We start from the raw sequence: 107599 nt of genomic DNA on the forward strand, positions 1-107599 counted from the left end.
GAGGCAGGAGAATTGCCTGAACCCAGGAGGCGGTTGCGGTGAGCCGAGATCGCACCATTGCACTCCAGCCTGGATAACAAGAGCGAAACTCCGTCTCAAAATAAAAAAAAGAGATCCACAGACACATCATATTAAATATGCTGAAAGTCTTAGATGAGGAGAAAATTTTGAAAGCAGCAAGAGAAAATGACTTGTTACTTCCACAAAAAAATTCAATAAGATTAACAGCTGAATGCACAACAGAAACAATTGAGGCCAAAAGGCAGTGGGACAACATATTCAAAGTATGCAGAAAAAAAAGTCAGTTGAAAATTCTGTATCTAGAAAAGCCATCTTTCACAAATGAAGGTGAAATAAAGACTTTCTCACATAAACAAAAACTGAGAAAAATTGTTGCTAGCAGACTGCCTTACAAGAAATACTTAAGGAAGTTATTCAGGCTGAAATTAAATGATACCAGATGGTAATTCAAATTCACACCAAAAAATAAAGAGCACCTGTAAAGGTAATTATATAACTTAAAAAGACAGTATACATGCATATTTTCCCTTTCTTCTGTTAAGTGATTTAAACAGCAATTGTGTAATATGTATATAATGTATTATTGGGCCTATAACATACAGAAATGTAATATATGTGAATTATATTTGCCATTAATAGCAAAAGTTGATGAGCAAAGGTGCATTGGGCTAAGAAAATGACTACGGATGGTAAAGTAATAATTATAAAAATGTATTGTTGGCTGGTTATATTGAGATGTAATATATATGTGACAATATTATGAAAGTGGGGAAAAGGAATAGAGCTATGTAATAGGAACATTTCTGTATATCATCAGAATAAAGCTTGTATAAATGTGAAGCTGATTCTAATAAGAGGTATATGGCGAACTCTAGTACAATCACTAAACACAAAAAATATAGTGAAAAAAATGAAAGAAATTTAAGTGCTACATTAGAAAATATTTACTTAACATAAAAGAAAATAATAAAGAATAAAGGAAAACAGACATGAGATTTATGGAAAACAAAAAAAAATGGAGGAAGTAAATATATCAATATTACCATTAAATGTGAATAGATTCAACATTTCAAAAAAAGATAGAGGTGGTCAAATTGAATAAAAAATATGATCAAACTATATTCTATCTGCTAGAGACAGGTTAAAAATATAAATGTATTGAAAATAAAAAGATGGACAAACATATAATAGAAACAGCAACCACAAGAAAGCTGGAGTAGCTATACTGCTGTAAGAAAAAATAGACTTTAAATCCAAAAAATGTCAGCTGGGCATGGTGGCTTATGTCTGTAATACCAGGACTTCGGGAGGCCAAGGTAGTCAGATCACCTTGAAGTCAGGAGTTCAAGACCAGCCTGGCCAATGTGTTGAAACCCCATCTCTACTAAAAATACAAAAATTAGCTGGGCATGGCGATGTGTGCCTGTAATCCCAGCTACTCAGAAGGCTGAGGCAGAAGAATTGCTTGAACCTGAGAGGTGGAGGTTGCGGTGAGCCTCTGGTATTGTTGTATAATTTAATTTTATTGTGGTCAGAGAGTGAACATACCTTGTATGATTTGAATCCACTAAAATTTATTGTTTGTTTTATGACCCAGAATATGATCCATGTTGGAAAAACATTATGTATGTACTTGAAAAGAATGTCTTCTGCTGTTGTTGGGCATAGTGTATTACAAATATCAATTTGGTCAAGGTAGTTGATAGTGGTATTCAAGTCATCTATATCCTTAATGATATTTCAGCCTACTTGTTTTATCAGTTATTGAGAGGGATGTTGAAATAACATCGATAGTTGTAGGTTTGTTATTTTTCTCTTATTTATTTATTTATTTATTGAGACAGAATATTGCTCTTGTTGCCCAGACTCGTGTGCAATGGCGTGATCTTGTCTCACTGCAACCTCCGCCTCCCAGGTTCAAGCAGTTCTCCTGCCTCAGCCTCCCAAGTAGCTGGGATTATAGGCATACGCCATTATGCCTGGCTAAGTTTTGTACTTTTACTAGAGACAGGGTTTTCCCATGTTAGTCAGGCTGGTCTCAAACTCCTGACCTCAGGTGATCCACCTACCTCAGCCTCCCAAAATGCTGGGATTACAGGCATGAGCCACCATGCCCGGCCATTTTCTCCTTTCATTTATATCAGTTTTTGGTTCATGTATTTTGGAGCTCTGTTATTAAGTTTTCTTGATGCATTGGCCCCATTGTCATTATGAAATGACTGTCTTTAATCCAGGCTTTGTAATCTACTTTTACAGTAATATAGGCCATCCAGTTTTCTTGTGGTTAGCCTTTACATGGTCTATTAGTTTCCTAGGGCTGCTATAACAAATCATCACAAATGTGGTGACTTAAACCACAGAAATTTCTTCTCTTACAGTTCTGGAGGCTGGAGGTCTGAAATCAAGGTGTCCGCAGTGCAACATTCCTTCCAAAGGCTTTAGGGGAGAATCTTGCCTGGCTTCTTCCAGTTTCTGGGGGCTCCAGGTGTTTTTTGGGTTGTGGCTGCACGACTCTGATCTCTGCCTGTGTCTTCACATCACCTTCTCCTCTGCCTTTCTTGTCTATCTTTTATGAGGACACTTGTCATTAGAGTTAGGATCCACTAACTAGGATAATTGAGGATTATCTCATTTCAGAGTTCTTAATTTAATTACATCTACAAAAAAAAACCACTCTATTTCCAACTAAAGTCACATTTATAAATTCTGGGGATTAGGACGTGGACATATGTTTGTGGGGGCCACCATTGAACCTACTATGTATAGTATATATTTTTTCATCTCTTTACTTTTAAGTATTTATATCTGTTTTAGTAAAGTAGGTTTCTTGTAGGCTGTACAAAGTTTTTTTAAAATCTAATTTGACAAAGGCCGGGTACAGCAGCTTGTGCCTGAAATCCCAACACTTTGGGAGGCCGAGGTGGGCACATCACCTAAGGTCAGGAGTTCGAGACCAGCCTGGCCAACATGTTGAAACCTGGTCTCTACTAAAAATACAAAAATTAGCCGAGTGTGGTGGCACGTGCCTGTAGTCCCAGCTATTTGGGAGGCTGAGTCAGGAGTTAACGCTTGAACCTGGAAGGCGGAGATTGCAGTAAGCCACAGCATTGTAGTTTGGGCTACAGAGCAAGACTCTGTCTCAAAAAAAAAAAAAAAAAAAACACCAAAATCGAATCTGACAATCTCTGCCTTTAATTTTTTTTTTATTTAAAAGTAAGCACTGTATATATTTAAGATATACAACATGATGTTTTGATATATGTATACATTGTGGCTAAATTAAGCTATTTAACATATGCATTGCCTCAAATACCATTTTTCCTGATGAGAACACTTAAAATCTTAGCAACTTTCTTTCTTTTTCTTTTCTTTTTCTTTTTTTTTTTGGTCACAGTCTCACTCTGGTTGCTCAGGCTGGAGTGCAGTGGCACAATCTTGACTCACTGTAGCCTGAAATTCCTAGGTTCAGGTGATTCTCCCACTTCAGCCTCCCAAGTAGTTGGAACTACAGGCACCCGCCACCATGCCTGGCAAATTTTTTGTATTTTTGGTAGAGACAGGGTTTCACCATGCTGCCCAGGCTGGTCTTGAACCCCTGGAGTCAAGCAATCTGCCTGCCTTAGTGCAACCTGACCAATTTTCAAGTATGTGTTGTTAATAACTATAGTCACCATGATTACAATAGCTCTCTTAAACTTATTTCTCCTGTTTCACTGAAATTTTATGTCCTCTGACCAAAATCTCCCCAATCCCTTCATTCACAGCCTTTAGCAACCACCATTTTACTCTCTGTGTCTATGAGTTTAGCTTTTTCAGATTCCACTTATTAGTAATATCATGCAGTAATTGTTTTTCTGTGCTTGCTTATTTCATGTAACATAATGTCCTTCAGATTTGTCTTTGTTGTCAAAAATGACAAGACTTCTTTCTTTTTTGTTTTTGATTTTTTGAGACAGAGTCTTGCTCTGTCCACCAGGCTGGAGTGCAGTGGTGCAATCTCAGCAACCTCTGTCTTCCGGGCTCAAGCAATTCTTCCACCTCAGCCTCCCAAGTAGCTTGGATTATAGGCATGTGCCACCATGCCTGGCTAATTTTTGTATTTTTAGTACAGATGGGGTTTCATCATGTTGGCCTGACTGGTCTTGAACTCCTGACCTCAGGTGATCAGCCTGCCTCAGTCTCCCAAAGTGCCAGGATTACAGGCATGAGCCACTGCGCCCAGTCAAGACTTTCTTTTTTAAGGGTAAATAGCATTCCACTATGTGCATATACCACTTTTATTTATTCATCTGTTGACAGACACTTAGGTTGATTCTGTATCTATATTCACAATATCTATATTGTGAATAATGCTGCAATGAACATAGAAATGTGGATAACTCCTCAACATACTGATTTAATTTCCTTTGGATATATATCCAATAGTAGGATTGCTGGATCATATGGTAGTTGTATTTTTATTTTTATTTTTTATGGAGTCTTGCTCTTTTGCCAGGCTGGAGTGCAGTGGTGTGATCTCAGCTCACTGCAACCTCTACCTCCTGGGTTCAGGTGATTCTCCTGCCTCAGCCTCCTGAGTAGCTGGAAATACAGGCATGTGCCACCATGCCCAGCTAACTTTTGTATTTTTAGTAGAGACGAGGTTTCGCCATGTTGACCACGATGGTGTCTATCTTCTGACCTCGTGATCCACCTGCCTCGGCCTCCCAAAGTGCTGGGATTACAGGCGTGAGCCACTGTGCCCAGGCTTTTTTTTCTTTTGAGACTGAGTCTTGCTCTGTCATCCAGGCTGGAGTTCAGTGTTGTGCTCTCAGTTTACTGCAACCTCTGTCATCTAGGTTCAAGCGATTCTCATGCCTTAGCCTCCCATGTAGCTGGGACTACAGGTGCACACCGTCACATCCAGCTAATTTTTGTGTTTTTTAGTAGAGACAGGGTTTTACCAGGCTGGTTTGAGGCCAGGCTGGTCTCAAACTTCCGAACTTGGGTGATCTGCCAGCCTTGGCCTTCCAAAGTGTTGGGATTACAGGTGTGTGCCACTGTGCTTGGCCTGCATTTTTGATTTTTTTAAAAACTTCCATATTGTTTTCTATAATTGCTGTACTAATTTATATTACCAACAGTGAATGAGGGTTCCCTTTTTTGTTTTTTGAGACAGAGTTTCGCTTTTTTTGCCCAGGTTGGAGTGCAATGGCACGATCTCGGCTCACTGCAACCTCTCTCTCCCAATCACAAGTTCAAGTGATTCTCCTGCCTTCAGCCTCCCAAGTAGCTGGGATTACAGGTGCAGGCCACCAAGCCCAGCTAATTTCGTGTTTTTAGTAGAGATGGAGGTTCACCATGTTGGCCAGGCTGGTCTTGAACTCCTGACCTCAGATGATCCACCCATCTTAGCCTCCCAAAGTGCTGGGATTACAGGTGTGAGCCACCGTGCTTGGCCGATGCCGATCATTTTTCTGTATACCTGCTGGTCATTTGTACGTCTTCAGAGAAATGTTTACTTAAGTCCTTGGTCCTTTTTAAGAACTGAGTTGTTGGCCGGAAGCAGTGGCTCACGTCCGTAATCCCAGCACTTTGGGAGGACAAGGCGGGTGGATCACAAGGTCAAGAGATCGAGACCATCCTGGCCAACACAGTGAAACCCCGTCTCTACAAAAAATACAAGAAAACTAGCCAGGTGTGGTGGCATGCACCTGTGGTCTCAGCTACTCAGGAGGCTGAGGTGGAAGAATCGCTTGAACCCAGGAGGCGGAGGTTGCAGTGAGCTGAGATTGTGCCACTGCACTCCAGCCTGGTGACAGAGCAAGACTCCGTCTCAAAAAAAAAAAATAAATAAATAAAGAATTGAGTTGTTTTCTTACTACTGATTTGTTTCCCTTCTCTCAAGGTTACTGTCCTGTGCTGCATATTGTTCAGTGTTTGAAAACAATTTTTGCTTCTTTTGTCCTCCCTTTTAAGTAAAGCAGAAAGATATATCTGGCATTGTTTGATGGCTCAAACGTTAGCGTTTTGGCCTTAATCTTGACAACAATAGGCAGCACTGATAGATTTCCAATGGGACTCACATAATCAGAGTTTGAAAATCAGACTGCTTCATGGGGAATGGACAGAAAAAGCAGATGGGAGGGGGAGGCAGCTGTTCAGGGATTACTATAGTAGTCCTGCCATGAGATGATGGTTTGGACCAAAAAGAAGACAGAGGAGAGAGATGGGGAAAGGTAAGATTTATTTAGGAACTGACAGGATATATTTCCCTTTGTGAAGTTCAAAGAATATGACTCAGAAGCAAAGGTCTTTACTACTGGTCTTTATTGCCTGTGCTAAGGGAGTTATCTGTGAACATCTGAAATTCTACAGCAGAAGAGAAGAGTGTAAATAAATGATGTTCTTGCTTCTGGATAGACTAGAGAGAATTTTAAGACAATCAGTGATGACTGCAAGGCTTTCACCTTTTCTGTGCCGTGGTTGACACCTAGGTCAGTGGTTGTTAGGGACTGGATGTTTTCGTACTCTTGCAACAATTATATTGAAGCCCTAACCCCCAATGTGGTAGTATTCATTGGGTTTTTTTGTTTTTGTTTTGTTTTGTTTTGTTTTTGTTTTTTTGAGACTGAGTCTTGCTGTGTCACCCAGGCTGGAGTGCAATGGCACCATCTCAGCTCAGGGCAACCTCTGCCTCCCGGGTTCAAGCAATATTCTCTTGCCTCAGCCTCCCAAGTAGCTGGGACTACAGGTGTACACCACCATACCCAGCTAATTAAAATTTTTTTTTTTTCTTTTTGAGATGCAGTTTCACTCTGCCTCCCAGGCCAGAGTGCGGTGGCGCAATCTCAGCTCACTGAAACCTCCACCTCCTGGGTTCAAGCAATTCTCTGCCTCAGCTTCCTGAGTAGCTGGGATTAAAGGTGCCTACCACCACGCCCAGTTAATTTTTTTGTATTTTTAGTAGAGACAGGGTTTCACTATCTTGGCCAGGCTGGTCTTGAACTCCTGACCTCTTGATCCACCCGCCTCAGCCTCCCAAAGTGCTGGGATTACAGGTGTGAGCCACTGTGCCCAGCCAATTTTTAAAATTTTTAGTAGAGACAAAGTCTCACTTTGTTACCAGACTGGTCTTGAACTCCTGGGCTCGAGCAATCTGTCCACCTTGGCCTCCCAAAGTGCTGGAATTACACATTTGAGCCACCATGCTAGTGGACTTCTTGTATTTCTCATTTGGATTGCAGAATATTGTTCATGAGCATATGGGCACAGTTAAAAGAAGGCAAGTTTTTGTTTTGTAGTGCCTTTAAATGGTGCTTTACTATGTAATCTTTTTGATAGTGGATTGTTTGCAAACTCCTGTGATAATGTTAATGCATTAACATTAGCGTCAGCTATGAAAAACCCTAACTTCCTGACTTCTACTTAAATCAAATAACATTATCTTATAATAAACTCAATGGAGGACTGACATTATAAAGACCCACTAAGTGGCCCTTAAACAGTTCTTAAGTCATTGACTGATAAAGTCTCAGTAAACAAGGCTAATTTAAAAACTTCGTTCTAAAACCAGGTTCTTTCTGTTAGTCTGTTGCTAATGTTTTGAATTCTCTTGCTTCACTGCTCCAAGATACATCCTCTCTGATGATAGCCCATTCACTTCCATGAATTAAATAGCAATTCAAAATACAAATTGGGAGAATGGACTCTGGTATGTTGTGAAGTAAGCAGAATGAGAATTAAGAGTGATATGAAAGAGGGCCAGGTGTGGTGGCTCACACCTGTAATGCAGCACTTTGGGAGGCCGAAGTGGGGGATCACAAGGTCAGGAGTTTGAGACCAGCCTGACCAACATGGTGAACCCCCATCTCTACTACAAATACAAAAATTAGCCAGGCATGGTGATGGGCACCTGTAATCCCAGCTTACTCGGGAGGCTGAGGCAGGAGAATCGCTTGAACCCGGGAGGCGGAGGTTGCAGTGACCCGAGACTGCGCCATTGCACTCCAGCCTGAGTGACAGAGCAAGACTCTGTCTCAAAAAAAAAAAAAAAAGAAAAGAAAAAAAGAGTGATATGAAAATAATTTGTACTGTAAGAGAGGTGCTTTTTCTTGAAGACAGAGAAGGAATGCAGGGAATGTACCACTGACAACAGGGTATTTTGAACTATTTTAAGAGGCCAGCTTGAAAACATTTTGATTCCAAAGAAACTCTCGTTTAGATACTCACCCATCTATGTAACACATACCTATTAAGTACCTATGGAGTGAAATACTTTGTGCTGTTGAAGATATAAAGATGAAGATTGTGCATACAGCCCCTAAGCATTTCAAAATTGACTGGTGACACAATGTTTCTAATTAATTTTAGGGTAGTGTCACAAGGTGAACTAGATTGCTAAGGTATGTGTGTATGTATAAAATAGCTGCTTAATGGTTTTGACATAAGTCTTGCAAGACAGTGAAAAATGTAATTAAGACCTTTCCATTCTTACTATTCTAGTGCTGCTAACTGAACCACTCTGCATTTCTACCAACATTCTGGTCTATCTAGAGTCAACTAATATTAACAGCTTTTTTATAAAAGAGTTTCTTACTTCACTTTCAGGATGAGAAAATGGATTCAGATTAGGTTTCACATGGCATGCCTGAGGATCCAGCTAGTGGCAAAACTGGAGCAGAAACCATTGTCCTGAAAACAAACTAAGCATTATGCCTTCTTTCCCCACCAGCTCTGTTAAGTTTTTGTAACCTTTGAGGTTCAGCTGAATCATTGTTTCCATGAAGTCTTTCCTTACCCTCCTCAAGGAGATAAACTCCCCCGACCAGAGTGTTTTGTTCATTTCATAGAAACTTTATTTAATTTATTTATTTATTTATGAATGAGATGGAGTCTCGCGCGCAATCTTGGCTCACCACAATCTCCGCTTCCCGGGTCCCGGTTCAAGCACTTCTCTTACCTTAGACTCCTAAGTAGCTGGGATTACAGGTACGAGCCACCATGCCTAGCTAATTTTTGTATTTTTGAGTTGAGACAGGGTTTCACCATGTTGGCCAGTCTGGTCTTGAACTCCTGACCTCCTGATCTGCCCGCCTTGGCCTCCCAAAGTGCTGGGATTACAGATGTGAGCCACTGCACCTGGCTAATTTTTATTTATGTATTTAGACAGAGTTTCACTCTGTCGCCTAGGCTGGAGTGCAATGGTGTGATCTTGGCCACTGCAACCTCCACCACCTGGGTTTAAGCAGTTCTCGTGCCTCTGCTCCCAAGTAGCTGGGATTACAGGCACCTGCCACCACACCCAGCTTTTTTTTTTTTTTTTTTTTTTAGTAGAGACCGGGTTTCACTGTGTTGGCCAGGTTGGTTTTGAACTTCTGACCTTGTGCAATCCACCTGCCTTGGCCTCCCAAAGTGCTGGGATTACAGGCATGATCCACTGTGCCCAGCCAGAAACTTAATTTTTTTTTAAGACGGTTACCTAGCTTGAGTGTAGTGGTACAATCATAGCTCACTGCAACCTTGAACTCCTGGGCTAAAGTAATCCTCCCGCCTCAGCCTCCTGAGTAGCTAAGACTATAGATGCGCCACCACATCAGGCTTTAAAGAATTCTTTCGACGGTACTTTCTTCCCCAATTATTCTATTGGAGAATCTCAAGCCCCAGATCGAGGAATATATGAGCTCTTTCTGCATGTGAGGACAAAATATAAAATGTGATGGCTACTGCATTTCACTTTTTCATAAAATATCAGTTTTTGATATTATACAAATTGTTGTGTAGTCATTTTCTTCTGAAGTTGCAATTCTCCTCAAGTTCTTTATTACACAATCCAGTGAATACTTTCCTGTTTTTAACCTTTTTAATATTCCCTTTTTTTCATATATCCAGTTATTTGCCAGATGTTTAATGAGAATATACTATGTTTCAGACAGTGCATGGGATGCCAAATTCCTGTATACTTTAAGGAATTTAGATGGCCCTCAGGCCTGGGCCACAATGGAGGAAGGCAGGCAGGTGAAAGATAATCCTGGATGTGGTTTTAAAAAACATTTCTACTATGCCCTTTATTTTTTATTCTATGTCTTAGATGATTTTTGTCAAATGAACAAAACTCATGAGTCGTATTATCAGATGACAGAAACCAGCAGCAATGAAAGTCCAGCAATCATATAACCACAACAAAGCATTATAAATGCTATGCTAGAGGAACCAAGGGCACTTAATCTGGTCCAGAGGATTAAAACCTAATTTGGCTGGGCACAGTGTTTCACGCCTATAATCCCAGCACTTTGGGAGGTCAAGGCAGGAAGATCTCTTGAGGTCAAGAGTTCGAGACCAGCCTGGTCAACAAAGAGAGACTTGTCTCTACAAAAAATTTAAAATTAGCTGGGCGCAGTGGCATGTGCTTGTAGTCCCAGCTACTCAGGAAGATAGGCAGGAGGATTGCTTGAGCTCAGGAGTTCAAGGCTGCAGTGAGCTGTGAGGTGCCACTACACTCCAACCTGAGTGACAAGAGCTGAGGCCCTATCTCAAAACAAGGGAACAAACAAACAAAAAAAACCCTAATCTGGTTCAGCTGAAATGAAGTTAAAGTGCAATCTGCAGACTGAGATGTAAAGAAGACTGATTCAAAAGGGGGAACAGGAAGGAGTGGAGGCAAGAAAAAACCCATACTTTAAGGAATTTGGATGGCCCTCAGGCCTGGGCCACTATTTGGGAAGGCAGGCAGGTGAAAGATAATCCTGGATGTGGTTTTAGAAAAACATTTCTACTATGCCTTTTATTTTTCATTCTATGTCTTAAATGATTTTTGTTGCCTCATTGTAAATACCTTAAGGAATAAAAATAAAAGAAAATCCGTACTTTGGGTGAAAACACTAAACTTTACCCACAGGTAAATTATATGCAAGACACATTATTTTTGTAAAGCAATATCTTGACTCCTGATTAACATCATAAAATAGATAAGGTTTAACAATAGACCAATCGGTAATTGTATCTTCCTTTAATTTGAAACCAGTCAGCTCTAAATTATTCATCCTATCTGAAGAACAGATATATATATATATAACCTAAAATGATCAATAACCCAGATCATTTTGATTTCACTTTAGAGTCTGCTTTTTAATTTAAACATTGGTATACCAAATTTAGGAATTCTCTTAAAGCTACACCACAGAAAAGGAGCAACCTGCAGTTCCAAATCTTGTAACCCATCCCATATTGAACTGAAAGCATGTTTTAGGCCAGTATCAAGACTTAGTATGGCCAGGTGCGGTGGCTCACACCTGTAATCCCAGCACTTTGGAGGCCCAGGCGGGTGGATCACTGGAGTCCAGGAGTTTCCAGCCCAGGCAATGTGGTGAAACCGCATCTCTACAAAAACGACAAAAATTAGCCTGGTGTTGGGGTGCGTGCCTGTAGTCCCAGCTACTCTTGAGTCTGAGGTGGGAGGATCCTTGGAGCCCAGGAAGTGGAGGCTGCAGTAAGCAGTGATGGTGCCACTGCACTCCAGCCTGGGCAATGGAGACCACAGACCTCCTTAAAAAAAGGCTCAGTGGAGAGTAGTTTGTATCTCTTTCTTTACATGTTTCCATAGTTTGTCTTTTTAAAAAACAAGCCATGAGTAGCTTTACTATTTTTTGTGTAATAAAATATTTCTATTTGGAAAACCAAAGAGTAGAAGTAACCTCTTTCACATCTTTCTAGAGAAGGTTCAGGATGAGTTGAGTTTATAGCGTGTGTCTGAGACACAAAGTACAGTAAAACAAACAAAACCAGACAGTAGGCCGGGTGAGGTGGCTCATGCCTGTAATCCCAGGACTTTGGGAGGCTAAGGCAGGTGGATCACTTGAAGCCATAAGTTCAAGACTAGCCTGGACAACATGGCAAAACCGTATCTCTACCAAAAATACAAAAAGTTAGCCGGGCATTGTGGCTCCCACCTATAATCCTAGCTACTTGAGAGGCTGAGGCTGCAGTGAGCTGAGATCATGCCACTGCACTCCAGCCTGGGCAACAGAGCAAGAATCTGTCTCAAAAACAAAGCAAAAAGATAGACAGTAACAAAACATTAACAGAGCAGTGTAGTATATGTGCTGTCATTCAGGTTTATATAAACCACTTGAATAATGACTATTTTCTAAAATATTTTGTGGAAAATACTAAAATGAACAGCAATTTCAACAACCAACAGAGGATAAAACAGAGATGTTACAAAAGTAAAAAAAAAAATTTTCAGACCTGAGATGAGAAATATTTGATACAGATCATTTATTACATTAAAGATTTATTTTCTAACTGTATAAAGGCATGAAGATTCAGTGCTCTTACAATACATACTACAAGATAGCAAGCATGTTAACAGTATCTTCACTTGAAATACTTAATATGCTGAAAATATTATGTGAAGATTAAGGCAGAATCTTATTCAGAAAATCAACTCACCAGTCCGGACACTTTTTTCTTTTTTTAAGAAAAAACGTCTGTTATTTATTACACTGAACAACTCTGACCACCAGAGACGAATAGGGGGCAGGAGAGAAGAACATTTTGCTTCTCAATAAACTCTCCTTCCTTGTTTTAACATTTTTGAGGATTCTTTCCCAACCTATTACATCTATATTATAATGGTTACAAATTTTCCAACTCTGCCACTCCTTCCAGTGCATTATTTTTATTATCTTCATTAAAGGTGGAAAAAAAAAATAGATCCCTACTTGTAGTAACAAAACAATGTTGGAAACTGTCATTAAATCAGGACAAGTGAAAAACAGATCTGTTCCCAGACTCACAGGATTATAAATTTAGGAAGTACACACACAAAAAAATAAAAATTATACTCAATAAGATACATTAAATATGTACAGCTTTTTGTATGTCAATTACACCTAAGTAAGTAGTTTTAAAAAAGGTATGATCCAACCCACACCACCAACTAATAAAGAAAAAACAAATGAGTAATGCAAAAGAAAAATCACGTTTCCATTTACTCCTACTTTAAGAACACTAACAATAATTTGCATGCAGTGAATAAGGTTCCCTAAATACAACAGATGAATTATTTTCTATACATATTTATTTATGGAGAATTGGTTAATAAACACATTTTAAGTTCAATATATTATGTATTTCTGAGTGGGGAAGCAATCTTAAACACTTTAAACACCAGAAATATACAAAATTTTAAGTGAAATAATACAAAGTGCCTTGTGTTTTGATTCTGTAGTCACAACATAAAAATCTCAGATTAAGAGAACTCTGAAAAACATTGTTTTGAACACTAAGAATCATGTTTTGGGGGAGGGAGAGAATTAGCAGCCTTTCTTTGCCTTAAAATACTTTTTATGAAATGTTTTATGAAATTGCAATTGGAATGAAGCAGCTCCTAAAGTCAACAGTGTCCAGAGGAGGAAAAATTGAGCCAAGGAACAAACTACTGTTTTACTCAACTCCTTTCAATGCTCAGCTGAAGAAGTTCTCACTTAAAAGAGCTGCTGAAAACAGGCACAGTGGCTCATGCGCGTAATCCCAGCACTTTGGGAGGCTGAGGTAGGTGGATCACTCAAGGCCAGGAGTTTGAAACCAGCCTGGTCAACAAGGTGAAACCCCATCTCTACTAAAAATAAAAAATAAAAAATAGCTGGGTATGGCGGCAGGCGCCTGTAACCCCAGCTACCCAGGAGGCTGAGGCAGGAGAATCACTTGAGCTCAGGAGGTGGAGTTTGCACCGAACTGAGATCGCACCACTGCACACCAGCCTGGACAACAGAGCGAGATACTGTCTCAAAAAAAAAAAAATTATAAAACAGAACAAAACAAAACAGCTGCTGAAGTCTTCTCTATTTTAGAAAGGTAGTATGAATAAGTTTTTCTACATATTAACTACAATGTATGGTAATTTGTGAAATGTTTTTCCATTTTTAAATGCAAGAGTCTATCTTATCTCTACTCACAAAGCAACAGGCACTGCTAGGGGTCTTAGGCTAAGATCTGCCACCCCAGCAATCTGCATGGCCCGTAAGCAGGTATGGAGAGGATCAAGTTCACCTGCCAGCAGCACCACGGAATCCGACTCTCCAGCCTTTCTGCCATTAATTACCATAGATATGGCCTTTTTCCTGATATTCTATTCCCATTGGAGGCTTTTTATTAATACCTTGTTCCTGTGAACACATTTGGGGCACAACATATTGTCTTCAAGATGCAGGGGTGGAAAACTGGAGGCAGGAAGCAGGAAGAGCGCACTCACTCTCCCTTCTTGCTTTTCTGGAACCCAGGCTTGACCAGCATGAAACTGCGGGTGCACCCAACCATCTGCATCTGCAGGAAGACTTTTCCCATGGACCACACACCACCTGACACCACTGGCTTCTTGTGGAGATTCCACTGCCTCTGGCATCCTTGCCCTGGCTGAAATTCTTGCCCAGGAGGCCAGCACAGCCTCTGGGGCAGAAGTTGTCACCACAACTGTATTAAGTCCCTCAAGAGCAGGGGGCCCTTCCAGAGCAGGCAGCCCTTCCGCAGGGGGAAGGGCCACTTGAGGAGGCCGTGTCCCAGAACTCTGCAGGCACGCTTTCCCTTTTTCCACCTTTAATTTATTTTGCAATGACTTCCAGACTTTGACCTCTTTTGCTGTGCTAGGGAAATCCTTTTGGTTTGGGTAAGCAAAGGCACACAAGCGCTTATATGCATCCAGTTTCTGGCCTCTGGTGCTCAGCTTTAATTGCTGACACCAGGTCCGCACGATGTCCCGGTGAATCAGATTATCAGGTGGCACTTTAGAGGGTAAGGGAGGGATTGGTATCTTCTTCTGAGGTCTAGGGTTATCATAGTCTGCCTTCTTCTTAGGGCAGAGCACTTTGTCACTTTTGACAGATACTTTTCCTTTGGTTACCCCCTTTGCTGATGTTCCCGGCAAAGCAATCGTGTTTGGTTGATTAGAAGCCTGCTGATCCTCTTCCCTCGCCTTCTCTGTGGAGGTCCCCTCCTTGCCTTTTACCTTCTCCATATTCGGACAGGAAGTGGAGCTTGGCCAGATGCTTCCAAAATGGCCCCTGGCCCAAGATTCCACTTTTTTTTTTTTTTTACCTACTCAGTAGTATATAGAGATGACAGAAATACCTTGATATTATCAATTACTTCGAGCTGTGCACTGTTTTCAAATAAAACTAGGATAATTTAACGGATTTACAAGTTAATGGACTTAAAACTTTTTTTTTTTGAGATGGAGTCTCGTTCTGTTGCCAGGCAGGCTAAAGTGCAGTGGCAAGATCTCAGCTCACTGCAACCTCCAACTCCCTGGTTCAAGCGATTCTCCTGCCACAGCCTCCCGAGTAGCTGGGACTATAGGCACGAGCCACCATGCCCAGCCAATTTTTATATTTTTAGTAGAGATGGGGTTTCACCATGTTGGCCAGGATAGTGTTGATTTCCTGATCTTGTGATCTGCCCACCTTGGCCTCCCAAAGGGCTGGGATTACAGGCGTGAGCCACTGTATCTGGCGATTTATAACTCTTTATAGGTGGAAAGGACTACAAGAGTTGTATCTTAAAACAGAAACTCTTAAATTTTATATTCTGCAATTGTCAGCTAAGGATGTATAATTCATCAAATACTGACTTAAAATAATCTGAGAAAATGGGTGGGCCCTATACCATTTGTAACTAATAACTTTGTTTAGGTTGTTTGAGGAATCTGTAACATGATGATTTTGGCTATATGATACCTGTTTTCAATTCTTAAAAACAAACAAAACACCCAAACATTCTGATTTTCTTGTTTAAAAAGTTGTTTTCATTTTAATGATCTGAGTTAGTAACAAACAAATGTACAAAATTGTCTTTCACATTTCCATACATTGTGTTATGGACCAAATGAAAACGCTGGACTACAAATGCAGGTTTCTTTATAGTCTTAACTTCAATTATTGTCACTTATAAATAAAGGTGATTTGCTAACACATGCATTTGTGAACATAGATGCCAAAACTTGTACACGTAAGTTAATGCACAACCAAGAGTATACACTGTTCATTTGTGCAGTTATGCGTCAAATGCAACTGACACAGAAGCAGTTATCCTGGGACATTTCACTCTATATGAAAAGCATCTTGGAGAATTGATTGAAACACAGTTTAAAACAAAAATTGTATTCTATAAATACAATAAAAGTTGCAACTTGCACATCTGAAGCAACATTTGAGAAAGCTGCTTCAATAATCCTGCTGTTATACTGGTTTTATAGGTGTATCTCCAAAGTCATGGGTTGGGATATAGCTGCTTTAAAGAAAATAAATATGTATATTAAAAGGAAAATTATACTTTAAAAATGTGAGGAAAGCTTTGAAAACAATCTTAATCTATGAGTCCATCTATGTATTTTCAAGTTTTAGAAACAGAAATTTAGAATTTTCAAAGTAATCTGAAAACTTTATAAGCCATTTTAAAATAAGATTTTGTTCCCCCCATCTTACCAATGTTTCCTGTTTGATAGTGTGATACAGAAATGGGCAGTTTCTGGTGTCAACTTACTGTGCTAATTCATAAATCATTATACATTTATGACTTCAGCAGCCACTCATCTGAACTAGTAATAAACACCAACACAAACTGATTTTTTTATATTAAATTATTTTTAGATCTCTAAAGGTAGGAAAATCCAATCTTTCTTAAAAATACTTTCCTGGGTTGTGGCAACATGTGCTTTACCTCTTCAACTCTACCTAACACCTAAAGTTATTTCTCTATTATAAATTTCAAATTCCCTGGCAAGGAATGTAAATGCTAACCAGCTAGGTATTTATAGTCATGCGCTGCAGAACAACTTTTTAGTCAAAGACCACATATTTGACAGTGATCCCATAAGATTATAATACCATATTCTTACTGTCCCTTTTCTATGTCTAAATACACAAATACCATTGTGTTACAACTGCCTACAGTATTCAGTACAGTAACATGCTGTACAGGTTTACTATATAGCCTGGGTACGTTGTAGGCTATGCCATCTAGGTGTGTACACTATGATGTTTGCACAACGGAATTGCCTAACAATGCATTTCTCAGAATGTATCCCTGTTGTTAAGCAACGCATGACTGTATTAAATTCATACAAAGCGATAACTCATGAATGGTTGTCATAATAACATTTCCATTTTTCTCTAAGGCCTGAGGTTGATGTCTTTGCCTATGCTCTATGGATCAAATGAGAGAACATGATGCAGCTAAACAATAGGGTCTCTTTGAGGCAGTATCATAGACTTGGCCTCCCATATTGTAAAAACCTTTGTTGTACTAAAATGAATACAACTGTAAGCAGTTTGAGGGCAACTGCAGTGCAAAAGGAAATGGGTTATTTTCTATGGGAAACATAAAATTAACCTTAAAGAGATATCTTTGTTTGCCATGAGGCATATCATGAAGAAAATGTGGCTAGTGAATTCAAACATTCACTCCAAGAGCTACCTAAATGTAAGGTGGCTTTTAAAAATACTTAAATTATCAATGACTCAGGAACGTAAGCTGGAAGAGTAATATAAAGATATATATTTACAATGCTACATTAGGAGATGTAGTTCCCTACTCTGCACTTTGGAAATGAAAGACATCAATTCTACCCAGAGTCAATACTATCAGAAAGAAATACGGCTGCTTCCTACTCTTCTTCACTTGGAAAATTCATTTTATGATGCTCCCACCGTTGACACTCTGCGTCTCTCATATGAGTTAGGCAAAAATGAATCTAATAGGTTACTTTTGTTTTCAAAATAAACCACCCAAACAGGTTTTTTAAAACTTTCAAAAATAGAACATTTAACCCTTGAGAGAAACTTCTATTACTGAGTACCTAGTCTAATGGCAAGTACAGTATTAAGGATTATTGCTTTTAATAAGATAACCATCAGAAATAAATATGTAAGCTTAACTCAAATCCTCATTTTTCACCCAAAGCTACAATGTTTATTCTCAAATCGAGTCACATTATTTTCAATTCTTTGCCAGTATACTGAGGTTTTAAGTATAAAAAGTTGGCCTGTTAATTCAAAATCAAGACAATAGCAATAGCCATGTGTCTTATTTGGGCATTAAGCAGTAACACTGCTTTCTTGATAGGATTTAAGGCACTAAATGGTGGTAAAATAAACAAAAGGATGATGATTAACTTCTTTAGAATCCTAAAAAAGGAGATAGTTTAGAATGACACTAGTAAATCTTTTTCTCAAACAAATAAGGCATCCTGTTGGCAAATGCAAATAAAACACAAGGTCATGTTGAACCTAATACATTCACTGTCTCAGCTAAACTACATGAAATGCTACCTATCAAACCTAAGAAAGCTACAATAGTGTGTATAAAGGTTGGAAAGGCACCAAAAGGAGAGCTCTACAACTTCCAGTTCTAAGAGTTAAGGAAGCTGTGTTTAACACTGCAAATAGTCTAATTATCAGTTTTATTCTTCAAAATGTAAATGTAGTTAGATTTTTACGTCGACAAGTTAATCAAGTGCTAGTTTAGTAAGAAGTTTATTTTATGAATTAGAAAATTACTGCAGTGTTAAACACAGCACTATTTATAAAGGTAAACTAATTCTAGCACTGAATGCATATTCTGGATAACACTGAAGCAAATCTGTATGAACAAAAATGGTTACCTCAAGATAGAATTCACAATAGAAATTCAACATATAACTAAATAAGATTTACTGAAAGTAACAAAAGGTGTTGTAGAGATATATCCAACATAATTATAACCACAACATTTTCCTTGTGAAAAATACAACTATTAGTGAAATAAAATGTACAATTGAAAATTTCCAAAGGAAAAAACACAGTATAAATGAAAATACTTTTCTTTGCAATAGGGAAAATAGTATGTCATTGTTTTTTTATCACAATATAATTTGACACAAAAAGCAGTCAGAGAATTGCACCAATTCCACATCCAGTTTCCTGAACATGTTAAGAGTAAAAGAAGTCTGTAAAGCAGAAGTTTCCAAATTTTATATTTTAAATTGATGATATTCTTATACAGAATGTCACATCACAGCAGACCTGTTTACATAATGTACAATATTTCTGGTTTTGTGGCCAGATATGAGTACAGACATATGCTTTCTGCCACTTCTCTGTCATTCTGGTATTTAGCCAGAGTCAGAAAAAAAAAATACTCGTTACTTTAAGTGTTATTTCTCTAGCAATAAAGAAAAATTATACTTAGTGCATGCTTCATCATTTGTCAAAAAATGTTTCTGAAAATAAAACTCAAGTTACCCAATGGTTTACAATATAGAAAAATCATTCATTAGGTAAAAATGTGGTGGGACTTAGGTTCATTTCCAGAGGACTGACTTCCTTCCTAAAGGTAGCACCACTGTCCTTCAGCAGAGGTGGCGATGACAGTTCCATGATGGAAGTGGCCGGCCTGCAGAAGACCACTACTTGACAGCTGATTATCTTTGACCACCCCATATCTGCCATTTCATTAGTGCTATAAAAAAGATGGGACTTTTGTGGAAAAGTTAGGAACACTTCTGCTGTACATGATTTAGAAGTTCTCCAAATTTTTCAAAGAGGTCCTCTACCCATTTTACATTTTTCATACAAAGTTGAACAATTTCCTCCTGTCCTAAATCTTCATTTTTTTTCTGCACCGAAGAAATCTAAAAAAAAGAAAATTGCCATATTAGCTTGTACTTATCACTTCATACTTAAGTTCACCTGCAAGTACTGATATTTTATTTTTTCTTAATCCCATCCATGGAGAATGATGATTTCACATAAATCTGGGTGACATCTAATCCTTTCATCTTTGGCTCCAAGGGGGCAGAAAGGAAGGCTAGAAAAAGTACTTCAAACTTTCTCTATTTCTTCCAATTGTGTTAGAACCAAATGACAAATTTTGGAGCCGATTCTCCATTTTAGAGCATTGCAAAAATAGTCAACCTATTTTGCATCACCATCTTTGCTTTCTCCTTTGCTATATAAACGTTAGATTTATGAGCATCTTTCCATACCAGAGTACGGTCAAACACATTAGATAAAGCCTTGGGCCAACTTAACCCTTTTTAATTAAAAGAAGTGACAGTGCTGGTCAAATAAGGTAGTATTGTCTACAACCCTTTAACCTGTCTGTGGAAATTAATGCTTATTATATCCCATCCATGAGGTGATATTTTGTCATGTATAATTTCTGAACAATGTAAAAGCTACAATTATATTTTAACTTTCAGTTTTTCATGCCAAGGCACAAAACCCCATTTCTCTGCAACTAAGTGAGATAAGGCCATTCTAAATAATAAGTAAGGCAGTGAGATATCAAAGCAGTGACTGAAGTGAATTAAAGCAACATCATTATACACTGTGAGAGAACAAAATGCAATAACACATCATTTATTATGGCGATGTAAAGCAAGCACCAGCAGCTTCCAAACGTTACCAACTATAGCTCCTATAGGAGGTAGTGAGGCTCAGGTAAATCTGAGCACAAAACATAGCAGAGAGACTCAGAACGACAAATCATCGAGTCATTATTTACAGAATACATAGGCAAAATATATACACACATGGTATTTCACAATTCTCTTTAAAACATTCAAAAATACTATAGCTAGAATCTCCTTAATATTCTGAAAAACATACATTTCTTTTTTAAATAAATGAGAAGAAATTACCTCATCCTTACATATCAGATAAACATGATATTTATAATGATGGAGTGAATGATATAAAGAATACAACTGTATTTTCTCTGGATCGACAGCAAACTCCTATAAAAAGAAAAAAGTTTATAGATAGATTTCATGGAGTATCTGAGTAAGAACACTTTGAGGAAAATAAAGTCTCAATGGCAATGTTAAAAATGACTTATATGGGTAGGTATTAACTTGTGTTAATATGGAGAGACTTATTTAAAATAAAAACTTAGATTATATTTTAAAATCTTATTTATCCTGAATATAAATAGTATTATTGAAACTTAAGCATTATAGGAAAATTTAAACAATAAACATATGACATGATTTATAAAATAAAAGCTCCTTATAATCTGCTTCAGAGCTAAACAAGGTTAATGGCATGTTATATATTTTTTAATGTTTGCCCCCTAGGTATAACATGTTAATGACACTACTTTTGTAATGAGAAGGGAATCATACTATACGTATTGTCCAGCAACTTTTCTTCTTTCTTCCAACTTGTTTTTTGACCTAACTAAAAATTGGCTATTTTTTCATTTAGTACATATAGCTGTCCCTCCCCATCCTCCCCAAATATAAACTATATGAGGGTAGGGACTTTTAACCAGTTTTCACTGTTGTATCTCTAGTACTTACAGCTGTATGTGGCATACTGTTGACACTCGAATTTTTTTTTCAAAGAATGAACAAATCTATCTCTTTATAAAAAGCATATAGTATGACATTAGGTGGCTCTTTATTTAACCAACCTCACACTGGTGGCTATTTAACAAACAGCAATAATTGGATTGCTCTTATAAACAATTCTACAATGAGCAAAGGCATGTATTTTTATGCATTTGTAAATCTGTTTCTATGGAATATATATATACATATATTTTTAGACAATGTCTCATTCTGTCATCTGGACTGGACTGCAGGGGTGCAATTTTTATTTTTATTTTTCGTGACAATATCTCATTCTGTCACCCAGGCTGGAGTGCAGGGGTGCAATCACGGCTCACTGCAGTCTCAACTTCCCAGGCTCAAGCGATCCTCCCACTCAGCTTCACAAGTAGCTAGGACTACAGGTACATGGCAACATGCCTGGCTAATTTTTTTTTCTCCCTCCAGGGTAGACATGGGGCCTTGCTTTGTTGCCAAGGCTGGTCTTGAACACCTGGGCTCAAGTGATCCTCCAGTCTCAGCCTCCCGAAGTGCTGGGAGCCATTGTGCTCAGTCCTGAATACATTTTTGCTGTGAAGTTGGTATGCTGACAAACTGTTTTCTGAAAAGGTTATAACAATTTATACTATGTTTGAAAATGAGCAAATTCCAATTTTAATGACTTTGCAGATATGAAATAAACATTTCATCTTTTTATGAAATGTGTTGTGCACACTCACTTATCTATGTGCCTGCATATCCAATTATAAATATACTTGTATTACAGGTATTAGATATGTTAATGGGTTCGAATTAGCCATTTCACAATGTATACACATTTCAAAACATTTTGTACATAATAAATATATACAATTTAAAAAATAAAAAAACTACATGAGATCCAATGGGTTAAAAAACATAAAAAATACCTACAAATATATAAACACAAGCATGAGATGATTTCTTCCATATTAGTTAATTTAATAAATTTGTGAGCACATATTATATGCCTGATGCTATGCTACAGAAAAAAAATAATTAACACTGCATCCCTGTGCCTCAGGCCAGAGCTGCTTATTCTTACCTGAAAAACCTTCACACTTAATGACAACATAGTAAAATATTTGCTTGTTTCAATGTTTTACGTTGCAAACTGTATTAACAATTGGAAAAGGTATAGTTACATTAATAATCAATTACACTTACTTGTGCAGATTTAGTGGTTGTTTTAGAAGTCCTTAGAGTTTTCTTATTATAAGCTTTGCCATTCATTTTGATTTTAGAAATAGAAGTTCCTCCACTCTTTGCTTTAGAATCTCGAGTAATTATCGTTAGTTCAGGAAAACTTTCCAAAGCATTCTGTAAAACAATGAAGCAAAATAACTGACACCAAAAGAAAACTAACCTAAACTACTTACAGCTATCTAAAATTTAGACATGTGTGTGTGGACAAACACCTGTTTGCAGAGGGGTGTGTGTGTACTGATGGGATGTGGTAAATATTTATATACACATATACATACATATACATACACAGGGGAGTTAAACATGGTCACAAGTTCTTTGCAGCTCTTCCTATTGGATATGGAATATATTTCCCCATCCCTTGAATGTGAGCCAACTCTATGACCTGCTTATTTAAGCAACAGCACACCACACCACACTAGGAACCCTGAACAGGGCAGAGAGTTCTTTCTAGTAATGTGTCTCTGGCTTCAAGGAAGGACAAAGAGAGACATATTTCACCAAAGCCCTACCACTGAAACCACTGCTCTCCCCCTGAAACGTGGCTGGGCCTTGCTATAAAGAAATCATCTGCCTCTGGTGAAAATGAGGACAGAAGAGAAGTGGCACTGTAGTGCTTCTCTGGCTTCACTACTTCTCTTGCTTATTTTGACTGCCCAACAAGTACTTGTAAGATAAGATCCTAAAACAAAGCATGATGGGTTTTTGACAGTGGTCCTGTGGCAAAACCAATTCCACTCTATCCTTTAAAAGTCATTGGTGGCTAGGAACAGTGGCTCATACCTATAATCCCAGCACTCTGGGAGGCCAAGGCGGGTAAATTGCTTGAGGCCAGGAGTTCAAGACCAGCCTGGCCAACATGGCGAAACCTCATCTCTACTAAAAATACAAAAATTAGATGGGTGTGGTGGTACATACCTGTTATCCCAACTACTCAGGAGGCTGAGGTAAGAGAATCGCTTGAACCCAGGAGGCAGAGGTTGCAATGAGCCAATATCATACCACTGCACTCCAGAGTGCAGTGGGTGACAGAGTAAGACTCTGTCTCAAAAAAAAAAATAAAAATAAAAAGCCATTGGCATATCTATGGCCTTACCTACTTGGCAAATCATCCTGCCTGACTGAAAAGCTACAAACAATAACTGAATGATACTTGTAGCTACATTTAACTAGTTTGATTATGACTTTATAAAAATTAAATTGAGCTCCTAATCATTTATTATTTTGACACTAAAAATGTTGAAGTCCTCCTATTATATTTATGATTCAGAATTCAGTACTCATTTGATAAGCTCAACTGTTTTATAAACAGTCACAACTTTTAAAGCCACTCTTCTCCAAACTCATCTATTGTTTCCGAGTACCTGGTATTGGGGCCATGAAAATGGTACCTTTTTAAAAACAGGCAACCAAAATTTTTCTTAGTATAAGTGTAGGAGGGAACTAAATTTCATTTGATAGAAACAATAACACTTTTGGCATTTTCTACCAGAGGGAGCTACCATCACATTCTAGCTTCACTCCTTTCTCAGATTATTTGTGCTCTTATACTCTGGTGTTTTCCATTTAAAACATGCACAGACTTGACAGTTTTTGGATCCAGAATTACTATTTGCAACAAATAGAAGTAAGACTAAAGATTCTAAATTTGGAAACAACACACTTTAAGTCAGTGGAGATGAAAGAAGAAAATCAAAATCTTTCCAACGACCACAGATGCCTAAGATGATCTGAAGTACACTGATTTCAGAAAAAGGGAGAACACATCATTACCCTGAAAAGGCTTCAGGACTCCTAACATCACCAAGATAAAGCACACTAATTATTTATAAAGAACAGAAAATCTTTCTTAATCTAGTATTTGTAATGTTTTACTTCAAATCATTCTAACTTTTAATATTATATAATCTGACTTTGAAATGCAAATTGCTAAGGCTGGGCATGGTGGTTCACACCTGTAATCCCAGCACTTTGGGAAGCAGAGGCGGGCAGATCACTTGAAGTCAGGAGTTCAAGACCAGCCTGGCCAACATGGTGAAAGCCCATCTCTATTAAATTACAAAAATTAGCCAGGTGTGGTGGCGGGCACCTGTAATCCCAGCCACTCCGGAGACTGAGGCAGGAGAGGCAGAGGTTGCAGTGGGTAGAGATGGCGCCACAGCACTCCAGCCTGGGAGACAGAGTGAGACTCTGTCTCAAAAAAAAAAAAAGAAATGCAAATTGCTTTATGTGACAATTATCAGAATTAATAACTAATAACAGAATTAGAAATCTCGTTAGAGAACTGGTTTGACATTTCTATAGTGACTAGTCAAACCTAGTAATTTTTAAGATTTAGTAAATCTTTAGAAAATACCTATCTAAAAGTGTTCCTTTGTCTCCACAAAATACGGTATTTCATTTATTTGAAGGCAGCAGTTAAGTAGAAAACACTGGACTAGGGCCAGGCGCTGTGGCTCATGCCAGTAAATCCCTGCATTTTGGAAGGCTGAAGCAGGTGATCACTTGAAGTCAGGAGTTCGAGACCGGCCTGACCAACATGGTGAAACCCCGTCTCTACTGAATATGCAAAAATTAGCCGGATGTAGGTGGTGCACGCTTGTGGTCCCAGCTACTTGGTAGGCTGAGGCAGGAGAAACTCTTGAACTTAGGAGGTGGAGATTGCAGTAAGCCGCGATCACACCACTGCACTTCAGCCTTGGGGACAGAACAAGACTCCATCTCAAAAACAAAAACTGGACTAAAAGTCAGGAGACCAAATTCTTAGTACTGGATTTCGTACTAGCTTCTAATTTTTTTTTATCCTCCTGCAAGTACATGGCAGTGAAGAATAGATGACTAGTAGGATAGTTTAGTGTCATTTAATTTTGAACTCAATCTAATGGCCTCCATTTTCACCTAATTGAAGTCAATATTTACTTTTACATGGAGTTCACATAAAATAGCGATGTGAAAAAGTTAAACAAATGTATAATATCTTTACCATCAATTAAAAAATGTTCCCCAAGGTAGATATAACCAAATGGTTCTCAATGTGATATTCTACTTTGAATAAAGCTAGGGAGTAATCACTCTGTGATTCTCTCCCATGTGCATGTTAATAAATTCGTGCGCCTGTTCTCCAACTGAAAAAAAAAAAAGCTCAGCCGGGCACGGTGGCTCACGCCTGTAATCCCAACACTTTGGGAGGCTGAGGTGGATGGATCATCTGAGGTCAGGAGTTCGAGACCAGACTGGCCAGCATAGTGAAATCCCATCTCTACTAAAAATACAAAAAGTAGCCAGGCGTGGTGGCGGACACCTGTGGTCCCAGCTACTCAGGAGGCTGAGGCAGAGAACTGCTTGAACTCAGGAGGCAAAGGATGCAGTGAACCAAGGTTGTACTACTGCACTGCAGCCTGGGTAACAGAGTGAGACTCTGTCTCAAAAAAAAAAAAAAAAAAAAAAGGCTAGAACATTTTTAAACTTTAAGTAACTTCTATGATAAATTATCTAAGTTTAGATTAGCTTTTTTCTATATTTCTAACACCAAAACCAATTTATATTGACAAGATATATATTAACAGAATTACACATATTTCCTACCTTTATTGTAGCCAGAAATTAGAGATCTGGAGAAACCGACAGGGGTTGCAGGAGGATTTTATTTAATGTGATTACCGGCTTAGCAGAATTGCTTTTTAATTTTGAGCAAAGGACAAAGAAAATGGGGTGCCCTTTTATGCATCTAGGTGGTACTTGGATGACAAAGCCGGAGGCAGGTTTTACAGAGGCCAGAACAAAGAACAGTTAATTAACTTGTGACTTGTTTTGTGATGCACTTTACATTTGAAAAGTAGCATTTTAAGAAACACATTTTGCAGTTTTGAGCCCATTTGCTTTGTTACCTTGCAGCTGGTGTTCAAGAAACACAGGAACTTTTAGATGCCTGGGAACTTTGCTAAGACTGTGGGGTGGATAGATAAGGTTAAATGGTTTACAGGGAGGCAGTTAATATTCTGCCTTAGACAGAGCTGGGGAGGTATTATATTAAACAGCACACAACACAGCAAAATTTACTTTATTATATAGCAACTACAAATTGTAAGGTTTTGTTTTACTATTATTGCTATTATTTAATTCCCTCCTTCATTATAAAAATCACTGTTTCCTCTGATACTGAATAAATGAAGTAAGGGGAATTTTGATAACTGTGCTAAGGAAAAGCTAATTTTAATTATAGATGAAACATGAAAATTTTGAAAAGTGTTATAAGAAAAACAAGATTAAAATACAGTAGTTTAAAGGAAATACTTTCAGAGAACATTTGGAAATTATTTTATAGAAGCTATAATAGATAATTATAAATGCCTAAAAAGTGGATTTAAGTGGAGAAAAGCAAATGATTAACACAAAAGACAAACTAAATGGACTTACAATGAATAAAAATCAAATTCTTGGTGAAAAATTTTATAAGTGAATGATTTTCATAAATTTTCCTTCCTATTATACTTAAGACTATGATTGCCATTGAGTTTTGCTAATAAGTCATCAGAAGGAAATACCTTGAATGATTGATCCAAATGAAGATTCAAAAGAAGTCTCTTTCGGTTATCATTTAGCATGCCATCTATTTTTTTCATATGAGGTAAAAGTAGCTCATCTGAAACAACATCATAATTTAACAGGATAAACTATCAATACTTTTTTAAAAATGAAACTTTTTCTCAAAACATATATCAAAGGTCACTAAATTCATTAGCATATGTAAAATATTGATTGCAAAACATTGTACATGAAGCTTTCTGAACAAAGGTTAACTTGAAAAGTAGATTTATAATAGCAAGTGAGAAAGAGGCAGGTCAGTATGATGATGGGATGAACACTGTATGAGGATCCAAAGTCCTGGGTTTTAGCTGAACTAGAACTGCTGGATAAACCAGAAGTGGATTTTAATAGAATACAACTGATATGTGGCAGCTATGTGACCAGTGGGCAAGCTGCCTAATTTCTACAGACCTCATTTACCCTCTGAACAATCATAGTACAAAATACTAACTGATCTAACAAAACATGACCAAGTGATATTAAGTCACTTTAATTTGAAGCATAGAAAAAGTAGGGGAAGAAAAATGATCAAAACTCAATACCAAAAATATGAATCTAAATAGTTATTTTAGAAAAAATGGGAAGAGTAAAATTATGACAAAGATTCCTATTCAAAGCTTTTGGTTTTCAATTTTATCACTCTGAACTTTAAGCCTCATTAAGAAAAGCACTTTTAGGATATAATTAGTTTTGGTGCAGCATTAAACATTTTAGATTATTAGACTCTTCCTTAATTTGTCAGCATAGTAATTATATTTTATAATACTAACTGCCTCTAATGACATTTCTGAAAAAAAATCCCCAGAATCCAGGTCACAAACTTCACAGCTAAGTAAAATGATTGTTCACATAGTCTTTCTATTAGTAATTAAATCTGTTCTAATACTATATTTACATTCCACAAAAAGAAGTTTTAAACATTTATAACTTAATAACGTTAAATAATTTTCTCCCCTTATATAAGAGAAAAATCAGAGAACACTGATAAACAATTTTTTAAAATCTTTCAAAATATAACCAGAAATGACTATTACAAAGAGAAGCATATTTTATGATGCAAGGAATTTAACATTTAATAGCAAAAATGCTGACCTGGGATTAACTGAGTTTTAATCATGGTTCTTCAACCTCTAACTTGTTCTCTAACTTTAATCTCTTTTGAACTTTAGTTTACAAAAATAAATGTTTTAGACTGGGTAATATCTAAAGTCCCTTCCAGCTCCACATGACTCCAAAATGACTGATATACAGGTTACTGTCTCTGATTATGTGGTAAGAAAAGCACTGTACCAGAAATTAGAAGACTTTTTCTTTTAATCATTTCTCTGCCACTTTCAAGTTTTTGGCCCTTAAGCAAGTCACTTAACCTTTCTGAACCTGTCTTAATCCACAAAATTGCTAAGTTGCTTTAAGGCTAAAATAGAATATGTGTCTAAGTCTGTGAACATAATAAAACAGTATATAGTCATGCACTGCATAATGACATTTTTGGCAAGGATGGACCATTGGTAGTTCCATAAGATACAATGGTAGTTCCATAAGAATATAATGCCATATTCTTACTATACCTTTTATTTTTTTCTTTAAAAAAATCTTTTAAAAAATTTCAACGGCTTTAGGGGTACTGGTAGTTTTGGTTACATGGATGAACTGTATAGTGGTGAAGTCTGGGATTTTAGTGCATCCATCACCCAAGTAGTGTACATTGTACCCCAGTAGGTAGTTTTTCATCCCTTACCCCCTTCTCACCCTCTCCCCTTCTGAGTCTCTGCCTTTGTGTACCCATAGCTTAGCTCCCACTTATAAGTGAGAACATGCGATATTGGTTCTCCATTCCTGAGTTACTTCAGTTAGAATAATGGCCTCCAGTTCTACCCAAGTTGCTGCAAAAGACATTATTTTGCTCTTTTTTATGGCTGAATAGTATTCTGTGATATATATATACTACATTTTCTTTATCCATTCATAGGCTGATGGGCACTTTACAAGTGGGTATGGAATAGGTTGATTCCATATCTTTACAGTTGTGAACTGTGCTGCAATAATACATGTGCAGGTGTCTTTTTGGTATGATTTATTTTCCTTTATGTAGATACTCAGTAGTGGGACTGCTGGTGAAAATGTAAATTAGTTAGTGGGACTGCTGGTGAGAGTATAAATTAGTACAACTGCTATGGAAAACAGTATGTAGAGTTCTCAAATAACTAAAAGGAGTATGTTAATTGGTATAACCCAGTGCATTTACTGGTTTAATACTAATTGATTAGAAAATAATTGCTATGATGTATCTTCCAATAAAGATACAAGTATATGATTTTAATCTTTATGCCACTTTTATCTGGTTCATCTTTCCAATTACTGGAAAATAGAATATACTGACATACAGACCTTCCATGTAATACCAATACTTAGTAAACTATGAGGATGATTAGATTCTAGAATTGGAAGAAACTGGTTAGTAGCTTTACAATTTTCCCATGAGGAGAAAGCAATAAAAGTTTAAATATTTAGACAATGCATGAAAATATATAACCATTTTATAGAATTAAGATGCTATGTATTTAACTCACAATTTATAGGTATATATTAGACAAGCCACATACAAATATGTAACAAACAAGATTTATTTAATTCCAGAAAGTACTACCAAGAAAGAACTACTTAGAAGACTGTACCATTGCTCTTCTCTAAGGCTTGCATTGTGTCAGGGTCCAAGGCAATGCTAACAAGCAATTCCATGTAGCTCTTAAAGGTTTCCTTCATTGCTCTTGTGTTCAAAAAGCGAGTGACAAAGGGAGCTGGAGGATCAAATTCTGGGAGGGAGAAAGGGTTAAATATTAAGTTTTCCTTCCTGACAATTTTAAAAACACTTTTCTCTATAATGAGATCCTAGAAGCAGATTGCAGATACAATTTCTTCAAATTCAAGGCTTTCTCACCTTACCTTTAAAAGGTCAGAGATTCTCAAAGCTGGTTTGCACATCGCAATCATTGCAGAGCTTTGTTAACCATAGAACAAAAAACCAGATTGCTGGACTTCCTAAAACAGAATCTTTGGTAGTGGTAGTGGTGATGAAGCTTAAGTATTATCTCTTAAAAGGCTTCCTAGGTGATGTGTGTGTGTGTGTTCTTTGAGACAGTTTTGCTCTTGTAGTCCAGGCTGGAGTGAAATGGTGCAATCTCTACTCACTGCTACCTCCATCTCCCAGGTTCAAGTGATTCTCCTGCCTCAGTCTCCCAAGTAGCTGGGATTACAGGCACGGACTGCTATGCCCAGCTCTCTCTTTTTTTTTTTTTTTGTAGTTTTAGTAGAGATGGGATTTTACCACGTTGGCCAGGCTGGTCTCAAACTCCAGACCTCAGGTGATCTGCCAGCCTCAGTCTCCCAAAATGCTAGGATTACAGGAATGAGCCACCGTGCTCGGCCCTTCCTAGGTGATTCTGAAGCCCAACACCAGAAAAAGTAGACTGGGTAAGAAACTATTTGTCTTCTGCTAGATTCCATCACAGACATCTGCTGCCAGGTGGTGCTACTCTAGTCTCGATGGTTTCTCTATGTTGAATAGTAAAGAAATCATATGACATCCAATGTATGAGTAATACATAGATTTCCTTTTTATTACTACACAGAAATTACTATAAAATTCTTGCCTATGACATATTAAAATTTTTTAAAGTATGCCATGTGCAGTGGCACGTGACTGTAATCCCAACACTTTGGGAGGCCAAGGTGAGAGAACTGCTTGAGCCCAGGAGTTCGAGACCAGCTTGGGCGACATAGTGGGACATTGTTTTAACTAAAAAATAAAATAAATTAGCCACATGTAGTGGCATGTACCAGTATTCCCAGCTACTTGAGAGGCTGAGGCGTGAGGACTGCTTGAGCCCAGGAGGTTGAGACTGCAGTGAGCTGTGATTGCGCCACTGCACTCAAGCCTGGGAAACAGAGTAAAGACCCTGCCTCATAAAGAAAAGAAAAAAATTGTCTTAATGTAACACAGCCTGTGCACAGAGGAAATTTCATTCCAATCCAATGGGAAGAACTACGAGATTAATTTGTTGAGTGCAGTGGTGCACACCTGTAGTCCCAGCTACTTGGCAGGCTGAGGTGGGAAGACTGAGCCTAGGAGTTCAAGATCAGTCTGGTCAATACAGCAAGATTCATGTCAAAAAAAAAAGGTTGTTTCAATTTTGACTTTTTGTATTCAAATATATAATCAAGTCACACCCTTCAACAGCAGTTTTTAAAGTATTTTTAATGTTGGAGGTATACAGTGGTGGGGGGAGAGGGGAGAGAGAGATTGATTGTGTGTGTGTGTGTGTGTGTCTATATATATATATGTGTCTATATATATAGACACACACACACATATTTATATATGTATATTTTCTTTGTAGAGATGAGTTTTCACTATGTTGCCCAGGCTGTTCTTTAACTCTCAGCCTCAAGTGATCCTCCTGTCTCTGCCTCTGAAACTGCTGAGATTAGCTGTAAGCCACCGTGCCTGGCCTATAGTAGGTATATGTATTTTAAACAGCAGTTCTTAAAGTATGGTCCATGGACCCCAAGACCCTCTCAGTGGTCTCTGATATCAAAACTGTTTTCATAATAATATTAAGATATTATGTACTTTGTTTACTGCATTGCCATTTATAAAACTAATATTGGGCAAAACTGATGGTGACTTACCGTGAATCGAGGCAGTGACAACAAACTGTACTAGCAGTAATATCATCTGCATGACTTTGTCATGTCACTGCCATGTATTTGAAGGGGGAAAAAGGCAGTTTCACTTAAGAATAGTCCTAGGGGCTGGGAATGGTGGCTTATGCCTATAATACCAGCACTTTGGGAGGCCAAGGTGGGAGGATCGCTTGAGGCCAGAAATTCAAGACCAGCCCAGGCAATATAGCAAGATCTCATCTCTACAAAAAATTTTTTAAAATTAGCTAGGTGTGAGGGCATGCGTCTGTAGTCCTAGCTGCTTGGAAGCCTGAGGTGGGAGCATTGTTTGGGCCCAGGAGTTTGAGGCTGCAGTTAGCTAAAAAGGTGCCATTCTGCTCCTGCTGGTGATAGAAAAATACCCCATCTCTAAATTAAAAACAAAAAACAAACCCCAACAACCAGATAGTTTGAGGGCCAGGTGCGGTGACTCATGCCTGTAATCCATGCACTCCGAAAGGCTGAAGCAGGACAATGGCTTGTGGCCAGGAGTTCAAGACTAGCCTGGGCAACATAGTGAGACCCAGTCTCTACAAAAAATTTTAAAATTAGCTGGGCATGGTGGTGCATACCTGTAGTCCTAGCTACTTGGGGGACTGAAGTGAGAAGACTGCTTTGCCAGAAGTTTGAGGTTATCGTGAATTATGATTGAGCTACTGCATTCCAACCTGGGTGACAGAGTGAGGCCTGTTTCTAAAAATAAAAAATTTAAAAAGAGCCTGGCAACATGGCAAAACCTCACCTCTACTAAAAAATATAAAAAATTAGTCAGGTATGGTGGCACACATGCACCTGTAGTCTCAGCTACCCAGGAGGCTGAGGTGGAAGGATCAGCTGAGCTTGGGAGACTAAGGTTGCAGTGAGCCATGATTGTACCACTGCACTCCAGTCTGGGTGACAGAGTGAGACCTTGTGTCAAAAAAAGATAAAATAAAAATAATAGCCCTTGATGAAGCAGTAAAAATTATTAATTTTATGAAATTTCTAGAGCAGACGTCTTTTTAATATTCTGTATGATGAAATAGCAGGTACACATAAAGCACTTCTGTGTAAGTATAATGGGAATGACCAGGAGGAGCACCCATACAATTGTTTGAGTACAAGATGAACTAGCTACTCTTTCCCCCAAGAAACACCATTTTTATTTGAAAGAATGACTGACATATGGACTATGCGTATCCAGACTTGGGTATTTGGCAGACATTTTCTTAAAAATAAATTAAGAGAATCTGTTTATTCAAGGAAAACAATTGACGGTATTTGTTGCCAATGATAAAATTTGAGATTTCAAGTGAAAATTAGAATTCTGGACATCTTCTATCCCCACTGTGAGTTTGACAGCTTCCCAATTTTTAAAGACTTCATTAATGACATCATTCATAGAACTGATGAGTATTATTTTTTTGATAGTGTAAAATGAAATACCTTAACATAAGAACTAGAACCATAAAACTCTTAGAAGAAAATATACGAGTAAATCTTTATGTCCTTGGATTTGGCAGTGGATTCTATGTGAACAAAAGCTGAGCAACAACAACAAAAAAATAGGTAAATTAGGCTTCATCAGAATTTAAAACTTTTGTGCATCAAAGGACATTATCAAGAAAATGAAAAAGACAACCTACAAAATGGGAAGAAACATTTTCAAATTATACATCTAATTAAGGGTTTAATATCCAGAATGTATTTTTTAAAACTCTACAACTTAACAACAAAAAGACAAATAACCCAGTTAAAAAATGGGCAATGGATCTGAATAGACATTTCTCCAAAGAAGATACACAAATGGCCAATAAGGGCGTGGAAAAAACGTTCAACATTATTAGTCATTATAAAAATTCAAACTGAAACCACAATGAGATACCACTTCACACTTGCTAGGATGACTTTTAAAAAACACACATTCACAGAAAATAACAAGTGTTAGCAACGATGTGGAAAAATTGGAAACATCATGCTTTCCTGGTGGGAATATGAAATGGTGTAACCATGTGGAAACAGTTTGGTGGTTCCTCTAAAGGCTAAACATTGAATTAGTATGTGACAATAGTAACAGTTCTGCTTCAGGTATATGCCTCCAAAATTGAAAGTAGGAACTTAGATACTTGTATGCCAATGTTGATTATAGCAATTCAGTTAGCCAAAAGGAGACAATAACCCAAATGTCCATCAATAAAATGTGGTATAAACACACAATGGAATATTATTTAGCTATAAAAAGGAATGAAGTTCTGATATATCCTTTAACATGGATGAACCTTGAAAACATTTTGCTAAGTGAAAGAAGCCAGACACAAAAGGAAAAATATTATGTAATTTCACTTATATGAGATATTTAGAATGGGCAAAATCACAGATACAAAAAGTAGATCAGAGGTTCCCAGTAGACGGAGGAAAAAGTATCAGTAGTTGTTGCTTAATGGTTACAGTTTCTGTTTGAGACGATAAAAGTTTTGGAAATAGAGGTGAGGGTTGGAGGGTTATACAACCCTCACCTCTGTGTATTTAATTAATGCTAATAAATTATATACTTAAAAATGGTTAAAAGGTAAATTTCTATTTAACCACAGAGTTTCAAAGTGTGAAAAAAATGAATTATTGAAAGATCTGTATCACTGAGCTAACTAATATTTTCACATGACCAGTGAACAATGTTATATAACCACTCATGGATGAGAGATATATAAAAGTTAAGACAAACCAATAGATTTTAATGTAATAGCATGAAAACTTGAGAAATTACTATTTGTCAGTATCAGGAGTGTTCATAAGTATCTGAGAAGGCAATTGAAATCTTCCTCCCTTTCCTAATTACATACAATTGCCTTCTCAGTTAAGTATGAACATTCTTGATACTTTAGCCAAATTAACATATAATAACAAACAATGAAGAAGCAGATAGGCACTCATCTCACTAAATACTGTTTTGGAAAGTATAATTGTTTTTTAAAAATACTCACATTAATAAGTAATGGGTTCATTTTAAATAAATAATGGGTTCATTTTAAATAAATATTTTAAAACTTTGTTTGAATTGGTATTTAGTAAATATCAATAGATTTAGCACACAAAACCCAAAGTGTCTGGAACCCTCAACATGTTTGAAGATTCCATTGGAGTCCTGAAACAAAGGGTCTGAAAATCACCAGCCTATAAATTTATGTTTATTATCAACATCTGACTTCCTAAAAGAGCTAAAGCCTGAGAATGCAAAACAAAGAAAAAGGGCACTAAAAATGTTTGCTTAACTTTTGGTGACACCTAGTGGTCACTCAAATTACCAATGAAAAAAATTTTATCTTGTCATTTGAAGAAACTATTACCGAGAGCAAATTCAGAACCCAAACATTTTTATTCTAAGCAGTAGGCATGGCCGCTAACTGCAAAAATTATGAATAATGCCTTCTATAGATATTAGAGGCATTGAATTTCCTTATATATTCTGATGTATATATTTCTTTTTTTCAACCTTTGCCTCCTGGGTCCAAGCGATTCTCCTGCCTCAGCCTCCTGAGTAGCTGGGATTACAGGCGCTTGCCACCATACCTGGCTATTTTTTTGTATTTTCAGTCAAGACGGGGTTTCACTGTGTTGGCCAGGCTGGTCTCAAACGCCTGACGTCAGGTAATCCACCCGCCTTGTCTTCCCAAAGTGCTGGGATTACAGGCATGAGCCACTGTGCCCGGCCTGATGTAAATATTTCTAAACAACCATTCACAAATAGCTTTATTTATTTATTTATTTTTTAAAGAGACAGGGTCTCGCTGTGTTGTCTAGATTGGTCTTGAACTCCTGGGATCAAGCAATCCTTCCTCCTGAGCCTCCCAAGTAGCTGGGAGTATAGGTGTGCACCATTGCACTTGCCCACAAATAACATTTAAAAATAGTACATTTAGACTGGGCACAGTGGCTCATGCCTATAATACCAGTACTTTGGAAGGCCAAAGTGGGAGGATTGCTTGAGCCCAGGAGTTTGAGACCAGTCTGGGCAACAACACAGTGAGACCCTGTGTCTACAAAGATAAACATTTAAAAATTAGCTGGTTGTGGTGGTGCCCACCTGTAGTCCCAGCTACTCGAGAGGATGAGGTGGGAGGATCACTTGAGCCTGGGATGTCGAGGCTACAGTGAGTCATAACTGCACCTCACTGCAGTCCAGCCTAGGCAACAGAGTAAGACCTTGACTCAAAAAATTTAAAAAATAAAAACAGTAAATTTAAAGTAGACTTCAGCACTGAAGAATTTCTTATTATGGTTCTATTTCTAATCAGATAATTTCTAAGATAATCTCTCAAGCAATGATACTTGCAATGTCAGAAACCATACTGGTTGGGCACGGGGGCTCACGCCTGTAATCCCAGCACTTTGGGAGGCCAAGGCAGGCAGATCACTTGAAGTTAGGAGTTCAAGACCAGCTTGACCAACATGGAGAAATCCTGTCTCTACTAAAAATACAAAATTAGCCGGGCATGGTGGCACATGCCTGTAATCCCAGCTACTTGGGAGACTGAGACAGGAGAATCGCTTGAACCCGGGAGGTAAGGTGGTGGTGAGCCAAGATCGTGCCATTGTACTCCAGTCTGGGCAACAAAAGCAAAACTGTGCCTCAAAAAAAAAAAAAAGAAAAGAAACCATCTTGGACATCAACTTCAACCACAGCCCCAACAACTAATTCATCATTCAAGTTCTGCCAAGATTACATCCTGAATTTCTCAACACTGTCCCCTCATCTCCATCTCTGCTGCCACTACTTAGGTTCAGACTCAATTTATGCCTGGATTATGTCTTGTAATTCAAATTCAAATTTCACCATATTGTTTCCCCTATATAAATCCCTCTAAGGACTCTCATTTGCTTATAGGATCCCAAGTTTTTTAGCTTTATTATGGCATACAAGGTCTTTCATCATCCCTTCTTCTTTTCTTTTCTTTTTTTTTTGAGACGGAGTTTTGCTCTTGTTACCCAGGCTGGAGTGCAATGGCATGATCTTGGCTCACCACAACCTCAGCCTCCTAGGTTCATGCAATTCTCCTGCCTCAGCCTCCCGAGTAGCTGGGACTACAGGCGTGCGCCACCATGCCCAGCTAATTTTTGTATTTTTTAGTAGAGACGGGGTTTCACCATGTTGACCAGGATGGTCTCGATCTCTTGACCTCGTGATCCACCCGCCTGGCCTCCCAAAGTGCTGGGATTATAGGCATGAGCCACTGCGCCCCGCCCCCCTTCCTCTTTTCTTATAGTCAGCTTTATGTTCTAGAAAAATTGGGGCCAGCAACCTTTTAGGGCTATAGATAAATATTTTAGGTTTTGCTTGTCATATGGTCTCTGTTGAACTACTCAAATCTGCCACTGTAGTGGGAAAGCAACTGTATGGAAATATGCAAATGAACCGATGCGGCTGTGTTCCAATAAAACTATAAAAACAGGCAGAGGGTCAGATTCAGTTTGCAAGCCATTTGGCAACCTCTGTACAGACTACTGAACAACTTAAAATTTCTTCTTTTTTTTCCCTCCAAATTCCTGGTTTAATAAGGACTTGTTTATTTTGAGAAAAAAGGTCCCAAACATCAGACTGTTCACAAAAATAACCCACAGTATCAACTTCAGAAAACAAATCTTAAGACTGTAACACTAATTATCTTTTTACAGGATGCATTTGACATGCCAACGCTCATTCACAAAAATACATGGTTACATTTGTGTTGAACTGCCCCATACAGCACACTAATGTTGGGGTGTAACACACATATTTCTAACTCAAAGCTGCTTTCAGGAGCTACTCAACTAAATAAGATTGCCTTTGCAGTTAGGGAAGCAACTACTGAACTTATGTATGAATGAAAAGAACTATACTCCCTACATAACAAGAGATTATTTTAGAGACAGTTGATAAAAACAATACATCCTTTTTATTGTTAAGTCATCAGAGGCATCAAAATTAAAACCAAAAATTACAGGGTAAGACTTAACAAAACTACTAGGAGTGTCCAAGGAAGTGAAAATGGGACTAGGTACAGGGAAATATGAATTAATGTAGATGGGAAGGACAAGGATGGGGAGAACAGTGAGCATGTGCTGAAGATACTAGGGAAGAGGATCTGGTGAAAAATTTGATCTTAGACACAGGATAAGGGGTAAGATTTCTAAACCCCCACTATGTGCTTAAGAGTCATCCTCGCCACTGGCAATATCTCTGTCATTCTCTCCTTCCTCAGCCTCTTTTTTATCATCCTTGATCAACTCCAGCTGGTCATCCCTCCATCTTCATTATCATCATCATCATTCAGTAGGTCCCCCTCCTCAGCAGAGTCATCTGCACCCCCCTGAGACTCCATCTTCACATTAGTCTCATCTTTCTTTACAGAGCTGCTGCTCGGCTCCTCTTCTGACTTACTGTTCTTCATCTCTACTGCTTGTTTGCTCTGTTCCTTTTCCATTTTTTCCAGGAGAGAATCTACTTTTTGTTTTATCTGGGTCAACTCCTTCTTAATGGCCTGAAGGTCATCTCCTTTCAACTTTCCAGACTTGGAAGATCCCTGCTGTCCACTCTTGGAATTGAAGCCACTTTTGCCCCCTTGTGAGGTGTTTCCTGATACACGCTGATGTTTCAAGGGCACTACATCCTGAGCAATAGGAGGAGGAGGAGGTACACGTGCTGGGTAACTGTACATCCTATCATAATAATCCCATTGAAAGTCATAGTCCAAGTCAAAAGAGGAGCTGAGTAGAGGGGATGGAGAAGGGTGTTCTGTTACTGACCCATACATCTGCACTGTAGATTGTTTCACACCTGCTTTTCCTCGGTTCACTTTTGGCTCTGCAGCCAGGTTAATACCTAAAACCTGGCCAGCAATCATTCTGCCATCCTTTCCTGCTGCAGCAGCTCGGGCATTTCTCTCATTAACATATTGAACGAAGGTAAAGCCCTTATGAAAAGAGCAGCCCACAATTTTGGAAAAGATTGCCTCCACATCAGATTTCTTGATCACAAGAGTGTTGAGATTCCCAATGAACACACGGGAGTTCATGGAGTGAGGATCTGTCTTGTTGGTAACATTGCTGGCCACTGTGTTTGATGATAAGGTTTCTTACAAAGCCGAAAATGGAGCTGAAGATCAAAAAAACTCACTCAAGCAAAGTTCCACTAACATATATTTCAAGTGTTTTGTAACCAGGAGGGGTAGGAAGAAGAGATTCGATTCTGAGTCTTCTACTCCCAGGTCCTACACGGAGAAGCCGACTGCTGCTTGAGGTAGGCAACGCGGCTACAACCGCTCAGTTTTCGTCTCTTCACCGAAATTTCTTACATATATCACACACCATGCTTTGGGTGCTGGTACATTCTTATGTTTTACAAGTATCTCAGTTTTAACTTCTAATCTAGTAAATAACAATAGATATACCTACATAAATGCTTTTTAGATCTTCAATAATTTTTAAGACTGTAAAATGGTTCTAAGGTCAAGAAGTTTGGTAACATATTTCAATCTTTATATTTTATAAAAAAAGAAAACTAAGAGAGGATAGCCTAACTTAGTCATAGGTACATGGTTAGCTAGTGGCAGGTATATAGTAGTATGCACTTTATATATTAAATAATATAGTTGTATACATTACTAAATATATTACTATATTATAGTTTGAGCTCCTCTTTCCTAGGCTTAATTATTCTTTTCTTCTTGTGTAAACTTAGACTCAAATGTTTAGAACTAGGCTGGGCGCAGTGGCTTGTGCCCCTAATCCCAGCAGTTTGGTAGGCTAAGGCAGGAAGACTGCTTGAGCCCAGGAGTTTGAGACCATCCTGGGCAACAAAGCAAGAACCCGCCTCTTAAAAAAAAAAATCAGCTGGGCATAGTGGTGCATACCTATAGTCCCAGCTACTTTGAAGGCTGAGCTAGGAGAATTGCTTGAGCCCAGGAGTTCAAAGCTGCAGTGAGCTAGGATCATGCCACAGCACTTCAGCCTGAGTGACAGAGACCCTGTCTCATAAAAGAAAAATTTAGAACTAGATGATTCTTTTTTTTTTTTTTTTGAGATGGAGTTTCACTCTTGTTACCCAGGCTGGAGTGCAATAGCGTGATCTTGGCTCACTGCAACCTCCGCCTCCTGGGTTCAGGCAATTTTCCTGCCTCAGCTTCCTGAGTAGCTGGGATTACAGGCACACGCCACCATGCCCAGCTAATTTTTTATATTTTTAGTTGAGACGGGGTTTCACCATGTTGACCAGGATGGTCTCGATCTCTTGACCTCGTGATCCACCTGCCTCGGCCTCCCAAAGTGCTGGGATTACAGGCGTGAGCCAGAACTAGATGATTCTTAGTAATCATCTGATCTAACCTCCGTCTCATTCAAAGAGTTGAGATAACTGGCATTACCTAGGTGAGTTCTGCCTTTTCTATTTACAAGGCTGCATGTGTGGGCCAATTGTGCTTCAGTTCGTATGTTCAGGGAATGTGAACTTACTTTCATAAAAATCTAAGCAGAATTTATTAGGTAGATAAATTCCCTGAAAAATAAATATGTATTGAATCATCAGCATCACTGCTCCTCGCCACTCATGTAGACAATCTAAAGTTATCAGGGTAGCCATTTCATGGAAAACTCACCCTCATCATCACTACTACTAGTATGGATCTCAGGAGATGAGTCAGATTGGGATGATGAAAATTCTTCTTTCCATTTTTTACGTTTCTTTGGTGGTGGCTCAGCCTTTACTTTTAGCTGTTTAACTTTGGGTTTCACAGAAGGGGCTTTTGTAGTTGTAGTTTTTGATGTTGGAGGATCAGAAGTTTTACTGCCACTACTTGGCTTAGCTTGAACAGTTCTGCAATGTTATAAACAAACTTCATTAACACACTGAAATCTTGTTAAACTGAAATGAAATACAAAAATAAAAGAGAATCACAGAAAAAGTTTATCTAATTATCCTCACCAATACCTCCAAAATATACAGCCCAAGTCCTATACATCTCAATGGTGATTCCCATAAAATTTTCTTAAAATACATTGTTTTTGTCAATAGCATTCAATATTCAGTTATTAAGATTCCTTATTTCTACTTCTCCATTCCCCTCCTTGATTTAAGGATTTATTTCCCAGAGACTATGAGGCTGTACAACAGCTGACCAATGGGCTTAGGAAGGTAATGAATGATATACCATAACTACCATATCTAGCTCTGACTCTAAGAAACTTTACAGGCTCTGGTGGTGTTAGGTTTTGATGTAGAAACCCAAATGTGGCCAGGTGCGGTGGTTCAGGCCTGTAATCCTAGCACTTTGGGAGGCCAAGGCGGATAGATCAGCTGCTCAGGAGTTTGAGACCAGCCTGGCCAACATAGTGAAACCCCACCTCTACTAAAAATACAAAAATTAGCCAAGTATGGTGGCATGCACCTATAGTCCCAGCTGCTCAGGAGGCTAAGGCAGGAGAATTGCTTGAATCTGGGAGGTGGAAGCTGCAGCAAGCCACTGCACTCCAGCCTGGGCAACAGAGTGAAACTGTCTCAAAAAAAAAAAAAAATCCCAAATGCATCTGTCCTAGAGGCCCTCAAGATTTGCTCTATGCCAGCTTAGTATGGTGGCTCAAACCTGTAATCCCAGCACTTTGGGAGGTCGAGGCGGGCAAATCACTTGAGCCCAAGAGTTCAAGACCAGCCTGGGCAACGTGGTAAAATCCCTTCCCTATAAAAATTAGTTGGGCACGATGGTGCACACCTGTAGTCCCAGTTACCTGGGAGGTGGAGGCAGGAGGATCACCTGAGCCTGGGAGGTTGAGGCTACAGTGCTGTGATCACACCACTATACTGCAGCCTTACTGACAGAGCGAGACCCTGTCTCAAATAAAAAAGATTTGCTCTCTGCCAGGTCTGAAGATTTGAGTGGATAAAATTCCATCATAAAAATAAGGTGAGCTGCTTCCAGTAGGTGGGAATGTTAATAGAACTGCACCTGCTTGGCACTAGATTAAGAATATTTAGGATCAGGCTGGGTGTGGTGGCTCACGCCTGTAATCCCAGCACTTTGGGAGGCCGAGGCGGGTGGATCACGAGGTCAAGAGATCGAGACCATCCTGGTCAACATGGTGAAACACTGTCTCTACTAAAAATACAAAAAATTAGCTGGGCATGGTGGCGTGTGCCTGTAATCCCAGCTACTCAGGAAGCTGAGGGAGGAGAATTGCCTGAACCCAGGAGGCGGAGGTTGCGATGAGCCAAGATCACGCTATTGCACTCCAGCCTGGGTAACAAGAGCGAAACTCCGTCTCCAAAAAAAAAAAAAAAAGAATATCTAGGATCATACCTGCTTTTTCATACAGACCACAGAGTTAAGTCTGTTACTTTCCAGATTCATGCTCCAGACAACCCAGAGTCACATTAATATACAATAATAATTCTATTGTGTACACTTGTCCAGTAATGTAAAGTTCTCATAGTATTTTTTTCTCAAAAATTATTTTAAATTTAATTCACTTTATTATTTTAATTTTATAGATGTAAAAGGGGGCTTCAGGAATGTTGTCTTCTCTAGGTCACAAAAAACTGGGCTCAAACTTTTTGCCTCTACAATTTTTTTTATTATACTAGGGTGACACCAAAAGGACTCAAGGAAAAGAAAGCTCATGGTTACACCACCGGTGTAACCATGAGCTTACAGTGCCCATCTCACACTTTCAAAATAATCACTTATTTCATCAGACACTGAATTTTTTGACTTGTGTATAATAAAAAAGAAATCACTTTAATTGATATACTCCTTTATACATTGGTATCATCAAGAATACACCAACATATATGCACAAATATATCACCTAAGAAAACAAATACCTGATAGCTTGTGAAGGTTTGTTTCTTGGCTTTTTAGAACACACTCTGACATATTCCTTCTTGTTTGCATTTTCGATGAACTTCACATATATTCTTTTGTATTTACTCTTTGCATCTCCAAAATATCCAAGATACTAAGGAGAGAAACACTTTGTTACATGATTGTACAATCTACATATAAATGCTACTTTGTTAGTTTGATTGACTATTGCATAGCCAACTTTCAAGTTTTCTAAAATGCAGCTCTGGCCAGGCTAATTTCACCCTCTAAAAAACTGATCCCAGCCTCATTGATTTCATATGCACAAGCCCATATGTACAAGCAATCTCATTTGGCAGATTCTTACTTCCAGCTACATAAGCATGACAGAGTAACTTCCATCAGTCTTCTGGTAAATCAGGATATTTGACTAGTAGAATAATCAATATAAAGGAGTCTCTGAGTCTGTCTGAACCCTTCATAGGCTAACATTAACCCCTTTCCTTTATTAAAAAAAAAAGGTTAATCAACGGTACAAGGTCATTTAATTTTAAGTAGCTAATATTTAACAAATGACTTTATTTTTATATCAGACTATCAAAGAGTATCAATATTCCAGTTCAAATTATATGCTATTTTTCTTTTTTGTTCTTTTTTATATGCTATTTTATATAAAAAACAGTGAATATAAAATACTTCTAAATTTAAATAATTCTGTTTTTTCCAGGACCACTGTCAAAATAAGGCTAATGTAAACATGCATTTTACTTACACTATTTGTAGCAGCAAATTCTCTTTGACCATCGCGAATTTCAGGAACAAATTTCTGTAATAAAGCTTTTTGTACTTTCCAAATAGCTGGAGGTTCTTTTCCGGTTTTTAAAGCCTCCTGTATTAACCAGAATTAATGATATTTATAGAACACAGCAACATATTTTAGATCTTAGAATTTTAGAGATAAAAGGAATCTGAAAGACCTACCTTAGCTCAACCTTTTGTCTAACCTGTACCTGATATTCTGCAATAATTCTTATAAGCTGGTTAGGTTATTCAGTCTCTGCTTAAATTATTTTAGAAATAGGGAGTTCACTAACACACAAAGTAACCCATTACCCATTTGTACAGCTAAAACTATTGGAAAGTTTTCTGCTAATGACACTGTCCTATGTACATATTTTAAAAGACCATAAACAAATGTTAAAATATTAAAAGTAGTTAAATGTGAATGGCAGGAATACAGATACTTGAATGTTATATTCCTCACTGCACTTTTTAATGCCATTCCAAGGTTTTTTAAAAATGCAAAAGTGGCTGGATGTAGTGGCTCATCCCTGTAATCCCAGCACTTTGGGAGGCAAAGATGGGAGGATTGCTTGAGGCCAAGAGTTTGAGACCAGCCTGGCCAATACAGCAAGACCCATCTCTATTTTTAAAAATACATAAAAAGGCAAATGCAAAACAAGCAAACAGAATCCCCAAAATATGTTATTTTAAACACAGCTAAAACTTTCTTACATAAAATTATTACATTCTATTCATGGTTCTTCTATTACTTGAAATTATTAAATTAAATCAAATTCTACTTTTATGTGATAGTCCTCTGTTATTTTTGTTTAAACTTTTAAATTATATAAATAATGTTTTTCTCCAAACTACTAATAATGAGTTGGGAACCTTTAAAAAAAAATCAACATTTTAAAACTACTATAATTACTAGTACTGAAATGCAACTGACTACATTTGTACAGAAATACATAAAACTAAGCTAAAGTTAAAATTATCTCCAATGAATTCCTTTTTTAAAATATCTCAAATCTACTCTCTTAATAGTTTGATTTTATCAAACACTTATAACTTAGGATAAAACTATCTATAATTCAAAGTAGATGCATGCTATTGAAGTCATAATGAAGGCTATCACAGGCACACCAACTAAACTATGACCTTTACACTGGTGAACGTTGACATCACCTTAAAAGTCTCTATGTCTTCTATCTTTACCACAAATTCATCACGCTCTCTGTATTGGCCTTCTCCTCCACTTTCTTCGTTCTCCTCATCTGTAAAACCTTCTATGGCGACAGTGTCCTGTCCTTTTGCAAACTGGTCTGAAGGAAGACCATCAAGTTCAGTGGGCTTTGAGGATTCTGAAGAGCTTATATTTTCCAGAATATTTACTGCATATGAAGTAGAGTGGAGAGGTTCTTGCTTAACTGCACCCACAGTGGTGGAGGAAGTAGTAGCAGTACCAGTAGTACTGGCAGTTGGGCTAGTAGTTGCCACCTGTAGGGCTTCTGAAATGAAACCAAGCAAATGCAAATCAGTATTACAAATATTTAAACACTTACTTGTTTTGTGTAAAATTCAAACAGTTTAAAAAGAAAGACATGATTATTTTGTAACTAAATTGGTTGAAACAAAACCACAGGAAGAAATTAGACAAGAGATGTTAATTTCCAAGAATCAAAGACATGAGAATTGAGTCTGGATGACAAGTAGAGTGCAAACCTGCAACTATCTCCTACCCTCCCGCCGCCAATTCCATATAAGTAGAGCAAAACTATTTTTAGAAGAAGAGGCTGGGTGCAGTGGCTTATGCCTGTAGTCCCAGCCTTATTAAAAAAAAAAAAATTAGCTGAGCATAATTAGGAGGATGAGACACAAAAATTGCTTGAGGCCAAGAGTTCAAGGGTTACAGTGAGCTATGATGGTGTCACTGCACTCCAGCCTGGGTGCCAAAGCAAGACCCAACCTAAAAAAATAAGTAGATGATAAGGAAGGGTCAGACAACCAAAACTGTGACTCTTCATAGAAGATGAAAAACCAATTACATGTGGGAAAACAAAACCACCCCCAAAACATTCTGAAACAGCACTAGAAGCTATCAAAACTAAAATGATTATAAAGTAATGCTATGAAAAACTGTATGCCAACAAATTAAATAACGTAGATGCAATGGACAAATTCCTAGAAAGAAACAATACTAAAAAAGACTCTGGAAAAAATAGGAAATTTGATTACCCCAATGTGAACTAAACAGAATAAAAGTAATTTTAAAACATCCCACAAAGAAAAGCACAGGCTCATATGGCTTTACTGGAGAATTCTATCAACAATTAAAGGAGAATGTCAATCGTTTATGCACTCCAAACAATAGGAGGAAACACTTCCCAACTCATTCAGTGAGTATTATTCCAATACCAAAACCAGACAAAAACAGCATGAGAAAACTATAGACCAATATCCCCTTAGTATATAAATGCAAAAACGCATAATGAAATACTGGCAAATCCAACATACAAAAAGAATCATACAGTATGACCACGTGGATTTTATCTTAGGAATGCAAAGTTAGTTTAACGCCTGAAAATCAATGTAATATGCTATGTTAATAGAAAACAGCGTAAGAGCACAGGATCATCTCAACAGGTGCAGAAAAAGCATCTGACAAAATTTAACACCCTTTCATGATAAAAACATTCAACTTGGAACTTCCTCAACTTTATAGAGCACATTTAGAAAAAAATCAGTAACTAACATTATACTTAGTAGTGAAAACTGTATGCTTTCCCTCTAAGAAGGATGTCTTAAGAAGCAAAGCTGTATTTGCAGATGACATGATCTTATATATAGAAAATCCCAAGGGCTGGGTGTGGTGGCTCCTGCCTGTAATCCCAGTACTTTGGGAGGCTGAGGTGGTGGATCACCTGAGGTCAGGAGTTTGAGACCAGTCTGGCCAACATGGTGAAACCCCATCTCTACTAAAAATACAAAAAAAAATTAGCTGGGGTGGTGGCACGTGCCTGTAATCTCAGCTACTTGGGAGGCTGAGGCAGGAGAATCGCTTGAACCAGGGAGGCAGAGGTTGCCATGAGCCAAGATTGCACCACTACACTCCAGCCTGGGCAGCAACAAGAGCAAAAACTGTCTCAAAAAAAAAAAAAAAAAAAAAAGAAAAAGAAAAAAAAGAAAATCCCAAAGAATATATTGAAAAACTATTAGAACTAATAAATGAGTTCAGCAATATTGTAGGGTACAAGATCAACATATAAAAATCAAATGTATTTCTATACACTTGCAGTAAACAACCCAAAAATAAAATTAACAACACAATTCCAGGCCGGGTGCAGTGGCTCATGCCTGTAATCCCAGCACTCTGGGTGGCTGAGGCAGGCGGATCACGAGGTCAGGAGTTTCAGACCAGCCTGGCCAGTGTGGTGAAACCCCATTATAACTAAAAATACAAAAACTAGCCTGGCGTGGTGGCGCACACCTGTAGTCCCAGCTACTCGGGAGGCTGAGGCAGAAAAATCACTTGAACCCAGGAGGCGAAGGTTGCAGTGAGCCGAGATCAAGCCACTGCACTCCAGCCTGGGTGACAGAGTGAGAACACGATGCCATTTACAATAGCATCAAAAGTAATATTTAGGAATAAATTTAACAAAAGAACTGCAAAACTTACACTGTAAAAACTATAAAAACGCTGTTCAAAGACATTATAGATGAATTAACTGGAAAAACCCTCCTATGTTCATGGATGAGAAGATGGCAACACTGTTAACATGGCAATGTTCCCCAAACTGATCTATCGAATCAACCCAATTCCTATAAAAATCCAAGCTTCATTTTTTACAAAAATTGACAAATTGTTCCTGAAATTCATATGGAAATGAAAGAGACCCAGAATAGTCAAAACAATCTTGAAAAAAGAACAAAGTTGGAAGACTGGCATTTCTCAATTTCAAAACTTACTGTAAAGCTACAGAATTACAGACTGATACTGACATGGACATACATAGATAGAGATCAATGGAATAGAATGTAAGTTTGGAAATAAACACCTATACTTATAAGCAAATGATTTTCAAAAAAGATGCCAGAACCATTCAATGAGAAAGAATAGTTAAAAATATAGACAATAACAAATGTTAGCAAAAATGTGGAATGAATGGAATCCTTATGTATCACTGATGAAAATGTAAAATGGTACAGCCACATTGGAAAATAGTTTGGCCATTCCTCTATTAAGCATACAGTTATATGATTGAGGAATTCCACTTCTGGATGTATATTCTAGAGATAATAAACATCCACACAAAAATTTGTACACAGATGTTTACAGATTTATTCATAATAGCCAAAAATTCTATTAATGGATAACTGAATATACAAAATGTGGTATATCCATATTATTAGGGAATAAAAAGGAATTAGATACTGATACATGCTACAATATGGATAAACCCTGAAAACATTATGCTAAATGAAAGAAGCCAGTTACAGAAGGTCACATATTATAGGATGAAACATCCCACATAGTCAATGAAACATCCCAAACAGTCAAATCCAAAGAAAGATTTGGGGTTGCCTATAGCTGGGTATGGGTATGGGAATTAACTCCTTAATGGATACAGGGTTTGTTTTTGAATGATGGAAATGCTGCACAAGTCTATGAACCATTGAATTGTACACTTTAATAAATGGGTAGATCTTATGGTATAGTGAATTATAATTCAATAAAACTATTAAAAATATTTTGAATACCAGAGCTGATAGAGGAACTCTGGGTTGAGTAACAAATATAAAGAACATGTAGCATTCCAGTGGTAAGTCTGAATAATACTGATGAACTAAAATAATCACATATACAACAATAAGTAAATAAAAATGGGAAGGCCAGGCCAGGTGCAATGGCTCATGCCTGTAATCCCAGGCCAAGGCGGGCAGATCACTTGAGGTCAGGAGTTCGAAACCAGGCTGGCCAACATGGTAAAACCCCTTGTCTACTAAAATACAAAAATTAGACAGGCATAGTGGCAGGCAACAGTTATCTTAGCTACTCAGGAGGCTGAATCAGGAGAATCACTTGAACCTGGGAGGCAGAGGTGGCAGTGAGCCAAAATTGAGCCACTGTACTCCAGCCTGGGCAACAAAGCAAGACTCCCTCTCAAAAAAAAAAAAAAAAAAAAAAAGGAGGTGTGGGGAAGGTCAGTGATCCCCTTACTTGTACTAAGATGTAGGCAGAAGGGGTGTTTGGCCATAGGCTAAAATGCAAAAGCTGTATTCTGAAGAAAGTGAATTCTAAAAGGAAACCAAAGCAGAACCTGAGGCAAATCCAGACCTCCAACACAGAAGAAGTGGAAATGCAGACTGGCAGGGGAAATCCATGAACTAAAGTGCTTGACAGCTAGAGTAAAGACCTCTGTATTGCTACCAGCCAGCCTACCTGTTCTTGTACCAAGTTAAAGCTATCCTTGTACATTTATACACTTCCTAAGCAAGGGAAAAGGCCTGTTGAGGAAATACAGATGAATATTCTAATCATGGTAGGAGCCCATACTATACTATTTTATCCTAATGTAATATATTTCTATAATGCTATAGTTACACTATTATACTTTTCTGTCACAAAAATATGTATGTAATTGGAAACTGATTTGTAACTGAAGGCTCAAAATCTATTTCTAACATTATATAAATGGACAGTTGATCCACATTAATCTTTTCACATTTTGACAAGTATTAAATGTAAAAATCATGCTTCTGTTGCATATGACACTTTAAAATTATTCATTTATGGACCCATAGATATTACTTATTGAGATAGATTTTACAACCAATTTTATTTGTCCTTCACTTTTATTGCTATAAGAACTGAGAAACCATGTTCATATAAATAATGGCTAAATTAAGGAATAAAAGTGACTTTGTTATAGCAATGTCATTGACTTCTGCATATACTTTTTAAGTTATATGGCAAAACAAATCACATAGCTATCTGTGAACAAAAACAGAGATGCTGCAGCAGACTCTGAAAAAAGGAAATACTAAAGGACATGCTTTAGTCAGATGCAAAATAATCCCAAGAAGCTATGAAGTACAGGAATGAATGAAGGGTACTGGGAAATATATAAGTAAATGTAAACAAATGACTATTTAAAAGACTATTAATGATGACAGAATTAAATAGGTAGTAACAATAACATTTATGTCAGGAGGGGATTAAGTGGAGCTCCAGTGTTCAAAACTTTGTATTATCCAGAAAGAGTAAGATATTGACAGATTTGGAGAAGCTGTAAGTGCATGTTGTAATTTCTATTGTAACCAATCAAAGAACAGAACTATTTCACCAAAATAATCAGGGGATGTGCAGCAAGATAAAGGTATGAATAAAGCAAGATTCATCATGTAATGATTATTGAAATAGATGATGCCCCTGAATTGGGTTTCATTATGCCAAGCTTTGTACTTTTGTATATGTTTCAAAATTTCCATAAAAAAAGCAATTAAAAAAATAATGTATAACTTCCAAATTAGTAGAGAGAAAGTTCATCAATACTTTATTTATATGTCCTTTATAGGAAGTTTTAAAACAAACCAAAATATAGTCTTTTTTTTTTTTTCCAGAGATAGCATCCAGCTCTGTCACCCAGGCTGGAGTGCATTGTGTGATTATAGCTCACTGCAGCCTCAAACTCCTGGGCTCATGCAATACTCCTGCCTCAGGCTCCCCAGTAGCTAGGATGACAGGCACATGCCACCATGCCCAGCTGTTTTTGTTGTTGTTTTGTTTTGTAGACATAGGGTATCACTATGTTTCCCCAGCTAAAAACTATAGTCTTTAGAGATGCATACATAGATGGTAAAATTATATTAAGAAAAGTAAGGAAGTGATTACCATCCAAGTCAGTGATTTGCTGTAGGGGTTAAGAGTGGGTTTGATTTAATACTCAATTAATTTTGATACTTTCTTGCTTTCCAATGAATAACATTTAACACTATCAATTTGCTTCTTTGTACCACACTCTTGCCACATCCTGTTAGTTTGGGTACATAATACTCCACTGTCCATTCCAATTAGTTTGTCATCTCTGTTTGGTTTCCTTTTTAAGAGAAGAGTTATTTAAGAAGGGTGAGTTTTTCTTGGTTCCTTTCTTCTTTCTTGAAATGGCTGCACTGTACCCATGGAATAAGGCTTGTATAATGTCTGCATTTTCAAATTTGTGGAAGTTTTATTTTGTATTTTTCTTTATGCATGTTTAATTTTTATATGTGGGTCATATTTCACAAGAAAAAATGTTTTTTCTTGTGAAAAAACAAACATAGATATGGAAACTATACTAAAAAATGCTAACAACAGCAAAATTAGTATGAGAATATTAAAAACAGAAATCATTAAGTGGGGAAAAAGAGAGATTTTATTATGGTAAAAGGAAACTTAACTGTAGTAAAATTTTGCACTGAATTACATGGGTTCAAAATATCAAGTAAACAGTGTTAGAAAAATAATATAATGGGAAGCTTTAACACACCTTTCTCAGGAATCAACAGATCAAGCAATCTAAAAACAAATAAGGATAGAAAGGAGTTTTAAAAACTTTTTATTATTATAAAATTTTAGACTATACAAAAGTAGAGAATACAAACCCTACTATAACCCAGCTGTAAGAAGCATAAACATTTTGGTTTATCTGTTTAATCCATCCATCACTCCCTTTTTTATTTGTTGGGATATTTTAAGCCAAATTCCATACATGTCATTTACTTTTAAAATATACATATATGTAAACATTTTCTTAAATAACCCATTGTCATGTATTAAATTTAAAAAAGTAAAGGATTTGAACACTATTAATAAAATCTATTGGAACTTAGTAGTTATAAAAAATAAAATCTGTTAGCACTTAGTATTTATAAAAATTGGAATATTTATAAAAATGGACCATTTACCAAGCTACTAACAAAATTTCCATAAATTTCAAAATGTGGACATATTCTCTGAACATAAAGGAGTCAAATTAATAATTAAAACAAAAACTACTAGGAAACAGACAAGGAACCCCTAACCATTCTTCATAACTCCTGGGGTAAAAAGGAAATCAAAACTGAAATGACTCACGCCTGTAATCCCAGCACTTTGGGAGGCCGAGGCAGGTGGATCACGAGGTCAAGAGATCGAGAGCATCCTGGTCAACATGGTGAAACCCCGTCTCTACTAAAAATACAAAAAATTAGCTGGGCATGGTGGCGCGTGCCTGTAATCCCAGCTACTCAGGAGGCTGAGGCAGGAGAATTGCTTGAACCCAGGAGGCGGAGGTTGCGGTGAGCTGAGATCACGCCATTGCACTCCGGCCTGGGTAACAAGAGCGAAACTCCGTCTCAAAAAAAAAAAAAACTGAAATAATAAACCAGTTAGGAAACAAAGTGAGAGCATTATAAACTGAAACCTGTGCGATATGGTCAAAGTGTGGTGCAAAGAAGAAAACTTACAGCTTAAATGCCATTCATTAGACAGAAAATACAAAAATAAACTATTAAACTCAAGAAGCCAGGAAGAAATTATCAAAGTACACCCCAGGAATATAGGGTAAAAGAATTAAGATAAAAACAGACATAAAGAAAAAGAGTAAAAAATAACAGGAGCAAAATAATAAAAGTAGTTTGTTCTTCGAAAAGAACCATTTAGTAGGCAAAACCTTTCACAGACTGACGAGGAAAAACACAAATAATTATTTAGAGGAATAAAGAGGGTATAACTACAGAGGCAGAAGAGACTAAAACTTTGGGAATACTATGAACAACTTTATAAAACAAATTTTAAAATCTAAATGAATGATTTTCCTAGAAAATGTAACTTTTTTTTTTTTTTTTTTTTTTTTTGAGACAGAGTTTCGCTCTTGTTACCCAGGCTGGAGTGCAATGGCGCAATCTCAGCTCACCGCAACCTCTGCCTCCTGGGTTCAGGCAATTCTCCTGCCTCAGCCTCCTGAGTAGCTGGGATTACAGGCACGCGCCACCATGCCCAGCTAATTTTTTGTATTTTTAGTAGAGACGGGGTTTCACCATGTTGACCAAGATGGTCTCGATCTCTTGACCTCATGATTCACCCGCCTCGGCCTCCCAAAGTGCTGGGATTACAGGCGTGAGCCACCGCGCCCGGCCCCGAAAATGTAACTTTCTTAAATTGACCTAGACAGACCAAGCGACCTCAGGAAAAACTGGAAAGACGGTTAGATCCATTCTTGGAAAGTTTTATCAAATCCCTATTATGTATTATAAAGTTGCAAAGCTTAGACGAACATAAAAATTTTTCCAGTTTAATTTGTAACACCAATGTAATAATCCTGAATACAAAAGTGAGTCAGATTAAGACAAAAAAATACTATAAGCTAATCTCACTTATGAATCTAAGTATAAAAATCTCAAATAAAATACTAGCAAGTTAAATCTTCCAACAGATTAAAATAATTTGTCACGACCAAGCAGGGATCATGACAGTCCCTAAGCAGAACTATAGCAACAAAACTTCAAGAAAAACTTTTCTGGCCAGAGAAATGGGTAAAGAAGCCCTGTGCAAGGCTAAGAGTAAAAGGGAAAATCTGTTTCTTTTTTCTCTTTTTCGCTTCCAACTCCGTCCAGAGAGGATCCCAAGTCACAGAGCTGAAATGCAGTGATAATGAATCAGAAATCTAAAACCCTAACAGAACACTTGTCTTTTTGGTGAAAGGAACCCAGAAACAAGGCCCCTAAGGCATTAAGAGCATAGGGAGAATTCCTGTTCCTTCTTTTCTCTCACTGCATTGCCCCAAGGGCAGTCCCAGCTGCAGAGAATTGTGTCAAAGCATGGGCAGATAAATCTCAAAAAAAAAAAAAAATCCCAGTCTTCTAGGCAAATGACTAGGAAAAGGGGCCCTGGGATCTGGGCAGTGTGGGAAAAATCCCAAGGAAAAGGGAGCTGGAGAATGGGATCTTCTCATTCCATGTATGGACCAACACAAATCCGAGTTTCATACCTAGGATGCACAAGCGTGAGACAGACCAAGACTAGCAAAAGAAGGCTTTGAGATCTGAACTACCACACAATCTGTAAGTTCCAGGCTAACTGCTAAAACAGATCTACAGCAGCAAAGCAAAAACCTTGAAAACAGAACTGACACAGGAAACACCATTCACAGAAAGTAAGACAGAACTTATGGTCTGACTGCCTGCTAAAACAGAACAAAACAAATCAATTTTTCCAGAGGATGTTAATAGAACCTAGAGTTTTACAAAATAGTACTCAAAATGTCCAAGATACAATCCAAAATTACTCAGTACACAAAGACCCAGAACATCCCATAATGCCAAATGAATTTCAGAGACAAATAACTAAAAGAAACCTTAAAACAGAACTAAAACACAAACTTTAAGTTTTAAAAGATCTTCAAGAAGCCCAGAAAACAGGCGGTGGTGTTACATGTTTTTTTTTAAGCTTTCAACACACTTCAGCCAAGTCCATTTTATCCAGAGAGATGCAATAAAACTGAAGGGAAACACCAATTTTGGTTTCATTACATTCTTGAGATCTGGGTGCCTGTCATTTGTGTCCTTAATAGTTTTGCTCTGCATAGCTAAGAAGTGAAGGCTGAGTATCGTCAGCTTGCCTTCATTTTGAAAAAATGTATCACTCACTTTGAATGAAATCATTAATTGTAACTAGACTGTATAACTTTAATATTCTGCTTCCACTGACTTGATAATAGTAAGTTACTTGATACAGATTCAGAAACATTTCAGTAATGCAAAAACTAGTTTTATACTCCACTTTAATTCAATCTGAAAGGAGTAAGGAATGGTGAAAACAGCACCCATCCCTAGTTTCAGGATTCAAAACTAGGAATGAGTGTTTATATTCCATTGGTCTTTTTAATGCAAATATAGAATTGAGAGTGTTAGACAATTGTACACCATCTTGCCTAAAGAGCCCAGGACTTAGTTTATGTTGATACCAGATACCGTTCCATTGTTTTTTTTTCTTAATCCAACTCCTATAATGGAAACAAATATGTAAATAATTCTTACTTTATATATATTTTATCACAAACTTTACTAGAAAACTTTATTATTTTAGAACAAGGAATATGCCCTTTAGGCATCTGAATAATTTAAAGTAAAAAAACAGGAGGAAACAGCTGCAACTAAAGACATCTTCAAATGCTCAGAATGGCTACAGCAGTCCACAAAAACTAACAGCAAGCCTATGTTCCAGAAAATATTATATGTATTTGGAAACTGGCATCAATGGAAGATATACTCACTTTTAAGTTATTTACCGTGGAACTGTGAAATCTGGAGTACCACAGGCCCATCATTATCTTTGTGACTTCGTTTAAACTGTCTGGCACTATGCAATGTATGTGCAAAACTCAGAATTCTACTCACAAAATTAAAAGCAAAACCTGGCTAGGCTACTTAATTTTAACTCACAGTCACCTCAATCTTCTACTTTTTTTTTTTTTTTTTGAGACGGAGTCTCGCTCTGTTGCCCAGGCTGGAGTGCAGTGATGCAATCTCGGCTCACTGCAACCTCTGCCTCCTGGTTTAAAGGATTCTCCTGCCTCAGCCTCCCACCACACCCGGCTAATTTTTTTTTGTATTTTTAGTAGAGATGGGGTTTCATCGTGTTAGCCAGGATGGTCTTGATATCTTGACCTCATGATTCACCCGCCTCAGCATCCCAAAGTGCTGGGATTATAGGCGTAAGCCACTGCACCCTGCCCCTACTTTCTTTTACATACCTTCACTCAGTCAAGGATCATTTGAGTACCTGCTACATTTCAGGTCTTGCAAATACAAAGATGAATGCAGTATAACAACTAAAACTAATGACTCAAGTGGTGCATTACATTTTTTATGTCCCTGAGTCCTCTAAAAAAACCCTAGAGGTTACTATATACTGACTATATCACCGTCCCATTTTACAGATGAGGAACATGCCCTAAAGTCACAGAGCTATGTTGTAGAATTTGAACCCAAGGTAATTTAACTCTAAAACCTAAATTCTCAACCATAAACCTTCACTAGCTTGAAGGAACTCACTTTCTAATGAAATATACAAATGTAAATGAACACATTAACACACAAAAGTAAATGCTTTCATTGACATTTAAGGTCTGTGAGAATTCAAAGGACAGGAGCACTCATTCTGTCTGGAAAAATGTCTACAACATGACTTTGAAAATAGTTTTCAAAGATCAATAAATATCTTCTAGACTAAAAACTGGCGAAGAAAACTACACAGAGAAAAATGTGTTCAAAGGTTCACAATTATGGAAGGGGAACAGACATCCAAAAACAATGAAAAATTCAACTGTCACAGAAGAGGGATGGTGGAAAGAGAGTAAAACACAGAAAAAGGAATTTTTACATATAATCTTTATTTTTCCCATGAAGCACAGAGGTGTTTTGAAATAGAAGTAACAATCAGCCTTCCTTTTTTATAAAGATGAATCTGTTGACGACATGGAGGATGGACTGGAGTAGAGACTGGTGAGAAAAAATTCTAGGCCAGGTACAGTGGCTCATGCCTATATTCCCAGCACTTTGGGAGGCCAAGGTAGGAGGAATGCTTGAGGCCAGGAGTTCTAGACAAGCCTGGGCAACATAGCAAGATCTCATCTCTACAAAGGATTTAAAAAATTTAGCCAGACATGGTGGCATGTGCTTGTAGTCCTAGTTGTGCAGGAGGCTGAGGAAGGAAGATTGCTTGGGCCCAGGAGTTTGAGGCTTCAGTGAGCCAAGATCATACCACTGTATTCCAACCTGGGTGACAGAGAAAAACTCTTGTCTTTTAAAAGAGAAAAAAAAAATAGATTGTAATGAGTTGTCAGTTGCAATAGTCCAAGTGACAAATGACAGTTTTTTTCAGATGAAGCAACAGGGCAACAGGGATGGTGATAAGAGAACCTCAAAGACCTAATAGTAAGGATTGAGTTGAAGGTGATGATTTTAACTAAAAATGAGATAACAGATGTCTGGAAGAAACTAGTTTTAGACTCATATTTTATAACAGAGATTACAAAAGGTTTATTCTGGGAGTGTAAGAGGGAATATAATAGTGATTGCAAAGCACTCTGACTTAGGGGAGATGGTATAAAACTGTACTAGGATTAGACACATCCATAGTAGTAATGTCTTGGAATCTAAGACTGACTTTCTATCATGTTAATTTCCCTATGTAATGAAATGAGAATTCTTTAGAAATGTATTATCAGATATTTATACTAACAGATTATCTTGATACCAGTTTTCACGTTAACACTTTAGTACTTAAAGGTAGTTGAGTCCAGAGAGAAGCAGGGAAGCATGTTACAAAACAAGGTTTAAGTCTTAAAGCACCACCCTATTTATCCTAAAGAGCTCAGAAAGAATGTAGGCTCTAGAACCAGACAAACCTGGGTTCAGATTCCAGCTCTGTCACTTACTAACTCTATGGACCCACATTATTTATTTATTCTAAGTTATCATCTGTATATTGGAGAAAACATGTGTATCTCACAACAGTGCTACTAGTTCCTAGCACAGAGGTGGTAGTTATATTATTGTTACAAATACATTTTTCCTTGGCATGTTTCTTAAAACAGAAAATTCCCTGTAATCCCAACACTTTGGGAGGCCAAGGCAGGTGGATCATGAGGTCAGAGATCGAGACCATCCTGGTCAACATGGTGAAACCCCGTCTCTACTAAAAATACAAAAAATTAGCTGGGCATGGTGACACGTGCCTATAATCCCAGCTACTCAGGAGGCTGAGGCAGGAGAATTGCCTGAACCCAGGAGGCAGAGGTTGCGGTGAGCCGAGATCGCACCATCGCACTCCAGCCTGGGTAACAAGAGCGAAACTCTGTCTCAAAAAATAAAAAAACAAAAAATAGAAAATTCCATACTTACTATCAATTGTTTATATGTCAGTGCTTCTTAGAATATTTCCTTTAAGCTCCCTTAGCCACAGAGTAAAGTGAAACAATACGCAAAGATTTGGATATATAATCTGGAGCCAGCACAAAATTTTTAAATTTTATCTTTATTAATGTGCATGCTGCACATAACCATATTTAATACTAAAATGTTAATCTTCAGATAAAATTGGCAAACTGAGAAAATGTACCAGGTCTATACTACAGCAATGCCCATAATACAGTGCCTCAATTACCTCAAGATGTCTCAGATTAGAGAAGTCTGAATGGCATACTGTACAGATTATGCTGTCTTTGGCAAAAAGCCAAGAAAAACCGGAACTACTTAACTTAAAACCCAGATCTTTCCTACAGGCAAGGAAAATTTAAAAAATCAGTCCCTATACATTTTGTCCTGAAAATGTACTTGCAGACCTGCTTTAAGTGAAAAAAAGCTTAAAACATGGGCTATGGCTGGAAAAAGAATAGAAGTAATGACTATGAATCTAAATTTTAAAACTTTACCTGTTTTCTTCTTTTTATCAGAAGTAGTATCCAAAGTAGTTAGGGGAGTAGAGATGCTTTTATAAGCATTTTGACTACATCCAGGATCATCTTCATCAGAAGAAGATAAATGTTCCAAGTTTTTAAGTTCATTATCAACTTTATCTGATGGACTGTTACTGCCAGTTTCAGACATTAAAGGTGTGGGTGTTGTAGGTGAAGGCTTTGGAAGTGGTGGGGGACAAAATGTACGAACCATCTGGTTCCCTGGTCTTCTAGTCCTGTTAGGCATTCGTACAGCAAGAGTGGAAAACTGCTGCTTGGGCCCAGATTTCAGAAAATCTAAGAAAGAAGCAATAAATCCTGTTTTGACTTCTGGTTGTTTTTCCTCCACCTCTTTGATCTTCTGTCTCATTTTTTCTTGATGCTGATAACCATCATGGCAGCTTTCTGAAGGAGGAGGAGTATATGGTAAATATATATCTGTTCCCCTTGGATTCTGGCGTTTGCCTTGGGCAGGTCTTTTCAGCTGTTTCTGATTACTGTTGTCTTCCTCTTTAACTTGCCCTTTTCCTTTAGCTCTTTTCTTTTGAAGGTTAAAATGCATTAAATCTTGGTTTTCTTCTTCAATTTTGACACTGATTGCATCCCCAGATTGGGCCATGGCCAACAGTGCAAGTGCACTCCTAGCTGGGTTCACTGACACACCACTGTCGTCACCCCCTAAGGTAAATTCACTCTCTGATGTCGCACTCTCTCCACTTATACTTCTACTGCTAGAAACAAACTCTTGGTTTCTGTTATTATTTAATGTACTATCAACAGGAACTTCGCTGTCTTCTTCAGATTCATGATTGGTAGCAGACTGTTTCTTGAATGGGCCAGAACTTTGCTCCTGGACTTCATGACTTGGTCCAACCACTGCTGAAGTTACTTTAGTTGGTATATTTTGACCAGGTGTTTCAATGTGCTGTTGATCAAGAGTCATTTTTGACTGAAGGGCAGGTACTGGTGAAAGGTTCACAGTAACCTGATTTCCATTTAAGGAAATATCATTTATATTCTGTGACTTTCCTACTGTAGCTGTTATAGAGTTAAAATCTGAAGTCACGTGCCTGACATCTAGTGACTGCTGAAAATGAGATTTAGAATCACCATCTTCAACAGCCTGCATGGTTTCATTTGAAGTTGACTTGGAAAAATCAGAAGGTGTAACCCCACAAGCTGCTGCTGTAGCTGCTAAGATGTCATCTACATTTGATAAAATATTTCTTTCATCACTGAGAAGCATTGCGTCTGGAAAACACATTGATCCAAGAGAAACAAACTGATTCTTTGAATCATGTTGATTTGTTTCACTAAAATGGCCCTTTGTTGTTAGATGTTGTTGTAATGGTTTTGAAGACTCAGAGAGGTCCATTTTCATAACTTCAGAATTTTGAGGATGGAGTTGCTGCTGAGAATGATCGCCATTGCTTTGAATAACATGACCTTCCATCTGAAGGAAAGGATGTACTATTTGTTGAGGGCTTTGAACACGCTGTGCTTGTAAAGATGCCTTTACTTGACCTAAACCTGCCTGCAGTATTGACTGCTGAAGAATTTGTAAATCACAGGCAGAATCTAGAAGGACCTGTGTATTAGGAAGAGATGCCTGATGGCCATGCCCTAAAGCATGATTTGGAATTTGAATCTGAGATGAAGCATTCATTATTTGATCATGCTGTTCCTGGACCTTGGACTCATGCACCTTAAGTACAAGAGAATGCTGTTGCTTTAGGTCTTTAGTATTCAACCTTATTTGTGGATTCTGTATTAAATTAGTTGCCTTCTTAAGATCAAGGGTAGCTGCATTATTGACTTGGCCAATTTGTTGGTTAAGTTGTGTCACTGAACCAACAACACTTTCTTCTTTTTTTGATGCTTGTAAAGCAACCCCAGGAACTTGATCTTCAAGACGGGAATTACTTCTGATTACACTCTGAGAATATCTGTCATCTGCCTTTGACACCTTGTAAGTTGATTCTTGAGCATTAATTTCCCCATCAGATAGCCTTTGGGTTGATGACTCAAGAGACGCTTGTGGCTGCAATACCTGTAACTCTTGCATTGGAAAACCGTCTTCTTGCTTTGAAGATGTATACACATCTGAGTCAAGCTTTCTTTCAGTGTAAGATTTTGGGTCAGGGGAAGGTATGTTATTTTGTAATGTCTGACAATGAGTAGATGATGCAAAAGATGATGACTGGACAGCAGGCAAAAACTTCTGGGACTGGGGAGACAATGACTCTTGAGTCTGAACATTTTGGGAAGAATGCATAGAAATATAATTCTGGCTTGTACTAGAGTCTGGCAAATTCTGAGCCCGAGAGGCAGAAGAATAAGAAAGAGAAGGGGCTGTTAATGTTAGGGATTCCCCTGAAGCATAGCTTTCTGAAGGACTAACAACTGACAATACTTGTGATTGAGATGAATAGCTAACCTGTGTCTGGCTAACTGGTGATAAACCCTGAGAGTGACCAGATGAGTAACTTTGAGACTGACTGACTGAGGATAGATCTCTTGTTTGAGCCGGGTAATTTTCATTTGTAACTGAAGACAATACCTCTTGCTGATTAGATGAATAACTAAGTGTTTGATTTTCAGAGGTTATAGTCCGAGATGACCCAGAAAAAGTCAGTGTTTTATACAAGGGTGGCAATTTCTCAACCTTGCTGGACCTATAAACCTGTGAATGAACAATAGATGGCACATTATGTGGCTGCACTAAACCGTAATTTTGGGACTGACTAACTGATAAAAGGCTTGGTAGCTGCGCCGTAGAATAAATTTGTGCTTGGCCCGATATTACAGAACTCTGGTTATGTAAAGGTTTGGAATAGCTTAGTGTTTGCACAGGAGGAATTATACTTTGAGGTTTAGGGGTCTTGGTTGATGTTAGTGGTTGTTCTGTAGAACAGCTTTTTACTTTTGTAGTAGGATACCCTGATGATGGAATTGCAGATGAATAAGACTGAGCAAGTTCCACTGAGACCTGAGAGGCCTTCTGTTGCAATCCTCCATTGCTCACCTGAGTGGAATCTCCAATTGGGCTACAGGATAAAGATGACTGCCTGGTTGTTTCCTGAAAATTAACTACACTTGAATTTGATAGATAACTATGTAAGGAGTGCTGTGAACCAGTCAGTTGTGCCTGAACAGACTGGGTACCTGAAGGCCGCTGATGGTGTTTAATAACACTACATTCTCGAAGAAGAGCTCTTTCAATGGAAGCAGTAGAATTAGTAAAGAGAGTTGAACTGTAGGCTTGAGGAGTCTGCTGGGCTCCCCCAAGTGCTGAAGGCAACAAACTAAATTGAGGTTGTAAAAGATGGGGTGCAGACTCTTGAGCTGAGCGGTATGTTGAAGACTGAGGTGGTATGCTGTTACTTAATGCAGAACTGCCCAGGCGCTCAAATGCCAAAGCAGTTGGAACAGTTCCCTGGGAAGTCTTGATTTGTAGCAAAGGGTCATGATGACTTAAAATTCCATTTGATGTAGTGTTAAAAGTTGAATCCTGAAGCACCAAAGGTGAGGTGGTAGCAAAGTTTCTATTGCCGAAGGTGGTAGGATGCTGATAAGCAGAGAGAGCAGATGGTGGAAGTGTTCCAGTGCTTGGCAAATGTCCAGTAGCAAACAGCTCAGTTGCTGCTGAGGAATGCATGCCTATAAAGAAAAGGCACAAAAATTTTTATGCAATTATGTATGTTTTTTTATTTAATGTATGTTTTCATAGTAGTGACTTGCATAGCCCTCAAACCATCAAAATGTCTTAAGACTGAAAAGCCTGACCAATTAATTCTGCATATAAATTTTGAAAATTACATTTCAAAATAGCTAGCTTCCCCTCACCCTCTTTTTTATTTATTTATTTTACTGTGTTGCCCAGGTTAGAGCATAGTGTTGCGATCATAGTTCACTGCAGCCACAGTGTCCCAAGTAGCTGGTGCATGCCCTCACATACACCTGGCTAATTTTTAAATTTTTGTAGAGATGGGGTCTTGCAATGTTGCTCAGGCTATCTTGAACTCCTGGGCTCAAGTGATCCTCCTACCTCAGTCTCCCGAAGTGCTGGGATCACAGGTACAAGCCACCATGCCTGGATTAGCTAGCTTCCTTAGAGTAAAAATGAAGTTACAAAGGCATCAGCAACTCATATCTGTAATTGTTATATAAGTGAATTTATATATAGTTTGATAAGGTCATAGGAAAATGAAGAACCCAGTAAAAATGTACATATCTGTAGTAATTATACCAAAGTCCCAATACAAAATACCAATGGACAAACTAAAATGTACATAACATTAAAATAGAAAAAAAAAAAACACTAACTTGCCTATATCTAACATGATAAATAAATCTAAAAAAACAGTGAACTGCAGTTTCTTTTACCAAAATATATTTACTTTAAAAATCTTTCGCATTTCAAGTTTTGACTTCCTATGAACAGCTTCCCGATAACAACAGATGCATGTTTATCATGAAAAGTTAATCAGAAATTAATAAAGTACTGTCAGAAAGGGACTGTTAACATTTCAGGACAGCATTTTAGCCACATACAGCAAAAGCAAAAATGGGTATACCCTTGTGATCTGAAAGTTCTACAGAAATTTATTCTATAGAAATAAGTGCATACAGAAATATTTGTACCAGATATTCATTATAGTTATTGTTTACAGTAACTAGAAACAATAAAAATGTCCATAAACAAGGGATCAAATAATTATGGCATATCATAATAATACTATTGCCACAAACATTAATTAAGGTGGATATATATATTTTGACATAGAAGGATATCCAATAAAAATAAGTAACAAACTATTAGTTACTCTCTAAAAAGTTAAGAACTATCACTTTCCACCTTATATACCTTTTAACTGTTTAAATGTTTTATGGTGAACCTCCATTAAATTTTATTTTTTCATTTTTGGAAAAATGGGGAAAATGATTCTCTGGCTCTTTGAAAAACATTTTCCTACTTTCCATTAAATATCCAAAAAGAATTACTGCTACAAAGATAGAAAATATCTAGTGGCACTTGAAAGAATAAATAATACTTAGAAATGTTTGAAGTAATACACTGATATGAACTAGAATAGACTTTTGAGATAATATAGTTCAACTCCTTTGCTCTAGCAATTAGGAAACTGGGGTTGACTGGTGATGTGATTTGCGGAGGGTCAAGTGGTATTCATGAAACTCTAATCAATTGACTCTACTGCTCTTTACCAGAGATATCCTATTGTTCTTTTGTGTGTTGGGGTTGGGGGGGGGTGGCGAAACATAAGTAGTAGACAGTAATAAAGAATTGACATTTAACTAAATGTAAGGTTACAAATAATGGATTCAGTTTTAATGGTCATTCTAAGGAAAGAACATGTTTTATATCACATATATCAAATCATATCTAAAGAACCAACTGTAATTACATGGTGATGGACACTATCACAGTTACGCCTAGAATGAGGAAGAGGCTAGTTAGAAAGGACAGAGACTATCTGAGGCTTAAAGTGGTAGTAACGAGCTTCTATTTCTTGAAATTCTTCTATCCAATACAATGATAAAGGATCTTTCTCACTTGACTTACTTCTGCATGATTTATTAGATTAATGTAGAAGAGAGTCACAGAGGCTAGCAAATTCACCACAGTATAACCACAGAAGATACTTTGAAATGCATCTAATGCTCATACTGTAATCTCAAACATGCCAACAGAAGATGTTTCTTATCATAATACACTAACACCTTCTTCCGACTAATGGTGTATTTATATGTTGTGTATGTTCTTGTCTCAATTTCATTTTTATTTCCCATTCATAGTTTAGGTCCAGTTTAATGTGCTCAAAAATCCACCGAATTTATTTTAAGTGGCCAAATGATAGTAAAATCACTCATGCACTGAGAAAAAATAAAAATAAAAAACCTTCTACCTCACTAACCTGAGATTCCAAGCCCTTCTGAATGCAATTCAATTATGGGACCAGATACAAATTGCAAAAATGAATTGTTAAAAATTGAAACCTAGGCTGGGCACTTTTGAGAGGCCAAGGCAGGCAGATCACATGAAGTCAGGAGTTTGAGACCAGCCTGGCCAACATGGTGGAACGCTGTCTCTACTAAAAACGTAAAGATTAGCCAGGCATGGTGGCGCACACTTGTAATCCCAGCTACTCAGGAGGTTGGGACACAAGAATCACTTGAACCCGGGATGCAGAGGTTGCAGTGAGCCAAGATTGTGCCACTGTACTTCAGCTTGGGCAACAGAGTGAGACTCTGTCTCAAAAAACAAACCCCCCAAAAAAAACTGAAACATAAAAATTCACAAAAAACTATACAAGGGTAAAAACACTTTACAGAAATATTAAAAGATTTTTTTTGTTTTATTATTATCCCCTTAGAAGCAGAAAAAAAAAATGTTGCTAAGGCATAATGAGAAAATTCTATTAGTGAAATTTACATCAGAATGTTAAAATACTACTTCCTATAGCTCTTCCTTAAAAATATATCCTCAAATACACTATGACATTTCTTCTTTAAAACAAAACTCTAAACAAAAATTCCTGTCATACTACAAAAAAATAGAAATATACATAGATAATTTTTTTTATGAGAAATGGTTGAAAAGTAAAATAACAATGAAATAGAAAAGTACATTATAGACCTTGTAATTGTTGCTGGAAAATGGGCACATTATAATATCAACTTGTAATGGCTCTTATTAGTGATTTAATCTATCCAATTCAGGATAACTTTATATAACACTAACAATGAAATGAGTCCCAAGATTTTTTTTTACTATACCACCTACACACTCTGAAGTCACTAAAATAAATTTTAATATTTGCTTCTTTCAAATAGACAAGTAATTAAATTGCCAGATATAAGCTTTATATCAGACTTTCTTTAATCATTATCTATCCCTCAATGTCAACTTATTAGTTTTCATCAGAATGCTAAAACTAAATTTCCGCCAGTAACGAATTCTTGAATTTTAACCACCTTAAAATTTTGAAATATTCCAGGTCTTGAAATTCAGTGGAAAATCAATAAGTAACAAAACTCCCAGCCACAATGATAAGGCTACCAAATGTATATTTTTCATCAGTATTTTTATAGGACTTAAAAATTTTAAAACAAAGAATCACCTGTCTGCCAGGATGGAGCCCTGAATTGTGGTAAAAGAGTAGTTCCTGAAGCAGCAGCCTGAGCAGTTCGAGATTCAGCAGTAGACAGAAAATTCATCACTGAAGACTCTTTAGTGTTACTGCTGGCACTGTTCACACTAGTATCAAATATTCCAGAAAGACCTACATTTGAAGATAAAATATATCCCAAAGTAAAAAAATATATATATATATATATTACTTATATAAAATTATATTTCTGACTCTAAAATTTCTGAAAATTGAGGCCAAAACATTCTACAATCCTAAATGGCTTTATTTTGAAATAGTAAACACAATTTAACCAAGCATGTTTATAATTTAAAATCTCCAAAGATGCATGAAACAAGATCTTTTAATTCATTAATTATATAAATATTCCCTGTTGGTAAAAATCAAAGCTTTGGCTGGGCGCAGTGGCTCATGCCTGTAATCCCAGCACTTGGAGAGGCTGAGGTGGGTGGATCACAAGGTCAGGAATTCGAGACCAGCCTGACCAATATGGTGAACCCTGTCTCTATCAAAAAATACAAAAATTAGCCAGGTGTGGTAGGGCGCCTATAGTCCCAGCTACTCAGGAGGCTGAAGCAGGAGAATCACTTGAACCCAAGTGGCAGAAGTTGCAGTGAGCTGAGATCATTCCACTGCACTCCAGCCTCGGCAACAGAGCGAGACTCCATCTCAAAAACAAAACAAAACCAAACCAAAGCTTTTACTCTCATTTTCATTTTAACATTTCCCATGACATGATTATGTCCTACACATTCAGAACCCAACACATGAAAATTGGTTTTTCTTCTTATTCACTAAATGTACCCAGATTCGTAATGTATTTCACAAGAGAACTGTTACCAGTAGGTTGAGGTGTGGGAGCATATCCAGGAAGCTGGTGAGAGGCTGCAAAACTCTGTCTCTGAAGGAGATTTGTTTCAGAGTGTGAGGGATGTCCTTCTTCATAGCTTAAACTAGAGAACATTGAAAATCAGTGTGACCAAAATACACAGTCCAAACCATGTGATAAAAAACTTCTAGAAGAACAACTATAAAAGTAGTAGAAACCTTTGACCAACCTCCTGACCTATAGATCAGTGGATCAAACACAGTCCGACAATACTGTCACAATGGAGAAAATATATTTAAGATGCATTAGGAAGAAAAAGAATACACACTATTTTCCTTAATTCAACTCTAACTCAAGCAAGAGTCTTTTTACTGGGAGAGGGAACGTGGTACAGCAGAAAAAGCAATATCCTGGACAACACAGAGCTGAATTCATTGTCCAGGCTCTACTTCTGGCTTACAGTGTAATTTAAATAAGTGACTCAATTATTGTTGGACTACTTTCATCTGTATAAAAAAAGGATGAGGCCGGGTGCAGTGGCGCACGCCTGTAATTCCAGCACTTTGGGAGGCCAAGGCGGATGGATCACAAGGTCAGGAGTTCAAGACCAGCCTGGCCAAGATGGTGAAACTCCATCGCTACTAAAAATACAAAAATCAGCTGCCTGTAATCCCAGCTACTCAGGAGGCTGAGGCAGGAGAATTGCTCGAACCCAGCAGGCGGAGGTTGCAGTGAGCCAAGATCGCACGACTGCACTCCAGCCTAGCGACAGAATGAGACTCTGTCTCAACAAAAAAAAAAAAAGAAAAAGAAAAAGGACCAGATGAAATAACCTCCACAACCTTTCTAATTCTAATATCCTATGGAATAACAGATAATTCAAATAAAATAATTAATATTATTTCTCAATAACTCATTGAGAAAATTTCAAGCTCAAACATTTGGAGAGTAGTCCAAAACAAGATTTTCCCCACATCTCCCTGGAAAGGAAAGGCCATGTTTTTATTTTGAATATTTTAAAACCATAGGAAAAAAACAAAAGTACAATGAACACCCATATACCTGTCCCTTAAGATTTAACAACTATTAAGATTTTGTAACATCATTTATTTTTTTCTATACACACATACCCACTTTTCTTTTTTTGCTAAAATCTTGAAAATAACTTGGAGATATCATCAGTTGCATCTCATAGGAATAAGGACATTCTTATATAACTAGATATTATTATTAGACTTAAACACATTTAGCATTAGTTCAATAACCATGTAATATATAGGTCATATTCTGGTTTTCCCAATTGTTGCCAAATGTCTAAAAGTTTTAAGCTCTTTTTAACTGGGATCCAATCAAAATTCAATAATTTCATTTGGTTATATCTCTAACTTAATATCAGTGCCTTCACCCAACCCCTAATCTCAAATTCCTTGACTTTTTGAAGAATCCAGGACAGCTAAATCATAAGATATCCCAAATTCTAGATTTGTCTTTTTTTTTTTTTTAAGAGACAGAGTCTCTGTCACCCAGGCTGCAGTGCAGCAGCAGGATCATAGCTCATTGTATCTCCAACTTCTGAGCTAAAGCAATCATCCTGCCTCAGCCTCCAGAGTAGCTGGAACTACAGGCATAAGCCACCATACCTGGCTGTATGCTACTTATTGTATCACATGAGGAGGCACACAATGTCAGTCTGTCTCATTACTGATGATCCTGAGCTTGAAGTGGTTAAGGTAGTGTATCCTTATTAACATCAGCAACGTAGCCAGCCAGGTGTGGTGGCTCATGCCTGTAATCCAAGAACTTTGGGAGGCTGAGGCGGGAGGATCACTTGATGTCAGAAGTTCAAGACCAGCCTGGCCAACATGGCAAAACCCTGCCTCTACTAAAAATACAAAAATTAGCTGGGCGTGGTGGCACAGGCCTGTAATTCCAGCTACTCTGGAGGCTGAGGCATAAGAATTGCTTGAACCCAGGGGGCAGAGGTTGCAGTGAACTGAGATTGCACCATTGCACTCCAGCCTGGGTGACAGAGTGAGACTCTGTCTCTAAAAAAATTTAAAAATCAGCACTGTATCAACATTCCAGCAGTTTTATATCTTTGTCAATACTTGATCTTTTCAGTCTTCTTAATTTTAGCCGTTCTAGGTGGGTTCAGTGGAGTCCCATTGGGGCTTAATATGCATTTCTTTGATAACATATGAGGAGGTGCATCTTTCTCTATGCTCGTAAGGCTATTCTTTTAGCTTCTCTTGTGAAGTTTATTCAAATCTTTAGCCCTTTTAAAAGATCTAGGTTGTCAGGCCAGGCACAGTGGCTCACACCTATAATCCCAGCACTTTGGAAGGCCGAAGCAGGTGGATCACGAGCTCAGGAGATTGAGACCATACTGGCTAACAAGGTAAAACTCTGTCTCTACTGAAAATATAAAAAATTAGCCGGGCGTGTTGGCACAAGCATGTAATCCCAGCTACTTGGGAGGGTGAAGCAGGAGAATCACTTGAACCCAGGAGGCAGAGGTTGTAGTGAGCTGAGATCATGCCACACTGTACTCCAGCCTGGGCAACAAAGAGAGACTCTTGTTTTTTAAAAAAAAGATCTAGGTTGTTATCAATTTCATTACTGGGTATATATCCAAAAGGAAACAAGTCATTCTACCAAAAAGACATTTACTTGCATGTTCATTGCAGCATTATTCACAATAGCAAAGACATAGAATCATGCCCACCACAGTTGACTGGATAAAGAAAATGTGGTACACAAACATCTTAGAATACCACACAACCATTAAATAAACACAAAATCATGTCCTTTGCAGCAACATGGATGCTGCTGGAGGCTGCAAATTAATGCAGGAACAGAAAACCAAATACCACGTTCTCACTAATAAGTGGAAGCTAAACACTGGGTACTTGGACATAAAGATGGCAAAACAAAAACAGAAACAAAAACCAAAAAAAAAAAAAAAAAAACTGGGGCTACTGCAGGAGGGAAGAAGGGGGATAAGGACTGGAAAATGAACCATCAGGTACTATGCTTAGTACCCAGGTGACAGGATCTTTTGTATTCCAAACTTCAGCATCATGCAGTATACCCAGGTAACAAACCTGCACATGTACCCCTGAATCTAAAATAAAAGTTGAAAATAAAAACCAAACCTGGCCAGGCGCGGTGGCTCAAGCCTGTAATCCCAGCACTTTGGGAGGCCAAGGCGGGTGGATCACGAGGTCAAGAGATCAAGACCATCCTGGTCAACATGGTGAAACCTTGTCTCTACTAAAGATACAAAAAATTAGCTGGGCATGGTGGTGCGTGCCTGTAATCCCAGCTACTCAGGAGGCTGAGGCAGGAGAATTGCCTGAACCCAGGAGGCGGAGGTTGCAGTGAGGCGAGATCGCACCATTGCACTCTAGCCTGGGTAACAAGAGCGAAACTCTGTCTCAAAAAAAAAAAAAACCAAACCTGATTGTTTCCCTTCTTTACATAACCTGGATCTACATTCATTGTCAAATATGTGTATTGGTAGTATTTTCTCCCAGTCTATTGGCTTGCCTTTTCATTCTCTTCCATTTTCCGGTGTCTTTATTTATTCCTTTTTTTTTTTTTTTGAGACAAGATCTCACTCCGGTCGCCCAACCTGGAGTGCAGTGGCATGATCACGGCTCACTGTAGCCTCAACTTCCCAGGTTCAGGTGATTCTCTCACCTCAGCCTCTTAAGTAGCTGGGACTATAGACATGTGCCGCCAACACTGGTGAACTTTTTGTAGAGACAAGGTTTGTCCATGTTGCCCAGGCTGGTCTGGAACTCCTGGACTCAAGCAAGCAATCTGCCCACCTTGGCCTCCCAAAGTGCTGGGATTACAGGTGTGAGCCACTACATCCAGCCTCCGGTGTCTTTAAATAATGAGGTTTTAATTTTGCTCATTGTGAATTATCAGTATTTCTTGTTTTATAGTTAGTGCTTTTGGTGTCCTAAGAAATCTTCACCAACCCAAAGTCACTAATATACTGTGTTTTCATTAATATACTGTGTTTTGTTTTATAAGTTTTAATGTTTTTGCTTTTATGTTTAGGTCTATGACTAATTTGGAGATGTGTCTGCGTGTATGGTGTGAGGTAAAGTCCAAGGTTCAAATTTTAAATATTTTTGCTTTTTAAAAATTAGGTATAATTTGCACAGGTAGAATTCACCTTTTCTTTTTTCCTTTTTTTTAATTGTTTGTTTTTTTCCTTTTTTTTTTAAATTGAGACGGAGTCTTGCTCTGTCGCCCAGACTGGAGTGCAGTGGCATAATCTTGGCTCACTGCAACCTCTGCCTCCCGGGTTCAAGCAATTCTTCTGCTTCTGCCTCCTGAGTAGCTAGGACGACAGGTGTGCGTCACCACGCCCGGCTAATTTTGTTGTTTTTAGTAGAGACGGGGTTTCACCATATTGGCTAGGCTGGTCTCTAATTCTTGACCTCATGATCTGCCTGCCTCGGCCTTCCAAAGTGCTAGGATTACAGGTATGAGGCACTGCAATTGGCCAGAATTCACCTTTTCTAGTGCCTTTTTTTTTTTTGAGACAGAGTCTCACTTTGTCACTCAGGCTAGAGTGCAGTGGCATGATCTTGGCTTACTGCAATCTCCACCTCCTGGGTTCAAGTGATTCTCCTGCCTCAGCCTCCCAAGTAGCTGGGACTACAGGCTTGCACCACCACATCCAGCTAATTTTTAGTATTTTAGTAGAGACAGGGTTTCACCACGTTGTCCAGGATGGTCTTGAACTCCTAACCTCGTGATCTGCCCGCCTCGGCCTCCCAAAATGCTGGGATTACAGGCGTGAGCCACTGCACCCAGTCTTTTTTTTTGAGATGGAGTCTCACTCTGTCACCCAAGCTGTAATGTAGTGGTGGCAATCTCAGCTCACCATAACCTCCGCCTGCTAGGTACAAGCAATTCTCCTGTAATTCCTGTAATTCTGAGTGCCACTGCGCTCAGCTAACCTTTTTTGTATTTTTAGGAGAGATGGGGTTTCTCCATGTTGGCCAGGCTGGTCTTGAACTCCTGACCTCCAGTGATCTGCCCACCTTGGCCTCCCAAAGTGCTGGGATTACAGGCATGAGCCACCATGCCCGGCCCTCTAGTGCGTGTTTTGATACCTGCATAAACACCACCAAAATCAAGGGAGAGAACATCTTCATCACCACAAGATTCCCCCTGCCTCTCTGTAGTGAACCCATCCTACCATCAAGACCCCAGATCTATTTTCTGCCTCTGTGATTTTGCCTTTTCCAAATTGCCATATAAATTGAATCATTTAATATGTAGTCTTTGTATCTGGCTTTTTACTTAGTGTAACACCTCTGAGATTCATCTGTGTTGTTATTTCTATCAGTGATTCATTCCTTTTTATTGCTGAGCAGTATTCCACTGCATGGATATACCACAGGTTGGTTTGTTTTTTTAAACCTTCTTACCAGTTGAGAGACATTTGGGGTAATCATGACTATAGCTGCTATACACATGTGCATAAGTTTTTGTGTGAACGTAAGCTTTACAGGAAGATGGCTGAGTTATACAGTAGCAGATGTTTAACTCTGATAAACTGCATGTTTCCCAGAGTGGCTGTAACATTTTACATTCCCTCCAATAATGTATGACTAGTGATCCTGCCTCCATGTGGGCCTTGGGTATTGTTAGTTTGTAAGTTTTTTTTTTTTTAAATAGCCATTCTAATTGACGTGCAATATCTCACCATCTGCCATGTAGAAATCTTTAGTAAAAGTATCTACTGAAATCTTTTGCCCATTTTTATTGAGTTGTTTTCTATTATTGAGTTTTGAGAGTTGCTTATATATTCTGGAGCAAGTTCTTGGCCAGAGGTTTTGCAAATATTTTCTCCCACCCAGTGACTTTCATTTCATAACCGTATCTTTGGAAGGGCAAAAGTTCTAAATTTTGATCAGTTTTTAATTTATCTATTGTACTTTTGGTGTTGTACCTAAGAAATCTTTGCCTAATTTAAGATCTTAAAGATTTTCTGTTGTGTTTTCTTCTGGAAGTTTTATAGTATCAACTTTTCCATTTAGGGCTATAATCCATTTAGAGTTAATCAATAAACCATATATTTGGGGTTCTATTTCTTGACCATAGTGTTACATTTACCAATATCTGTTCATATAAATTGATCTACAAATAATTATATTTTTATACAAGTGTATTTCTAGTGTCTTCAATTCAGTAATGCAAATCTCCCAAATTTGTTCTTTTTCAAAATTGTTTTGCTGTGCTAAGTATTTTCACCTACATATGAGTTAGCTTGTCGATTTCTACAACAACAAAAAAACTGTATTGAATCTAAACATCAATTTGGGAGAAATTACCATCTTAAAAGTACTGAATCTTTTAAGCCACGAATATGGTATAGCTATCTGTTTCTGTTCTTTATCTCAACAATCTTTTGTAGTGTTTGGTGTATAATTCTTACATGTATTTTGTTAAATTTATCCCTAAGTATCTTTTACTATTATGTTCTAAATGTTTTTGTAAAAATAACAAATTTGGAATACAATTCTCATACCATAAAGGTCACCCTTTTAAAGTATGCTAATGAGTGGTTTTTAGAATATTCAAACTTCTACAACTATCAGAATCTAATTTTAGAATATTTTAATCACACCCCAAATAAACGTGTATCCATGAGCAACTGGTCCCATTTCCCTCCTCTCCTCAACCCCTGACAATCACTGATCTACCTTCTGTCTCCATGGATTTGCCTATTCAAAACAGTTCATAAAAACAGAATCGTACTACATGTGGCCTTTTATGACTAGCTTCTTTCACTAAGTATGTTTTCAAGGTTCACCCCTGTTACAACATGGATATATCAGTACCTAATTCCTTTTTAGGGCTGAATATTCCGTTGTATAGATATACCACATTTTGTTTATCCCTTCATCAGCTAATGAACATTTAGGTTGCTTCTACTTATTATGACAATACTATGACTATGCATATACAAGTTTTTGTGTAGATGTATATTTTAATTTCTCTTGGGTATATATACCCAGGAGTGAAATTGCTGAGTCAAATGACAACTCCATGTTTACTATTTTGAGAAATGGCCAAACTGTTTTCCAAAGTAGCTGTACCATTTTACATTTCCACCACCAACGTATAAGTTATAATTTCTCAACATCCTCACCAATATTTATTATCTGTATTTCTCATTATCTATAATAGACATCCTAATAGGTGTGGAGTGGTTCTGATTTGCATTTACCTCTTGATGACTAGTAATGTAGAGCATCTTTGCATGTGCTTACTGACCACTCGCATCTTCTTTGGACAAGTGTCTGTTCACATGCTTTGCTCATATTTTAACTGGGTTATCTATCTTTTTATTATTAAAGTATAAGAGTTCTTTAAATATGCTGGGTACAAGTCCTTCATAAATCTATGATTTTTAACACTGTTTTCCATTCATTGGTTACTTTTCACTTTCTGATGGTATCATGTACAGCACAAAAAGTTTTAATTTTGAAGTCCAATTTATTTTTTCCTCTATCACTCATGCTTTTGATAGCTTATCTAAGAAATAACTCATAATCCAAGGTCATGAAGAATTATGTCCACGTTTTCTCTAAGAGTTTTTTAGTTTTAGCTTTTACATTTAGGACTGTTGATCCATTTCAAATTAATTATTTTATATGGTGTGAGGTAGGAGTCCAGCTTAATTCTTTTGCTACTCACTTAAATTATAATGTGAAATCCCTTAATACAAAAACCCAATGCCCATTATTTTCAAAATACTCTTATGATTGTATATGATTTTCAAATTATCATAGCAATCATTCTCTATATTAAAACAGGCTACACGTGTATTTCCTTACTCTGGCTGACACAGCCCAGAAGCAATGATACTCCAGCAGCAGAAAACATACCTAGTATCCAGATTGGTTTCTCATACCATTCTCCAAGAAAAAGGAACCAAGGTTCCTTGGAGAAATGGCTGATTCTAGTACTGGGGCAGGAAATTACAAGATGAGTCTGGAGCATCTAGTAGTACCAGAAAGTAAGAAAGTGCTAAAAAGAAAGGGGGCAGGGAGGGAGGGAAAAAAATAGAGAAATGACTTTTATGTCAAAGGAACACATAAGCTAATTGAAAGAGTTCCCAATGACCAAAGCAGGAACATTTTGAGCAACAAAATAGTACTGGATTGTAACCCAATGTATAAAATATATATCCATGGGTCCATACTGATAATTGAATGATTAAATAAGTAGAGAGGAAGAGACAAATCTCCCTTGAAGAATTCCCAATAATTTTTGTAGATTCTCTACCCTGAGGGAGGGAGACCATAACTCCCCACTCAGGTGTGGACTGCACACAATGACGCCTTTCCAAAGAGTATAGTATTGAAAGAGGGGGAAAAAAAAGTAACTTTACAATGTAGAAACCTGACAAGTAAGTATCAAACAGGTGATAAAGGCCTATATCAGTAGTGATAAATCATGTTGATCGTTATGTACCACTGATATGATGTGATGAAAGTGACACTTTACCCCTGTGGTCTCCCTCCTCAAAACTGATAACACCAGTCTAATCACAAAAAGAAAAAATATTAGGCAAATTCCAAAAGAGGGGCATCCTACAAAATACTTGTCCAGTACTTCTGAAAATTGTGAAGGTCATCAAAAGCCAAGTAAAAGGAGGCTAAGGCAGGAGGATTGCTTGATACTAGACTGAGCAACATAAATAATACTTAGTCTCTAAAAAACTTTAAAAAATTTGCCAGGCATGGTGGTGCTTGCCTGTAGTCCCAGATACACATTTCGGCTCAGGAGTTCATGGGTGATCATGCCAATGAACTCTAGCCTGGATGGCAGCACAAGACTCTGTCTCTTAAAGAAAAACAAAAACAAACAAACAAAAAATCCAACAACAAAAAGAACAAACTAAGTTGGAGAAACTGTCACAGACAAGAGGAGACAGAAAAAGACATTAAGTAAATCTATGGAAATCTGAATAAACCATAGGCTTTAGTTAATAATAATGTATTAATATTGGTTCATTAAGTGTAACAAATGTCCCATACCAATGTAAGATGGTAATAATACAGAAAACTAGGTGAGGGGGTGTATGGGAACTCTATACTATGTTCCTGATTTTTCTGTAAATCTGAAACAGTTCTCAAAAACTTAGTCTACAATTTTAAAAAATATAAGCCGTGCTAAATCTAAACACAACTTTCTAAAGAGTTAGAATAATTATTGATCTAACTTATAAATACCAGGGGTTTTCAGGGGGAAGAGGGTGTTCCTTATAAATCTTTGCTAACTCCAATCACTTTTTGAACAGGCAAGGAATTACCATAACTAACTGGTTTCCTTGCCTCTGCTTTTGCCCCTCCTTCCCCTCTTCCTCAGCCTGAGTTGTTCTCTGAAAAAGGTAAAGTCAAATCATGAAAAACTTTCCAGTGGCTTCCCACCTCACAAGTAAAAGCCACAACTTCTTATAAAGTTCTCAAGGCACTGCATGATCTAGTTGCTGCTGCTCCCTTATACCTCTGACTTTAGCTCCTATTTTTTACTTCAGCCACATAGGTTTCTTGCCTCATCCCTCAAACTCACAAGGCTGGTTCACTTCCTTATTTCCCTTTAGATCTCTGCTTAAATTTCACCTCACCTGTGCTGTTAAAGCTATTCTCTTTTATAATAAAAGGCCTTTCCCTGTTTTTAACAGAAGTTCAAGTTCTCTCATGACATAATTTAGTTAGCATGGAAAGAGGGTCATAATATAGTGTTAAGGGAAAAAAGCAAGTTGCTACATATTATATCCTTTATATCTTAAATAAATAAATAAAGAAGTGAGACAGCTGGACATGGTGGCTCATGCCTGTAATCCCAGCACTTTGGGAGGGAGGCCAAGGTGGGCAGATCGCTTGAGGTCAGGAGTTCGAGACCAGCCTGACCAACATGGAGAAACCCCATCTCTCCTAAAAATACAAAATTAGCCAGGCATGATGGTACATGCCTGTAATCCCAGCTACTCAGGAGGCTGAGGCAGGAGAATTGCTTGAACCTAGAAAGCGAAGGTTGTGGTGAGACGAGATCGCGCCACTGCACTCCAGCCTGGGCAACAAGAGCAAAACTCCATCGCAAAAAAAACAAAATCATATTCATCCAACCTTAGTGATGATTGGTAATTTTTCATGAACTGCATAACACTATCAAACATGAAGGTGGTTTCTAGATAAGCCTTGCTGACATGCATGTATTCAATCTCTTATGGTTGGCCCATCTCCATATACCATATAATAATGTTTCTAAAAACCCTGTATACTTTATGGTTTTAAAATCAATTTCAGAAGGTATTAACCCTGATAATCTGATAGTCACTGGTCTGTTGAGATTGTTTATTTTTTAAATGAAAGCCAGAATTTCTTTTTTATAATCCTAAATGGGAAAAGCATGCCTCAAAACATGGTCTTGATTTCTAATTCCTACGTTTGGAGCAGTATAGACTCTTCTTTTAATATATGTACATTTACATAAGATAGGACCTACTGTGGCCCAGCATAGCCCTTCTCAATCCCCAAACCCTGGATAGGTGTGGTAGGGAAAGAAATAGGAAACTTTTACCATCAGCCTACATACTCCAAGTATTACCTCAGCTAAATCCTAGAGACAAATGAACCAAATCTCAATCTTCATGTTCCCAGCCTAGCATAAAACAAATCTTCCATCTCCTCCCCACACACTCATGAGTAAGGTATGAAACTGAGGACAAGGAGGATTAGAATTTTGGAAAGGGAAGTATCTTCTTTTAGCCACTAATAATTTTCTCAAAGAAACAAAACAGCCAGGTGCAGTGGCTCACACCTATAACCCCAGCACTTTGGGAGGCCAAGGCTGGAGGATTGTTTGAGGCCAGGAATTCAAGATCAGCCTGGGCAACATAGTGAGAGCCCATCTCTACAAAAAATAATTAGCTGGGCATAGTGGCACCTGTGGTCCCAGCTACTCAGGGGGCTAAGGTAGGAGGATCGCTTGAGCCCAGCAGGTCAAGGCTGCAGTGAGCCATGATCAGGCCACTGCATTTCAGCTTGGGCAAAAGAGCAAGACTATCTCAAAAGCAAAACAAAACAAAAACAAAAAAATTTAAAACAAACCAACAAAGATTAGCTATTTAGTTACCACCTGCACTGTTTAAGTGTGACCATTTTTTAATCAACTTCACTATAACAAATAAAATTAATTTCTAAAGCAGATATAGCTGAGGCAAAAAATCATCTAAAATGTCCACTCATGCAGTGAAGATGGTATAAGATTGTAAGATAAAATGCTTTTAAATATATTATTGAGACTATGCTCTTATGATTTATATCCAGATATTAATAACATATAAACCTACACTTTGGATAGCCTACTTTTATGTCTATGATACTTAAGAAATAAAACACATTTCAGGTTTAAAAATCAATTAGCAAAAGTTTCATGAAATATGTTAAATCTGAGAAAAACAAGCCAGTACTTGCACACAAGTAATAGGTTACTTAAGCACTGAATAAATGATTTTGCCTTAAGTAGTCATATCACTTTGTTCTTTTTGTGTTAAATAATTTGGCCACTAATACCTAGAATATGATAAAAATAGAATTCTCTTTAAGCTTTGAAAATATTGTTTTAGATACATCAACTTTTCATAGTTGAGAAAAATAAACACTCTGGATTTGAAGTTAGGAGCCACAAATTCCAGTCCTGATTCTGCAAATAAATGCTACAAGACTTTGACCAAAGTACATAATCTTGTAGAATACTCGTTTTCCTACTTATAAAGCCTAATGTTCTTTGTAGTTCTAATATTCTCAGTTAAGATGAACATTTTTATTTCATTTAGCACACAGTATTCTTTGGTATAAAATCTGAACAGAAATAAACGCTAAGTCCACTGAATTAACGATCTGCGTGGAACTCTAGCATTTACCTATCCCATTCATAACTAAATGCCAAATATTTTTAAATCTTTATTTTGTTTTAGCTAATCCACAGTTTGATAATTTAAAAGCAAAAACATGTAGCCTAAGAATAATCAGCTCTTATTAAGAATTATTTATCATGAATTTGAAAAAATAAACTAGGGAACTTTGAAACAACTGTATAACAGCTGTACAAGGGCACAGGCTCTGCAAACAGGCTACAGAATTCAAATACAGTTCTATATAAAGTCTGTGACTTACAGGCTAGCCACATAGACAATTAGTTAGACTGAACCAAGTCTCCATTTCCTCAATAGTAAAATATGGGTAATAGTAACACCTACCTTCATCAGGTTGTTGTGGGAGTAAACAATAAAGCACAAACGGTCAGCAGCAACTAGCACAGTTCAGCACTTGGCACATAATGAATGCTGAATCAATGCTGTTATTGTTGCACCTAAAGGTAAGGTCTGCATTTATACAACTGACATTTACTGACTACCAAGTGTCATGCTAGGGACTAGAGAAACAAAACAACACAAGTAAATAAATGTATACAATCTGGGAAGACTTCCTCTAGGACATGACAACTGAGTATTGAAAAGGAGAAATTATCCAAAGAAGGAAAAAAGAAAAGAAGGTTCCAAGAAGATAAAATTCCATATACAAAGACCTAGAAATATCCCCAAGATGGCACATTAGAACTGTATGTAATAATTCAGCATGGTTATATTGGAGAATAGGAATATGAAGTAGACAGGAACCAAACTATGGAATATTATATACCAAATAAGGATCTCACATTTTATCTTCAAGGGAATCAACAGCCTCTCAAGAATTTTAGTTAGAGTTAAATCTATACTTTTTTGAGACAGGGTCTTGCTCTGTTGCCCAGGCTAGAGTGCAGTGGTGTGATCATAGCTCACTCTAGGCACGACCTTCCAGGCTCAAGCAATCCTCCCCCATCAGCCTCCTCAGTAGCTGGAATCACAGACATGCGACACCATGCCTGGCCAGTTTTTAAAATATCTTTTTATAGAGACAAGGTATCCCTATGTTGCCCAGGCTAATCTTGAACTCCTGGGCTCAAGCAATTCTTCCATCTCTGCCTCCTAATGTGCAGGGATTACAGGTGTGGGCCACCCAACCTGGTCTAAAGAATGGTTTGTAATCAGGTGTCCTCATCAGCATCACCTGGTTAGTTTTTTTCAAACTATATACATCCAGATCTCCCTTTCAGAAATTATTTGATGAGTAGTTCTGACATGTGACATAGGACCCTACAAGTTTACTCTGAAAAGTTCAAGAGAATCACTATCTTAGATAATCTGATAAATATTGTGTGGAACAGAGGAAACCTTAATTAAAGACAGAAGGCCAAGATTCTATGGCAGAAATCCAGGTAAGAACTCATGAGGACAAAACAGTGGCAATAGCTAGATACTTAAGAATTCTTTAAAAATACAATTGAGAAGACTTGTGGGGAAGACAGAGAAATCATGAATGATACTGAGACACCCACAAGGCTGAACAAATGCAGACAGTTTCAATTTTGAAAGCACTGAGCTTGAAGTGTTCAAGAGACATATTGTGAGAAATAATAAAAAACAGGCTAATGAATATTCCTACTTAGGACTCAGAAAAGAAATGTGAGCTGGAAATAAAAAATTGGGGATCATTACAAAATGAGTGTTTTTTAAAGTCGTGGAAGTGAAAGAAAATGTCCAAGAGCAACTCACATGAGAAGTGGGCTGAGGAGAGGTTATAGGGACACTGCTTTACACATATGACCAATAATACGAATTCCCATTTCTCAATGTTGTTTATCTGGAACTCAAAATTCCTGCAACTCAACTGAAGTACCACTCTTCTCTCTTCCACTTAAGATATCACAGAAATATATGACTAATAATACTATTATAGGATGTATTAGTCCATTTTCACATTGCTATAAAGAATGAACTGCAACTAGGTAATTTACAAAGAAAAGAAGTTTAATTGACTCACAGTTCGGCATGGCTGGAGAGGCCTCAGGAAACTTACAATCATGGCAGAAGGTGAAGGGGAAGCAAGGCATGTCTTCACAAGGTGGCAGGAGAGAGGACAGCATGGTGGAAACCACCGCTATGAGCCAGTCACCTTTCCTGAGATCTCCCTTGACATGTGGGGATTGCAATTTGAGATGAGATTTGGGTGGGGACACAGAGTCAAACCATATCACTTGGGAGGGTCCCTCGCCCCTCCCAAACCTCATGTCCTTTTCACATTTCAAAACCAATCATGCCTTCCCAACAGTCCCCCAAAGTCTTAACTCATTGCAGCATTAACTCAAAAGTCCAAGTCCAAAGTCTCATCTGAGACAAGGTTAAGTCCCTTCCACCTATGAGCCTATAAAATCAAAGCAAGTTAGTTGCTTCCAAGATACAATGGGGGTACAGGCATTGGGTAAATGCTTCCATTCCAAATAAGAGAAATGCACCAAAACAAAGGTGCCAGGGCCCCCATGCAGGTCTGAAACCCAGTCATTAAATTTTAAAGCTCCAAAATTTCATTTCCTGTGTCTCTATGTCTCACATCCAGGGCACAATGATGCAAGGGGTGGGGAGGCTCCCACAGCCTTGGGCAGCTTCACCCCTGTGGCTCTGCAGGGTATAGCCACTGCAGCTTTCATGGGTTGGCGTGGAGTGTCTGTGGCTTTTCCAAGTGTGTGTTGCAAGCTTTCAGTGGATCTACCTTTCTGGGGTCTAGAGGACTGTGGCCCTCTTTTCACAGTGTCCCAGTGGGAAGTCTGTGTTGGGGCTCCAACCCTACATTTCTCTTCTTCACTACCCTAGCAGAGTTTCTCACCATGAGGGTTCTGCCCCTGCAACAGACTTCTTCCTGGACAGCCAGGCATTTCCATACACCCTCTGAAATCTAGGTGGAGGTTCCCAAACGTAACTCTTGTCTTCTGCACACCTGCATGCCCAACAACACGTGGAAGCTACCAATGCTTGGGCTTGCACCCTCTGCAGCAATGACCCGAGCTGTACCCTGGCTTCTTTTAGCCATGGCTGGAGCTGGATCAGCTGGGACACAGAGTGCCTTGTCCTGAGGCTGCATAGAGCAGCAGACAGGTCCTATGAAACCATTTTTCCCTCCTAGGCCTCCAGGCTTGTGATCGGAAGGGCTCTGTGAAGATCTCTGAAATGCCCTGGAGACATTTCCCTCATTGTCTTGGCTATTAACATTCACCACCTCATTACTCATACAAATTTGTGTAGCTGGGTTGAATTTCTCCCTAGAAAATGAGTTTTTCTTTTCTACCACATAGGCTGCAAATTTTCCAAACGTTATGCTCTGTTTCCCTTTTAAATAAAAGTTCCAATTTCAGAAAATCTCTTTGTGAATGCAATGACTGAACACTTACAGGATCAGCCAGGTCACATCTTAAATGTTTTGCTGCTTAGAAATTTCTTCTGACAGATACCCTAAATCATTTCTCTCAATTTAAAAGTTCTACAGATCTCTAGGACAGGCCAAAATGCTGCCAGTCTCTTTGCTAAAGTATAGCATTAGTGACCTTTGCTCCAGTTCCCAATAAGTTCCTCATCTCCATCTGAGACCACCTCAGCCTGGACTTATTGTCCATATCACTATCTGCATTTTGGTCAAAAGCATTCAACAAATCTCTAGGAAGTTCCAAACTTTCCCACATCTTCCTGTCTTCTTCTGAGCCCTCCAAACTGTTCCAATGTCTGCCCATTACCCAGTTCCAAAGTCACTTCCACATTTTCAAGTTATCTTTATAGCACTGCCCTACTCCCAGTATCAGTTGTCTATATTAGTGCATTTTCATACTGCTATAAAGAATGACCTGAGACTGGGTAATTTGTAAAAGAAAGAAGTTTAATTGACTCAAGCCCAATCATTGGTGGCTTCCATGTGTTGCTGGCCCTCTCAGCATGGCTGAAGAGGCCTCAGGGAACTTACAATCATGGCAGAAGAGGAAGGGGAAGCATGTCTTTACAAGGCAGCAGTAGAGAAAGAGCAAGCACAGGGGAAACTGCCACTTTTAAACCATTAGAACTCTCTCACTACTATGAGAACAGCATGGGGAACCCTGCCCCCATGAGCCAACCACCTCCCACCAGGTCCCTCCCTAACACATGGGGATTACCATTTGAGATGAGATTTGGGTGGGGACACAAAGACAAATCATATCATAGGGATCAACTCTATCTTATTTAAAGACAATGAGTAATCATTCATAACTTGATACTTTTCAACTTTTTTATTTCTAAAAACATAGGATACATGTGCAGAACATACAGGTTTATTACATAGGTATACATATGCCATGGTGGTTTGCTGCACCTACTGACCCGTTCTCTAAGTTCCCTCCCCTTGCCCTCCACCTACCAACAGGCCCTGGTGTGTGTTGTTCCTCTCTGTGTCCATGTGATAACTTGTTCCTCTCTCTGTGTCCATGTCATAAAATCAATTACCTGAGATGCAGATTTAAGCAACAGTTAGAGGAAGGGGAAACCACAAGGGAAAATGAGAAAGTTTAACTAAAAACTTGAGAGAAAAAAATAGGAATGTCTCCAAAAATCAAAGGAATAAGTTTCAAGAAAGAAGGACTAACTGCTGCAGTAAGATTAGACAGCTAGAGAAACTGTTTGAGGAAACAGTAATAAATGAAGCATAGCTATAACATACATACTACATATACATTACCTATACAAGTATTACATTATACTATCTCATCCCACAACCCCTTGGGCTGGAAAGTTCTGTGGACCAGAAGGCTAGGACTAAAACAGAAAAAGCCAAATGGAACAAGAAAGTAGTTATAAAAATGGCATGAAGGAGGTAGGAAAAGGCAGGGAACAGAAAGAATAAAGTGATTGTAAATAATTTATCGCCTAGATCTAAAATGTCCATTTTGATTTTTACTCTATTTAGCTTTGATCTTAAAGCTTTTGTTTAAAAATTCTCTTATATTGGCAGTGTAGCTGCAGAACATTTCTAACATCCATTTCAATTATTTTCAAGAGAAATTTTCAACTTAGGTCTATATGTCTTTACTGAATATATGCATACAAAAGGTATGAGTGAAAAGCATACACATAACAAATTTCCTGCCATCATAACCTATGTAACTATGGGAAATTAAACAGCATACAAGTGTCTAGCCAATTTTACAAAACAGAATAAAACAAAAATATAGCAGAGCAGGGACAATTAATTTATTTATCCAACAAACATTAGATGTTATGTACTAAGCAATGAGTAAGGCACTGGGGACACAAGACAAGACAGGATAAGTCTTCGAAGAACTTGCAGTTTAGTTGTGAGACAGAGTGATAAAAGGAAACCAACTAATAAAATAATTATGAACTCTCTCAAATGAATAAAGAAGGACAAAATCTAAATATAGAGATTATGGGAGAAGGAGGACACAGTGATCAGCAAATGCCTCCCAGAATAAGGGATCTTAAGCAAGCCCTGCTCCAAACCAAAGGAAAAGAAAGAACAGTTAGGAAAAGACCTAAAGTGGCAAGAGTCTGGAACACAAAGAAGCTAAAAGAAGACCAACATATTGTGAGTGTGCTAAAGGAAGAGAGTGAGCAGTAGGATATCCGTGGAAGGGTAGTAGTTAAGAGTTGGACATGGAAAGCCTCCTGGGCACAATGAGACTGGATTTCATTTCAACTGCAATGGAGAACCAATGGATTTTTTTTTTTTTTTTTTTTTTTTTTGAGACGGAGTTTCGCTCTTGCTACCCAGGCTGGAGTGCAATGGCGCGACCTCGGCTCACCGCAACCTCCGCCTCCTGGGTTCAGGCAATTCTCCTGCCTCAGCCTCCTGAGTAGCTGGGATTACAGGCACACGCCACCATGCCCAGCTAATTTTTTGTATTTTTAGTAGAGACGGGGTTTCACCATGTTGACCAGGATGGTCTCGATCTCTTGACCTCGTGATTCACCTGCTCGGCCTCCCAAAGTGCTGGGATTACAGGCGTGAGCCACCGCGCCCAGCCCACCAACGGATTTTTAAGCATGGGAGTGTCTAAATTACATTTTTTTAAATGTAGCTACCTGCTCCACAACTTATCTTAGTTTCCAAACTAAAATCAACACCAAGGGAATTATAAAATCAAAATACACCTTATAATGTCATGACCACACCTCATCCCCCATATACACATGACTACCCAAGCAGCTCCAAGTTTCATGAGAAATTGCTTTTAAAATAAATGTTAAATGATCTAGAATTTAGGCCAGGAGCAGTGGCTCACACCTGTAATCCCAGAACTTTGGGAGGCTGAGGCAGGTGGATCACCTGAGGTCAGGAGTTTGAGACCAGCCTGACCAACGTGATAAAACCCTGTCTCTAGTAAAAATACAAAAAAATTAGCCAGGCATAATGGTGTGCACCTGTAGTCCCAGCTACTTGGGAGGCTGACACAAGAGAATCTCTTGAACCCAGCAGGCAGAGGTTGCAGTGAGCCAAGATTGTGCCACTGCACTCTAGCCTGGGCAACAAGAAACTCTGTCTCAAGAAAAAAAAATATCTAGAGTATAATGAACTTGGCTATCAACTGCTGCATAATATCACACTGTCTTTTAGTTTTAAAAAAATCAGTGAAAATATCAAATGGATAAAGCTGTTATTGATAAAGGATACTTCCCTTCCTTGAACCCAATTTTGCAGAAAATAGTGGTAGAAGAGACAGATGAGTCAAATATGGTAAACTTTTCAAGAAATGAATGAGCAATAATGAAAAAGACAATCACAAGTGTAGAACAGACATGGGGAAATTGGAGCATCCATATATTTCTTTTTGTTTTTTGAGACAGAGTCTTGCTCTGCTGCCCAGGCTGGAGTACAGTGGCACCATCTCAGCTCACTTTAACCTCTGCCTCCTGGGTTCAAGTGATTCCCCTGCCTCAGCCTCCCTGGTAGCTGAGACTATAGGTGTGTGCCACCACGCCGCCTAGCTAATTTTTGTATTTTTAGTAGAGATGAGGTTTTGCTTTGTTGGCCAGGTCAGTCTTGAACTTCTGACCTCACGTGATCTGCTGGCCTTGGACTCCCAAAGTGCTAGGATTACGGGCATGAGCCACCACGCCTGACCCATATACTTCTGATAGCAATATAAAAATGGTACAGCCACTTTAGGAGAGAGAAACTGGGCAATTCCTCAAAATGTTAAACATAAATTTGCAACAATTCCACTCCCAGATATCTACCCAGGAAACATGTTCATACAAAGTCTTACATGCAAATGTCCATAGCAGCATTATTTGCAATAACCAAAAAGTGAAAACAACCCAAATGTCCATCAAGAGTTTGGATAAACAAAATGTGCTATGTCTATACAATGAAATATTATTCAGCACATACATCATTAATTATCTTTACCAAAAAATCCTACTTAATTTTGTACAAATGATACACTCAAGTTGGTTAAACAGAAGATGTTTCTGTTTTCACTAAGCAAGGTAAAATGAGTAGTATGGAATTTCCTGTCTAGTGGGGTGACAGAGTATATTAAAAAAACAGTATCAGTTCCACACAGTATTCACAACAGAAAGAGACAGATGGCATTTGTAACAGATGCCCAAGAAAAACACTGCCAAAGTCAAGGCGGCTAAGAATTTCTGTCTGCTGTTTCACAGGGAAATAATGAAATGTGATGGTGATAGGGCATATGCTTGGCTGCATCCATGTTAACAATAACCACCAAGGCCTCAATTGGACAACTCCAAAACGCCACTTCATCATCTTCCTTTTCTATTTCTGTTATCATTTGCATTACCAATCTTTCTTCTGAACAAAGACAACATTTTCAGGTCCTAAGTGTTCCCCATTTCCAATATTTTTTTTGTAATGCTTTTCTTTTCTTTTGAGAAAGTCTCTTATTCTGTTGCCCAGGTAGAGTGGTAATCATGGCTCATTGCAGCCTTGACTTTCTGGGCTCAAGTGATTCTCCTGCCTCAGCCACCTGAGTAGCTGGGACTCCAGATGCGTGCCACCATGCTCAGCTAATTACCTATTTTTTTGTAGAGACAGGGATCTCCCTATGTTGCTCAAGCTGGTCTCAAACCCCTGGGTTCAAGAGATCTGTGCCTGCCTTGGCCTCTCAAAGTGCTGGGACTAGAAGTGTGGGCCACCATGCACAGTCTATGCTATTCTTTTAAAAGAAAGACAGGGCCAGGCGTGGTGGCTCACGCCTGTAATCCCAGCACTTTGGGAGTCCAAGGCGGGCAGATCACGAGGTCAAGAGATCGAGACCATCCCGGCCAACATGGTGAAGCCCCATCTCTATTACAAATACAAAAATTAGCTAGGTGTGGTGGTGCGTGCCTGTAATACCAGCTACTTGGGAGGCAGAGGCAGGAGAATCCCTTGAATGCGGGGGGCAGAGGCTGCAGTGAGCCAAGATCGTATCATTGCACTCCAGCCTAGGTGACAGAGCGAGACTCTGTCTTAAAAAAAAAAAAAAAGAGAAATACATCCATCAAAGCAAATTATTTTGTGTTTTCACGTACTAACCACCTGTAAAGACCAGCATGTTTATTTAAGAGATAGACAAAAGTGGTTATATGGGTCCTAGATGGTTTCTCTTATTTTGGCTACAAAGGAATTACTTAAAATGAACTAATATATAGCTGGTTACTTTTCAACACATAACTCAGTTCATATTTCTATGATTCAAAATGTATGGGTACTATAAAATGTTTTTGTTTTTTCAGCTTTTTCAATATATCTTTTTGTTTATGGCTTAGTGTTTCATTTAAATTTTCTCCCTTGTTTGAGAAACTTGTAGAGCCAGTTTTTCATGACATCACAATTTCATGTATTATTATTAACACAGTCTATGATTTCTGGCATTAGATCAAGGAAATCTGTCTAAAAATACATTTATCACAATTCACATGTGGATATGAACTAGATTTACAGACAAACATTTATACATCTTTGGTTTAATACAAGACTTTAATAACATTTTAGGGAAGAAAAGATTTTCAGGTGAACCAAAATCCAAAGTTGTACAATTCATTTTCTACTCAATGTGCTGTTCTTTCCTTACAAACTTTTAGAAAAGTAATAGGAAATTATCTAGAAGCTTAAAAAAGTTTAATGCTTCTGTTTTCCTAAGGAAATTTCCACAAATTTGTAAAAAAAAAAAAAAATTAGCCAGACTTTTAATAAAACCAGTAGTGTTTTATCCTGTTATAAACTGTACTATACCATTTTTTTAATTGTACTATACTATTAGAAGACTGACTTCAGGTACTAAAACCAGTAAAATATTTATAGATTGCCTTAAAATATCCTACCTATTGTAGTTACGTCAAAAAAAAAGTAAGTCTTTATCTTTCAGAGTTCTCTCTCATACTATGGTTGAAAGGGATACATAACCAGAAATTTGCTTTGAAATGATACATGGGAGTAGGGACAGAAACTATGTAGGGATATACATGAAAGAAGAATGACCATGTGCTAAAATTGTTGAAGTTGGGTAATGGATACACAGGGGTTCATTATACCTTTGTCTAAATTTGTTTGGTTTGAAATTATCTGTAAAAGTGTTGTTGTTGGCTGGATGTGGTGGCTCATGTCTAAAATCCCAGCACTTTGGGAGGGTCAGGCAGGAGGATCACTTGAAGCCAGAAGTTTGAGACCACCCTGGGAAAATAGCAAGACCCCATCTCTACAATAAACAAAAACAAAAATAACCCCCAATTTAGGCAGGCATGGTAGTACATGCCTGTAGTCCTAGCTACTTGGGAGGCTGAGATAGGAGGATTGCTTGAGCCCAGGAGTTTGCGGTTACAGTGAGCCACTGCACTCTAGCCTGGATGACAGAGTAAGACCCTGTCTTTTAAAAAAATTTCTTTTTCTATGAGACGGAGTTTTGCTCTTGTTGCCCTGGCTGGAGTGCAACAGCACAGTCTCGGCTCACTGCAAACTCCACCTCCCGGGTTCAAGCGATTCTCCTGCCTCAGCTTCCCAAGTAGCTGGGACTACAGGCATGCGCGAACACACCTGGCTAATTATGTATTTTTAGTAGAGATGGGGTTTCACCATATTGGTCGGGCTGGGTCTTGAACTCCTGACCTCAGGTGATCCACCCACCTCAGCCTCCCAAAGTGCTGGGATTACAGGCGTGAGGCACCACACCCAGCCCCAATTTTTTTAACTTAAAAAAAAAATCTAAAAAAGTCTTCTTTATAATAGAGAAAATCAACTTTAGGGTGGCTAATTCTTGTTCTGCATTATTATTAATTCACAACAAAGGTTAATGTAAAGAAAGAAATTGTAATGAATTTTAGGAGTATATATTTTGAAACAAGTTACACACTAAAAAAGATTTTATAACATATTAAATGTCAAAACACTCAAGTTTACTATCTGTTAAATTTTCTCTAATCATATGTGTTAAGCGCAAATAGCAGACATACTGTGAAGTATGCTTAATATATATGAGGATGATGCTAACATGACCTTAAAAGGTAGCACAGTAGATCAAGGTTAATTAGCTGGTATACTAGATTAGCTTTTAAAAGCAAGTTTGGAATCTTCAACTCCTATGCCTTACTAAAACACAACTTACCAGTCTTAGAAACAATTCTAATCATTACCATATTAGAGGATCAGATTTCAGCCAAAATCTTGCTGTTTAAACAAAAATAATACAAAGGTATTAACAAATAGCAAAAGACCATCTCTAGGTTTTGGGTTTCTTGAGGAGTTGGGGTTTTTGGCAAAGGCACAGTTCTACTTAATTCCCATCCTTCCAAATGGTTCACACTTTTACTTCGGCATCATTCCACCAGTCCCTTGTGGCTCTGGCCAAATCAAACTCTGACTTGAAGTAGTTTAATGTCTGTTTAAGTGAGGACAGTACCAGCTGCTTTACTGGTATAATGTTCATCTTGCAGTTTTGCTCAACATGAGAAATGATTTAAAATGTTAAGCCATCTAATTTAAGCAGATACAAGCAAAAGTATTTCAGCTTATCCACATATTTGTGTTTGCTTCATTAGATCAGACAAATCTGGTCTCAAGTTACTTAAACAGGATCAGTGATCACACAGTAATGAGAATGATGTTAGGCCATATGAAAATTTCATTATTTTATGTTTAGTTATACCCCATAAATCCCTACATGCCTAGCAACATAGGACAAGCTACATGGTCAGGATTGCTAAAGAGCCTTTAAGTTACAGAGGCCAAATTTAAGCTCTGAAATATTATATAGGTAAAAGCAGAATATCTCTCATTAAACATATTCTTTATTAAATCAATATTTATTGAACACTTATTATATGCCAGGCAAGTGGGGGAAAACAGCTGAACTTCTACTGTCAAAAAACACCCAAGCTAAAGGACAGAGACTACAATAAACAACAACAGAGAAGTATTTATATCAAGGATTGATAAATGTTATGAGAAACTTTAAGCAGGGCTTGACAGTGATGGCAGTGTGTGCCATTCTATTGAGGGTACTAAGGAGAGGCCACTGAACAACATGAGGAAGGAAGTCATGCAGACTATCTCAGGGAAAAGTGGTCCTGGCAGAGGAAACAGCCCAAAGACCCTAAGATAAGAGCATTCCTAACACCATTCAAGGAGCAGTGAAAAAAGTGTGTTTCATTCAAAGACAAAAAAGAGAAGGCAGAGTGCAGTGGCTCACACCTGTAATCCCAGCACTTTGGGAGGCTGAGGCAGGTGGATCACTTGAGGTCAGGAGTTCAAGACCAGCCTGGCCAACATGGTGAAACCCTGTCTCAACTAAAAATACAAAAAAATTAGCTGGGCATGGTGGCAGGTGCCTGTAATCCCAGCTACTTCCAGAGGCTGAGGCAGGAGAATCATTTGAACCTGGGAGGCAGAGGTTGCAGTGAGCCGAGATCAAGCCACTGCACTCCAGCCTTGGCAACAAGAGCAAAGCTCTGTCTAAAAAAAGAGAATATCATTCTGCACACTCACACAAAAAAAGCAAAATGAGTGGATATGCTGAAACCAGGCCCACATCCTCTCATTTACCTCTTCATATTATACAATATCTTTACACGTATTCATATTCACTGCTAGCACATTGCTTAAGAAATGCTTACTATTGGCTGGTTGTGGTGGCTCACGCCTGTAATCCCAACATTTTGGGAGGCTAAGGTGGGTGGATCACGAGATCAGGAGTTCAAGACCAGCCTGGTCAACATGATGAAACCCTGTCTCTACTAAAAATACAAAAATTAGCCGGGTGTGGTGGCACATGCCTGTAATCCCAGCTACTCAGGAGGCCTACCAGGAGAACGCTTGAACCCAGGAGGTGGAGATTGCAATGAGCTGAGATCATACCACTTCAGCCTGGGCGATAGCAAGACTCTGTCCCAAAAAAAAGAAAAAAAAAAAGAAAAGAAATGCTTACTATTGCCTTGACTGCAGAAAGGCATAGACTGGAGAGCCCTGGCTAGACTGACCTGAATCAATGTAAGGAAATGGTGTTAGTAGCAGCCTAATAACAGAAAGTCACCTAGCATGTGGCTGAAATTAAAACACCAGAAGCAGCAATAGGGATAAACATTAAGTAAATAAATAAGATTTCCTGTAAGCAAGTTAACCCAAGGAGCAGGTAATTTTTTTTTTTTTTTTTTTTTTTTTTTTTTTACAAAACTTGTAGTATCATTTGAATTAGGGGCAAAATAAACTTACTGGGGCAGGTGTGGTGGCTCATGCCTGTAATCCCAGCACTTTTGGACGCCAAGGCGGGTGGATCACTTGAGGTCAGGCATTCCAGACCAATCTGCCCAACACAGTGAAACACCGTCTCCACTAAAAATACAAAAATTAGCTGGGTGATGATGGGCTTCTATAATCCCAGCTACTCAGGAGGCTGAGCCAGGATAATTGCTTGAACCCAGGAGTGGAAATTGCAGTTGCAGTGAGCTGAGATCGCACCACTGCACTCCAGCCTGGGCAACAGGGTATGACACTGTCTCTAAATAAATAAATAAATACCTTATTAAAGCACCGTTTCCCAATGTAACATTTTTTCTTTCAATTTCAAAAGTTAGCACTTTCAAGTCATCATTCAAATACCATTTCAATGAGCCTGCCCAGTCCACCTTGTTTGTAAATCTGTAACGCCTCCCTCATCTGCATCCCATTCTTCCTTATTCTGCTTTTCTTTTTCTGGTATCACCTCCCAACATACTAAATAATATACAGTTATGTTCATTTTTTAATCAGCTGTTTCACCCCATTTCCCTCAGGATCTTGGTTTTGTTCTCATGTATCCCAAGCCCCCAGAACAGTGTCTAGAATATAAGAGGTGCTTCAGTTAAAATTTCTGCTACCCATACCCTATGGCAAACTATTCAATCTGGTATAAGCCCATGTCCCCAAGTTTTCTCCAAAAACTTTTAGCAAAAGTATGCTTGGGGAAAATGATAATCATTTTTTAAATCTCCCAGCACAAATGTTAAATCCCAAAGGGCTAACATCCTTCTTCAAAGTATTCTATCACTAACCCTCTTTTATACTTCATTTGCCAATTCTATTTAATCCTACACCCTCAACTTCCCAAAAAGATTTTTCCCTGAAAGCTTGTGATTAATAGCACAATCTCTGAAGTTACACCACCTGCGTTCAAATCCTGCCTCTGTCACTTACTAGCAGTGATGTTGGACAAGTAAAATTTATCTCTGTTTGAGTTTCCTTGTCTATAAAATGGTCTAACAATGGTACCTGTATCCTAGAGTTACTGTGAGAAGTTAAATGAGATAACACTATAAAATTAGGCCAGTGCTCAGCACATAGTAGGCATGTAATAGACATTATCACCAACAACAGCAAAGGCTCAGTTCTCAGCCCTTCATTCTTCATCCCCAAAGACCTTAATCTCTGAGATTCCTATTGTCTGTATACAAATGTCCAATCAGACTCCTGAACTCACCTCTCTGGTCTTGTCAGCTAAGGACAAATACTTTGGAGAAAACAGAAGTGCTGGAACAAAGGAAACCTGGTGGGACTTTAGATTTGGTGGTCAAGGAAGGCTTTTGTGAAGAGATGACATTTAGGCAGAGATAAGAATGTCAAGAAGCCAACACTGACAAGACCTAGGTCAGTGGTTCTTAAAATCTCCTCGCTGGACAAGCAGCATAAGAATCACCTAGGAACTTGTTATGAATGCAAAATCTTGACCTCCACGCAAGTCCTATGGATTCAGAAACTCTGGAGTTGCACCCAGAAACCTGTGTTTCAACAAGCCCTCTGGGTGGTTCTGAAGTACCACTGAGCAACAGGAAGATCCTACCAGGGAAGGGAACTGCCGGGCTTGTTCTTGCCTTAGGACATTTGCACTTGCTGCTTCCTCAGATCTCAGGGAAGTGCACTTCTTCTAGGAGAAAATTTTCTTAATTATATGCTTGCCTGACTCCCTTACCTAAGAATGTAAACTCCATAAGAACAGAGATTTTGTATTTTTTTGTTGTTGTTTTTTGAGACAGGTCTCACTCCCTTTGTCCATGCTGGAGTGCAGTGGTGCAATCACGGCTGACTGAAGCCTCCACCTCCCAGGCACATGCCACCATGCCAGGCTAATTTTTGTATTTTTGTGGAGACAGGGTTTCACCATGTTACCCTGGCTGGTCTCAAACTCCTATGCTCAAGTGATCAGCCCATCTCAGCATCCTAAAGTGCTGGGATCATGGGCACGAGCCACCACGCCTGGTTGTTCTCTATCCTTTATAGAGTGTAGAAACTAAACTCCATGATCTGTCATCAGAAGCCCTCTAAAATCTAGTACCAATGTTCAATGGTATAGTGTTACTCCGGTGAGATCCCCAGTGAACCATACCTTGTGTAGTTTCCCTCCCATGATGATTCTGCACTGGACCAGGAACTGCTTTGACCAACAGACTGGCAGAAGTGATGCTGTGCCAGCTCAAGGCCCAGCCCTTAACTGGCCTAGCATTTCTTCCCTCTTGGAACACTTGTTCTTAGAAGTTCTTTCTTTGCACTAATCCCTTATTGCACTATGCAACATTAGCAATAATTCAGATCAGTTTCTATGAAATCTACCTGACAAATGCTACCATGATCCCCTTGAACTCAATATTAATTTTTCCCACTAAGTATTTTTGTACCTCTCAAAAAGGAATAGTCTACCAGGTATTAAGAGCATAGTTATTTCATTCATTATTTAATGTTTAATGGCACAATGCATCAGACATTGTTCTAAGTGCTGACAATAAAGTTAATAATCTATATGCTATTCTATATGCTAGACATCAATCTAAATACTTTTCTAGGTTTTCTCAATCTTCAAGAATTCTAAAAGTATCCTCATTTTACATAAGGAAACTGAGGCAAAGAGAGGTTAAAAAACTTGTCAAAGATCATACTGCAAGTGGTGGAGTCAAAATACAAACCCAAACATTCTGAATCCAGAGTTTATGCTATCAACTACTATTCTAACCTGCCTTGTACAGATGTGAACAAGATGAAGAGCCCCGTTCTCATGGAACATGCATTCCATCAATGATGGTTGGTGGTATGGGGAAAGAGTGGTAATAGATGATACATGTAAATCAACGAAATTACTCCAGAGAGTGAGAATGCTCTGAAGTAAAACTGTGATATGTTAGCAATGTGCAGTTACTTTAGACAGTGCAGTCAGAGAAGGCCTTTCTGAGAAGGTAATGTGGGAAAAGACCTAACTATCAGCAAAAGCAGAAGAGCAAAGCAAAGACCTGGAAAGAAAACTTCAGGTAAAGAGAACAGCCGGTGAAGAAGACCTAAGACACAAATAATCTTAGCATGTTTCAGGAACAGAAGTAAAGCCAGTATGGCTGAAAGATGGTGGTAGAAGGGGAATGAAATGAGGTTGGAGAAATTAGCTGAGGCTTATATCATGCAGGGCTTTGTAGGCCACATTAAGTCATTGGATTTCTTTTTTTTTTTTTGAGACGGAGTCTTGCTATGTCACCCAGGCTGGAGTGCAGGGTGCCATCTTGGCTCAATGCAACCTCCGCCTCCTAGGTTCAAGCTATTCTCCTGCCTCAGCCTCCTGAGTAGCTGGGACTACAGGCGCCCGCTGCCACATTAGGCTAATTTTTGTACTTTTAGTAGAGACAGAGTTTTGCCATGTTGGCCAGGCTGGTTTCAAACTCCTGGTCTCAAATGATCCAGCTGCCTCAGCCTCCCAAAGTGCTGGGATTACAGGCATGAGTTACCACACCCAGCCAAGTCATTGGATTTTACTGAGTAACAATGGAAGGTTCTAAGCAGGGTTATGACATGACCTGACTTACATTTTTGAAAAGTTAATTCTGGCTGTTTCATACTTAAATTCTAGGCCTAAAAGGAAGCAAGGAAAACAACAGGAGGCAACTGCAATAGTCCATGCAGGAAATTATGGATATGGAGATTGAACCAACAGCATTTGCTAAGGGACTCTATATGGAAAGGAATGAAATGAATCATGGATGGCTCTAACCTTCTGGACATATACAGTGGAGTAAATGGTGATATTAATTACTGAGGTGGGGAAGATAGAGGAGGCCCAGGTTGAGAGGGTGACAATCATGTATTGGATGTGTCTTTTTTTTTTTTTTTTTGAGAGGGAGTCTTGCCCTGTTGCCCAGGCTGGAGTGCGACGGTGCAATCTCGGCTCACTGCAACCTCCACCTCCCGGGTTCAAGTGATTCTCCTGCCTCAGCCTCCCAAGTAGCTGGGATTATAGGCGCTCGCCGCCATGCCCGGCCAATTTTTTGTATCTTTAGTAGAAATGGGGTTTCACCACGTTGGCCAGGCTGGTCTTGAACTCCTGACCTCATGATCCACCTGCCTTGGCCTGCCTTGGCCCGTCTCGGCTTCCCAAAGTGCTGGGATTACAGGCGTGAGCCACTGTGCCAGGCCGGATGTTTCATTTTGGAACTACCTATTCAATATTCAAATGGAAATATCAGATGCTAGATATGAATCCAGAGATAGAAATTTGAAAGTCATCTCATATTTATGGCAATTACACCTAGGATCAGTGGAGAGAGAAGAAAAAAGGACAGAACCTCAAGTTTCTGAGCACTTCAACATTTAGAAGCCAAGCAGAGAGGAAGCAAGTACATTACCCTGTCACCCTTCCAGATCACAAGTTCTTTAAAAGGCAAGGCAGTGTTTTCTTCATTTTTATGGCACCCTGCAGAACTTAGCTGAGAAACAGAAACTCAGAGATGGCCAGTACATTTTAATGAGTGAATGCATGCTTGTCACTTGATTTCTCAAGCCTTCACTGCAGAAATATAATAACTCAAGGAGATACAGGCAACACTGCTTCACAATTGTAGCCACTCAAACATTTGTTTAATGAATGAAAGAAAACTGTATTTTGGTAGACATATTTTAGTACTCATTTTTGCAGAGAACAGAGCAAGGAAAGGAAGAAACAAGTAGTAGTCTATATCCCCACACTGCTAACCAATGAAAATCGCAAACTTACCTTCATCTTGGTTCCCACTACAGGGTAGAAGGGGAATGGCACTAGAGGCTGCAACAGGAAGAAAGGGGCTTCCAATTCCCACACTGAAGCAGAGTTCTGGCTTTCATGATATAAATATGTATTAAGCACCAACTATGCCGTGGATTAAAGTAAATACTAAGTACTATAAATATAACAGCAAAACAGATAGGGTTCTTCAAATAACCTCCATTCTGAGGAAGAAGATATGTATTACATAAACAACACATAAGTATATAATTTTTCTTTTTCTTTGAGACAGAGTCTCGCTCTATCGCCAGGCTGGAGTGTAATGGCGCAATCTTGGCTCACTGGAAACTCCACCTCCCACATGCAAGTGATTCTCCTGCCTCAGCCTCCCAAGTGGCTGTGATTACAGGCATACGCCACCACATCCAGCTAATTTTTGTATTTTTAGAAGAGACAGCATTTCACCATGTTGGCCAGAGTGGTCTCAATCTCTTGACCTTGTGATCTGCTGCCTTGGCCTCCCAAAGTGCTGGGATTGCAGGCATGAGCCACTGTGCCTGGCCATAAATACATATTTCTAAGAATATGAAAGTAAAATAAAATATTCTGTGAAAACATATACTGTTGCACAAAGCAACAAGGAGTAGGGGTTGAAAATACTGCAGGTTTCTCACATGAGATACCTTAACAAGTCAGGCTGGGAGGTGGGGATAGGGTGAGAGTTATCTAGATGAAGGTAAGACCATGTAGGAAGGAATTTAGAATAATCCAAAGAATTTAATATGGGCCAGTGCTAGGCATGGTGGCTTATGCCTGGGAGGCCAAGGCAAGAAGACTGCTTGAGGCCAGGAGTTCAGGACCAGCCTGGTCAACATAGCAAGACCCCACCTCTACAAAAAATTTTAAAAGTAGCCAGGTGTGGTGGCACATGTCTGTAGTCCTAGCTACTTGGGAAGATCACTTGCGTCCAGGAGGTTGAGGCTGCAGTAAGCTATGTTCACACCACTGTACTCCACCCTGGGCAGCAGAGTTAGACCCTGTCTCAAGAAAAAATATAAAAAAGAAAATAAATTAAAAAAAATAGGTCAGTACCCAGCAATCCCATTACTGGGTATACACCCAAAGGATTATAAATCGATCTATTATAAAGACACATGCACACGTATATTCACTGTGGCACTGTTTACAATAGCAAAGACTTGGAACCAACCCAAATGACCATCAAAGATAGACTGGATAAAGAAAATGTGGCACATATACACCATAGAATACTATGCAGGCATAAAAAAGGAAGAGTTCATGTCCTTTGCAGGGACATGGATGAATGTGGAAACCATCATTCTCAGCAAACTAACACAAGAACAGAAAACCAGACGCTGCATGTTCTCACTCATAAGTGGGTGTTGAACAATGAGAACACATGGACACAGAGAGGAGAACATCACACACTGGGGTTTGTTGGGGGTTGGGGGGCTAAGGGAGGGATAGCAGGGGGTGGGGAGACTGGGGAGGGATAACATTAGGAGAAGTACCTAATGTAGGTGACCGGGGGATGGAGGCAGCAAACCACCATGGCATGTGTATACCTATGTAACAATCCTGCAAGATCTGCACATGTACCCCAGAACTTAAAGTAAAATAAAAAAATTAATTAATTTAAAAAAAAACAGGTCAGGGCCAGGTACGGTGGCTCACGCCTGTAATCCCAGTACTTTGGGAGGCCGCGGTGGGCGGATCACAAGGTCAAGAGATCGAGACCATCCTGGACAACATGGTGAAACTCTGTCTCTACTAAAAATACAAAAATTAGCCAGGCGTGGTGGCACGTGCCCGTAGTACCAGCTACTCGGGAGGCTGAGGCGGAAGAATCGCTTGAACTCAGGAGGCAGAGGTTGCAGTGAGCTCAGATTGCACCACTGAGCTCCAGCCTGGCAACAGAGCAAGACTCCGTCTCCAAAAAAAGAAAAAAAAATAGGTCAGTAAATGCAGAGCCATACAGGGCACATACAGAGAGAGCGAGCGAGAGCGAGCGAGCGAGCGAGAGAGAGTGTGTGTGTGTGTGTGTGTGTGTGTGTGGCTCTCACTCTGTTACTCAGCTGGAGTGCAGTGGCACCACCACAACTCACTGCAACCTCCACCTCCCAGGCTCAAGCCGTCCTCCCTCAGACTCCAGAGTAGCTGGGACCACAGGTGCACGCCACCATGCTCGGCTAATTTTTTTAATTTATTTATTTTTTGTAGAGATAGGGTTTCACCACATTGCCCAGGCTGGTCTCAAATTCCTGGGCTCAAGCAATCCTCCCACCTCAGTCTCCTAAAGTGCTGGAATTATAGGCGTGAGACACCACACCTGACCACCTTACAGATTTTTAAAAACTTGACCTTGATATGTAGGAGTAGCTATGGAAAGGCTTTAGGCAAAGGACCAGGAGCAAACTGGTAGATATGTTAAAAATCACTCAATGGTGTAAGAATGAATTGAAGGGAAAAAAGAAAAGGTCCAAGATGACTAAGTTAGGAAGCTACTGCAGTTGTCTAAGTAAAAAATAAGGTGGTTTGGATCAGCTGGAGCAGTGGATACAAAAGAAGCAGAGAGTTTTAAGACATTAGATTCAAAAGCAGTAGCGCTTAGTTACTGAGCACACACAACTCTCCGGTTTCTGGCCTGGGCAACTAGGTGGACAGAAGTATGACTTACTGAGATGGGCCTCACTAGGGAAGCAGAAGTGTGACAGGTGGGGAAAGCATATCATTAAGCTCCAGTAAAAGGTCAAAGAGGTAGCTGGTAATGTGACCAGGTCCTTAGAAGAGTCTGCTCAAATATGGGCAGCTCCACCAAGATAGTATTTAAAAGCATAGACATGGATGTGAGTCCTATGGAAAAAGCAAGGAATGAACAAGAAATTTTATCAATCCCAAGCCCTGAGGAAACAGTAACTTGCAGAGATGAGAGAGGAGTAAACTCCAGTGAAGAACAGGAAAAAGCAGTGGGCCAGAAAAGTAGGAGAAAGCCAGGAAAGTGCAGTGCTATGGAAGTGAAAAGGAATATATTTGAACTATGAAATAGTCATCGGTGAAAAAGAACACTGAATTAAGGATAATAATAATGCGTAAGTTTCCAGGCCCGCTCGCAGAAGCTCATTTCACATATAGGTGGATTACAGCATTCCACTATCTTACCATAAAGCAGTGCAGTACACTGGTTAACACCTAGGCTCCAGACCCATAATGCCCAGGTTTCAATCCCAGCTCCACTATTTACTAGCTATGTAGCTATAGGTATAAATTATTTCACTTCTCTATGCCTCAGTTTCCTCATCCATAAAAGGAAGCTAAAAAGAATGCCTACATCAAAGGATTTTTATAATGAAGTTTTATAAATGAGTGTATGCATTTGTGACTTCAAACGACTAACACAAATTAGTTGCTCATGAGGTAAATGACAGCTACTATTACTTACAATACGGTTTCCATGAGAAAAAACTTTCTGAACTCTAACAATGGAAGTTTGTCTGAAATAACCTTTCATTAACTTCAGATTGTTCTTCCTCCTTACAAATTGGGATCTACAAGGCCTTATTCCAAAAACCTTGAGGAAAACTCTAGATTTGGAATGTATCAAACAAATATCCATCATATAGAAACTGACCAATTTTAAAAGAGCTAATCATTACTTGGGTTTTTCAGAAGAGTACTTATCATACTCTATACAACATACTAAAAAAAAAAAAGTATGCATTAGGAATTCTAAAAACTGGTGTCAAAAATTCTTTCAAGTTAGAAAGGCAAAAAACAAATGTAAACCTATTTAAATACAAAATATTTCCATTCTATTACTTTCTGGTACACATTCAAATACAAACATATCAATTATCACCGTAAAACAGCCTGGCTCTTGCTGCTGTGACCAAGATATAAGTATCAAGCACAGAACAGGGCAATGGATCTGCAGGTTCCTGATGACCTTCTTATTTCTCAAGCCAAGCAAAGGTATTTACAACAACCAAAACTGCACCCCAAAAAGTATTAACAACTGCGTGGTGTTCAGCAAAGGACATGTTCACTTGGTTCCTAAAATTAACTGAAAAAAGCACAAAAATGAAGATTTATATGGCCAGTCTTTATCCATGTACTTTCTAAGTATCTAGCAAGTACTCTGAGAAATATTCAAAAATCTCTCTATATGTCCTATTTAAGATAAAATGCTGGAGTTTTCCACTGTTTTTCAACTGTTAATACAGTAAAATTACCTAATAACTAACAGAGCTGTTGTATTCAAAAATGTATTGTTTCAAACTCATCAAAAACTGTTTATCATGTATCTTCCAGTCAACTTATGAAAATGATGTATTTCAAGACCAAGAATGCATAAAGTAGGAAGTCAGATCCACGTTGGCAACAACTGAATGTCATTACCATATGTCAGCTTCTGAATAGGTTACAGGAAACAAGGTGACAGACAGGCTAATTCTTTATGGATAAGTATCCGTATTACATCATCACAACTAGTACTCATTTGCACCTTCAGAAGAAACTGACACAAAGGGGAACAAAAACATTCAACTGATACATGAATTATGAAAAAAGCTTTTTAAAATGTTATAAAAATATAAATAAGCTTCTGAAGTGTAGAATATTTAGACTTACAGGCATATTTCAGATTTGGTATTTTTGATATAACTGAAATCAAAGAGGAATAGTTGCACAATTTGAAGAATAAAATGAGGTATAATTCATAAGTGTGTGCAACTCTGTACAGATGGCCTGATCCCAACACAAGATGTTAACAAAGCAGGGTTGGCGGGGGGTGGGGGGGCGGCGACTGCATTTTCTATGGTGTAATTTAGTTGATTCCCACCCCACCCCGCACATTTTTTTAAAAAGCAGGAGAGGGCATGGAGGGGTAACATTCAAGATTCAATAACTTCCAGTAAACAAAATAAATCTCCTTTAGATTATGTGTGCCAAATGAATCTACTTACTGTTTTCAAATGTGTTTGGGAAGTCATTCCATGTTACTCTGATAAATAACATTTGGAAAATACTACAAGTAGATTTTAGTTTCTTGCCTCAGAAGTATCCTACTAAAAGTATCTAGGTGGTATTTCAGTTTCATTTACCTAATAAAATATTTTTCATTTAAAGGATAAAAAATGCGGCACAAATACCTATCATGTTGTTCAATGACGAGAAAGTAATTTTAATTTGTAAATTATTCTAGTCAATGCAAAACGCTACTTGAAAAAGGATAGTCAAAAAAAAAAAAAAACAGAAAAAGGATAGTCAAATTACCATCAAAAAGAAATAATGGGTGGAAGTGCCAAACGTCTTTCATAAAACTCCTTAAAATGGCTTACTTGTATGTAATACAAAATAATGGCTATTTCTGAAAGGTTTCAGCATTTAATTACTTAGCTCCAAAATGGTACATCATATTATTTTTGCTAACTCCCAGATCTTTCAAACAAAGGGCCTAAAATTTTCTAAGAAAGCTTATATCCCTATTGAAGCAAATTTTTCTCATTCTTTCACAATCATCCCAATGGACAATCTAAGACAAAGAACCAGCTACTCTTCACACTTATTTCCTCAATCATGAACATAGAACTTTCATCAAAACAAAGAAGATAGCCTGGAACACAGTAATGTATAAAGTTAAAAAAAAAGTTCACTTCTGTTGTGAAAATAATCAAGAAATCTAATGAGATCATAAAGCCACGAAGCTTCCTGTTGGTAGCTGAGGATGAAGTCATTAGCAACCCAGGATTCCCTGGTCCATGTAATCAGAAGCTGCACCTACCAGATTCTGTATTGTTCCGGAGAGGTGGCTTTAAAACAACCCGCCTACCAAACCTCCAAACAAGACCACGCCTTCCAGTTATCATTCAAATGGGACCGTTTCACGGTGTGGCACTACTACACATTTCCCGCGAGCTTAAATATCAAGCAGGAGTCAACATTTTAGATTCCCTTGGTCATGCTGCAGGAAAGATGAACTCTTGAACCCCGCACTACCTAATGCACCCGGGCTTTAGAGGCCGAGATGGAGAAACATGCTTTGGTTCTCCAACCTTTATGGCCTTCACTACCCCCACCCCAACCCCCGCCCCATTTCTTCCCAACTCTCTGTCACCCCGAGGAACACAAGGCAAAGAGAGATTCCGTACTTCCTGCTGTTGTTAAGAGGGGAGGAAACCCAAGAACAACTTTGAAAGCGTGGAAGAGAAATCGCCTAAATCTTGGCTACCAGAGCAAACATATGTCACCCGTCCTGGAGTCGCGTTCGCGCCCTGCCGAGCCCCCTCTCCCGCCCCGCTCCCCAGGGATTCTCCCGTAGCCCAGCGCTCCCGGGTCCCCCAGTGTCTCCGGGACGCGGCTCCGCCACTCTTCCTCTCCCGCCTCCTCAACCCTCAAACGCCGGGGCCCCCAACACCGCATTGTCGACCACCCAGGTTCTAATACAATGGATCGCCACTGCCCCAAACTCTCCGGAGCCCCCTTCGGAACCCCGGCGCCAGTCCTGGGTCTCCCTGATCCCGAGTTCAGCCACGAGCCCAAACTTCACCATGTGAGAGCCCAGGACCTGAGAGATGACGGAGCCCCACGACTCCCGCCCAGCTCTCCCTTCACCCGCCGTCCCCAGGCGCGAATACTGCATCAGGCGCCCCCACCCACCCACGACCACCCCGTAGGAGACATCAGTCGCCTCCTCCGAGCTGAGCGAGGGCGAACGGAGGGCTCCCCGCCCGGCCCAGACTCCTGGGCGGCGCTGCACCGGAGCAAAGGCCCCAAACGCATCCCCGGCCTTTCCTGGTCCACTGCGACCCCCGCCGCCCACCCTCCCTACCTGGCCTTGAGGCTGGGGCTGCTGCAGCTGCTGCTGGCGGCGGCGGCTCGGGGTTCGTAGGCCCAGGCTGGGGCAGGGGGCTGCGCGGCGGCGCTGGCGGGGGCGGGGACGGCGGGGGGCGCGGGCGGCGGCGGCGGCGGCTCGGTGAAGCCCGAGGTCGAGTAGTTCCTATCCATCGTGGGGGTGGCGTAGGGAGGGCGGGCAGCAGCGGGGGCTCCTCCAGGGCTCGGTGTGAGGGGGGCGGGCAGGGAGAGGGGGCGGGGGAGGAAGAGGAGGCGGCGGCGGCGGAGGGAGCTGCCCCCTCACATGGCCCCAGCGGGCAGGCGGGAGAAGGGCGCGTTGGCTAATCTGGGCCACAGAGACCCGGGCCGCGGCGGGCAACGAGGCCCGAGCTGGGCGTCAGGGAAACGGAGGCACCCGCGGCCGGGACTCGCGGCGACGGCGGCGGCGGCGACGGCCGCTGCGCCCCATGTTGGTGGATTTCCCAGGATGCACCTCCCGCCCCCCTCCGCCCCGCGGCCTCGCCCCGCCTCCCCTCAGAGCCCCGCGCTTGCCGCTCGCGGCGAGGGCTGGCGGACGTCCGTGAGGCCTCAGCCGCCGCCCGATGCTTCGCTAGGGACAGCCGGGGCTGACGAGGCGCGGGGCCTGCTTGGCCCGGCCGACTCTAGGGACCCCGAGGAGCGCCCGTCGGCCAGGGCCCGCGAACCGCTGACTTCCCGCCCTCCGCAGCCCCGAAAGGAGCTGTCCGCACTTGCCGCGCCCCGCGTGGGAAGAGACCGCGCCTGGCGCTCGCCCCGCGCGGGGGAGGGGAAGTGAAGCGGAACCCAGCGTAGGGCACTGCGCTGGGGGAGCCTGTTCAACGCGTTGCTTGGAGTTCGCTATTTGACCCTTCGGGTTATTTTGAGGCACTCCAATACTCAGTTCCCTGATCACGATTTCTTTCTCTGCGCCCCAATCCAGAAACAGCTGAGCTGACTCTTTCGCAGTTCCGCTTACACCCTTCCTCCCCAAAGCCTGCTGGGCTAGCGGACCCTTTTCCTGCTGTTAGGGGAGATTTATATTCAAAGAGATTCAAGTGCATACGTATTATTTTACAATCCTCGCTGAAAGAGCCTTTCCCAGGGCTCTTATTAACTGTCCCCACCCCTACCTTGGGGATTTTTCTCACTCTGGATTTCAGAATCTTCCATCCCAAGATAGATAACCGCCTCATCATTGATTAATCCAACTACCATCTGGATGACTTTAATTACAATAAATTTAAACTCACTATGAACTCTTATGTTGAAGGTTTTTGTTTTGAGACTTCGAACTTCAGCAGGACTCTCTCCCAAACATTTCCTATCTGATCTCCAAGCTGTTTGGTGTGCGGTAATTTAATGACTATTTGCGGTTCTTTTGTTGCATAGCAGAGTTGTGTTTCTTGTAATAACTCAAAAGAGTAGCGAAACTAGGGAATTGTACAAATCATCGTTTGGCCCTTAAGCCATAAGTTTAAAGGTTAAAAATAACAGTAAAGTTGCTATTTAATGACCACTTTCTTTTAAAAATCAATATTGGTTTAACACCTATTAGGTGCTTAGCACAGAAATCTATCCCTCAAGATAAGCCTAACATAAAGGTTTAAGCAAATCAGACAGGCGTAGTGAAAGACCTAATAAACTTGATACACTATCTCTGATGACCATTGAAAAAGTTTAAACTTTGGTAATACCTGGTGTTGGATCTGCTATTCCTTCCGAGATTAATTTTGTTCTGGGAGATCTGTTTTCCTCTTGGCGCCTACATCCTTTTGTTCCTATTCATTCCTTTTTGCAAGTCTTTCTGCACCTGTGATGTTTGGAGCCTGGTCCCCGGGTGGGGAAGCAAGGAAGTGAGTAGTCGCTATTTACAAATGAATTCAAACGTGTAGGCACAGGCAATCTTGCCAATTTTATGTTAATTACAAAATCCATTTACTGAGAATATCTTTGAAAAGTGGTTTTTCTTGGAGAAGGAATTTGCCAACTAATCTGAGATCCTGCAGAGAAGTAATATAAATCTTCATTACATTTATTTTCTTCCTGCAAACTGGAAATGCGGAATCTAAATTAAAAAGTTTCACAGCTAGCTATTATAAGTACTTTTGTGAGCGCTAAAGTTTTGTGTCTATGAAAAGTATAGGAAATGGAGTGGCATGCTATAAATGTTTTATGGCACTTAGTTTGAGATACCCACAACTGGCACTCAGAGTGAATTACGCAAGCAATACCAAACAAGTGGCAATAAAACCTTTATAGTCCCTCACACCATTATGTAGTTTGTTTATGTCACATAAATCAGAGATATTAAGGGAAAATTCTAGTGAGTATTTTTAGTAATATTACTCTGTCACCATATGTTCCGTTGCCATTTAAATGAAATTTCCTTAGTTCAACCTAAATCAGTACAATTGTATTTATCTCCAAATGTTACAGGTCTACAAATAGCATCATTACATTGTTTATTAATACTATTTTTAATTGACAAATCATAATTGCATACATTTATAATGTACAATGTGATGCTTTGATATATGTAAATAAATCTTTAAAAAATTTTGTACAATTGGCCGGGCGCGGTGGCTCACGCCTGTAATCCCAGCACTTTGGGAGGCCGAGGCGGGTGGATCACGAGGTCAAGAGATCGAGACCATCCTGGTCAACATGGTGAAACCCCGTCTCTACTAAAAAAAATACAAAAAATTAGCTGGGCACAGTGGCGCGTGCCTGTAATCCCAGCTACTCAGGAGGCTGAGGCAGGAGAATTGCCTGAACCCAGGAGGCGGAGGTTGCGGTGAGCCGAGATCGCACCATTGCACTACAGCCTGGGTAACAAGAGCGAAACACCGTCTCAAAAAAAAAAAAAAAAAAAAAAAAAAAAAAAAAAATTTGTACAATTGATGATACTATCTGAAGAATGTCTTCTTCCCTACTGAAAATATACTTCCAACTCTGTAAACGTTTCAGGGTCTCTCAAATGATTCTCAACCAAGCTGCTTCAAGTCTGATCTAGGTAGTGTCAAACTTAAGAATGAGCATTGTTGGTCTCATTTTTTGTTTTGCTTTGTTTTTTTGAGACAGAGTCTCACTCTGTCGCCCAGGCTTGAGTGCACTGGTGTGATCTTAGCTCACTGCAACCTCCGCCTGCCGAGTTCAAGCAATTCTCCTGCCTCAGTTACAGGTGTGAGCCACCAAACCAGGCCTTGGTCTCGTTTTAAATAAAAATGTCCATTTTCTTCTTTTCCTGTGGAACTGCTACTCATCCTTCAAGATCCAAATAAAATATCACATCTACCACGACATTCATTATCCCAACTACCTTAGGCAAAATCAATTGCTTCCTTTTCAATTGCCCTCTGGTGCTTTATTCCAATTCTATTATATTTAACACTATCCTATTGCATTACAATTAGTTGTGTGTCTGCCTCTTTCCCTCATAAATCATGGGTTCCATAAAGACAGGGGTTGTATTAAATTTACCTTTGTATTTGCAGCATTTAGTGTTATTCTTGGCACTATATTGGGCTCTAAATACATATTTATTGAATGAATAAATATACATGCTACTTTAAAAATGCCCATTCAGAAGTTCCATTTAGTTATTTACATATTCATTTTCTTCCCCCACCAAAAAAAAAAACCCACTATTTCTATCTCAAGTCTAAAATCACGGCAAGATTTGAAAATTGATTAAATCAACAGCAGTTTGGTTGTAAGATGAATGGAAGTAAATTCTACACTTAAGAAGAAATCTTCCAGCACTTTGAGAGACTGAGGTGGGAGGATTTCTTGAGGCCAGGAGCTCAAGACCAGCCTTGGACACCATAGTGAGACCCTGTCTCAAACAAAAAAACTCTTTCCTTCTTCCTCACCTCCATCTCCCACTTCCTTCTGAGTTTATTGTCTAGAGTTAGCCACGCCTTAGAATATGCCCATGAACAATCTCCCTACATTTCCCACCCTACTCCCATCCCATTAGAAAATCAGTAAGTATTTCGCAGGGCCTGTGACTCATGCCTGTAATCCCAGCACTTTGGGAGGCCAAGGCAGCTGGATCACCTGAGGTCAGGAGTTTGAGACTAGCCTGACCAACATGGTGAAACCCATCTCTACTAAAAATACAAAAAATTTAGCTGGGTGTGATGGCATGCGCCTGTATTCCCACCTACTCAGGAGGCTGAGGCAGGAAAATCACTTGAACCTGAACCCAAGAGGCAGAGGTTGCAGTGAGCCGAGATTGTGCCATTGCACTCTGCAGTCCAGCCTGTGCGACAAGAGCAAAACTCTGTCTCAAAAAAAAAAGAAAAAGGAAATCAATAAGTATTTCAACTGGTAGGAAGATTGGAGTTCTATTGAGTACATAGTTCATTAGTTGAGGAAACTGAGTCCTGGCATTTATTGACTTGCTTTAAGGTGGTGGAGGGAATCAGTTGGGGGAGAGCCAGGAAACCCTGTCTCCACTGCTTGTTGAGAAATGCAATTTGGAGTTGCCTAACTAGAAATGTAGTCAGTCAGTCCACACATTCCTATGTTACAAATAGACCAACCATCAAGTAGAAAGATCCAAGGAAGTCAAGTTTGCAGTTTCACTGAGAATACAAGGAGTATGTGTGTGAGAAGTGAGTTGAACAAGGGAAGATGGTATGGTTTTGAATTTTTCCCTTCTCTTCTGGCATTGAGGGAAACTCTAAGCCCTATCTGCCAGGACAGCCCTGGTTTCCATCTCTTAGGTCAACATCAGAAACGAAGTAAAAATTAGCCAGGCATGGTGGCGCACCTGTAGTCCTAGCTACAGGTTAGGCTGAGGCGGGAGGATCACTAGTTAAAGGCTGAGGTGGGAGGGAGGATCACTTGGACCCAGGGTTTCAAGGTTATGGTAAGGAATGATCATGCCATTACGCTCCAGCTTGGGCAACAGAGTGAGACTCTGTCTCTAAAGAAAAATTAAAATTAAAAAATTTGAAAAGAAACAAAGTCCCACTATCATTTTCTCTGCCTCTGAGGCTTGACCCTATCAATCATCTTTGACTCTTCTCTTTGTTGTCTGCCATACCACTCCAGGGAGACAACAATGGAATCAGGAAAGCTGCTGTTTAACCCTGCTTCTCTGGAAGCGGCAGCCTCACTAGGGGGTGTCCCTGAAAGAGCTTCAAAAAACATACTTGATCATCAATTTTGTATGGAGAGGTAGTTTTCTGAGCTATGGATATGGAGGGACTTTGGGGTCCCTAAGCAAGGTTGAATGATTAGAAACCAGGAGATCTGGGAATGGAGTACTATTTAAGTATGAGCTGGAAAGACAGGGCTGTGGCCTTATCATG

The 107599-nt window shown here is 38.9% G+C and overlaps 3 protein-coding genes across 4 annotated transcripts; all 3 read right to left on the reverse strand.

Moving 5' to 3' along the window:
• Positions 1-13900: 13900 nt before the first annotated feature.
• On the reverse strand, positions 13901-15338 carry LOC105717251 (developmental pluripotency-associated protein 4-like). The gene has a single exon (XM_064365049.1). It carries the CDS (start codon positions 15011-15013, stop codon positions 14132-14134), a length of 882 nt encoding a protein of 293 aa, XP_064221119.1. The 5' UTR covers positions 15014-15338; the 3' UTR covers positions 13901-14131.
• Positions 15339-19522: 4184 nt separating this feature from the next.
• On the reverse strand, positions 19523-102749 carry QSER1 (glutamine and serine rich 1). Of its 2 annotated transcripts, XM_064365048.1 has the most exons (13): positions 102259-102749; positions 65978-66090; positions 65108-65269; positions 57942-61625; positions 44674-44996; positions 43475-43591; positions 42723-42856; positions 40504-40721; positions 29851-29988; positions 27133-27230; positions 22550-22702; positions 20675-20770; positions 19523-19663 (listed from the first exon to the last, which is right to left on the reverse strand). In XM_064365048.1, the coding sequence occupies exons 1-13, from the start codon at positions 102432-102434 to the stop codon at positions 19523-19525; spliced, it is 5553 nt and encodes a 1850-aa protein (XP_064221118.1). In that variant the 5' UTR covers positions 102435-102749. The 2 variants fall into 2 exon arrangements, with proteins under 2 accessions (XP_064221118.1, XP_064221117.1); XM_064365047.1 differs by lacking the exon at positions 19523-19663 and having other exon boundaries at positions 20462-20770.
• LOC105717252 (heterogeneous nuclear ribonucleoproteins C1/C2-like) lies at positions 37155-39984 on the reverse strand. The gene has a single exon (XM_064365050.1). The coding sequence runs from the start codon at positions 38923-38925 to the stop codon at positions 38134-38136; it is 792 nt and encodes a 263-aa protein (XP_064221120.1). The 5' UTR covers positions 38926-39984; the 3' UTR covers positions 37155-38133.
• Positions 102750-107599: the final 4850 nt, after the last annotated feature.

This window comes from Aotus nancymaae, unplaced genomic scaffold, assembly GCF_030222135.1.
Source record: "Aotus nancymaae isolate 86718 unplaced genomic scaffold, 86718_ANA_hifiasm-v0.15.2.pri h1tg000059l, whole genome shotgun sequence".
In the NCBI taxonomy this organism is placed as follows: Eukaryota; Metazoa; Chordata; class Mammalia; order Primates; family Aotidae; genus Aotus; species Aotus nancymaae.

Bases quoted from the DNA above. Each gene is read 5' to 3' on its own strand.
- LOC105717251 (XM_064365049.1), bottom strand. From the start codon at position 15,013: ATGGAGAAGGTAAAAGGCAAGGAGGGGACCTCCACAGAGAAGGCGAGG.
- LOC105717252 (XM_064365050.1), bottom strand. From the start codon at position 38,925: ATGAACTCCCGTGTGTTCATTGGGAATCTCAACACTCTTGTGATCAAG.
- QSER1 (XM_064365047.1), bottom strand. From the start codon at position 102,434: ATGGATAGGAACTACTCGACCTCGGGCTTCACCGAGCCGCCGCCGCCG. The intron at 40,722-42,722 runs GTATTTGTTTTC...ATAACATTGCAG, and splicing joins AAACCTTCACAAGCTATCAG to AACTGTTCAAGCTAAGCCAA. The intron at 22,703-27,132 runs GTATTTCCTTCT...ATTGTTTTACAG, and splicing joins ATTTGGATCAATCATTCAAG to AATGCTTTGGAAAGTTTTCC.